This window comes from Cololabis saira, chromosome 5 (genome assembly GCF_033807715.1).
Source record: "Cololabis saira isolate AMF1-May2022 chromosome 5, fColSai1.1, whole genome shotgun sequence".
NCBI lineage: Eukaryota > Metazoa > Chordata > Actinopteri > Beloniformes > Belonidae > Cololabis > Cololabis saira.
The window spans coordinates 10864548-10990140 of NC_084591.1; the positions used below are offsets into that span (position 1 = coordinate 10864548).

Consider the following 125593-nt stretch of genomic DNA (forward strand, 5'->3'; position numbering starts at 1 on the left):
AACTGATAAATTACCTTGAGTTTTGCTGTTGGTCTTTTAAATGGTAAAACGTCCATTATATGTGTAAAAATACGTCGGAAAATCCGCCTCATTTGCATATCCTCTCACTCGCTTCAGGAGACACAGAGAGCCTGCTGCTCCGTGTGCACGTACTGACTGTCCCCTGTGCTACTGCTCATAGGTGCGTCATGGGTTTTTCATGTGTTTAATGTCGTTCAGTGTATTTTAAAGAAGGACTGCATTTGTTAGTAGCTTGTCAGAAAATAATATTATTATCACCAAGTTACTTATAAGCGGTTTCATAACGCAGTATAAAGCAGTAATAACACACTAATAACAGTCTGTAGCAAATTTAAGTTACTTTATTTAAACTAATGACTTTCTTAAATTACTTTTTTGTACAAGATATAATAGTATAATAATACTAGTAGCCTATAGATAAGGGGAAAAAAGTTTTGTTTAGTAGAAAAAAAAAAACATGTTTCGCCTGATTGATGTGATGTTCTGACCCAACATTCAGTTGCTCCGAAAAAATTTGGCCCGAGGCCAAACTTACTTGCCGACCCCTGGCATACTGTATATATTTTATGGACTTTGGGAAGGTGGAATACCCGGAGAAAACTTTTGCAAACACAGGGACAGCATTCTGCTTGTCCATTTGTTATCATCATAAAGAATCATGTTATCTGCCTCCATTCTCATAGTTCTCCTTCTACTGATCAGCAGAGTTCTGTCAGTAAATCAGTAAACTGTATTAATGATTGTATTAACTTGTATTGTATTAAGTTTTGAGTCTCTTTTTATAGCTGAAAAGACGCAAGTGGGAAGTACTCAAAAGTGGTCAAAACACAACTAATAAGTCTGAAATCTTAGATTTCAGCCATTTAAATGATGTCAAAAGTGATCATAGTCATTATCTTTTTACATGATTATTCAAACTAACAATCAGTAGGATGAATTCAAACCATTCAAAATGCTGTGGCAAGAGTTCTCACACTCATATAGGAATTTTTTGCATTTTTATCCTGTAGTCAAGCCATTGAGTTGGCTCCCGGTTCAACATACTGTAGAGGCTCTTTCAAAATGTTCCAGCTGTTCCAAAAGCATCTATTAGTTCAGCCCTTCACATCATCTCTGACTTTTTCACTGTTTTTAAGAGAATCGGATCTCTCAGGTCATCATGGGAAGGTCTTCGAGCTGAACATGGGGCCAGATCGGAGTCTGCTGAGAGTCTGCTGAGAGCTATTGGACATGAGGTCTGTCATCTCTGTGTCTGATTAAAATTAAACTGAACTGTTTTCACAGGCTTAAGGTCAGTTACTCTGTTGGCTGTCTGTGTTTGTGTGTTTCTCTTTCGTACTTCTTCTACGGTGTACAGTATACAGTCCTGTACCGGACGACATTCTGTGTGTCTTCTATGATTACGTTTGTCATTCTTTTGTGAATTATCTGTCAGTGTAAAAAGCACTTAGTCTATGTTTAATGAAAACTCTCATACTTGGCATCCAGTCTTAATAGCTGAACTTCAGAGTGTGTCTCCTGAGAATGAATGTAAGTCAGTCCAAGGAAAGGAAAAGAGACAATCAAAACTTTGCGTCTCTCATCTCAGGGCTGCAAATTCTTAGAGATTACCCTGGGGTATTTCACAGGAATATTGTTTTCCAATGGGATTTTTGCATTGCGTTTGTTATTTTAAGGCTCTGCGGTTCAGGGAGACTCTAGAAGTCGACATCCTGATCTTAAACAAAATAAAGAAATTCAAAAAAAGTCCAGAAGCAATTTTTCACTTGATAGACCTTCAGGGATCTTCAAAGATATGCATACAAAAATGACTACATTCCTTACAAAACTGCTTACTGTACAAACTGCGACACTAAATATACTAAGAAAGCAACTCAAGCCTTTTTTTTCATGGTAAAGGAAAGGAATATTCACCAGTCGTCTGTCTCTCAACCCAGTAGAGCAATCTTTTAAGACAAACCCCAAGGCAGAAAGGCCCACAAACACGCATAAAAACTGAAGTTGGCCACACTGAAGACCTGAAAAAGCATCTCCAGGGAGGAAACTTGGAATTTGGTGACTTCAGGCAGCCATTGACGTCAAAACATTTTAATCCAAGAATTATGGTTGTATTTACAGTTTATGCCACTTTATCCAAATACATTGGCGACCCTAAAGGGAAGTACTGTGGCTCATTAAACGGTAAATTACATATTTTTTGTGAAACCTCTTGAACTAAAGTCTTCACTTTGATCCCATCTTGAGTGTTTTATTTGAAAATCCATTGTGATGATGTAAAGAGGCAAAAATAATAAAAAATCATTGCCATTCTCCAAAGGGCAATGAGGCTCCAACACGGCTCCATTAAATTAATAAATCAGCATCAGGTTGTCGTCGAGGTCTGGACAAAAAATTGGAGCCATGTGGGTTCAGGCAGGGCAGCTTCTTAAAGCATGCAGATCAATGGTTGCCAGAGACCTTGAGTCATTTCCCAAAACCATCGTTGCTAACTACACCAACAGTGAACAGAGACTTAACCAAGTGTTTCCTGTAACCTTAGTGTGAATGATGAGGGTAACAAAGTGGGCAACCTACATAGTACGCTCATCGTTAAGCAATAGAGTGATCTTTATTTTTTATTTGTCAGTATAAATTTTTTACAACACACACTGAAATATGTCCTTGGCTTTTAACCACTAGTTAGACTAGGAGCAGTGGGCTGCCATTTTTCCAGCTCCCGGGGAGCAATGAGGGTTAAGGGTCTTGCTCTTTTTTTTTTTTTAAAGATTTGTTTATTCAAAAAGAAATCCTGTACAACATTGCTCACAGTACAGCTTGAACCTGGGTCCTCCAGACCAAGCCCACCTTCGTAACCACAAGACTCCAACTCTCAACACGCATCTCCCAAAACCAAAGTTTGAATGAATGAACTGTTGTTGGAACGACATGGCCTCGAGCTTTGGTGAGACGCTTAGTTCCTGCTTGCAACCTCATTGATTTCATGAGATGTCAGTGGTACTGGCAGCTGATTCAGGAGTTTGCAAGGAATCAAATAAATATTTTGATTCTAGCAAATACAGATCCTGAGATAAAAGGTACATTTTTATTATTTATTATTTGTAGAGGTAGATTCAGATCATATTCCTTGTCAAGGTCCTCCTACCGAGTTGAACCATTGTACGGCAACGTTTGGTTGATGTATAATGTGTAGTTTTGGCTACTGACAGACCTTTGCAGAAACTCTAATGATAATAATAAATAATAATTAAAGCTGCAAGCAGCGATGAACGGGCCCTCGCGCATGCAATTTTCACCAATAAAACTCAAGGACTCAAAACTAAGTCCGATGACACCACCCATGACTCTTTATGTCAAACCATTCAAAAGTTATGGCAGAAAATAGGAGCTATCAAATATAGAACAATCAGAAGAAGGGCCGGGGCTAATTTGCACTAATTATGTTCAAGGACTCAAAACCGAGTCCGATGACACCACGCACGACTCTTTATGTCAAACCATTCAAAAGTTATGGCAGAAAGCAGGAACTATCAAATATGGACCAATCAGATGAAGGGGGGGCGCGCTTTATTCATTCCTGCGCCGCAGAGGATGGCAGCCACGGTGATTTGGTGCGTGTTACTTTGTCTCTTTTTGTTAAATAACGCAATTTTCTCGCTCTTTCACCAGAGAAGAGCTGATGAACATTAGGGGAACAACTCCAGCTGATTTATTTCCCACTTTTCTCCTACCATCAGTGGAATTATTGGACATTCTGGTCAAAGGTGCGCTCACCTTTGTTCACGCAGTGAAGCGCCGGAGGAGAGGTAAACGGGCCGGCGCGGACTCCGCTCACCTTTACCTGGCATATTTCTCTCCAATGTGCGATCACTCTGCAATAAAATGGACGAACTTCAACTACCGGTGGGGAAGAACAGAGACCTTTCTTCATCTTCCGTTCTTTGCTTCACGGAGACATGGCTGTGTGGACTCATCCCAGACTCTGCGCTGCAGCTGGCACGCTTCCAGCTCCTCAGAACTGACAGAGACACGCAGCTCTCCGGAAAAAAGAAAGGTGGAGGAATCTGCTTCTACATCAACAACGGCTGGTGCAAGGATGTAACAGTGATGCAGCAACACTGTTTTCCCGATCTGGAATTTTTTATAATAAACTGCAAACCCTTCTACTCTCCCCGTGAGTTCAGCTCATTCATCCTGGTCGGTGTTTACATCACACCGCAGGCCCACGTGCAGGACGCCCAGCGCGTGCTCGCCGACCAGATACTGAACGTGGAGCGGACAAACCCGGACTCCTTAGTTACTGTCCTCGGTGACTTTAAAGGGATTGTGACATGAAAAACACATTTTTCTTGATTTTTTGTGTTTTGTTGGGTGTCTTGACATCAATTACACCCAAAAAACAACAAACTTTTAACATTCAGTGTATTGTGTGCTTTCTGGGATTTTCCGCATAACTGTGCAAAAACGGCTCATCTGGTTTGGTGGCGGATCGTTACGTAACGATCCGCTAAATCACCGCCCCCTCCACCCAGCTCCCTGCCTCCGCTCCTCTCCAGCGCACCATAAAGGCTGATTTATGGTTCCGCGTTACACCAACGCAGAGCCTACGGCGGAAGGTTACGCGGCGACGCGCACCATACGCTGAACCCTACGGCGTAGGCTCTGCGTCGATTTAACGCGGAACCATAAATGAGGCTTAACAAGGAGCTGTTTAGAGCCTCTTTTGTTCTAATCACCGGAGGAAAACTGCTAAGAAGACCCGCGGCCACTGACTGGACTTAAGATAAGGGGACAGTGCTGCTTGCATGCCTTTATTTTTATGATTGTTTGCTGTGGTTCGCCCTCCTGCTTTTCCGTGCATGCTTCGCCTGTCGCTCTCGGCTTAATGCCGCGTTCCATTTACCTCGGAAATCGGAACTGGGAACTGGGAATAGCAGCCATCTTTGAATGGTAACTCGGGGGTGGTGAAGCTTCTCCCACTTTCCCAGTGGGAAATCCCACTTCGAGGGGCATTTCAGTTGAAAATTCCGACTGGGAACTAGTAAATCCCCACTTCCGAGGACAAATGGAACGCGGCATAACTCTCCGACGCCGCTGTGAGCGTATGGCTGGAGGAGGAGGAGGTTTGGAGGAGGAGCGGAGCAATGATTGACAGGAAAGGGGGGAAAGGAAGCATTTTTCACGGGGCAAAAAAACACTGTAATAAAAAGCCAGGAAAAGAGAACTAGAGTGAAGTTTTTCTCGTTACACTCTTTTAGACACATTTGAGGGATGTTGGCCAAGACTTTTAATAGTGTTAAAAGCATGTTAAAAATGATGTCACAATACCTTTAACAAAGATAACCTCAGCCATGAACTCCCAAAATACAGACAGTTAATTAAATGCCCGACCAGAGAGGGAAATATCCTGGATCACTGTTACTCTACAGTGAGCAGAGCCTATCATGCCGTCCCCCGAGCTGCACTGGGACACTCAGACCCCCTCATGGTCCACCTGATTCCTGCATACAAGCAGAAATTAAAGCTCTGCAGACCTGTTGTGAGGACATCAAAGCAGTGGACCAGGAAAGCTATGGAGGATCTTCAGGCATGTTTGGACTGTACTGATTGGGATGTTTTCAGGACTTCTACCAGCAGCCTGGACGAGCTCACAGAGGCTGTAACATCTTACATCAGCTTCTGTGAGGACAGTTGTATTCCAACACGAACCAGGGTTAGTTACAACAATGACAAACCCTGGTTCTCATCTAAGCTCAGAAGGCTGAGGCTGCAGAAGGAGGAAGCGTTCAGGAGTGGCGACAAGGACAGGCTCAAAAAGGCAAAGTACACGTTTAGCAAGGAGGTGAGAGCAGCTAAATGACTGTACTCTGAGAAACTACGCCAACAGTTCTCAGATAACGATGCCAGCTCAGTTTGGAAGGGACTGAGACAGATCACAAATTACAAACCCAGAGCCCCCCCCTCCATCAACGACCAACGCCTAGCCAACAACCTGAACGAGTTCTACTGTCGCTTTGACAAACAAAGGGACAGTCCTGATACCATCCCCCGGGACTGCATTCACATTCCCCAGTTCCATTCCTCCAACAGCACCCCCCCCTACCCAGCAGGGGCTGGAGCCTCTCCACCACTTCACACCCCAGAGGCCCCATCCTCCACCCCCCACACCACTGCAACGCCCCTCTCTATCCTGGAGAGGGACGTTAATAAAATATTCAAAAAACTGAACCCCCGCAAAGCAGCAGGACCGGACTCTGTCTCCCCATCCACCCGGAAGCACTGTGCCGATCAGCTATCTCCGGTGTTCACGGACATCTTTTGGCACTTTTCCACTAGTATCGGCTCAGCCCGACTCGGCTAGGCGCGGCTTTACACGGCTCCACACGGCTCCACACGTGTGTTTTCGCACTGCCAGGGGAGAAGCGGGCAGGTTTGGGTGAAGCTGCTGTGACGTACTCGATTGCGCAACACCTTTGTTCATGTCGGCGCTGATCAGAAATCAGCTGGAGCCGGGAGCGGCTGAGAAAAAAACAGCCCGTCTACATCGCTTTTTTTATCTTTTCTCGACAGCCACCAGGTTTATGAACATCTGCACCTCAGAGTTGGATCACCAAACAGACGTTTTGCGCTTTATAATAAAATCGCCGCAAGCCGCGAGTCTCCTCGCGCTGACTCCCGCTTCCTGATTCAAACGTCTGACGGCCCCGCCCCCCGACCAATCAGAGGCGTGGAGGGTGGTGACGGCCCCGCCCCCCGACCAATCGGTGGCGAGGAGGGTGGTGACGTCAGAAATAGTCCCTGCTCAGCCCGCTTTCAGAACCTCACTGAAATGGTTACAGAAAAAAGTATCGGCTTGGAGCGGCTTTACCCGTCTCAGCCCTAATGCGAAAGCGCAAAACGGGTAGAACCGAGCTGAAGTGATACTAGTGCAAAAGCGACATTTAACACCTCCCTGGAGACATGCCATGTGCCAGCCTGCTTCAAAACCTCCACCATCATACCTGTCCCCAAAAAACCAAGGACCACAGGACTCAATGACTACAGACCCGTCGCCCTGACCTCTGTGGTCATGAAGTCTTTTGAGCGCCTTGTGCTGCCACACCTCAAGAAAATCACCGACCCACTACTGGATCCCCTGCAGTTCGCCTACAGAGCCAACAGGTCTGTAGACGATGCTGTAGACATGGCCCTGCATTTCTACCTCCAGCACCTGGACTCCACAGGAATCTACGCCAGGATCCTGTTCGTGGACTTCAGCTCTGCCTTTAACACGATCATCCCATCTCTGCTGCAGGACAAGCTCTCCCAGCTGAACGTGCCTGACTCCACCTCTACTCTTCTCCCTGTACACAAACAGCTGCACCTCCAGTCATCAGTCCGTCAAGCTCCTGAAGTTTGCGGACGACACCACCCTCGTTGGACTCATCACTGATGGTGATGAGTCCGCCTACAGGTGGGAGGTGGACCAGCTGGTGACCTGGTGCGGTCGGAACAATCTAGAGCTCATCGCTCTAAAGACAGTGGAGATGATAGTGGACTACAGGAGGAACGCAGCCCCACCTGCCCCCCTCACCCTGTGTGACTCCCCAGCAGACACTGTGGAGTCCTACCGCTTCCTGGGGACCATCATAACCCAGGACCTCAAGTGGGAGCTGAACATCACCTCCCTCTCCAAAAAAGCCCAGCAGAGGATGTACTTCCTGCGGCAGCTGAAGAAATTCAACCTGCCAAAGACAATGATGGTGCAGTTTTACACGGCCATTATTGATTCCATCCTCACCTCCTCCATCACCGTATGGTACGCTGCTGCCACTGTGAAGGACAGGAGCAGGCTGCAGCGTATCATCCGCTCTGCAGAGAAGGTGATTGGCTGCAAACTCCCATCTCTCCAGGACCTGCACCCCTCCAGGACCCTGAAGCGTGCAGGAAAGATTGCAGCAGATCCATCCCACCCCGGACACAAACTGTTTCAGACTCTTCCCTCTGGCAGGAGGCTGCGCTCCATCAGGACCAAAACCTCACGCCATAAAAACAGTTTTTTCCCGTCTTCAGCTGGCCTCATCAACAAGGCCCTGGTCCCCCCTCCCTCCCGTCTACCAAGGACTGCCCCCCCATCCCACTCTACGTTACATTAACGTAAAGATTCCAACCCCGTAACATTTGTACAGACTCACACCCGGCACTTTAAAAACCCCATATTGTACATGTCTGTTTATATTGTACATTTCTGTTTATACATTTTATCTGTCATCTGTCATCCTACGTCACTTTTTGTAAAGACTCTTATCCGGCACTTTAAAACCTCATATTTTACATTTCTGTTTATTTCTGTTTATACATTTTATTTTATTTTATTTTATTTTATTCTATCTCTTATTTTATCTCTATATATTTGTTTGTTTTTATATTTTTACTTTTATTGTATTGCACCAATCACCACAACAAATTCCTTGTGCGTGTTAACAAACTTGGCAATAAACCCCTTTCTGATTCTGATTCTGATTTTTGGTAACGCTTTTGACTGAGAAACGTAATGCCCATCGTCGCAGGATCGAGACGCACATTTTGATGTATAACACACCTGGGTGCACGTTACAGTTCGGGCGAAGAAGCAGCCAAAGAAATGACATAAATTGCGCAAAAATTACACAATTAATTAAAAATGGCAGACTTCCTGTTCGGTTTCGGCCATGGCGCCAAGAGATTTTTCGTTTCGCCAGGCCTGGCTTGCGTGCAAAATTTGGTGACTTTTGGGGCACGTTTAGGGGGGCAAAAAGGCCCTCATTTTGTCGGAAGAAAAACGAGAAAAACAAAAACGAGAAAAAAAAATCCTACAGATATAATAGGGCCTTCACACTGTAAGTGCTCGGGCCCTAATAATAATAAGGTAATAACAGGGTTCCAATAGCTTGCTTGGACATCTAACAACTAGGCCTACTTCGTACACAAAGTACACAAAAAGTAAAGTGAGTAGTTTACTTTCCACCTCAGTTTGTCTTTCATCCAGACGCTAGCATGTCCACATCAGTCTGCCAGATGACTGCTTATGAGTGGTATTCATTACACATTTTTGTGACACATCAGAGAGAGAACAGGTGTCTTTTATGTCATAATACTAAGAGTGAAACAGCTTTTGTATTCATTTTTTGTATGGCAGCTATCAGTATTATCAAATTTCTCCTTTGAAATCAGTAAAAAAGGGCTACTGAATAGGGAAGCGGCATGTTATTCAGATAAGAAAAAACATTAGATGAGATGGTAACACCCATCCAACTTCTTTTGTAAATGCATTTGCGAATGAGAGAGCGACTGGAGAGATGTTTGATTCTGGCAGTACGATGTAAATACTCTTACAAAATTTGGAAAAACGGACAAACGGGTAATCATTTGTGTTTCTTTATGACTCTTAAAGGTATAGAAAAAAAACGATGCTTTCAGACAACAAAGATGCCTATAAACAGGATGTACAGTATGGAGGCTGTTGTGTAGTTTGTTTATTCATCTCTGATTAAAATAAGAGCGTAGCAGATGGTCCAATCAAACCCTCAACCGTTCTCGTGTGGGGGCGAGGTGCTGACCAATGTTCCCTTTGGAGCAGAGACAAGGCTGCCTAGAAACGGGATCCTCTCCAGAAATAAAAGGCTAAAGTTAAGTGATTCATCCTTGAGTAGAGCTGAAGAGGCCTGAAAGCAGCATTCAGGAGCCACTGAGTCACGCTGTGTGGATGGGTGACCTTAGATCAGATGACGGAGGCTAGAGTCGTTGCACACTCTCTCTCCGCAATAAGGTGACGCCGAAGAGGAGCTCTCAAGGCCGCCTTGTCTGTCCGATTCATCTGCAACCGAGCCCCGTTCCCTCCGCCCACACAAGTGTTCCAGCTCTATTTCTATCATTGTCCGTCTGTACAATGTTTACTGTATGTTTCTCTCACTCACAAGAGTTTGATTCAGTTTTGATAAATTAACCAATGCATTTTTACATTTTTGTGCTGCTTTGAGTTGATTTGATGAATAGAAGGTAATTGTGGTTAAATTCTGGGCTATAAGAAGTATTGATATAATTTTATTTAAGGCAAGGCAAGGCAAGTTTATTTCTATAGCACAATTCAACACAAGGTAATTCAAAGTGCTTTACATCAACATTAAAAGCAGCAAGACACAATTAAACAGTAAATAACAAATAAAATGAAATAAAATGATAAGAAAAGAGGTAAAACAATAAAATACACAAGTTGTTAAAAAGTAAGGGCAGTAGAGTACAGCAGGTACATCTCATTCTTACAATGGCAAGAATTATGTTTCTATACGGTCAAATCGTACAAAGACCGGGTCAAATACAGTATTGCAAAGGTAATCTGTAACAATTTCCTACGGTGAATTAAACCAATTTGACAATTCTATGCCACAATGCCTGTTTCCAGGTCTTTTTTCACACAGTTTAACACCCCAAATCAGAAAAAAAGTTCCACAGAAGTGGAAATGAGCTTTGCTAGAGATAAGAATTCAAAGTAAAAGTTTAGTTAGTATCCAAGAAGGTACAATTTATACCACAAAGGGGAATAAATAAATGTTGTTGCCATGCAAATGTTAGAAATGCATTAAATGCATTAAACATCAACTGAAAAACTACTGAAGAGCGGTGAGTGTAGCAGAGTGAGACACTTGCCTGAAACCTCCAGAAATCATCATGAATTCATTGGGGCATTGAGTTTGTTGCCTGGCAACAACTTTGCAGATGACATCATAAGCAGCATCTGAAAATCACATTGGTGTGCTGTGAGTGAACCACATGGACTGAAACCTACGTCAGCAGCTCAGCACTCTGGGACGCCGAGGTGATCTTCACAGTAGCCGGGCCAGGACGTTAAGAGTCCCAGAAGACAACTAAAGATGATAACGCAATAATTTTCTTCATGAAGAAGAGAAACCCCTTGACAACTTCAACAGTCAAGAATGGAGAAGGTTGGAGTATCGTTGTCAAACAATGAAGAGGGTTTACAACAAGGTATCATTCACTGCTAGGAGAGCAGTTTCTGCTCTCTGCGGAGAGCAGAGACGCATGGTGTCTTAATTACTCCACACTCAACCTGATCTCACAAAAATCCGTGAAATGCCCACGACCTCTCACCACTATTTTCCATGGTATATACACGGAAAATGGTATAATTCCGTGTGAGCACCACGGATATTGTACCACGCAAAGTCAATGGGATCCGTTCTCGTGATATATACATGGATTATGACATTATTATTATTTATATATTATTCTTTGTTATTTTGGCTAAATTATGAGTTTTTATCGCGCAAGGTACTGTTTGTTACTGTCAGTTTGTAAAAGCATGTTTTTAATGCTGTTTTAGCATTGTTTTATTGAGGTTTTAATGGGAGCACCATGGATATAGTAGGGGAGAGCGGGGTGAATTGAGCCAGTTTTTACTTAAGGCATCTTTAAAGTGAGGGCATGACAGTAATGTCTCCAAGTAAAATATGTACATATATTTCAGGATGTGGTGCATCTCTTGGGAATAATCACCTTTGATCTAAAATTAACTGTTTTCAAAATATGACTTTTCAAAAAAAAGTGGTCTCTTGGCTCAATTTGCCCCCGGTGAGGGGTAAGTTGAGCCTAGGGAGAGGATAAGTTGAGCCACAGGGGTAAATTGTGCCACTGATTATGTTGAAGTAAAACTTAAAGGAGCCGTGTGTAAGAAATGGCCAAAACTGGTACTGCAGTCACTTTCAAAATACTGTTGAGCGGCGTGTACACACATATATTCTCCTTTCACATACATATATTTTCACTCTCACACACATACATTCTCCTTTCACTCACACACACATATATTCTCCTTTCACATACGTATACTATTCACACATATACTTTACTTTTCAACACATACATGTATTTTCACTCTCACATATATTTACACCCTAACCCTGATACATGAAGCTCCTCCTTAAGCAGGAAGTCACTCTTATTCCAGGAAACACGCGCAAGACTTGCTCATCTTATTCTAACCTGATGCTAAATAGCATCATGCATAGCAATCATGCTAATAAAAGTCATTGTGTTTTCGTATCTAGTGCAGTTTTGCATTTCAGGAGTAAGTAGCAATGAGAATGACATTCGCAATTTTACGTCTTACAATGTATTGAACGACTGCAAAGAGAAGCTACAGATTATTTTGTTCGTGAGAGGCTGTATGGAGAACTTCGTGACCACTTTCAAACCTTATCTGGATTTCTGTCAATGTCAAGATTTGTTGAAGATTCAAAAAACAGAGAAGCAGTCAATACATTAGAGTCCTTGTTTAGATGTCTTCAGTTTTTGCTGACTGCTCATGAAACCAGACAAAGAACCGACAACAGTTATGTCCTGCTGCCTCCACCTGTCATGACTGGACATCAAGGCAGACCTAGCCTGGCCACAACACAGCAGTAAACAGAGAAAAATAAACCAAGGCCTAAATTGTCATGCTAAGACATATGATCCGCATTTTTAGGGTTCAAAGCATTACATCTGTTAAGATGTGCTAGTAAACACATAAACATAGATGCAGTGATACAAGTTTTTTTACCCAAATCCAAGTCACAACTGATTATTTACACCACCTGACAGGTACCAGTACATAGGTACCAGTGTACCTATGTAATTACATGTCAGCCTAAAACTGTCCTCTAAGTCAGTGGTCCCCAACCTTTTCTGAACCGCGGACCGGTTTAATGTCTGACCATATTTTAACGGCCCAATCTAAAAGTGTAGTTGAAAAAACGAAATAAAATGACAAGATCAGCGTTAAAAACTGTGGTATTTTCTCTATAGTAATAATAATAATGATTTTGGAAAAAATAAAATAAAATAATGGAAATTGTAAATTACCTTTAATATGAGTATTTTTATAAATGTGTTTTTATGTTTTTATGTCTCATTAACGTTATTTAAAGCCAGGCTCTTATTTTATTTATTAAGGACACCGATATTTAGTGCTTTTATTTTGAAGGCGTCTCGCCGAAACCTTGTAAACATCCGGTGCTTCGGACTTTAATGGTAAAAGTTTAACGCCAGTAAAAAGTGTGTATGAAAGACTAAACTAGTGTCTTGATGCTAAAGTGGAGCCTAACTGACACAAAAAGCACCTTCTGATAAGGATTTGTTTTCTTTGCAAATGTTATGCTGTATTTATGTACATATTGAGTTTGGCTGTCAGCGGTAGGCCTGATTTATGGTTCCGCGTTAAATCGACGGCGTAGCCTACGGCGTAGGATGCGCAGCGACGCACACCCTACGCCGTAGGCCCTGCGTAGGTGTAACGCGGAACCATAAATCAGCCTGTAGCTGTTATTACCGAGCGAGCAGCAGCTGCGTCGGTCTGTATTTAAGTTAAATGAAACTTATATGAATGTAGAAAGACTAATTCTATTTTATTTTATTCCTTTATAGCTCTTACAGTGTGTTTGCAGTGTATTTATTGTACATCCAAGGAATAAAAACATCGTGAACCATCAGTTTGAGAGTCATCAATAATATGGGGATGCTTCAGAAATTATTTTTTCTCTCTGTGCGGCCCGGTACCAGATGACCCCCTTTTCCTTGACCGGGAGTTCCAGTTGCCAAAGTGTTGCCGAGTCTGATATTGCAATGACTGCCGCCGTAATGCTCCGGTTTGCTCTTGTGTACGGTTAGCTGCTTGGCCTGCCGAAGCGGCTTGGGAGTTGCCAGGTCTGAAAAGTTCTCTCACTGCACCTCCACTGCGCTGTGAGACAGCGCAGTGGAGGTGCAGTGAGGTGCAGCTGAGCCTGTCCTCTGTCGCTCAAGTACGAGGACAAGGATGTGACAGTTTCAGGGGATGATAAGATATTTTTCAATACCCCAATGGCTTGCTGCAGTACCCGCGTTTCATCTCCCGCTGCCATGCTTATTGTGACCCGGCTGACGCTCCTCAAGCTTCTCAGCCAATCACAGCGCGATAAATGACCTGCCTTCCGTTTCCACTATACTCCTTCCGTTTCAACTATACTTTCACACACATACATACATTCTTCTTTTACATACATACATTCTTCTCTTACATACATATATTCTTCTCTTACATACATATATTATTTATAGTTGTGTGTGAGAGCAAAATGTATGAATGTGTGTGTTAAAATATATAAATATGAGAGTGAAAATGTATGAATGTGTGAGTGAAAATGTATGAATGTGTGAGTGAAAATGTATGAATGTGTGAGTGAAAATGTATGAATATAAGAGTGAAAATGTATAGCTGTAAGAATGAAAATATACTTATGTGAAAGTGAAAATATATGTATGTGAAAGGAGAATGTATGTGTGTGAGAGGGTCAGAATGAATTATGGCTTGTACGGCCCCTCATACTACGGCGTAGGCTCTGCGTTGGTGTAACGCGGAACCATAAATCAGCCTTAAGGCTGCAGCGGCGTGGGAGAGATGGATGACTGAGGGAGAACAGTTTCACCAGGAGTGGAAGGCAGCGCCGGGCAAGTTATGCCACAGTTTGCAGATGTATTGTTGATGCGTGGGCCAACGTGTCTGCTGGGACTATTTTGCGAGCTTTTGCAAAAGCCGACAAGTCCGAGGCGCCGCACGGCATGGAAAGTGACTCTGACAGCGGACTGGCAAAGCTGATTTAGCGGAGCTCTTTAATGCAGAAACAGAGGATGAGACTTCAATGGGTTTGATTAATGTAAAAACTGAAATAAAGTAGCCTACAATCAAACAAAGTTTTGCTCCCGCTCTATTTTTAAATACGCACACTCGTGTGCTTGTGCGTGTGTTCTGCGGCGCGCGTGTGTGTGTGTGTGTGTGTGTGTAGACTGCGCCTTTAGGTTCGGTGCGCCGTGTGTGTGTTTTAAATACAGAAATGACACAAAACTGAGGGTGCTCCTTTCCACATGACGCCCGTATGGTCGCGAAAATCCATCCAACACGTTCGTAGCGGCTGCTGCGATAATTAGAGCCGAGCTGGCAACCCGGATGCCGAAACATTACTGACTTCGTGATTGGGAGATAGGTGGAGGGTGGAGCTTCAGGCCGAAACAAAAAATGACAACATAAACATCAGTTGAGGGCTGCAACTCCTCTTTTTAAACGGGAATATCCTGGCTTGAGTGCTGTTGTCAGTGACATAAGTATTTGAAATGAACATGATTTTTAAATGTCTGTTGACATATCGGGGTCATTTTATGATTCATTTTATTATTGCTCTTACATACAGCTCCTTTAACATTTTCACCTCATTTAATGCCATATCAAAGCAAGACAAATTCAACACCAAATGACTCCTTAAATGTTTTATTGTTAACAATGAAGAAAAAAATGAACTTCAAGGCTACTACTCAACATCCCACTTGTCAATGCTGCACGGGAATACTAACGTCTTCTCCCTTCTGGTTGTTCCCCCAAGTTTTTGCGGTTTTGGGAGTTTCATGAGCACATCACCTCTAGGGATGAGTCCTTCATCATTCTCTTTGAATGTGAAGTTGGGCTTTTCATTCACAGAGCCATCACAACTTCGCCTCAGAAACTTTGCACTGATGTCAGTGCCCTCAACGTTCTCCACCAAAAAAACTCATAATTTAGCCACTATAACAAAGAATAATATATAAATAATAATAATGTCATAATCCGTGTATATGTTACGGTTAATGTAGAAAAACGGCTAATGTGCAAAATAACCGGCTAATGTGCAAAATAAGCTGCAGAGCGGTGAATATGTAAAATAGCCGGCCAGACGGTGAATGTGTAAAATAGCCGGCTAATGTGCAAAATAACCGTCAGGGGGGCTAATGTAGAAAAACGGCTATTTTGCAAAGTACATACATTTTTAAGCTCATGGTTCGCGGACATCACATTTTTAATCATCTCTCCAGTCTCGATGCTCCGGTCAGCTCGAGCCGTGGCATGCCGTGGCAATTATAGCAATTATTCTGAGTCCAAATCCCATGCAGTATATTCCTCAATTGAGTATTCCAAAACGAATAATGTAAACTACAGATCACGTCATTGGCACCCCAGAATAGAGGCCACCGAGGTGGCAAAGCGCAGTGGAGTGCACTCACCTCTACCAGCCTTATAGGTCTGGGAAATGTACTCGCAAGTATCCAGTGTGACAGTCTTTGTGAGGAAAGATCTATTCCCACCTTCTCTTTGCCACTTCCAAAACAGACAAACAGTTGTTGCATCTCTCTCATGGAAGGTGAAGCTCCTAAACCCGAATCGCGCAAACCCAAAGCGCGCGCATGATGAGATGAGGTCTCTCCTCCTCCTCCATTTGCACAAATTGATGAAACCAAAACAAACTATGCAAACGTAATTCATTTGGTAGATAGAGTCCAGTTACTACACGACAGAATAGCCTACAGTTCAGTTGAATGGATGAAATTCACGCTTCAAACCAGTCACTTACAGTCGCCAATCAGTGCAGTAAGTGTTTAATGCAGCCAATGGAAGAAGCCCATATGCTGCACATGCTTGTTGTTGACATGGCTATTTATGGCTGTTGAAGAAGCCTAACGTTACACTCCCCAAAAAAGTGTCGGGTTTGACACATCCACAGCATTAACCGGCTATTGCCGTTTTTCTACATTAGCCGCTCTGACGGTTATTTTGCACATTAACCGGCTACTTTGCAAAATAGCCGTTTGGCCGGCTATTTTACATATTCACCGCCCTGCCGGTTATTTTGCACATTAGCCGGCTATTTTGCAAAATAGCCGGTTTTCTACATTAACCGTAACATATATATCACGACAACGGATCCCATTGACTTTGCATGGTACAATATCCGTGGTGCTCACACGGAATTATACCATTTTCCGTGTATATACCACGGAAAATAGTGGTGAGAGGTCGTGGGCATTTCACGGATTTTTGTGAGATCAGGTTGCCACACTCCACCTGCTTTTACAGGTCAGTATACAGTTTGAGAACCGGAGAATGTTGTTTTCTGTTGTTGCCTTGCTGTCCATATTAATGTAAAAGAAAGTTAAGACTGTTGACTTGTGTTATTTTCCGTAAAATTGTATAAGAAACGGGGAAGTTTCCAGAGCAGCCGCCATTACACGGCGAGCATATTCAGGTCGAACGCTCGTTAAAGAGTATCTGTGCACTTTAACTATGATGAAACGAACAGGTTTTATGTTTCGTATCTGTTTTATTTTAATATATGTTGTTAAAATGTGAATATATAAAGCCGAGTTTCGTAGCTGGTGTAACACAAGCACTTTGTGTAATCCTGTGTATTTCACAGATGGTTTTAAAGGGGTATTTCAACCCGCTGAACACTATGGAAAGTGATTTTGACCAGTAAAATACTGAGTTGGACCGATAAGTGATGTATTCACAGATGCTGGTTGTTGAATATTACTGTGTATAAATAAATTTAATGATTAGAAAAGACTGAAAAGGAAAGAGAATAATGGGATGTGATATGATGAATGAGACCCATGTGTTAAATGCTTACAGCTTTTATTTTGTGTAAATAAAAGAGACATGTTCTGGCGGAGAGCAGAGACGCATGGTGTCTTAATTACTCCGCACTCCACCTGCTTTTACAGGTAAACATATTTATCACCACGGTCCTCACCCTTGGGACCCGTAACAGAAACATGCTCACTGCTGATTAGCTATGATGTGACTGCAGACGGAAGATAAACTGAGGCGTACGGGTTCAGACTCTGCTCACATTCAGAAAAATGCTGCACCGCTGATAGTGCAGAACTTCACAGTGCAGGTGGATGGGGGTGATGTTAAACTCAATCTTATCCAACTACTTCAGGTGGTCCTTGACCAAAGTCTGTACAGTCAGCCTTGTCCATGTGGCTTTATCAGTTATTGATGAGTGATGGTTATTGAGGCAGTGTTGTCTGAGGGATCAGGGATCACAGGTCTCAAGCTTCATGCACTGAAATTCCTTCAATTGTCTTGAATTGTTTAAACATCCAAATCCCTAGCAATATTCCTTCAAGGAATATCGCATTTAAATATTTAAAAAATTTCACCCCTCACATTTGATGAAAAAGTGACAATTCTCTGCCCAACTTTGACCCTAAAAGAATCCATCTGTTTTTGAAACCACATACTACATAACGCAGTGTGCACTGGGATGTATAGATAAAAGGAAAGTGGCAACTAAGGCGCGGTTAGTCACCAGGATATCTCATGCTTGAGTGAAGAGATAGGTTTTAAGTTGTCTTTTGAAGATATCTACGGAGTCGGCTTCCCTGATGTTTTTGGGCAGTGTGTTCCATAGTTTTGGTGCGTAGTTGACAAAGGCTGCATCACCAATCTTCTTTTGACTGTTTCTGGGAGCTTCTAGGGCTCTTTTACAAACAAAGCCTCTTTTAGGGCTTTGTATGTAAGGAGCAGGCAGAACCTTAAAGTCAATTCTGAATGTTACAGGGAGCCAGTGCAGGGTAGCTAAGACTGGACTAATGTGCTCTCTCTTTGAGGGCGTGAATTAGCTTCTCAGCATAATTTTGATTTATAAAAGGTCTTACCTTTGCTATGTTCCTGAGATGAAAGAAGAAAGTTTTGCTCATGTTGTTTATATGGGATTCTGTTTATATGGGAGTCTATGATAACGCACAGACTTGTGACCTCGGATTTAATCCAAGGAGTTAATCCACCTAGGTTTTTAATTAATGTTTCTCTTTTTGTTTTGGGGCCGATAATTAGAATTTCAGTTTTGTTCTCATTTAGTTTCAGGAAGTCATTATTCGTTTGTAGCTGCTGTATCATTTAGTTCTGCAGATATGTACAGTTGTGTATCAACCGTATAGCTATGGAAACCTACATTGTGTTCTCTGATAATATCACCGAGAGGTAACATGTAAAGGGAAAACAGTAATGGACCTAGGCAACTTCCTTGTGCAACTCCATAGTAGTTGTCATATTTCTCAGACATATGGCCTCCTAGTCTAACATAGTATTTCCTCCCTCTGATGTACGTTTTGAACCAGTTCAGCACAATGTCCGAGAGACCAACAATCTTTTCAAGACGACTGATTAGAATGTCATGATCAATTGTATCGAATGCTGCACTGAGATCTAGCAGGACAAGGATGGAGACCTTATTCTCATCAGAGTTCAGTCTGAGATCGCTGATTATTTTAGTGAGAGCGGTTTCGGTATGTGAGATTTTCCGAACCCTGATTGAAATTCCTCTAGGATGTTGTTTTCTTCTTATTTGAGTTGAAACTATCTTTTCAAGTACCTTACTGATGAAAGGAAGGTTGGAAATCGGTCTATAGTTTGCCAGTACCTCACTATCCAAGGTAGGTTAAATTAAATACTTTCTGAAAACCGCGAATGAGATGTGTATCTACTGCCCTTAGTTTTCAGCAACGTGTGCTTTTATTATTTTACCTTCTTTTCTCATAATTTTATTTCATTAGGGCCCGAGCACTTACAGTGCAAAGGTCCTATTGTATCTGTAGGAATTTTTTTAATCGTTTTTGTTATCCTCGTTTTTCTTCCGACGAAATGAGGGCCTTTTTGCCCCCCAGAACATGCCCCAAAAGTCACCAAATTTTGCACGCAAGCCAGGCCTGGCGAAAAACTTTGTGCCTCAAGCCCCACAATACGGTTTGACGTACATGCATGAAAATCGGTACACACCTGTATCATGTCGCAACTTAAAGAAAAGTCTCTTTGCGCCATGGCCAAAACCGAACAGGTAGTCGGCCATTTTGAATTAATCGTGTAATTTTGGCGAAATTTATGCCATTCCTTCGGCAGTTAATGGGGCCCGAACCGTAATGTGCACCCAGGTGTGTTATACATCAAAATGTGCGTCTCCATCTTGTGACGACGTGCATTACTTTTCTCAGTCAAAAGCGTTACCGTGGCGACGCTAGACGCCAAAAAGCGCGCCCCCCCATTCATCTGATTAGTCCATACAGATAAAACCTCGTGCCTCAAGCCCCACAATACAGTTTGACGTACATGCATGAAAATCGGTACACAACTATATCATGTTGCAACTTAAAGAAAAGTCTCTTGGCACCATGGCCGAAACCAAACAGGAAATCGGCAGTTTTGAATTAATCATTTAATTTTGGCGAAATTTATGCCATTCCTTCGGCAGTTAATACGGCCCGAACCGTAACGTGCACCCAGGTGTAATACATCAAAATGTGCGTCTCGATCCTGCAACGACGCGCATTACTTTTCTCATTCAAAAGCGTTACCGTGACGATAGACGGCAAAAAGCGCGCCCCCCCTTCATCTGGTTGGTCCATATTTGATAGTTCCTACTTTCTGCCATAACTTTTGAATGGTTTGACATAAAGACTCGTGGGTGGTGTCATCACATTCGGTTTTGAGTCCTTGAACATAATTGGTGCAAAGTCATTGTTGAGCCTGGCGGCTGAGGGAAAGAAGATGAGTCCGTGGCGGGCTTTCACAGCCTTGGGTAGCCTCAGCCTCCTACCAGAGGGGAGGACGGTGAAGAGGCCATGGCCAGGGTGAGAGGGATCGGCCATGATCTTCCTAGCCCTCTTCAGGCCCTGGAGTCATACAGAGACTAGGGCCCGCCGGCCTCTCCGACCGCTTCCTCCTCAAGTTCCTGCGGGCCAGAGACTTCGATGTCCCGCTGTCCCTGAAGGTACGAGCCGCCGCAGGAGCACCAGTTGCTCTGAAATGGTCGTGATCCTGTCGGAATCCTATAAAACTTTAGTCCGCCGGTGGAATAGCGATTCGTACAACCGTATACGTAACAACCAGACATGTTGATGCTGGGAACAGTTTGTTAAATACTTGCTTTCAGTCAGAACTGCTGGAGAACAACGCCACTTCTGTTGCCAAGATGCGCGCGCAACATTATGTGACGTAGGCTGAAAAAGGGTCTATTTGTTTGAATTTTGTTGTGCTTACTGTACTAGAACCAGTGTTATGTGGTACACTGCGCTCAAAAATCTGTCAAAATGTTTTAGTGACTTTGTTAGCGACGAAGCAGCTTGGTTTGATTGATTGTCGGACCGTTCAGACACATTAAGGTCGGTCCTTGGTTGGATACGGGTTGTAACGTCAGACAACTATAGATAACTAATTATGTAGCGCTGCAAGCAACCATCATCCAACATCTGGTCCATGTTACCTTACTGTAATTAAATGTCAAGCCAACGTTAGATTTTTAGAGTATACAATTTTCAAATCTGTATCATAATCAATAATAATCAAATGTTGGAATACAACGTTGTGCCAACATCACACTAACTTCAGGTGTCATCAGGTGCAATTGGTAGCGATCAACCAATCAGAGAACAGGACGTAGTAGGATGCTTACCTCGTGTGTCGCGTGTATTTTTCTCTATTAGTTACGAGTTGTTGTGAACGAGTGGAATAAATAGATACCATCAGTCACTGTATCAGTGCTTTAAGTGGGAAAAAATAAGTGCCGGTACTCTCCCCCTCCAGTCATACAAATATGGGACTATGTAAATTTGTATATATATATATATATATATATATATATATATATATATATATATATATATATATATATATATATATATGTGTGTATATATATGTGTATAATATGTTTCTAAAAAAACATGTTTCCAAAAAAAGTGTTTCTCTTATATTCATTGTTTGAGTATTTTCAAGCCTGTCTGTTATCTTACACTGCTATCTTGTTCGAAAAAGACTTTTTAGTTGAATTGAACTGAATTTGTTATTAGATTCCTACAGTAAATAGGAAAACTGAAACTTTTGAGCAACCGCCAGCTTTTCACATCGCTTGCCCAATCAACAAGGTGCAGCTTCACCTAAAATGTGAAATATCATACCAGTGGCCCTGTTTGTGCAAGAACAATAAACATGATTGAGTATCTGGGATGTTTGTTTTTCAGTTCTGGAATGTGCATCCCTCCATCTTTGATGAGGGTGGTGGGAGGGGTGGGGGTTGCTGAAGCTTATCTTAGCTGTCAAGTGAGACATAAAGTATATGTTACACACCGGTACACTGTGGACACATTACATACCCCTTTTTCCACCAAACCGGTTCCAGGGCTGGTTCTGGTTCTGGGTCAGTGCTGAGTTTGGAACCGGGCTTTCTGTTCCCACTGACAAAGAACTGGCTCCGGGCCAGAAAACCCGGTTCCAACGTAGCACCAACTCTTTGCTGGTTTAGAGGAAAGAACCGCTTACGTAAGCGGAGGGGGCAGAGTTATTAAGACCAACGACAACAGCAAGACAGCGAGGCAAGGACACATACACATACGTTGCATCAGCAGAGTGCAGTCCATCACCGACGGAACATCCATCCTGCCCACCACCTGTTCGACCTGCTCCCCTCTGGCAGACGGTACAGGTGCACCAGAACTAAAACAAACAGACTCAAAAACAGTTTCTTTCCCAAAGCCATCGCCTCTCTAAACAAGCTTCTGACCACCATCACACGGAAATCTTTTGTGCATTAAAAAACTCAAAAACACAAATAACTTCCTCTACAACCTCCTACCGTGGAAATTTTGTGTACATTTTTTTCCTTTAGCATCTCTTTTTGTTTTATTAATCATTTTTATTTATTTTTATTTTTAATCTTTTTTATACTTACAGATTTATCTTAATATTTTACTAACTTTAACTTTATTTTCTTTGCACCAGAACTAAAACAGCCATCCCCTCACTAAACACGCGTGTGACCACCATCACAAGGATCTTTTGTGCATTAAAAAACTCTCCAAATAATATTAAAAAAAATAATAATTTTTAAAAAAAGGGGAAAGAAGAGAAGAGAAAAAAAAAACTCCAAATAACTTCCTCTACAACCTCCTACTGTTGAAATCTCTTTTTTTTATTAATCTTTTTATTTATTTTTGTTATTTTTTATCTTTTTATCTTTTTCATTTTTACATATTTATATTAATATTTTACTAACCTTACCTTTATTTTCTATGCACTTTATCTATACAAGGACCAGCACCTTCGATGAAGCACCTTCAATTTCCCTGTGCCTACAGCTAGTGTATACAATGACAATAAATAATCTTGAATCTTGACAGGACTTCAGTTTATAACAGGGTTGGAACATTCATAATAAAACTAAACCTCAGCTCCAGGATCAGTCATTTACTCTTTCTTAGATCTCTGGTGAACATTCAAGTCCTTGATTTATGTGTGATCAGACAGTCTGAGTTTGAACATGACTTTATCCGGGGATACTGTCTCTCTACGGAAGAGTATTAGGGCCAGGCAAGAGAAAAATAAAAATAATATTTTAGAGGAAAACGGTTTTTTTTTTATTATGCATTTCGAGAAAAAAGTCAAAATTTGTCGAGAAAAAAGTTGAAATGTCGAGAAAAAAATCGAAATGTCGAGATTAATGTTGAAGTACAATTTCGAGAAAAAAGTTGAAATGTTGAGAAAAAAGGCGAAATTTCAACTTTATTCACAAAATTTCGACTTTATTCTTGAAATTGTATTTCAACCTTAATCTCGACATTTCGACTTTAATCTCGAAATTGTATTTCAACATTAATCTTATATTTTTATTTTTTTCCTCGACATTTCGACTTTTTTCTCGAAGTGCACAATAAAAAAAAATTCTTCCGCTCTTAAATATTTTTTCTCCTGCATGTGTTATGATATGGTTGTTGTTCGGACCCAGATGTAGGAGAGAGCAGGAGGCAGGAGGCAGGAGTTCTCAAAAGCAAAGATTTATTAACAGGGCTGCACATAAGTGGGCCGCCAGAGCGCATGCGCCGTCAAAATCCTCAGTGCGCTGTCAATCTTGTGCTGCGAAGCGCTTTTGCGTACCAACAGCTGGGGCTCATATTATTGGTTGTGGCCAGACCAGAATACTAATATTAAAAAATCTATTGGGAGAGGTTTTCCCCAGAACTGCCACTCAAAGTTGGTACTGGCCAATCACAGCGCGTCCTTACTCCCCCTCCATGCTCGTTGGGCAGGAAGAGAGGTAAGGATCAGCTTTACTGAACAAACCCCGACACGTCTCGTCAAAATATCCAAGAAGCAAGCGCCATTAAGTAATTATTTTGGCGTTCCACCGCCACCAACTACAAAGAGACGCCAAACTGAACCACTACCCGTGGATAGAAACAGAAAACGTGTGTGCTCCGAGAAGTGGCTGCATGATGTTATGCGGCGACGCGCAACGTACGTCGCGCTCCCGCGTATCCTACCCCGTAAGCTCTGCGTTGGTGCAACGCGGAACCATAAATCAGCCAGCGTCCGTCACTGCGTGCAGCAGTTACCTGCAGCAGCAAGACGCTGCTCTCTGATTATGGCTCAAAGTTTATGAAAACCCCAAATAAAAAATAAATTAGAGAATATTTTATGAAACCAATAAACAATTCCATCATCAAAATTATAACAAATAAAGTTTCAATATATCTTGCTTTGCATGTAATAAGACTAGGTAATATATTAGTTTCACCTTTTAAGTTGAATTATTGAAATAGATTAACTTTTACACCATATTCTAGTTGACTATTGAAATAAGTTAACTTTTACACCAAATTCTAGTTGAATTATTGAAATAAGTTAACTTTTACACCATATTCTAGTTGAATTATTGAAATAAGTTAACTTTTACACCATATTCTAGTCGACTATTGAAATAAGTTAACTTTTACACCAAATTCTAGTTGAATTATTGAAATAAGTTAACTTTTACACCATATTCTAGTTGAATTATTGAAATAAGTTAACTTTTACACCATATTCTTCACCTGAAGCAATATTCTACACCTTCGCTGATGTGGACATACATAACATAGGAAGCTATTTCAGCTGCTATATGGTTGGCTGTCTGTACAGTCATGCAAGTTCAATGCTATTAAAGAACACGTTTTTTCATATAAAATAAACACATTTTTATGCAGTTTAGAAGTTTTGGGGCTTTTTTTTGGCTCCTGCGCTGCTGAAATCGGGGCGTCCTTTATTTCTATTTCTGAAAGGTGGCAACCCTAGGTGCAAAATATGCCATGAGCATCCCAATCTGGCCGATAAAAACTGTAACTTTTATACTGACTCTACAGACTAACACGCACCATAATTTGTTAATTCATCTTTATACGTGAATAAATATCGTTTTGCCTATAACTTATTCCTCTTATCGATCTGGCGAGACGGGTCACCACGTTTTTGGAGGCCCAAGTCACATATCCAGGGGCTCCTCTGAGCACCAGACCAAAATAATTATGTGCAGCCCTGTTTATTAACTCCAACAAAAAGCGCTGCTTGGCAGGATGGCAAAAACTCAGAACTGGGATCAAAAATTACCAAACAAATGAGAAACACGGAAAGAGGAAACACTAAGGACCAGCAGGGAGCAAGGGAAAGACTAGATATACACAAGGGATAACGAGACACAAGTGCAGACGATCAGGGCAGATGGGAAACAGGAAGATCGAACCAGAACTTAAATACAAGGACATGGGCTTCAAAATAAAACAGGAAGGGTGAAACCCTGACAGCATGGCCCTAATACTCTTCCGTAGTCTCTCAGACCACATAGTTCCTAAAAAGTTATCAGGAGGCAACGCAAACTAGGAGATCTACACCACATCCTGAAGACAGAGCCTCCAGAGAGGAGGGCTGGAGCGGTGAATCACGTCCCCTACGCCGTATCCATGACACTTTCCTTGTTTGTGGTTCTGGCGCGAGCTGGCAAGGCGGCACGTCAATCACCCAAAGTCAATGACCCGTGAAAGAAAAGTCAGAGAGGACATCCCCAGCAGGCACCGGAGATTATTTTTCCACTATTTTCTGACCACATGTGACCATGAGGTCAATGGTCTGCATGTCACTGAGAGTTGACATGCAACGACAGCAAATAAAGATTTACTCACAAAGGCAAACTGGTGGTTCAAACAGCAGTTAAAAAAAACGTAGATAAAATGACAAACCCACATGCCCAAAACTCAAATAAGAGGGTCAAAGAACCAATAACTCCACAGAAAGACAGTTTTACTTTTATTGCGAGCCTCGCAAGTTAATATGCAACTAAACTTTCTAACGAACTTAATTTGTCCACTTACAGTCAAACAGTTAACAGAAAAAAACTGCACAACTTGTGTGAGCAATAACTTTGATAAGAACAGATAAGACACCATGAACAACCAGCTTTAACTCATCGAGACAAACACACCTTGAGAAACACAATCAAGCGCTTCCTCATATCATCTCTGTTCCCTCCATGACAAAACAAAAGCGTACTAAACTTTTGACATATCCCACATCAATTCAGATGTGCAAAAACATCAAGCAGTATCATTTAATTTGAAGGTAGCACAAGGTAGGAAAGTGTTTGCAGATGCCTGCAAAAATTGATCAAAATCTTGATCTGCATGTCCACAGCTGTTATTGACGAACAAACATTTGTATCTGAGACTTTGCTGACAAGCTGATGGAATAAGGTGTGTTGGAGCAGGGTAACAACGAAAACGTGCAGGAGCTCAAGGACCTGACTTGAAGAGCCTGCACATATGCAGATTTATTGACACCATATATGTATATATATATATATGTATATATATATATATATATTAGGGCTGTCGAAGTTAGTAATAACGCCCTAACTTAACGTCCTCTTAACGCCGCAATTGTTTTGACGCACGATTAACGCGCAGAATTAAAAAAAAAAAAAACGAAAAAAAAACCGCGCACTATATAATTTCTGGTGATCGACGGCACCGTAGCTTCAGGAAAATTATGGTGGATTACTGCGTGAACTTTTTTGAAAAGCGAGTAAAGATGGAGAATGAAAAGGGACTTTGAACGGCAACTTTCAAAAAGATGCCAGATGGTTCGCTGGACAAGACTAAAGTTATTTGCATGTACCGTCGATTTGAAATTAATTACCATCGAAGTACGTCGAGTCTCATATACCACTTGCAAGCCAAACACACGACCGATGCAGAGAGCGTACCCCCCCCCCCTCGTCAAAAACAGACAACGCTGGATAGCAGCTTGCAAGACAAAATCACATGGAAAATTTAACTGACCAATGCACTTCTTGTACGATGTTTGTGATGCATATGGTTCATTGTTTTACATTGAGCTGCTTAAAAAAACAAGGAATCTTAAGTTAGTCTTTGCAAGTGTAAAGTTGGGGACATTGTGTTTGTATTTATGAAGGAATGTTACATTCAGGTCAAAAGCTTTTTTTTGTGGAAAGTTGAATAAACATTGGCATAAAGCAGCATATTTGCCCTTTCTCATGTTGTTCACAGTATTGAAAACATTTCTGTCTTGAAAAAAGCTTGAATATAGCTAACTTGAATTTAAGTTTGTGCCTTGTGGACAATGCAATCATATTCCTATTATTCATATTGCAATTTATGTTAACACTCAGTTACCAAAATAAACACCATTTTGTTGTTTAAGCTCATTTATGTGTCAATTCAATTATTCAGTCATATACCAAAATCCATTTAAATTGAAAAAGGTTGCTTCTTGTGTCAAATATTGATATGCGATTAATCGTGATTAATTAACTACAAAGCCTCTAATTAATTAGATACATTTTTTTAAACAAGTCCCACCACTAGTTTTTACACTAAAGACGAAAAGGTATAACGAAAAGAGGGTGTACAAAGTTTTGCACATGACTGCTTTTACAGTGCCAAAGATGTTATCCCTGCTCCTTTTTTCATAAATCTGATGTAACCAGCTCCAGTCCACAGCGTTGAGTGAATAAAAAACAAAACAACGTTAACTCTGTCCTCTTTTTAAACACCTTTCTTTCATTGTTCTCTTGATGTCTTTCCTCCCACATGCAGAAATGTGCCCGAAATGATGAGAATTGACTGAGGTGGTCTGGAAAAATTCAGCTGTCTGGTTTATTTATGGCAGCGAAAAAAAAAAAATCCAGTCTCAGGACGGGGAAGGTCAGCTTTAGCAGACCAGAAACTTGGAACCTCAGTTGTTTTGCTGCCCTGTGTGGAAAAATGAAACACAAGACAAAAATCATACCGCACCAGCTGCTGTATACAGTTTTCATTTTTCTGCGACGTGTATGCGGTCCGTCAAGGAATAATTTGAGGTGACAACGGCTTTGTTTACATAAACAAACGAACCTTGCATGCCATTTGCTGTGGCAGATCCTCTCATCACGTCTCTCTCCCCTCCCGGCCTTACCCCCTATCTCTACCTGTCTCCTCCTCAGCTCCAGCCAGCCCCAGAGCTTCTGAGGGGGGCCTTCTCAATTTCGTTCCTGCCCAGAAAAATCAATATTGGGAGGCGGCCTGAAAGACCTTTCACAGGAGTATTACAGCACAGCCCGGCACTCCGATAAGCCTCCTGTTACGTCCTCGTGGGACAGGGCTGGCCAAGCCCACACTCCCTACCTGACGAGGGGGGGGGGGGCATTCTGCTTTGGCCGCAGGGAAGAGACGCCATAAATGGCAAGACCTGGATCACGAGTCTTTTGGTGTGAGCTATTAGTAACCTTAGAGTCCCTGACCTGCGACTAGGGTCCTGAACTGATTCCCACACACACTCACACACAAAAACACAGAGTGGGAGGGAACTTGCACAATAAAGGCGGTTTATGACGGTACAGAGCTTAGTCACGCATTCAAGCGACTGGATCGCGTGCTCTTTTTTGTTGCTAACCACGACCAAACCTGTCAGAGTGCCGCACCTCCTCACTTCAAGCACCATTCCTGTTTATTCATCAACACACTTGCACTCAATCGATTGATCTCACACAAAAAAAACAGCCTCACTGGCGTGTATCACCATGCAAATGATGATAAATGTGCACGCCACAATATGCATATACTCAGGTTGACACATTTAGGCAAAGTTGTTGAGAGAAACATTACAAAATGTTTTCATCACATAACTGCAGTTTCTCTGGTCTTTTTGAATTTCAAGCATCTTGGGTTCTGTTTATGTAAATTTCTGGTTTTATTCTGAGAAACCTCAAAGAGTTGGAGTTGAAGTTGGTGACGAAAGTTGATCAGCATGCCAGAATCAGTGCTTAAGGTTTGCCTGCATGAATCCAGTCATTTCTTGATCTCCCGCATAGGACATTCTGGTAGAGATTACTTGATTCTGTAATACAATGGTTTCAGTATCCGTGTAAAGGATGAAAGGCTTAGTTCTGATGCAAATACATGAATTAGTGATGTACAACCACAAATTAGAAAAAGCTGGGATGACACTGGGTGAAACAAAAGCAGCTTCTTACATTTATCTGACTTTCTTTATTTTGCAGACAGTTATTAAATTGACATGCACACAAGGTCATCGAGGCCTTGTGATGGGATTGAATCTGCGTTCATGCGAAGTGAATAGTTTGTTTGAAGTATGTCATCCAGCAACACAGTAGGAGGCAAAAGGCGTCTGCTTTCAAGTGGTTAGGGTTGGACTTTTCCAGATGACCCATTACACGGCACACCGAAACAACTGATAAATTCAGCTGTTTGAAAGGAGATTGGAAGAACTGGACAGAGTTTCAACTTTGTACATCTCGTATCTCCTGCAACAAGACATACGAGATGCAGAAAGTTGTCTGACGTCAGCTCTTTTGCCATTTGCAGCAAAATTTCAAGCAATGAAAGGCTAAGAAAACAGAAAGAGAGGGAGCCGCAGGAAGCAGCCCTCTTCTGTCCTGGGTCAAGTCCTCCAGTAGTGGGAACGAGGGAAGGGGGGCATGAAGGACACGTTGGTACCCCTGTGAAGCATTTGTAATTCTCGTATTAAATGTTTTTCTTTTTTTGGTATAGATAGTAAAATGAATCCTTGGCCCGGTTGGCATATATGTAAGGGATAATGCCCGACGAGGTGTACATTAACATAAATATATGGACGACACAGGGGCGGGTTTGCCTCCGCGAAGTGCATATATTTATGTTAATGTACACCTCGAATAGTATTATCATGCTTATAGCAAGGTCACTTACCAAAAAACATAAATATTAAATCAGTTATTCATGCTTTAATGTGTTTTCAGTTGAAATCATTCGTTTTATAACAAGCCACAGCTGAGCGGACTATTTATACTCTCATCTGCAGCCGTTGTAACCTGGTAAGTTACAAAGTTTTTTCACAAGCCATAACTCAGTTTCCCTGGTAACACCTGAGGGTCTGACTAATACCTGGAACAATCACTACCGTCCCATAAGGTCCTTATGCAATGGACAGAGTTTTGACTTCTCCAGTAACTAGGACGGACCTGAGATACGACTTAGCAACGGGAGATATTCTAGTCTGCTCAGCTCCGCTCGCCTATGGTACAGTAACAAACAGTAAATATATTTGTTTCAAAGAATCAAAGTCCACATCGTTCCTAAATCGTTTTATTAAGCTATGATTAACCATTCAAAAAAAATAAAGATTTCATCAAGCTACAAATATAAGACTATCAATCATTCAAATAAGTAAATGTTACAAATCAATCATGTCCCCGTCCTGCGGTAGCCGGCTCTTCTTCTCTGAATCTTCTCTGAATGTTGCCGTGGTTACCACCTGACAGTTGATCCAGCACAATGATATTAAAGATATCAGGCAATTTGACCGAACTTGTTTTCCAGGTGTCCATTAACACTTCTAATGGACACCTGCCAGCCAATCAGAATCGAGTATTCACACAGACCTTGGTGTACCAGAACTCAGCTGACGGGTGAACATGGTCAATGTGTAAAAGAATGAAATAAGAAAAAAATATAGTGAGTGTCTCTGACTGCATGGGGTAATGAAGCCTATGAAGATAAAACAAGCAGCACTATTATTTATTTATCCGAGTGCCCTTTTTTTCTCTTGGCTTAAGTCCCCAAAACTGTACAGCCCTGGACTTGTATGCTATAATATTATTACTATTTATTCTCTGTATTGCTTTTTTTTCATGGCCAAACCAAATGACATAGTGTTACGAGGTGCAAATCTATTATAAAGCTGGCAGGAAATAACATTAGATAACTGAAAATGAGCAGACAATGGCCTCTCTTTAAAACAGATCTGCATTTAGAAAGTTCTGCAGACAGATTTCTTTGTAGGAAACCGGACAAGCAATGTCCGCAGGGCACTGTTTCAGTCCACTTGAACATTTCCACGACTCATCTTGACTCAACCACATTTTCTTGACTGCGACATGGTCAGTTTCCTCTGATTTCAGTTAGACTGAATTGTTTATATACATTTCAAAACTATGATTTCATTCAGACTAATACAATGGTTTATTTATTTCGACCTCCAGCATCATGCACCGTGTGTGAACCCAATGATATTTCATGTTTGAGTTGTATGTTGTTTAATTGCATTATCACAGATCTAACTGGTCTTTAATAAAAAAGGAAAACTAGAATAACACGCTCACATATCATCCCGTTCATAAAATGCTGCTTTTATATGAAATCCTCAGGAAAACATGAGTATCTGGTCCCTTGTTGAGTTGACTAATGTTGTCACTTTGTGTCCTATCCAATAGCTCATACCATTGAAGGCTTTCAAGCTGTTGCTACCAGTTTACAATTGCACACATGGTTATTTCTGAAAGAGTCCCGCTTAAATCCATTCCCAAAGTGACTCCACTTGAACTGCTGTTTGTCTAACAAAGTGGCTTGCTCTTAATTATTTTCCAGAACTGTTATCTGAAACAGAACTGGATGGAGAAACATTATATCACATTTGTCTTCGCTTGAGACAAAGCACAACTGAAAACACATTTTTTCACGAATAAAAAAAACAAGCTCCTTTTTGAACATGCTTCCAAGTTGTGTTCATGTGCTCATGAGGGACTGATCCATCAAGTGGACTCCGACCAAGAGCCAGCACACTGTGGGCCAAGTTCAGCTGGCGTACAGTCACAAACAAGAAAGAAAGAAAGAAAAAAGGAAAGAAAGAAAGAAAAAGAATTCTGGTTGCTAAATGTTCTTCTTTGGGTTTCATTGGTGTGCAGCTGGGAGTTGTCTGAGTGGAAGGATGGGATAACGGAAGCTCCTGGCTGTGTGGTAGAAAAACCAGGGAGGTTATGAAAGCTAATGTCAGTCCTCCAGACCATGGTTTTTAAAGTGGAAGAACTGCTACCAGGCTAAGAGGGTAATTAATTAATTTCCTGTGCAGAAGTGCCCTAAGTTAGAACTGACCTGTGGATATATGCCCACACAGCTCCCCGGATCCTTGGGGTCCTATCAGCTGTGCTTGAAGGAACTTTGCTGAGCGTGTCATTTTATGGGTTATGCTTGGGATTTCCTCTTTTTGTTGTTGTTATTGTTCAGCACTTCCTGGATTTGATTTTATTTTTCCATAAATAAACTGCCCTCACTGACACACACACACTCAGACAACAAATATTAGGCAATCAAAGTTCACTATCTGGGTTGGGGACATTTGGACATGCAGACTACAGAAGTTTGGGATCAAATCAAAGACCCTCCTATAGTGGCTCAATGTAGTAGGAGTAATCATTCATGAAAGTCAAATTTCTTCTTTGTCTATGTTAATCCAAAATGAGAATTAACATGGCTAGTTGGAAAATACATCAAGGCAAGGCAAGGCAAATGTATTTATATAGTACATTTCACACGACGAGCATGGACTCAATGTGCTTAAATACATAAACAAACAAACGAAATTACAGGGTTACAATAACAGAAACAGATAAAAGGATGTCAAGAGAAAAGAAAAAAACAACAACAATTCCATTAATACAAAAATGCTATCACTCAGCCAATCATTTAGAGTTTAGTCAAACGCCTGTGCAAAAAGGTACGTTTTTAGTCTGCTTTTGAAAGAGGGCACTGTTGGAGCAGACCTTAGTTCCTGCGGCAAGGAATTCCAGAGAGTGTAGTAGTGACTGAAAGCACCATGAGCAGATCTAGTGTGGATTCTAGGTATGATGAGAAGACTCTTATTTGATGATTTAAGGGATCTGTCCGGTATGTATTCAGTCAGCATGTCAACCATGTAGGAGGGAGCTAAGCCATTCATAGATTTAAAAACAATAAGAAATACTTTAAAATCTACTCTTTGTTTAACAGGGAGCCAGTGAAGAGAGGATAAAACAGGAGTGATGTGTTCATACCTCTTGGGTTTAGTTAGAATTCTGGCTGCAGCATTTTGAATAAGCTGGAGTTTATGTAACACTTGCTTTGTCAGTCCTGCAAAAAGTGTATTGTAATAATCTAATCTACTGGAGATAAAAGCATGAACCAGATTTTCAGAGTCTGATTGTGACAGAAAGCATTTTACTTTAGATATATTTCTGAGATGATAGAAGGCAGTCCTGGAGACATTAGCTATGTGTTTCTGGAAGTTAAGATCAGCATCTAACATAACACCCAAGTTTTTGACAAGCTCACAAGGTTTTACTGTAAAGAGGAGTTAACAAATGGAGAATATGTTGCCTCAGATGACTTGGACCAATTAAAAGAATCTATGTTTTATCCTCATTCAGCTGTAAAAAGTTTGTTGCCATCCAATACTTGATATCTGTTATGCACTGAATGAGGTCATTGACTGGGCTCATATGATTGACAGTAACAGATACATATAATTGTGTGTCATCAGCAGCAAGAATTATATTGAATATTATGATGCCGAATGATGGACCCAAGTGGTAACGTATACAAATTGAAAAGTAGAGGACCTAGAATTGACCCTTGTGAGACTCCATATTGAATGCTGACATTATCAGAGTCATAGCTGCCGACCAAAACAGAAAGATTTACCACTTAGATATGATGAAAACCAGTTAAGAACTGAGGCCTCTGAGGCCCAAACACTGTTCAAGGCGCTGAAGTAGAATGACATGGTCCACAGTATCAAAAGCTGCACATTTTTCCCCCTCAATATTAAAGCAAAATAGTGAAACATGCAGGAAAAACACTTTGGTTTTAAATATTTTGACTGCTATGTTATTACTGCTATTTTTGAGCATCTTATGCTGGCCTTTAAAAGTGTGGCCTTTTAAATTGCCTGGTTTTCTGTAAAAGGAAACCACCCTCTTCAATGTCCCTTTGAAGAGACTGAATTCATAACTACTGCAACAAATGATTTCCCTTAGGGGATTAATAAAGTATTTTTGAATTTGAACTAAATTGAAAAGGCATTCATCTGAAGATGGTTTTTATATGCCGACTTGGGCAACGCAGCAAACTGGAAACAGCAGTCAGAGCTCGATGTCTCTGTTGGGTAAACACTATTACCTGCTGCTCTAGAATGATCAATCATGTTGTCTGTCACTTGCCGCCTGTGTTTTGCTGTAGGCACCAGTGTTAATGGGAAGTGTAGTAAAATGATAAATTGGATGTTGTGCGTCATAAGGGATTGCTTGTTTAGTAATTAAAGTAATTAAAGTATTATTAATCACTATCTGGTGACAAATCAAAATGAATAAATCAAAATGGGGCGCTGCCTAAATATCAGGAATTTCTAACTAAAAGGCACAATCAGTTTCAAAACGACTGGTATTCCAATGTGAAACCAACTTCACATGTGCACTCTGGTCAATCAAAGGGAAATGAGGAAATACTTTGTTTTCTGTTATGGGAGAAACTGTCAATGGGATTCTGCAATAACAGATGAACTACTAAATAAACAAACACACATCAGCAGCTCCAGCAAATCAAACAGTTGTGACGGGATTAGAGGTGCGGCTCATAACTTGTGAACGAAACAAATGCATTAACTTAATTTTCTCTGCCAAGACACAAAAACAGCCTCTTACATGGAATTGATGGTTTTGTCCTTCCAGACCAGCGTTCCTCCGTTTGGTGAACATCTTGATGATTATGTTCTGCCTGTGTTTCTGGTGAGGAGCAGCTCTCTTTCTTTTCTTCCTCCTGTGAGGATGAGGGGATACAGTGGTGGTACAATGGTTGGGCTTCCAACGTCTCCAGGTTGGTCTGAAGGTGTTCACGTCATTGGGGGTAGCACGGGTCCCTCATCCCGCTCATCTTGGGCTGTTTCTTGGGCTGACGATTTCTTCAGATACAGTGATGGAGGAGGCAGGCCTTTGGGTGGTAGCTCATCATACTAAAGTAGGAGCTGAGGCCTGCACAGCTCACAGACTCAGGAGAGATGAAGTTCATGTTCAAGACAGTGTAGCAAGAGTTTGTGAGAGAAGGAGGGGTTATCCGCTCCGTACAGCTGGACCTGGGCTGCTGCACATCAGCGGGACCCCTGTCGAATTTTGGGGTCCATGTCCTATGCGAGGCCAGGGACATCAGTTTCACTACTAGTTGTATAACAATAAACCATGCAAAGCCCAGTGGGGAATCGAATCATTTAAAGGGTTTCTTTCTCTCAAACCATTTGATCAGACTTTTTAGTTAAAAATGATAATAATACTGTCATTAAGCAGAGGCTTTTATCCAAAGCAACTTACATCTGAGACACACACCATGGAGCAATTAGGGTTAAGTCCTTGCTCAGGGGCCCAAGGTGCTTCATCTTGGTTGCCATTCTGGGGGTTTGAACCAGGGTCCAGACCCAAGCCCACCCCTGTAGCCACTAGACTACCATGTTAGGCCTGGTGTTAGGCCTTTCCTTGTCTCAACACGACAATGGCACAGCATGGAAAACATCTACAGTCAACAATAGCTAGCCATTGTGTCTGTGTCTCTCCTTTCTCTGTTCTTAATTCTCTGTCTGTTTTCTCTTTTCCTGCTCTGCCCAGCTGACCTCCGACAGGAGGGTTCCCACTTATGAATTAGGTTTACGGAGAGAATAATTGGGACTAACCTCCCATCCATCCAGGACCTGTACCGGTCCAGGACCAGGAAACGGGCAGGTAGCATCTCTGCAGACCCCTCACAGTCTGTTTGAACTCCTCCCCCTAAACAGTTGCAAGGGGAGTTTTTCCTTGCAACTGTTTGGCTTAAGGTTTGTTTCCCACTAGGGCAGTTTTTACCTGCCAGTGTTTATGTTATGTTTATCTAATAATTGCTGAAGGGTCATGTTCTGGGTCTCTGGAAAGCGCCTAGAGACAACTTCTGTTGTAATAGACGCTATATATATATACAATTTAATTGAAAATTGAATTGAATCAGGAAAGCTGATGATGCTTTTGCCAAACTATTTTTGACTCCATAGCTTTCAGTGGAGGCCACCTTGGTGTAATAATCAGTGAAACGTATCACTTTTTTGGGTGAGATGGATGGATTGATTGATGGCTTGAGACCACAGACTGTACATACTGTATACACAAGTGTGACACTATTGTGACTGTAACCAACATGTTTGTACTAAAAAAAAAGGGAGACACATTCCACTTACCGACACAATACTACACTTTAATTATTATATGACAATGGTCCTTCCTTGCCAATTTTTTTGCAATAATGGTGGTATGCTGTTGGAAAAGGGTGGAACTGCCCTCTCTGGGCGGGAGAATGAGGTGCTGCCTCAAGTGGAGGAGTTTAAGTATCTTGAAGTCTTGTTCACATGTTTACGGAAGAGTATTAGGGCCAGGCAGGAGGAAAATAAAAATAATATTTTAGAGGAGGAAGATTTTTTTTTTCATTATGAACTTCAAAATGTGGAGAAAAAAGTCAAAATGTGGAGAAAAAAGTCGAAATGTCGAGATTAATGTTGCAGTACAATTTCGAGAAAAAAGTCGAAATTTCATGAATAAAGTTGAAATGTTGAGAAAAAAGGCGAAATTTCGACTTTATTCACGAAATTTCGACTTTATTCTTGAAATTGTATTTCAACATTAATCTCGACATTTTGACTTTTTTCTCAAAGTGCACAATAAAAAAAAATCTTCCCCTCTCAAATATTTTTCCTCCTGCATGGCCCTAATACTCTTCCGTACATGTTCAATTCAAAATCAGTTAAATTTTATTTATATAGCATCTATTACAGCAGAAGTTGTCTCTAGGCGCTTTCCAGAGACCCAGAACATGACCCCCTGAGCAATTATTACTTAATCATAACATAAACGCTGGCATGTTCACAAGTTACTGAACAATGAAGCTGGAGATTGACAGGCGGAAAAATGCAGCATGTGTAGTGATGCTGGCTCTGTATTGGTCTGTTGTACTGAAAAGAGAGAATAGCCAACAGGCAAGGCTTTCTGTTTATTGGTTGCTCTATGTTCCAACTGCACCTGTGGGCATGAACTGTGGATAAAGACGGAAAGAATAAAACTGTGGATACAAGCAGCTGAAATTAGTTTCCTGGGGCATACCTAGGACAGACTGGATGGATTAAGTCTCTTGGCTGGTCTAGGAACGCCTCGGTATTTCCCTGGAGGAACTGGAGGAGGTGGCTGGGGAGAGGGAGGTCTGTGCCTCTCCGCTTTGGCTGCGGGCCCATGACCCAATTTTGGATAAGTGGAGGTTAATGGATAGCTGGATGGATGGAGGTGTAGGTGGAGTGGGTGGGCAGTTCGAATAGTGTTGCCCAAGAGGATATGGGATCAATCAAAATTAAAATACAAATATTTATCTGTATCGTAACATTTTGCATCCCTCTATGTGAGTGCTAGCAGAGACTAGTGATGATAAATGGTACTCAGGGTGTCCCATTTTATGGGATTGGTTTTCAACCACTGCCCCTTAACATTTAGTTCCACTGGCCAAAAGAAAAGGAAGGGGAAAAATTAGAAATACTAATTCTTTTTTTCTTTTTTTTCCCATTTTTACCACCCCGTGCTCCTACCTAAGTGACAGTCCTGGGCATTGCCATCCTCTACCAACCCCGGGAGGGCCCTGCACTGAGCTCAGGTCTCCTCCTTAACCTGAGGAGTGAGCAGGCCGCATCTTTTCACCAGACAGGGTGGGGCTTCTCCGGCCGGACGTAGCGCGTGGAAGGATCACGTTATTCCGGCTGGATCCTCCCCACCCCATCTGGCGCCCCGGTTGGCCAGAGGGGGCATGTATAGCCCAGGACTGCTGCATGTTTTTGTGAGGGTAGCTCCCATTAGCTACCCAAGGGAACACGGGGAGAACATGCAAACTCCTAGAAATACTAATTAAGATTGGCCAAAAACAACAATTCATTCAGTTGTTTTGGTGCTCTTTGGTCCTGGTCCTCATTGTTAAGTCTCATGAGATTTGGTTGTTCTACCAGCAAAATTCCCTTTCCAACTGCCTGGAACTGAGACAGTAAATCTTACTTCAGTACTGCAAATATGTTGCAAAATTGATTTGCATCATCTTCTGTTCCTAATTATATAGCATTGAGAGATTAGCTGTGTGTACTGTAAACATATGAACAACATTGCTGTGATCATCGTGGTTTTGCTAGCTGTAGTCATAACAGTGTCAAAACTTTGACGATAAATGGATGCATAAATGGATAAAAGAGGCAATTTTCCTGACAAAATTTCTCTTAAAATTGAGCATTCATTTTGATTCTGTTTGACGTATGTTGTTTTTTTGTGTTTTTCTGAATGAGAGATTGAGCTAGGCAGTTAGTTAGCACTCTCAGTTCACTGAAATAATCCTATTTTGTGGAAAACCCAGGGCATTAAGTTAGCAAAGTTGATGAAGAACAATGGATCACTGCAAACTGTCAGAATAACATTTTTCAAAACCAAAGTGTTTTCAATTTAATTTTCAATTCAATTTTATTTATATAGAGTCTATTACAACACAAGTTGTCTCTAGGCACTTTCCAGAGACACAGAACATGACCCCTGAACTGTTATTACATAAACAATGACAGGTAAAAACTCCCCGAGCGGGGGAAAAAACCTCTAGCCAAACAGTGGCAAGAAAACCCCTTTTAAGAGGGAAGAAACCTGGAACAGGACCTGGATCATATGGGGGGACCCTCTTGCTGAAAGCCAGCTGGGCAGAGCAGGAAAAGCGAGACAGGAAATACAGGATGAAGAACAGAGAGAGGAGAGAATCTAATATATTGTCAAAGGTACAAAAGACAAGATATATTAGTATTAATTATCCATAAGAAGGAAAAGTAAGCGTTCATATGTACAACAGATGTAGACAGCAGACACTGATATGGTCAGTGTTACATATCTGATATTAGATAAATGAATATAATTTGAATAAAGCAGCTATTTGATTGATTTATTTAATCTTGTTATTGCGTGAATAACATTTTTGCTCTTGCTACTTAGAGAACATGCATTTTTAATTTGAAATGATACTGAATACCTTCACTGAAAAGGCTGTGGAAGTCTGAAACATGTGAATACATTTCAGAATCTTTGGTACAACCTCCTTTTGTCTTTAGTGGAATTAAGTAATTCTTTTCAAGTTGGTGCGAAACCCAATAATCCATTTTGTCCCAACATGATATGAAAGCTTTCTAAGAGCTACCTGTGAAGTTTGGAATGTTAAGCTTTCTCAATCCTCCAGTATCCACTATGTTGAGTGTGGGTGAGGTCAGCTGACAGGGGTTGAAAGTCCCTGCTCCATTTTCTGGGCTCATCCTCTTACTCCAGTAGGAGCTGTCTCCACAACGATGCAAACCAGATGTTGTGTCATAACTTCCCTTTGCTCAGGGTGGAATCAATCTGGTGCAAAAAATAAAGCATTTTACTCTTAACTGTCATAAATGGATGTCAGGTCAGGATCCCTTGGTGTCACATTTTAACACTGTGCTCTCTTTTGACTCTATTTGACTACTTGAAGATTAGTGAATTAAAAAGAGAAAACTTGGGGACATTTGGACATGCAAATTAGATAAAGACTCCAAGTTGTGGAAAAAAAGTTTCCGTATGTGTTCTTCCATTTACTTACGAAAGAAAAACATAGGATTGCATTATTCCAAATTAAACCGTAATTACAAGAAATCCACTGCCTCAAATAGTAAGCCTTGAGGGATAACACATTCAACAATCCATTCAGTGAAAAGGAAACTTTCCCTTAGCCAAATAGTTAAAGAAAGACTGCAGGACATTTCTTAAAAATTAAGCCACTGATGCATTCAAACAATGTTGTACTTCAGCAAAGAAGCTCTTGTATTCATGCATCAGTATTTGAGTTCACAACCTCTTCAAAACTCTTGAGTGCTGTGCAAAAGGATGAAATCTGTTTTTCATTCCAACATCACACTTCTGTTAATTTCTATTTCCGTGAAAACATTGCCATTTTACATTCCTGGGACACTTGTTTGCGCAAAGTATACATTTACAACTGTTCCACGTATAGATAGTTTATGTTTTGAAAAGCATATGCACGTTATATGCATAGCTAATTAGGAATTTAAAGAGGATACTTTTAACATGTGTTTTTTTCTTTCTTTTCTTTCTTTTTACCGCCCCTTAACCATTTATTTACATGAATGAAAGTATGTGAACCCCTTGAACTTTTCTGAAATAATTAGCTATAAAGTGTGATCTGCCCTTCATCAAAGTCACGATAACAGACAAATAAAAAAGTGCTTAAAAAGATAACATGAAAAAGGTGGTCTGGGAAACGTGTGAACATATTCTGCAAAATTGACAGATAGAGACTGCATAAAAGGAAAGAATGACTGCAACAAAGCTCTTTGTCATTCAAACTGTTCTTCGGGTTTGTGTCAAATCTTTCCTCTTATTGTACATATTCGTTGTTAAATTAAGTCCAGGAGAAAATTTTGTGGCAGATCATCTTGTTATTTACAGCTTCTTCTTATTTATTTATGCAAGTTACACCTAATTATTTCCTGCCTCTTCCCTTGTCGATTGAAAACAACATTAGTGCAAGTGGAAATTATGCCTTTTTTTTTGCATATCTAGATCAGGGAAATGAGGTCCCATCTCTTAAGATGCATTTGGGTGCAACATTTCAATGCCAATGATCACATGCACTCAGTGCTGGCTCCTTGTGACCCGTTTCTCAGGACGGATGTTAACACCAGGTTCTTAGAAATGAAAAATGCAATCTTTTCCTGTTGATTGACAAGGCTGTTTAAAAGATTTCCGTGACAAATGGGGATGATAAGCTCTTCTATTCATCCATTTCTGATTGCCATGACCCTGATGACTCAGGATCTACATTAGCTTGCAGAGAACAGAGAAACTGTTGCTTTGGGCCCGCTGTTAAGAAATTAAATATTATGACATAGACAACAAAACTTGTCATGTCCACATATGTGTCCACCAGGTCGTAGGAGGGTGAATATGTCTGGGGAGATTTGTTTGGTACATTGTGATCAGTGGGTTCATCGCTACTATTTGTAACAGCTTAAAACTTCCTTGGTCAGGTCACCCTTGGAAAAGAGGTCTTGACCTCAATGGGTCTTTATCTGGATAAATAAAGGTGAAATAAAAACTGACCCATTATACTGTCCTCCTTTAAGTGTGATGACTAAAAGTAGACAGCAAGCCAAACTCCATTCACAAAAGACATGAGAGTCAGGATATAGCCTTCAGCTCCGGAATTTAATGCAGACTCAAGAAGCATGCAGATGCAAAATTGGAGTGAAACTGTAACATAAGAAAAAAGTAAAATCACTGTTGGCCATACATTTTTCAAATCAGTAAAGAAAAACAAAAGTACACAGGTATTTTCAGCTTTACATTACAGTAAACAAAAGATAATGAATAAATGGTCATCCAAATTAGCTTACAAACTGGCTGAAAGCTACACTGACCGAATAAAATAACATTTCAGAGTCCCAGACTAAAATGGAAATAAAACACTTTTCTTTCACAAAGTCATAAAAATACTCTTCAATATTCCTGAACAAAATGCATGTCAACTTAGATAACTCACAGACAATGCTTTCAACAGCACCACACAGCTGGATGACGACGGAAGAACTTTCCTGATCTGCTTTGCTCAACATGTGCTTTTTCTGTGCCTACTTCCTGGTTTTCCTACATCCCATAGACAGGTGGTTGTCAAAATAAAGGCATGCAACAAATAAAAGGCATTAAAGGGTGCTACCTGCCAATATAAACAACAAAAATGCCTGGAGGGCAGAACACCCATATTATCAAAGAAAGGACAGTTTGTGACAATATTGTGTCAAGTAAGTTTGATTTTCAGCAGCACCAGCAGGGAGGTATTTAACAGCCAAATCGCAACTAACAAGCTCATTCATAAATCTTCAACCAAAGTTGTTTGTCTGTTTGTCTGACAGCAACATTACACAAAAACTACCTTCTCAAATTTCATTGGTGGAGATGTAGATCTCATACAAAAGAAGAACTGAAACTGCATTTTTGGTGCAGATCCCCATCATTTTTCCTTGAAACTGCAACTTAAGTCACTGGCAGGAGACTGACCTTTCTTGGTTCTGGTTTACTTAGAAATGTGAGACATTTCTCAAGGTCTGATGAAGTGTTTTGTAATATAAGCTTAATCTGAAAAGTAAACAAAGCATGTTTTACCTGTATGAGTGGCCCATTATTCCACTTGGGTGTGACAGAGTTCACATATTACAGTATAAAATGTGCAGTGATTTTATTCACATGTTAAAATGAGGATGCAACTAACTGGCCAGCATGTCCCAGAGGGATCTATCTATGGTAAAAGTGGTGCAGTTGGGTCCAGAGTGGGCATGTTGTCTGGCATTAGTTTCCTATGATAGGTCCGAAATGGGAAGTCTATGTGGGCCAGATATATCCAAATTCAATTCAATAAAAAAGAAAACGTATTCATCTCTGGAGGCATATTTGCAGCAGTTTTCATGATTTAAGTCTTTTCATAGAGTCGTCGAGGAGGTTTATTACTGTGGGCAGGAAGGATCTCTATAGGTTTGTGTTGCAGTGAAGAAGCCTCCGACTAAATACACTTTACTGTGTTTTGAAGAAAATGCTCAGGGTTGTTCATGATCTTTTTCATTTTATGAAGTATCCTCCTTTTCACAATCATCTCCAGGGGCTCCAGAACAGTTCCCAGAACAGAACCAGCCTTCTTTATCATTTTGATCAGTTTCTTTAAGTCACTTGCTCTGATGCTGCTCCCCAACAGATCTGATTGCTCTCTCCACAACAGACTTATAGAAGATATTCAACATCTTGCTGCCAACCCCAAAGGACTTAAAATATATTCAACATATCGCTGCAAACCCCGAAGGACCTACGCTTCCTCAAGAAGTAATGTCTGCTCTGTCCTATCCTATAAACAGTATCAGCGTTGTATCTCCCGTCCAATCTGTTGTCCATGTGAACGCTGAGGTATTTATACTCCTCCACCAACTCCACTGCAAAATGCAAAAACTAACCAGCTTAATCTTGGCTCTCCTAAAATCGACAATCTTCTCATTAGTGTCGTTCACATTCAAGTGAGAAGATTGCTCTCTCTCTTGTCCATCACTGATGCACCACACAACTGCAGTCATTTCAATATTTCTGCTAACAACAAGAATCCAGCTTGTACTGGAAGTCTGAGGGTTACAGCGTGAAAAGCAGTGGTGAGAGTACAGTCCCCTGTGGTGCTCCATGGTTGCTGACCACAAGGTCAGACAAACAAACATTCAGTCTCACAAACTGTGGCCTGTTTGTCACTCCGTGATCCAGGTCATTGTGGAGGTTTCCAACTGTGTCTGTAGTTTCTTCTTCTAAATGCACAGGAGAAATCAAAGAACATGATCTTCACAGTACAGTCAATTTGTCAAGATGACTGGGTTTGTTGAAGCAAGTGTATGATGGCATCTTCAACTCCAACCTCATGACGGTAAGCAAATTCCAGTAGGTCCTGGAAGGGGCTTGTTTGCTTATTCAGATGGTCTAATAAAAGTCTATCTTGGACTTTCATGTGTGGGGATGTTATGACTACATGTCTATAGTCATTAGGAGAAGATGGATCTTTTTGGTGCTGTTAACAAGGATGTCTTCAGCAGCACTGGAACCATCTCTGGGGTCAGGGTAAGTTTAAACAGGTGTTGGAGAATCCCACAGAGCTGGTCTGAACAGGCTTTTCAGACTTGCCATCTGGACCTGCATCCTTGTTGGGTTTAACTTCTCCAGTTACCTCTTCACCTGACTGGAGATAGACTGACCGGGGGGTGGAGTGGGTTGTCTCTTACCACATTCCCCTAACGTGGTAAGAGACAACAATGGAGCAGCAGCAAGATCAATGACTGAGGTGGAAGATGAGACAACCAAGGTGTAACAGGGAGGCTTTGGGTCAAGGAAGGGTGGATTCTGGGATTGTTTCTGAACTGAACCTGTTGAAGAATGTCTTCAGTTCATTGGATCCGTCCAGACTTCCATCTATCTGGTCCTCCTTCTGCTTGACAGATGTGTTCTTCTTCATCCCAGACCACACATCTCATGGTTGTTCTGCTGGAGCTTGTTCTCCAGCTTTCTCCTGTACACCTCCTTGTTGACTCTGATCTTTACTTTCAGTTTTTTTCATTCTGACCTCAATTACTGTATTCTCTGTGTCCATCCCACAAGGCTCGGTTTTTCCTGTTGAGGAGGTCAGGTCCTTGGTGATCCAAGGTTTAATACTGGGGAAAACACCTCACTGTTCTGGTGGGATGATGATGTCCACACAGAAGTCAGTCAGACACTCATTCATGGCATTGATGTTGTCTCCATGTGGTTCACAGAGTACATCCCAGTATGTTGCCTCAAAACACCCCTGCAGAGTTTCTGCAGCTTCCTGTGACCGCCTCTACACAATCCTTTTGGTCACAGGTTGGCTCTGGATGATGGGTTTGTAGGTGGAGGAAAGAACAACCAAATTATGATCCAACTTGCAAAGAGCAGGTCATACAGAGGAGCTGGATGCATCTCTGACATTTGCATAAAACAAAATCCAACGTTGTTTTCTCTAGTGAAGCACTTGACAAACTGTTGAAACGATAGAAATGTGGCAGAGAGAGAGAGAGAGAGAGACGTGGCTGAAATCACCAATGATGGCTAGAAACGTGCTGGGCTGTTTTGTATGTAGCTTAGCAACACCAGCGTCTGTCCTTGCTGACGCGGGATGAACACTGCTACTACAGTAACACTGGTGAACTCTCATGGAAGATAATAAGGATGGAAACTCACAGGTAACTCAATATCCAGCTGCAGAAACGATGTAGGATGTGTTGGATTACACCATGGATTACATCCACAATGTCTCCTATTCAACCTGTGGGGGACTTGGGGTCTCAGTCCAGGTACAATTTAGCAGTTTAAAAATTAAAAAAAGTTCAAACTAAATCCTTTAGGTAGCACAGCATCCAAACTGAAATGGAACACAAAAAACAATGATATTGATGAAAGAGACTCCAGAAGTATGGAAACATATCCTATAATAGAATATGGGAACCAGGCCTCATGTTCTATTTCAGAGGGGAATATACTGTAAGGCCCATAAGGGATGCAAGGGAGTTAAATGGGAATGAGCTAAGAAAGGAGCAAATCGTATATGTCCCATGTAGTTTAAATAACAAGTGTTTCAGCTTAGAAAATGAACCAGTTGGACCCCACCTTAAAAAAATAAAAGTAGGGCTATTAATTAACCTGCAGACAAACCCATGTGTGACACATTTTGCAGCTCACGTAATGCTGAATTTTTTTTTATTCATTAAAATTAAAGATCCATATTACTTGAGTGCGCAAGTGATAGCAGATTTAGCAAAACATCTGAACTCCTTTACCCGTAGGGATGTGTAAGTAATTGTCAGTCCATGGCGATGTGCAAAAATGTTGCATAAAGTAATAACATACTGAAGGTCATGTTAAACTGTGAGATATTGGCACAATTGTGAAGCAGTCATAGACAGAGAGCCGAAGGCCAAATACTCCCCTCGGTGTAATAGCCTTCATGAAATACAGTCAAGAAAGACATTCAAAACTTGATTGTAGTCGACTGGGAGAACGGAAACTTTGCAAGCCAAGAGAAGTGATTTACCAGTTTTTGAGAGGGGATATTTTTTCTTTATTATCTTATCAACTGCAATCATAATGCATTAGTGTAGGCTGCTTTTTCTCAAGTTTTCCCTTGAGATCCGTCAGGATTAAACTGGGCAATTTAATAACATTTTGGTATGTAACAAAACTACAAAGCCCTTTAATGCACAGGGCTGGAATGCAAAATACAGACTCTTACAGGAGATCCTTCAGACCTCCACAGGATATCCTTCAGATCTCTAGAGGAGATCCTTAGGAATTCTAGAGGAGATCCTTCAGACTTCTACAGGAGATCCTTCAGACCTCTACAGGAGATCCTTCAGACTTCTACAGGAGATCCTTCAGACCTCCACAGGAGATCCTTCAGACTTCTATAGGAGATCCTTCAGACCTTTACAGGAGATCCTTCAGACCTCTAGAGGAGATCCTTCAAACCTCTATACGAAATATATCAGACCTCTAAAGGAGATATTTCAAAATTTCAGGAGATATTTCAGATCTTTGCAGGAGATCCTTCAGACTTTTACAGGAGATCCTTCAGACCTCTACAGGAAATATTTCAGACTTCTTCAGGAGATATTTCAGACCTCAACAGGAGATCCTTCAGACCTCTAAAAAAGATATTTCACACATTTCAGGAGATATTTCAGAACTTTGCAGGAGATCCTTCAGACCTCTAAAGAGATTTTTCAGACCTCTGCAGAGATCCTTCAGACAGGGGATCTCTACTGCCCAGAGCAGTAAACCTCTACAATGAGTCTTTGAAGAGACTTACAGGGGATCCTTCAGACTTCTACAGGAGATCCTTCAGACCTCTACAGGAGATCCTTCAGACCTCTATAATAGATCCTTCAGACCTCTGCAGGAGATCCTTCAGACCTCTACAGGAGGTCCTTCAGACCTCTACAGGAGGTCCTTCAGACCTCTACCGGAGATCCTACTGAAAGGGGGTCTCTTCTGCCCACAGCAATAAACCTCAACAATAACTCTTTGAAGAGACTTAAATGAACACTAATACAATACATTTCCCTTTTGGGTAGTTTATATTTTAAATTAAACTGGATTAAACCTCCTGTAAAACTATCAGTCTCCCATGTGGTTGTGGAGAAATGCCTCCTCGGTCTCCTCTCTTGTTTTTTCCTAGTCCATTTGTTTTACAACGTTGCTTCACATCATTGAGGTTTTTGGGAATTCGCTTATACAAAGCTCTCTTTGAGCTCCTGCCACAATATTTAAGTTGTGCTTAAGTCAGTCAAATATTGTGTTTCTTTTATTATTTTTTGATAGATTTGCTGTTATTTTAGTTTTTTTATGTATATAATAAATTATCAGCACTTCACTGCTGTGCTTGATGGGTCTGAGGCTTTTCTGCCCAACATGTTCCTGGCTATTAGGAACACAACGAGTCTCGTTTGGTGTCACCTGCCCATAAGATGTTTTTCTCCTCTTAACCCCCTCCAAATAAAACATACTTTTTTTTTCTATTTGTCCAGTCATAGACTTTAAAATTATGCAAGCTGAGTAAGGCATGTAGGGCCTTAGATATTGTGGGGTTTTTTTTCTTATTTTTTGTTTTATCATTATTCTAATGATTGTCTTGATCTAATTTAAACATTTTTATATCTTGTATTTTATGGCTTTGTTTATGGTATATCATCCTATGGCATTTGGTTTTATGGTATGTTTTTACCTTTTTACCTCAGAGTCAAACTTCGTTAATGTCATTCAACCGATTTGGAGGATAAACGAACGGTAGATTCTCAGGTCTCTGTGTGTCATCTGCGGTTCTATGCACCCGTGACCACAGAATATATGATTGAAAGAGGGGTGACTAATTTTTTTAAAATTGTACAGGTTACAATGGTTTAATTTAAATTACATCTAACTCTCAAAGTGACACTTGTTTTTTTCCACTTGTGGCTCGTTGGCGATCATCAGCCCTCCACCTGAAATGCATCCCGACTCTTATCCCTTTTATAACATACCCACTTAAATGAAACACAAACAAAACAAATCATCCAATAACATTTGGATACATGTACTTTATTCATGTTTCATATATGTTTGTTTACATTTATACAAAAATACAGAATACAGTAGAGTTTTCACCCAGAATACCAACTGGGCAATAATTCCATTTACTTTTTGGCACCCAGACTTATTTCCTGCCGAGAGCCATTAGATTCTCCCACTTCAGTGGGACGGATCAGTGGATCAATCGTGCCCAAAAGCACTGTCGGGTGTGCAGCTCCGCTCTCTCTCAGAGCGCACAACAACCCACGCAGGAACAGTATTTTGGGGCAGTCATTCTTTCGACTAATGCATGTAATTGCTTGGCTTCTGGCCACCATGCATCAGTCGCGCTGACAATTTCCGGCTCTCACATAGACAGGAAAATGGGAGACCATGTAGTTTATTTGTATTTGTTCACAGCTTAGACCTGTTACAGCTCAATATATTCATAGACTATGTATAAAAAAGCAACTTTTGACGTAGTATGCCTTGTTTGTTAGCTTTTGGCTAGACTAACCTGCGTCTCTGTCTGAATACTGGATACTGCATGTAATGGTGTTAATGGAGAGGGTTCTACCTAAACATGATGGGAGAGAAAGCCAGGTCTAAACTGTCATAGATAGTATATTTCAACAGTTCTTTCAAAAATGCATCTTGGAGTAGACATAAGTGTCTAAAAGATTCAAAATCACAGTACTTTAACTGTCCATTATTCTCTAATGTTTCTTCTTGAAGTACTGTGGACATAAATGTAGCCTGGCCAGCCCTCCTAATTCTTGTCCACTTTGATACAAACAATTATTCTGGTTCACGTTTGATTTCTGGGAGCAGTGCCAACAGATGCACCAGATGGGCATAGGACCAATCAGAGATGTAGCATGGCAACCAGGCCAGTAAAGGAGGAGCACCTCCAACTCTGGGAGCGTGGATCTCAGCTGGAAAAAGATGGACTTTCCTCTCCAGGTTTGGGATGGAGGTCCCTCATCTGGAGGACTTTTACTGTTGTGGGGTCTTGTTCACCTGTCAGGCACGACTGTAGCGGATCGGGGTGGGCGTCCGCAGTCATGACTGAGCCAAAAGGCAGCCGGGCTCTCAGTTTACTCGTCAAACTGTGAAAGAATGAAGCTGTTTATACAAGTGGCTGAAATGAGCTTTCCCTGCAGGGTGGCTGGAGTCTTCCTGAGAGCGGGTGGGAGGCACCGCCATTCAGGAGGAGCTCGAAGGGATGTCGCTGCTCTTCCACTCTGAGAGGAGCCAGTTGAGTTGAACCGGGCAGTCGTTTTGCAATTAAAAAAAGGGTTATTTGTTACTATTTGTCATTTTGACGCTACGATTGATTCGGTACATTTTGTACCAGTGGAAACGGCTGTGAATGGGAGGTGTGCCAGACCCATTTCACGAGACAGAATGGATGTGGGCGGCCAGGCTACATAAATGTGGATCATCTCTCTAACACATACTCAGCTCAATAAAAACTGCCATAGAGAATATGGCACAGATCACGTATCACTCATACTTTTCATTAAAAATGCATTTTTGAATGAACAATATTATCTTGCGGTTCAACAAAATAAACAATACTTTACCACACCAAAAAGTTCCAGCTATTGATGCTGAAAGGTACTGCTGATCTGAACTATATGAACACCAATGTGGTATACCTTTTTTTTCTTTTTCCTTTTTGATTTTTTTTTTTTTTTTTTTTTTTGTCAAACACGGATTCAATTTTTGCACAGTATACTCTTGTTTCTTATAAGAAAAAAGTCCCAAACATATCATAGTCCCAAATATACAGGAAACAAGCAGTTAGCTGAAGTGGTTCCTAAAAAAAAAAAAAAAAAGGTCACAGAAAGGTTAAAATGTAACGTGAACAGAAATGTTACAACCATTGCGATTTGTTCAGCTGACACACTTTTCAAACACCGAAGCAAATTCTGTACCAAATCATAACTGCTCACAGGTCAAGCCAACTAAACGCTCGTTTGACAGAGGAGAGACGAGGGGAATGGTGTCTGGTGGTTCCTGCTACTTCTAGGAAATATGAATGAGTGACATTTACACACACGAGTCAATCACACTAATCAAACAAGGCACAAAACCGAAGATGAACATGGTACAATGTAAGACCACAAATATGATACAGAAACGGCCACCTCTCTCATCGCCCCCCTAGTTCCCTGACGGGAAAAGTCGCAGCCCATGTGTCCTGTTCACACGCCTGACTCTTTAATGACTGATATCAAAAGTTTTGATCGTTTTCTTACAACTCCAAAGCTCCAAAACAAGAAAGGTGGGACGCTGTGTAAAATGTCAAAAACAAAATGCAAAAGATTTGGGCAAATAAACATCAGACCACTATGTAGCACTCCCTCCGTTCTGTTTTTCTGTGATATAGGACTGAAGCTGCTCAAAAGTCCTGGGTCATCTGTTGTATTTGTTTTGCTCCAGATGTTTGAATATCGTGAAAAGTCTGGCGACAGTTCAGGGTTTATCCGGGAAGGCGTCTCGCTGGGTGCATATGTTGTCTAAAAAACATGTATATACCCCTTTCTTAAAGATGTGCAAGAAGCCTTTTCCTCAGGCACTGCTGCCCCCGCCCCCCCCCCCCCCCCCCCCCCCACCTCGTAGCAGAAGAGAGCGGTGACTTTCATGCTTCACATCTTCATTCCCAAGACCATGAAATAGATTTTATCATTCAGATGCAGGCCAGCCAAGTTCTGCATGATTTCTGGAAGCCTACAGCTTATAATATGTCCTTCTGGAGTTGAGAGTTGGCTACCTTGCACCCTGTACATGGAGCTTGGGTTTGAAATGGACAAATGGTTTGGGTCTGATATGGTTTCGGTGTTTTGTGGGTAGATCCCACTCAGGAAACTGGACAAACCCACTGGGGGGCTGTATCTGCAGGCCACTTTTAGACCCAGATGGGGACCGGATATGACCCAAAGAGCTGCCAGAGGGAATCCAGTCGTCATATTTGGCCTCAAATAGCAGCAGGAAGGTTTTCACTGTTTACATTTTGCACAGCATCCCACTTTTTTTTTTTCCTCTAATAATTGGATTCTAATTTAGGATCCATTATTGTTCTACTTGGTTCTGATGTGAGCAGGGTCACCTGCCTTGTTCTTTTAATTTTTTTTTAGTCTTCTCATCCCTCCGTCAAGATCTGTTCTGACCGAGCGGAGGCGATTTTACTTCCTGTCTTATCAGATCTCAGAGTGAAGAAAGGCTTACGTGGCCCATTACCGGGCCTGAGTCGATGCGGGCCTGAGAGCTTCAGCAGGTGCTGCAGGTTAGTACTTGCAGGTTGAACGTCCTCGGTGTCGACTGTTTTAAAGAGCTCAAAGAGCATCTGAAGGTCACAGCAGTTCACTGCGGGGATGAGATGACGGGGATTCCCTCCGATGGAGAGCTGCGGCGCAGCTTTAAGGCAAAACTAAGATTTAGGTTCGCACGGCATTCCCACCTGATCAGCTGTGTGGACTACAAACGTGTTCAAGATGCAGATTCTTTGACTCTGATAAACGCAGCGCGTCAGGGAGTTTCTGAGGAGTTTTATTAGAGGACAAGGTCGGCAGGAGCAGATTAAACCTTCGGAGTGAACAGTTGAGGCTGGATGAGTTAAATTTACACCGATAATTACTGTACAAACAGTTAGAAGAGAAAAAAAGAAGAAGATATTTTATATGAAAATTACACTTTAGGCTATTTGTTTATTCAATTATATTATTTCTGCTTATACTTTTTTTTTATTTAAATTTTTTTCTTTACCTTTTCCAGAGGATTGGCCTTCAAAATCTCTCTCAGACTACAAAGGTGAGAAAAGTGTTGGGAAAAAAATCAAGGCATTGGGCTGGGATTAGGAGGGGGCTGGGATCGGGATTCTCAGGGGGCAAGAGGGGGCTGGGATCGGGAGGCTTAGTGATTGGGAGCGGGCTGGGATCAAGAAGGGGCTGGGATCGTGAGACTCAGGGATCGGCAGCCTAAGAGATTGGGAGCGGGCTGGGAGCGGGATACTCAGGGATTGGGAGGCTCAGGGGTCAGGATGGGGCTGGTATCAGGAGGCTCAGGGATCGAGATGAGGCTCAGGGATTGGGAGGCTCAGGGGTCAGGAGGGGGCTGGGATCAGGAGGCTTAGTGATTGGGAGCAGTCTGGGATCAAGAAGTGGCTGGGATGGGAAGGCTCATGGATCGGGATGCTAAGGGATCGGGAGGGAGCTGGGATCGGGAGGCTCAGGGATCGGGAGGGAGCTGGGATCGGGATGCTCAGGGGTCAAGAGGGGGCTGGGATCGGGAAGGACCTGGGATCGGGAGGCTCAGGGATTGGGAGGCTCATCCTCGTCGCCTGCGTGCCTGATGTCTGCACTTGGAGTTACAAAAGAAAGTGGATCCACAGCAGTCATCCCTGATGCTCATGAGCAGAATGTCGCTGCAGATTTCTATCATCTCAGTGGAAGTTAGTCAAAGCAGCACGTTTTATTATAAATATATATGTCTTTTCTCTTTGTAATCAATTCACACATTCTAAATCATCCAAGTTGCATAAGCCAACAACAATCTACAAATGTTTATTCTGGAGCATGGTGAGGTTTTTTTAATGGGGGGGGGGTTACAATGTGTTAGTACACAGATCGGTCTTTAAACGTGACCTGTTAGTAAAGGTGCTCTTACATGATTGCCTGAAACACTTCAACTGTAAGATGAGCAGCAGGCGAGCGCTACCACCAATAAATAAATACATCACACACCTCTATGGGTTCATACCTGTCAAGACAACGTGATCACACCCGGGAACTACCACGCTTAACACCATTTTCTTTGGAAACGCCCGGACTCGGACCAAACTAGGGAGCTGCTGAGGATACGGTCAACATGAGGGTCATCAGAGGTAGTAATTCACGCCTCAGGTCAGTAAAAGATGTCGCAAAAGGCATCACTTACTCGCTGCTTTGTTCTCTCTGAAGATACAGTGGTGGGCCCTAAAAGTCAGGCAGACCCGGAGAAACGTGCCCCGTTTTTCCCCAGACGGTTCTGATGGATGATCAGTGGCGGCCGGAGAATCCGGGGTGGGGGTGGGGAGGTGGAAGGGGGGACGTTGGCTATCAGCTAAACTCTTTTTGAAAGCATGGGGGTTAATACAGTCTTATAAGAAAGGCAAGCGTCCAAACAGTATCAGGAGACATATAACCAGAGGACTTGTGGTGATGGCGACTGTTACTTTGCCACCGTGAATCTGGAGAGCAGTCCAGAACGGGCCATTCACCTCTGTTTCAGGAGTGTTTTTCACCGTTGGACACCAAAAGAGAGAGGAAAGAGTCCTGCGGGGGGAGAAACGTGAGGAGAGATGTCAGAAATGGAGGTGAGACAACGATTATTTCCTCATCTTCCAGCTTCTTGTCAGGCATTTGCGGGAAAACTCACTGATTAGGCTGATCAAGGACTTTACACGGTCTCAGCGATGGTCAGCATGTTTCTGCAATGAGACAGAAAGAAAAAAGAAAGTCTCAGACTCGATCACTCAAGAAAGAAAACATCCTCAACAGAAGAAATGACTTCCACATGACAAGAGTCAAACTCTCATCACGGAAACAAAAGCATGTCACGTTCTGGCGATTAGGTACAGGGAAGTCAGGTGACGTCTCAGTTCAAATTGGTGGACTTGAAACGATCTGAACACGGGTCCCGTGGTGAAATGCATCACTGCAGGATGAAGTGAAGAGATTTCGGCTTGTCATGATTTTCTCAGCAAATCATTTAAGTGGGTAGTTTTCTTTCTTCAAAGATAACGGGTGACAATGATGCGCTCTGAGAACCGCTCGCCGAGTTGGGACTAAACTGGACCCCAGTGGTTCAGTTGTGAGGTCTTGTTCAGGTTTTTTGGCCTCTGAAGCGAAGAGAGTTTTAGAAGAAGATGCCTTTTCTCTCTGACATTTGGGACATTCTTCACACTGCTTCAATGACTGGTTATTTGGCGTGTCCGTGCACATTCCTGCAAGTCTGCCGGCGTTCTCTAATCACATCACAGCAGAGCCTCCTCATGACTCCGTTCACGGCAGAATTATGCCAGAGACAACAGCCTATTATATCATATAATTAATTAATCTTATACAAATGCAGTCAGACTGCATTTGTGGTGAATGCAGTCAGACTGCTTCACCACGACAGTTTCAGGACGCACAGAGCTGAAATGAACTTCGCCTTCGGTTGAATCAAGAGTTCAGTCCAGTTCTGATGGATGGGTATGAAATATCTCAGGAAACTGTGTCATGTGGTGTCTCTGCGAGCACCACGCTGAGCATGGACCCACGTAAACGGAGGAGAGAGGTCACGGAGAACGTTTTACAGTCGACTGTTAAAAGTTGTGGTTGAGGCCCTTCTCCAGGCAGCTTTTGCTATTCTGTGACGGCAGATAACGTTATTTAGGAGTATAAGGTCCATGCGACCACAGCCGACATTCCGGGACGTGATAAGAAACTCTGAAAAGACCCAGGTCAAGGTACCACACACCATCCATCGTGTTTTTCGGCAGCAACCGGCTCCTTGGAAAAAAACCCAGCTGTTAGGGTTTTGAGGGTTCGATCTTGGTTCCCTGTTGGCTTATGTTTTAGTCTCATTTTCTGCCCTTTTGCTTTTGTTCTCCTGCTATTTTAAACTTGTTACAACACCAGTTTGTGTTAAATAAAACAACTGTCTCTCCTGCATGTGGGTCCAATATTTCTTCCACTATTAAAGGACGAGTAAACAAATAAAAAAGCCACACTAAACTTGTAAAGTGCATGTTAAAGTTTCTGGGAGAATTTCCTTTGGGCTGATGAAACAACTTTGGCTCGTCTCATCAGTGCTACGTCCATGCACGGAAAAGATGAAGCTTTCACATGAAATGTACCTACTGTGAAACAAGAAAGACCCTATCTACCCCTACTTAACCCTACCCTTAACCCTTAACCCTAACCCCACTCCTAACCTTAACCCTACCCTGAAACAAGAAAGAGGCTCGGCTCCAGTGAACAGAGTCAGGGGTCCTAACCCTACCCCTAACCCTAACTATAACCCTACCTTGAACCCTACCCCTAACCTTAACCCAACCCCTACCCCCAACCATACCCCTACCTAACCCTACCCCTAACCCCACCCCTAACCTTAACCCTAACCTTAACCCTTACCCCTAACCCTAATTCTAACCATACCCCTACCTAACCCTACCCCTAACCCCACCCTTAACCTTAACCCTTACCCCTAACCCTAATTCTAACCATACCCCTACCTAACCCTACCCCTAACCCCACCCCTAACCTTAACGATTACCCCTAACCCTAATTCTAACCCTACCCCTAACCTTAACCCTAATTCTAACCCTACCCCTAACCATACCCCTACCTAACCCTAGCCCTAACCCCACCCCTAACCTTAACCCTAATTCTAACCCTACCCCTAACCATACCCCTACCTAACCCTACCCCTAACCCTAATTCTAACCCTACCCCTAACCCTAACTATAATCCTGCCCTGAACCCTACCACTAACCTTAACCCAAACCCTACCCCCAACCATACCCCTACCTAACCCTACCCCTAACCCCACCCCTAACCCTAACCTTAACCCTTACCCCTAAACCTAATTCTAACCATACCCCTACCTAACCCTACCCCTAACCCTACCCCTAACCCCACCCCTAACCTTAACCATTACCCCTAACCCTAATTCTAACCCTACCCCTAACCTTAACCCAAACCCTACCCCCCACCATACCCCTACCTAACCCTAGCCCTAACCCCACCCCTAACCTTAACCCTAACCTTAACCCTAATTCTAACCCTACCCCTAACCATACCCCTACCTAACCCTTACCCTAACCCTAATTCTAACCCTACCCCTAACCTTAACCCTAACCCTAACCTCACCCCTAACCTTATGATACCCCTACCTACCTCTAACCCCACTCCTAACCTTACAATACCCCTAACTCTACCCCTAACAGTGTACCAGGTTCAGAGAGCGATCACTTCTGTTTGTTAGCGTGTAAAATACTCAGCAGAGTCAAAACTCAGAGGTACATTTATGCTGAGCAGAGTCAAGGGCCTTTTCAAGAGTATAAACAAATGTGTTCACATCTGTGCAAGTCACATTTTATCAGTTTTGACTTTTTATGAAGTTTTATCAAGTTATTTTTCTTTGCCCAATTTCTCCTAAATATGTTACTCGCCCCAAAGCAGAAAAGTCCCATGGCGCCCATAAAAGAGATCCAACAGTGATTTAGTATTACAATTCCAGAGGGGGGGAAAGAAAAGAGAGTCCAGACCTACGGCTATAATATACAGTCTTTCCACCTTCTGTGCTAAAAGCCACTTCTCTCTAGAACCACACCCCCGTTATTTTCACTCTGCATATTCCTCATTCCAACGCACACGTGCTTTTCATCAACTTGCAATATTTAATGGTCTTTAATGGTCCTCTTTTTCCTCCGATTTCACTTTTATGAGAAGTCCATCCGTCCATCCGTCCGTCCATCCATCCATCCATCCATCCATCCATCCATCCATCCATCCATGCATCCATCCATCCACCCATTCCCTTTTATCCTTTGCAGGGTCACGGGGGTCTGCTGGATCCCATCCCAGCTCATTACAGGTGAGAGGCAGGGGTCCACCCTGGACAGGTGGCCAGTCCATCATGGGGCCACGTCCACGACTAACAACCGCACACGCTCATGTTACACACATACGGGCTATCAATCAAACTAATGCGCATGTTGTTTGGATTGTGGGAGGAACCCAGAGTATTCGGAGGGAACCGCCGGGCCCAGGAGTCCAACCGGGAACCTTCTTGCTGTGAGGCAACAGTCCAATAAAAAATAAATAAAAAAACCAAGTAATGTAGATGAAGCACAACATCAGAGAGAACTTAGAGGTGAAGAAAGAAAAAAAAGTTTTGATCATGTTGTGGAGGACCATGTGTACACACACACACACACACACACCCACACACACACATGCTCTCACTTTTCTGATGTTTCAGCATCTAGCGGAGGTGCCGTCCCTTCTGTTCCTGTGAATTGTCCTCTCTCTCCAGAGTTCTGTTGAGAATCTTCCTCGCTCCTTCGTGATCTGACCTGTGGGGTTGGAAAACAAAAGGTCAGTTTTCTGGCCGCATGTGCGGGAAGTTCAAAAGCTGCCAGCAGCTGTTATGTATTCCGACGAACAAGGCGCTATCTTCCCATCAGACAATAAAAGCACTGACGGGGGTTCAAAGGACACCTCACCTTCCACACCAGCAGGAAAACGAGGGCGAGGATTGGAATAAAGAGTAAGGAGAGAAGGCTCTGCTCCACCACCTCAGGAAGAAGTCTTGGCTGTGTATCTGAGACGGAAAAGAAAACCAATAAATGACCTTTTAAACTCAAAGGAACGCAGCAATTACTATGCATTTTGGGTTCACGGTATATCATGACATAGTTTTTTATGAGCTAGTATATAAAAGTAGGTGTCAAACTGGGATAAAAAGAGCCACATTCTTTGCTCAGCAACGGGCTGTTTCCTTTGAAAACGCTGGCTGACGACATCAGGGCCAGTTCAGATGAACCGCAGCTACGAGAAAAACGGGGCCGAGCTCGTTTCACAAAACCGAACTGCTCAGACGTGAAATCACAAACATGCTCCGCAGACGTGACGGCTCAGTCGGCTTCCAGATGTCGACGAATCAGTGACATGTTTCATTTAGATCGAAAAGTTCACGGTGCAGACATCTCCTGCTCTCAGACCAGCCCAGCCGTCAATCAAACGGGTGCAGGGAAAATTAAGACATGATGTAGTAGGAGTTAATAAAGAGTAAATGCAAAGTACCCCCCCTGATTCAGCAGCTTTTAGATCCACGTTTAGCAGTGGTGACTTGAATCAGGTGACACATCTTGACCATGCAGGACTGGAGGACGACACCTGTGTCTGGTGCTGTCCTCAAAGGAACGGACCAATCAAAAGTGTGGTTGTGCCCCAAAGTTGCTTTTTGGCCTTCATCCGGTGATGTAATCATCCACACTTAACAAAACTTGGTGTTATTGATGCATATGACATCATTTGGAAGGACACCAAATGTCATGAAGCTTCATCCATAGGCGGCCCTACAACTCAGTGTTTTTTTTCTTATCAGTATAAAACCACTGCACACAATAAATTATGTTTTTCAAATATTTCCTATTTTTAAAGTGTTAAAGGACCCACTGAAAACTAATCTGGCCACAAGTGAAGTTTAAAAAAATATTTCAAATCAGAATAACTTGTATAATTGTAATAAATGACCTATTCCTGCCAGGAAATCCACAATCCCTGATGTATAATAAAGAATGAATGAATGAGTTCCTGCTTGTAAATCCTGTCATTTCAGGTTTCCGATATGGCTTTTTATCGTTTTCAAATGACATTAAATCACTTAAATAGCATTATTTGGGTGTGTATTCTGTGTACAGTAGTTAATACATGTACATGTTCTCCAATAATGATTCAAACAGAAGCAAACTAATTATTTTAAAAGATGTAGAAATCTGTAGAAAATAAAAAAGCGGACCAGCATAAATCCTATGAAATGTGGAAAAATACTGCGGCTGCAGAAAATTCCAGTGTGAGAAACTTGGCTTTAAATAGAAGAGCTGAAAACTTACGTGATGAGCAGTCCGATAAACACTCTGGCCCTTTACTGCTGGGAGTGGTTAACCCTGCAGAAGCAAACACAGAAAAAGAAGAGTCCGGTGTTAGGAGACAGGAGGGACGAGGAGCCAAGAGAGCGCAGAGCGTCACTGTCCGATGAAAACATTTCATTGTCAGGTGCTAAAAAGTCAGCTCAACGCCACCTTTTCTACCCCCCCTCCAACACACACTAAACACTTGATCCAACTATCCCGGCAAAGAAAAGGAAACCGCTTGGGAAGATTGGAAGATTGCTCTGTAATCAACATGTACACAATCGGGTTTCGTCCCTTTTCTTTCTTTTCATATGCATTACCTTGGGACATCCTCCCTCAGCCCTGTGACTCAGCCGCGCCTCAAAGGGCCGTCTAAGCACTGAAACCGGTTCGAGTTTTTATCATGGAAAGTTCTTGTGAAGACATCATTGTTTAGGATAAAAGCTTCTCCAAAACGCCCACAGGAGATCTGACCTAAATGAAGCCTGTTCACAATGGTCCAAAGAGGTTGGCGGCAATTTTACAAGCAGGAGTGAGGTCGAGGCTGGGATGCTGTGGGTAGAATTCGGCGACTGCTTCAGGAGGACATGTGAAATTTGCGGTCAACAGATGCTGCTTTCCCACCACATATTAAGAAGCAGAGCAGCCGAACATAAAAACGAGGCGGTGTTGAGCAACAGCAGAGAGTTCTCTAAAGTTCTGAGACATCTGCACATCACATTTCACATCGACCACTAATGTACGGAGAAGGAAATATGATTTGCGGTACTGAAAGTGAGCAGTCATGTTTGTCATCAGAAATAACATTCTCTGGAAAGTCTTTCACATCTTCAGTGGCAAGAAAAAGTATGTGAACCCCTTGGAATTAACTGGTTTTCTGCAAATGTGGTCCAGTTGTCATTTAAATCACAGTAATGGATAAACAACATGCTTAAGCCAATAACAGTTATAATTTAAAATGTCTTCCTTCAAAACATCCATTTAACATTGTCAATGCTGGATTGAAAAAAACTAACTTTGGTTTAGGACTAAGTTGATAAAAGACACTGACGTTAGCTACTCTTAAGAAGCATCTGCTGGTGTGAACCATGGATCACATGGAAATCTCTGAAGATGTTCAGCTGACAGCTGATTGGATGTCTGTTTTCAGTACCAATCAAGTATCATAGCTGCTCCTCCTAGAAGTCGACGTCCAGCCCAGATGGCTCCAAAGATGCAACGCGGAATCCTCAATGAGGTAAAGAGAAACCCACGAGGAACAAACTAAACGGTGGAAGACATCCCTGGAACTGCCAAACGTCTCTGTTCATGAGCCCACCGTATGGAAGATATGGAAGCTGAGTTGAATTGTTCATGATACTCAACACGAGGCACAGAGAACATCAAAACATCCTCCCAATGATGAAGCACGGCGGAGGAAGCACCATGATGATACCTTGCTTTGCTGCCTTTGCTATCATTGAGAGAAAGGTGAATTCCCAAGTTTCTCAAAACAAGACCAGGATAAAGGTTGCTGTCCACCAACTGAAGCTCGGTAGAAGTTGGGTGATGCGGTTGGACAATGATCTAAACATGGAGGTAAATACACCACTGACTGACTTCAGAGATGGATAAATCTACGGTTTGGAGGGGTCCAGTTCGCGTTCAGACCACAACCTAAGAGATGCTGTGGACTGACCTTGAGAGCCATTGATCATTGTGCAGATCTGAAGTACTTAATTCTTCCTGAGTACTTCAGTAGTGAACACTTTCACTATTGCCAAAGGAGGTTCAACCAGCTATTAACGCAAAGACATCCATCCATCCATCACTTATAAGAGGTTGGGTCATGGTCAAGCAGGGAAGCCAAGACTCCCTTCTTCATCCAGCTCATATGGGGGGATCCCAAGGTTTCTCTGGGCCAGCTGAGATAAATAGTCCCTCCTGTGTGTCCTGGGTCTTCCCTGGGTGTCCTCCCAGTGGGACGTGGACCAAAAACCTCACCAGGGAGGATTCCTAACCAGATCCTTAAGCCAGTAGATTTTATTTATTCATTTTAAGCACATTATTTTTGATGAAACTCAAATCACACTCAATCACATTCAAATCCCTTTTCCTTGTTTATGAGAACATGTAAGAAAATACGGATCAATTATTCTCTGCATTCAACCAAGGCTCACAGATCATGTGCAGAATGTTGGCTTGGAAACCATTCCAGCGACCTTATCTTTCTCCTGACAGTAACATGAGCCGGCTAATCCGAATGATGCATCTGAGTCTGTTTTAACCAGAAACAGCTGTCGACGCTCTCACCTGGGAAGCTATGATTAATCCCCAAAACACAGCAGTTCCGTCACTAAATAAAGCTGCATACCACGCCAGTAGTCCAGGTCCTGTACATACACTTTGAGTGCCAAATACAATATTGCTGGCCGTTTTCACACCACACGAGTGTGACATCAAAACATCTTAAGGGAATCATCTTTACTCGGGAAAAGGTCGGACAGTTTGTTAGATCTCTTGCCCACCACATTATTATATCGTAGTTCTCTTTGGCCTAAGCAGGGGTGTCCAAAGTCGGTCCTCGAGGGCCCGTGTCCTGCAGGTTTTAGATGTTGCCTTGCATCATCACACCTGATTTTAATTAATCCTTGTCATCAGCTTGTCTATAAGGTCTGCATAACTCTTATAATGACACAGCCATGTCTATCAGGGTGCGTTAAAGCATGGGAAACATCTAAAACCTGCAGGGCACCGGGCCCTTGAGGACCAACTTTGGACACCCCTGGCTTAAGGCATGCCACACCAGATGGGATGAAACGGGACCGTGGGGGTGTTACAACCGTTTTCTGAGGGAGAATAACGCACGGGATGTCAGTCCGACAATTTATGTCCAAGTGTTTTCCTGATGAGGAAGGAGTCACAGCTGTGTCTAATTTAGCATAAATATGTATATGCTGCTTTTTGTCATTTTAAAACCCCCATGATGAATGATTTACCTCCTAGATAACGCCACGGTCAGTGAAAACAAACTCCCCTCCAGTTTGCGGTCTGACAGGAATTTTAGCCACTGGTGCGTGAATAAAGACACATACATCACAGGTGACAGGCTTTGCAGTAAAGTTCTGAAATAAGCTGTTGCGATTTTGCTTATCAGAGGGTGACAAATGTAATGTTGCTGCTGCTGGATGCAAGGGTGGATGACCGCGACCGACTCCACACTGTTTCCACAAAATGATGATATATACAAAATTCCTTGGCGGAGACTGCTGGATCCAAAACGATATATGTGCTTTCTCTGCATTGCTTCTTCTCCCGTTACCCCATGATACCCAAATGTCCAGTACAGGCTGGTGTGCAGATGTCTCAGCGTCGTCATCCAATGACCATCAAGCATCACCACAGGGTCTCTTCTGACCGTAAACTGGACGTGAGAGCAGGTGGACAGCCCCCTGTGGCGTCACCCGCAGTTTTCCGAGCGGTGCTTTTGAAGCCCCTTTTTTTCTTGACTGTGCAGAATTGCGCCAATAAAAGCCAGTTGGGTTAAAACGTTTCAACACCTGGACTCCAGCGACTGAAGTGAGTTTGGGAGAGACACCACCAAGATTAAAATCTTGGTGTTCATAAGAAGCATCAGCTGACATGAAGCAAGACTCGCAGAAAGGAATTTCTGAATGCATCCAGATCAACCACTCCCGATTGTATAAAACTGGACAGAGATACAAAGTGTTTAAAGCATAACATCATGGAGGCAGCGCTTCGAAAAAAGAAAAACGCCAAGGAGTACCTTTGCGATGTGCAACACTAATGGGAAAGTGCTTTGTTGACAAAGGATATACATGTTAAATTGTATACAAGAATCCTACTCTGTTTGGCCAGAAAATACACAGATTACTGACAGTGAAACCTCATCCTGTAGGCGCAGCAGGATGGAGGGAGCGTCATGATTTGGACTTGCTTAGCAAAATATCCTACGGAGGATGGATGTCCGCCAACTGAAGTTGAGCTGGAATTGAGGGATGCAGCAGGACAATGACCTGAGGCATCAACGTAAATCCAGAAAGAAAGTCCTCCTTTTGGATGAAATCACACGAGATGTCGTAGAAGGACCTTGAACCGTTCCTACCAGCAAACAATGTGTCTGAGCTGAAGGGACGCTGTGCAGATCCGAAGTCATGGACAACGTTCGGCCAGGTAATAACTCCAGGTTTCCCTTCCTTCTTCTCTCAGGGACTTTGAATATTTGATAGTTGTGTTCAATAAAGACACAGGAAATACCAACAATCTATTTTCAATTAAATTAAAACCAAGGGTTCCACATAGTTTTTCGAGGAACCATATATACTGTAGCCCCTTTTCACCCTGTGAATTGCTTACAACGTTCACAGCGACTGTCTCAATTAGTCCTCGATGCGACTCCACAATAGTGCTCAACTATGACTACAGGTAAGGGTTCAATTCAAATGTTGCGGCTCAGGTAGTATCGTGTTAAAGCGCAGCCGAGGAGGCCACATGCTAACTGACAACAGGGCCAACTTGTTTTCTCCTCTTTCATAATTACTTTTCTGAATCTGGAAAGCTTTTGAACAGCTGCACAAACCTGCCGTAGTGTCCCGGTACATGTATGTCAAAACAAACATATTCGGGGGCTACTGTACGTATGAAAAGTGCTCACCTTGTGTGTACTCTTCTGTTACTGTGTATGGTGTGGTGGGACAGGGAGGAGGATCACAGTCATCTGAATCTGCTTTATTCTGTGCAGCTGTGAGGAAGTCTTTGACAAAGTCAAAGTATCTCTCTGTCTGCCACCTCTCCCTCCTGTAGTGGCACTCGAACTCGTACATGATCTGCTCCTGTAAGCACAAAAACACAGTTCACAAAAACTCCAGCCTTTTTCTTCATGCTGTTAAGTTGACAAATGTAGTCAAAGGATTTCTATTGTCCACAAATGTCATCGGACAGACATTGCGTAAGTAAGTAACATAACGTGTGAGCAACAAATTGAATAAATGACCCTCATGCGGTTAAGTAAGTGGTGAGTGCCACATGGCTGCACCGTAAGCTCCATGAGGCTGAAACATGACGTAAACCGCAGCCCATGGAAATCCATTGCCAATTCCTTCTGTATGACATTCTTAACACAGATTTTAGCTACAGATTCACAGAAATGCTACAAAACTGAGAATTGTCAAACAACTTCCTAAGATGCAGCAAACTCAACGACACACTAATTATAACGATCAAATAAATACGCAATTTCCCAAATAATTAATGTTTTCCACAGCCTGGCCAGCCATCCTAATTCTTGTTGTCTTCAATACAAATATTTAGTCTGGTTCCTCTGGACTTGAGTTGGATTCCCAACTGGGAACAAGAGCGAATGCAGAAAAAACAGCATCGTTATGGACATCTAACCAATCAGAATCTCCGGACCGCAGGCAGAGCAACAACCGGACTAGCATCAATAAAAGACATCAAAAATTGTGAATGGCAGTTGTTGGTTGTCAAGATAGAAGGTGTTATTAGCAATTTTGCCCCCTTTTTGGTTGTTTTGAATTATGGCTCTTTGATGCTTTCATAGGAATCACAGGGTAAAACCTGCCCCCACCCCGTTGTGATTGGTTTGGTTCCTCCTCTACCAGTGGACATGGCTGTAAATGGGAGCAAAACCAGACCCATTTCACAAGCGACTTTTCATGGGGGAATCGGTATGGCTGACCTGGCAATGTTTTGCATCAATTAGTCAAAAAGCTCACAACGCAAAAACGATGTAAACTTACCACTGAACCGCCCATTCTGAGCCGCAGTTCTTGCAGTATTTGGATTACTATACTAATGTCATTTCTGTTGGATGAAATATTTCCAAACTTATTGGCTAAACCTTGTAAACTCTCCTCCAAGTAGAAGACGTTCAATGTTACCCAACACATCCCACCCTAGAAGGAAAAAAGAAGATATGGCAAAAATGAGACATCACTAAGAGAAGTTAAAAAGATAGACCACTTTTACCAAATGTCAACCTTCAAAACATTACAATGTCATCCACTTTCAAAACCTGTAATTAACAACAGGGTGAATTTCATGATGTCTTACCTCTTGTTTTGGAATGAAGTGTACTGGAATTTTGTAATCTCTTGGAATATTCTGTTTCTGTAAAAATAAACAATTATAATTGGCATTATGAATACATCCAATGAATGCATAAACACACAGTTAAGACTTTAACTGGTTCATGGTATATACTGTAGCAACAACATGCAGAGGTTCAGTGAATGGCAAACTCTCAAAAAGCAAGGATACCTTTCCATGTTTACAGTAGAGGCCGTTTCCCAAAAATGTTGGAAAGGGGGGGTATTTTACTGTGTTTATTCCATTAAAAAAAAACATTAAAACTTTCTGAACCAACCATCATTCACAAATTTCCAGTTATGGTGCTAAAGGAAAAATAAAAATACTGTTAACTCAAATTCAGACACAGGCCATAAATTCTTTATTCTTTATTTTACCTGGTTAAAAACTAAAGAGTTAAAATAACGTATTCAATATCCTGTGGTTATAATTATTTAACCCCATAACAAACATTGCGTGCGGTCATGCAGATTAATCAATATTATTTCAGATGTTTTATATCATGTCATATTGTCAAAACATTTTGACAAAAGATAATCAAATGGCAAAAATATTAAAACTGAAATTCTGATTATAAAATGTACTAAATCCTGCAAAGAAATATGTTTTCTTTTATATACTTAGTATCATCACCATAAAAATTCACCAGTTCTTTATCAAAAAACTGTAAGGTATATATAGGATACATACACAGGGTTATAAAATTTAAACATGCACTAATAAAATAAGAACTAATTTGTGGCAAAAATAATACTGGAGCCTGAGGTTCTGTATGGAAACTAGATCATTCAAAAATATTTATCGTTATTTATTTTTTTACACACATTTCCTTTGTTTCCATTCTTTTCATTATTGTATTTATTGCATTTTCTAATATAACCTAACTTTGTATAGCAAACACATTTCTAGTTTGAACAATCCCAGTTATTTTTCTTACACTTTGATTGTACTGAATTTATTTAAATAATTTTAAAGCTTTCACCATAAATATTCATTTCCATATTACATTTTTTAAAGTAATGTAAAATCTTATTTTTTTCTTTAAGTTAAAGGCAACGTCTCAAGCCAATGAAAACATTTATATTTACGACATGTCTTAATAATTAAAAACATATTGTCAGGAGTCTATAATTATATCTTAGATCATGTCTCAGATCAGAATCTTGACTCACATCTTCTTTTCAAAAAAGGCCAAGTATTTGCTGCATATGTGTGGTGCTAGTTAAAAATAGACAGCTTAATACTTTGGGTGACAATTGTAAATATAGAAACCTCCCACCCATCAAAAACCATATGGTCCATAAAGCAATTTCTGTTTATAATACGCTTATTGTTGGCACATGTTACAAAGCGCCCATGACGGATTACAAGCACATAAGCAGTTCTATCAGGATGAAGTTTTAAACCCTTGAGAGGACAGTTAAGACTTGATGATATTTTTTTGGCAGATACAGAACCGTGCAGATGGCGTCTTCTACGCTGCATTACCGCAGCAGGACTCTGTAAAAAGTATGATCTGACTGCGATACAGACAAGTAAAGAGAAAAAAAACCCGTCCCAAGACACTTTATGAAACAAAGGGAGGGGGTTTCAGACATCAAGCCCGACGAAAAGATCTTAATTTAAACGGCAGCATCTGATCTCTTTCATTTCCCACGCAGTTTTAACGTTCAGTTAAATGAATTCATTTGTTAATCTTTGGTTTTGTTTTGACATTTTATGCGTTATATTTATCACTTTTAGGAAACTCTATTGGTCCCAAATATTACAATACTTGCTGGAACTACCATCCAAGTTATCTGTATTTTCTGACTTATCTACAGTATAATTATGAACTCTCATCTTAGAAGTGACTGGAGGCTCAAAAGAGGTAAATGTATATTTGAGCATTCCTATGCATCAGAAGTTTCCTTTCAGGATGCTGAGAACGCTTCATCCTTAAGTTTTGTTTTTTTTCTAACATTGGCTCTTTGTGACATCACAGAGGGTACGGCCCCATTCTTTAGATGATGCAAGACTTTCAACGGTCATTTCAAAAGCTGAAACTGCAAGGTACTCTTCTCAAATTGGTTTAACTCACCGTATGAATTATTACAGATTACTTTTGTAATACTGTATTTGACCCGGTCTTTGTACGTTTTGACCATATAGAAATGTAATATTTGCCATTTTAAGAATGAGATGTGTAACTGCTGTACTCTACTGCCCTTACTTTTTAAGAACTTGTGCTTTTTATTATTTTACCTCTTTTCTTATCATTTTATTTCATTGTATATGTTATTTACTGTTTAATTGTGTCTTGCCGCTTTTAATGTTGATGTAAAGCACTTTGAATTACCTTGTGTTGAATTGTGCTATACAAATAAACTTGCCTTGCCTTGCCTTCTCTGTCCTCACTGCGCATGTTTTCCATCCCAGTGAATCTACGAGTACTACTTACGAGGCATTTTGCTTTTGGTTCCAAATACCAACGAAGAAATAAGAAATATACTTTTGGTTTTGAGGGAAATTTGGTTCAACGTGTTCAGTTTTTCCAAGCAAGCAGCACAGTGAAGTTGTGTTACACCACGGGTGTCGAGCTCCAGTCCTCGGGTGCCGTATTCAAGCATGTTTTAGATGTTTCCCCAATACAAATGACCGCGTCATTAACAGACTTTGATGACGAGCTGGTGACGACCATTAATTAGTATCAGCTGTGTCGATGCAGGGAAACATCTGAAACGTGCAGGACAGGCACCCTTGAGGACTGGAGCTTGGCACCTGTGTCTTATACTGAAAACCTGTGTCTGACTGACGACCAGTTACAGAACACTTTGACCAAATTTCCAAAACAACCTCTCCTTGTGATTCTGGGCTTCTGGAGTTACGCTGGGTGCAAAGCTGCTCTGGAGGTACCACAGATCAAAGTGAGACGACTGAAAATGAGCATAATGCCTCCACTTTGTTTGAATTCCAACATTGTGCTTACCAAAACAGAGAGTTTAGAGATGTCATCGGTCACTGGGTTGACGTCAAGTGTATCTGAATGTACCCCAAGCGTGATGAACAGCAGGAAACGGACACAGACGTGTATCCAACTCTGTAGGTCAAAAGACACATGAACCGACAGTCAGTTGCATCTTTTACATAAAACAACTCATTGTGACCACACTCTCAAATGCACCTCGAGCCACAAGTGACCTTCATGAGTGAGCCAACACTAAATAGCGGCAGCTTCCCCAAACCATTGAGCTCATTACAGGCTGTCATTGTGTGTACAAGGCTGCAAAAAACAATGCTCATCTTGTTACAACAGAATGATTTGCTGTAAAACCTGCATCCTGTCAGTTGCATGGATGCTACTGAGACACTTGCTACCGTCTTTAACATTTCAGAACAGTCTCATTCTCTGTTTGAGTCGGTTTGAAAAAAGACATGAAGCATTGGATGCTTCAAATCTTGTTCAGCTGTTTTATTATTATTATCAAAGTTATTATCAAAGAGGAAGTGTTTTTATGACACAGATCGCCTCTCGTCTGTTCAGGGAGCTCAGGTAGGCTGGATAAATGAAAGTCGTGCAAAATATGTTTTCAACATTTCCCCTCCCAGGTCACTGGTCTGCTCAGGCACAGATATATTTGTTTGCATTTACCGCTGTAAAGAGGACATATTATAGAAAAGATCAAATGATCTTTGCCCGACAGGCGCCTCTGTGTCTGAAATCGCTTTGCTTTGAGCCACCTGGATCATAAAAATCATAAAAAATGTGCCATTCAGGCTGCTGTGCGATTAGGTAAGTATCCAGCTAACCAAATTAGCGGGTCAATATATGAAAACACAAGCTTAAATTTTCTGTTGATGTGTATACTTCCCCTTATTTACCGTTTATGGTGATTATAAGCCTTCAGCTAGTTAGCGTTATAATTGAACCGCACAGAGGTCCCTTTCATGAAGATGCCAGAAGCTACTTGAAACTAATAAACTGGTATTTTAATTGGTGAGAGCAGCATTGGAATAAAAAAAATCTTTATATGCTGCTGAGAAGCTAGCCATCTACCATTCAGCAAAAATTATTTGAACTAGTTATACAAGTATGTCATGTTATGGACAGCAGGATGACAACCGTTGGTTTGGTAGCATTTTTGTCCATTGCCACCTTTTTAATAGCATAAAAAATCCCTGTCAATCCCAACAAGCAACAGTGCTCTGTGATAAAGATGCCAATGTGGCTTTCAATGGACTACAACTCTTATTTTTTTTTTTTCACAATGTTGACTGAAGGGCTGGAGACAAATATTCAGGCATCTAGATATTTGTTCATTTTTATTCTGAAAATGGATAACTGTAACAAAATGGATAAAAAAAGAGCAGCATAAGATAATTTATCGATGACTTGACCAAGAAGCTGATAGATCCATTTAAAAACAGCTCATTTCCACTTGCTTCTGTGCCGTCTGTGCCGTCGGTCTGGAAGTCTGATAATTCCTATGCAAACAACCATAACTGAAACTCCTTCTTCCAGTGTGCCTTAAAATTTCAAGTCTTGCTGTTCACAATCCACGTATCCAAACAGAGTAACTTCCTTCCCGTAGCAACGAGTTGGTGTCAACCACTGCAACATTGTTTGCATGAAGCCCATTGGGCCATTAAAGAGCTGTCCTCGTCTGCATTGGACACCCATGGTGCACGTTGGACACCCATGGTCCACATTAGACACCCATGGTCCACATTAGACACCCATGGTCCGCCTTGGACACCCATGGTCCACGTTGGACACCCATGGTCCGTGTTGGACACCCATGGTCCACATTGGACACCCATGGTCCGCGTTGGACACCCATGGTCCGCGTTGGACATCCATGGTCCGCGTTGGACACCCATGGGCCGCGTTGGACACCCATGGTCCACGTTGGACACCCATGGTGTGGGTTGGACAACCATGGTCCGCGTTGGACACCCATGGTCCGCGTTGGACACCCATGGTCCGCGATGGACGCCCATGGTCCGCGTTGGACCCCCATGGGTCGCGTTGGACACCCATGCGGTGCATTGGACACCCATGGTCCACGTTGGACACCCATGGTCCACGTTGGACACCCATGTTCCACATTAGACACCCATGGTCCACATTGGACACCCATGGTCCACGTTTCATACACATTCAACTCACGACGTTCACAGGAAAACACAAAACCTCAAATATGTGGCGGTATTTTTAACTGAGCTATGTTGAGCTGTGTTGTAACCTTCTACCAAAGTTCTGGAGCCCATTAAATGGTATCCAGGTCAGCCATGCTTAGTTGCACACAGTCTTATTTTAGTATCGGACCGGATATTAATAGGAACTGTACAGTACAGCGTACTTATTTACGCTCGTATCTATTAAGTCAAGTTACCCTATCGAATGGGAAAAAAGGCCAGAAAGAAATCAAACAGAAGTCAAACAGAACATTTTAATCACGAGGAGCAACGTGAATCATCGGGTTATGATGCACGCTGACCTTGTGAATGATGACGTGTGGGGAAATACGGCAACAAAAGACTGGCGGCTGAAAATATAAGCGTGTGCATCGCCCCACCTAAATTCCATATTTTTAGAACATGGCGCTGCAGTGAGGAAGGAAGCATTCGATTTGTTCTCAAGACTTCAAGGATAAACACAATACCCTTCATAGAGAATAAACAAAACTTCCAACAGCGACTCTGCAGCCTTGTGAGCGTCTGTTGCCGTTGCTTTGGTGACCTCCTTCCTGATCTCCATCCCAATCTGAGCATGTTATGCAAAGGATTTGTAATTGTCCTCTTAATATAGATCAGAGCCATTCAGAGTCAAGGCCCTGTGAAAGTGAGTCTGCTCTTTGAGACACTGCGAAGCTTTATTTAACAAAGTGACAGAGATTAAGAGTTGATTAGGTGAGCCATGTAATCCTCAGTCCAGTCGACCAATACGGCAGAACTGAGGTCAGCTGACCAAGGGTTTGAGGCCAATCTTTAGCCCCCGTTTTCCTTCTCTCTTCCTACATTTATGGATCCTCCCTGAAAGATCAGTCATTCATATTAGCACGCTCTGAGTCTTCATGTCTTTTTACTTTGTTACTCAACCTGAAAGAAAACAGAAGAGGAATGAAGATCGATTGAAAGCAAGAAAGCCTGCAGCAAAACTTCCAGATGGATTATAATGAAATTTTACTGGGAATTCAACTCATCGACTTGAAATAGCAGACAGGGATGGAAAAAAGGAGTAATTTCAGGGTGGGGCTGAGCAGATATGATCCAACCCCTCTGAACATATTTCAGTCAGTCGACTCACACTGCTAAAACAACCCCTCTAGAAACAAAGCTTAATACTCCTAAATCTAATCCAAATTCTCTTATTTCAGGCAAAATATCTCTCCCAACATGTTAAGAGAAATCTTCTTGACCTGATTTTTTGCAGTGCGGACAGGTGATGTAGCAGTAGCAAGCTTGAGCGTTGCTTGGCACGGCAGAAATGAGCACCGCTTTCAACAGATCAGCGAACCTGCAGGTAGAGCTGGAGTGAACCATGCACAGCGGTGCGCGCGAGTCACCTGCCGGAGCCCGTCGGCCTGTTTAAGTACACATGATACCTATGTTTCAACAACAAATACTTTGGATCCTGACTCGTCATTGGCCACAGATGATACCCTACGTTGGGATACGGGACTGGTGACCAAAAAAATTTCTTTACTCCGTCTCTGTGTTCCTGATCGGTTCAGAACGTAGATGGAAAGTAGAAACTCCATAATATTACAATTATGTAATTATTATATACAATTTTATCTGCACAACAGTGCAGATAAAAAATTATTTGGTGTACATGTGAAGTAAAATCTTTCCAATTAGGTTTGTATGTTGAGAGGACCTGCTCCGTTGGACCACGACACCACAGGCAACGTAAAGCGGTCTCCAAGAAATACATCCAGCAAATACTTCAACCCAGAAACAAGGAATTATTTTAAAATATGAGTTTAAAGTAGCCAAGATTTCCTTTGAGAAGCACGAATTAGCTTCCGTTATGCAGAGGGTGACCGGTACGCGTGAGTGAAGGTCAGAGGGTGAAGATATCTGGCAGAAACTGCCAGTTGTTGAAGTGAGGAAAGAGTAGTTCAGTGGTTAGACCACATCTCATCAGAGGCTGCATCGCTTTGTCAAGGACCAACGGGGCAGCCGTGGATGGATCCGGGACTGCAGTAGCCAGAGCTCTCCAAGGAATCATTCTGAAGTCCAAGATTCAAATTCTCTCACCCAGAGAGGCAAAGTTGAACATGGGAAGGTGGAACAGACTTACACAAGTTGTTTTAGCTGTCTGTCAGGACTATCTCACATGTGTTGTCAGTCAAAAAAGTGACTAAAGGAGGGATGCCTACAGATACAACCACAGTTAATGTGTTCTGCAGATTTTTCTCAAACTGCTGCAATACTTTGAAAGACGACAAGGGTGTGGATCAATATTTCTGCACTTCATTAAAACTAGTTCATTTATTGTTTGCCAAAACTACTTCCTGCTGTGTATAAATAGTTCCAGAGTCCCCTTTTTCCTTTTCTTGATATTATTTGCTGCCTGTCTGACTTTGGGCGGTTGGATGGAAGCTCTGCTGAAAAATAAGCCCCCGTGGTTGCAGGATCAGAATTTTGTCTTAATTTATGGCATCAAAATCTTAGACTTTTACGTTCCTAAAGTAGATGCTTTTAATCCTTACATCTTGCATGTTCAGCAGAGCCCCGCCGACAAAACCTCACCATCGAGACAGAACTCCATGCAAGGCTGTTCACACGTCTGTCTAAAGGATGACTTAGGAGGCAATTTAGTAACTGCTGCCAATGCTTGCATGTCAAACAACTCCAAACCCACAGACCGCAAATTAAATAGCTATGAAAGCTAAAGAAAGAAAAAAAAGTTAGTGAAAATATTTTCCAAATTAATCAAAATTAGCAACCCCCCCCCAATAAAAAAACCCTTAAATCATCTTGAAATGGAAACTACAAAGGCTGGTCTGCGTGGCGTGTGTGTGCATATGCACTTCCATTCCGAGACAACATTCACTTGCACGTGTTCTCAGGTCATTGAATGTGTCACGACGGGTGGCAGACGCCTGATGACAGTAACGTGAGACAAACACTCGAGAGGCATGTGCGTTCAAAGTGAACAGTCAAGCCCGTGAAAAGCAGAAACATGTTGCACATCTGCACTTGTGGTGCAGGAAGCAGAGCAGCTGTGTCTTATTTGCAGAAATAAACCTTCCACAAACCCCAAATACTAAAGTCTTAAATCATTCATGACTCAGGTGGTACAGTGGTCGCGTAAAAGGAATGAGATCTCCAGTTCAATTCCCGGCCCCTTTAACTGTCTCTGGACAACTTGCTCATCAGTCTATCTGGAGGAAATAAAGCACTGCATATACAGATTATACAAATACAGGAAACACTGTTGGAGAATTATGTGAATGAAAAACACATGGTGGGACCACATAGGATGCAAAGGTGCTAGATAATTGATTCATCACCTCAGTATGTGAACAGGGAATTCATCAGAACTTTTAAGGAAATGATTTCCAGTGTCTTCAATGAACAATGTCATCCAATCTAAGAGTTTGATAGGTTATAGTCGTTTACAGCGGTGTTCAATCAGAATTCCTTATAATTACATTTTTTCCCCAATCGATTTGGAACTGAACTGAACGCAGTTTTACGAGAAGACTCGTCAGTTCTCACCCGAACTCAAGATTTCAGCCGCTCCCCAATTCCTGGTTTTCAATACGGGAGCGGTCTGAACGGCAGGCAGGCCAGTATGGCGCACATGCTCCGTCTTTGAAGCCACCCTGTCGTATGTCGGGCAGAATGAGGTCGCTCATTGTTCGACTCAAACAACCATGAGCCTCCAGAGAAAAGAAGCTGTCTCCATGGTGGCGCGTCTGGTCAAAACTCCAGCATTTGGCTATGCGTCAATGGTATTTTCAGACATATGCAAATACGGATCCTCACAATCAGCTCTGCAGCTCCCCCTCTGCGTGTCTTTCTTTTTATATTTTTGTTTATCGGTGCCGCTTTTACTTTGGCAAATCCCATCAAAATTTGACAGGATTTGACAAGAGCTGGATAACCAATTATCCACGCTCACGCTGCATCTCGGAGGATATAGCAAGCACATTAAATTCTCCGTCGAACTTTGCCTGAGCCATCAGGAGTTTAAGGACACGGTGACATGGGACACAAACGCTTATTCGTGAAGGCAAGGAACCAGAAACTCTAATGCCTCACAGCATCTTTGCCTCCAGCAACAGATCTATCACCAGTAAAATGGACATAGTGAAACTGAGATTGCTGTGCACAAACTCGCTGAAGAAGTTTTAATTCTGCCAATATTGAGCCATCAGACTGCATGGCTCATCGCCAAAACTGAAGACTCGGTAGGAATGCAAAACGGCGTTATGGATCAATTAAGCCTTTTCAACCAAGTGCAACCAGGTCCCGATGCTGGTCTAGTGCTAGAGCCGATAGAAGTTGAACTTTGGAGCATTCTAAGAACCACTTTCCTATTCCATAAACACAAAGCCACTGCAGAGTCACAACATTACATGTCTTTTGATGTCTAAGCATCCCTCGAGTGGCTATGGAGGACTACAGTAGACAAAGAGATACTGTACTAGCCTATGTTCATCTTGTTTGACTCAAAACCAGTTCTCCCCTTCTTCCCAGCTCAGTAAACACAGATATCCAAGTATTTCCAATCAGTAAGGACATCATGATGATTCAGGTATACGTTTTGTTTTTGTTGCTGTTCTCAACTACAGGACAGCAAAGGGAACAATCATACAACCAGGAAAGTATAAAAAAACACTTGTGAAGGAAAACCAAAAGGTCTGGGTTGGCAAATTTGAACAATGGGTTTAAGGCCCTTAAACCTACATCACCCTTGCTGAACATGCATTACGTCATTAGGCTAACAAAGGCTAAGAGGCTAAAATTAAAGCTAGAAGGGCGCGCAGACTGCCAACTCTGCTACTACACATCCTTCTTGACCAAACATCAACATCTATCAAAATGACTGTTGACCTCAATTCAATTACGGGATTCTTTTCAAAGAGAAAACATTGGGACATTTATGAAGATCAACCTCAACCTTTCCTCGTCTACAGTTCAACTACAGTCATCTCACATCATTTCCCATAGAAGGGAAACAGATCTACAAATGATGCAATGACAGTAAGTCACCAGGGAAGCTATGTGAGGTTGTTTTCTCAAAATATTCAAGATCTGCACTTAATCTCTCAATGTAGGCTGATTCACTACACAACTATACTTGAGTGTGGAGGGTTTTATTTTCTCAGGGAGTGAGAGTATGTCCCAGCAGCCACTACTGGCTCACACATCGTTAGTCCCCCCTACTCCCCACCATCTACTCCATCCCACCTACAGTACTTCCATTATTACAGTAAGTACACAGATGACACCACTGAAGAGGGGCTCATCTCTGGTGAGGTGCCAGTGCAGCCCTCAACACCTCCAACACCCAGGAACTAATTGTGTACATTACAAAAATAAAGTACACTGTGCAGCTCATATAAAGTACGTACGAAATGGTTTCCAAACTTTAGCTTCCTGGACATAGACGTTGATGATGTCCTGAGTTGGGAAAAAAAGAGGAGCGCCTACGGTTCCTTGGGTGTTTTAGGGGAAACGGCTTGGACGAGTATAGGCTGCTGCCCTTCCGGCTGTGGCGCCATCAATGGTGCTGCGCTGCTCTGATACCCTTTTTCCACCAAACTGGTTCCAGGGCTGGTTCTGGGCCAGTCCTGAGTTTGGAACTGGGCTTTTTGTTTCCACTGACAAAGAACTAGCTCCGGGCGAGAAAAAAAGGTTCCAAGGTAACACCATCTCTTTGCTGGGCTAGAGGAAAGAACCGCTTACGTAAGCGAGTTGTTAAGACCAACGACAATAGCAAGACTGGGAGACCGAAACATTTTCAAATAAGCAACGAATTAATATGGATGCAGCAAAGCAGCAGTGGTCTGTGGAGGAGACAAACCTGTCTTTTAGCGATATGATCCACGGAGGGTGCTACACAGACCAAGTACGTATTAGAGCAAATACATTGTTGTTGCTTCAACTTTCGCGCCAACGCAAACGCAGTGACATGACTAATGTTTGCAGTGACGTAAATGATGTTTGCAGTGACGCAACTGATGTTTGCAGTGAAGTAATGACATGGCTCCTCATAGCACCCTGATCCCGCTGCTGCTTCCACATGACTGCTGTGTGCTGCTGATGCCCCCCCCCCCCCCCCCCCCCCCCCCCCCCCCCCCCACCTCTGGTCATCCCGCTGTTGCTTCCACCTGCCTGCTGTGTGCTGCTGACGTCCCTGACTCCCCCAGTCTGGCCTTCGGCAGGAGGGTCCCCCCTTATGAGCCTGGTCCTGCTCAAGGTTTCTTCCCTCCTAAAGGGGAGTTTTTCCTTGCCACTGTTTGGCTTAAGGCTTTTCTCCCACTATGTGAGTTTTTACCTGCCATTGTTTATGTAATAATCGCTCGTGGGTTTATGTTTATGTTTATGTTCTGGATCTCTGGAAAGCGTCTAGAGACAACATCTGTTGTATTAGACGCTATATAAATAAAATTGAATTGAATTGAATTGAATTGAATTGAATTGAATTGAATTGAATTGAGCTTGAACGAGTTGTAAACCAGCAACAGCATTGGACCGGAACCAGCTCTGGAACCGGTTTGGTAGAAAAGGGGTATGAGGGACTCCGTTTGGATTTACACTCGCTCCAGAATATTTATGACAGTATTTCAGGGAGCTATCTTTGTCAAAAAGGCGGCAAGAGTTTACAATTCTTTATAATTATTTTAACTGAGGCCCTACAGGATGCACTTCAGTCCCAGATAATCATAAAAAATGAACAGTAACAGCTACATTTTCCTGCACAGCCCCCCATTGCACATTAACTCTTAAGAGTGAGTAATAAAAGCGAAGCACTATGGATGCACACAATATACATGTACTTTAGGAGTCTTCACAATATTTAATTGAGATATTGTCTAACTCATCTGTGCTTGTAAAGAATAAGGGGTTGATTTAGTAAAACCCAACAAATAAGCATGCGGTCACAACATATAAATAGAACAGATGGGAGCTTCCATATCAGCCAAGCATTTAATTTCAATAAGGACCAAAACAGTCTACTGGCAGCAACGTAGATTAGCATTGCTGAACAGCTGATAATCAGGAGCCTGTAATTTAGCAACAACGCAGATGCAGCTTGTTTCTTTTTAGATCACAAGTCATATCGGCACCAAACCAATTACTTAGTTCAGGTTTAGGTTGCATCTTTGGGCCAGCTCAGACAATGCTATAAATACATTATTCCATGACTGTCATAAGACCTCTCACTATATTTAAATATAGTCAAATATGACTGATTTTATACGGCTTTGGATTAGACAGAACACACAAGTGAGGTTCTGTTAATGGACAACACAGCCAAATAACAAAAAGAAAAGATAAACCTCTGTCATAGAAAGTGATTTTAGTAGTAGTAGTAGTATCTTCATCTAAGCCACAACTACTAACTCAAAAGCATGAGCTGTTGCTGCACAAAAAATAATAAATGAGTGCCTTTATCAAACATAGCCATAAAACACAGACAGTGATGGGATACAGTGAGTGAACCCTTTGACTTAATAGCTGGTCAAACCTCCTTTCATAATGTCAAGTGAGCAGCAGAAAAACTCTGCAACAGAGTTGTACAGCGTTCAAGAGGAATTTTGGACCCTTCCTCTTTCCAGAACTACTTCAGCTCAGACACATTTGGTGTTAATAGCTCTATTGAGGTCTTTCCAGTGTCTCTCTATGGGGTTAAGGTCTGTACTCTGACTTGGACACTATTCTCTGGTGGACTTACCTCCAGTTTAAATATGTTTCAGCTGGTGGAGAGCCACCCTGGCATTATCCTGTAAGATATTGTGCTGACCTTGATAATCAATAAGGACATGAGAAGTTCTAACTGTTCATTAAGCACATCATGTTTTTCTATTATTCTTATTTTTAATTAGCAGCTCATATTTTATGACAAGTTAATGCAAAAAGCCAGTAAATTCCAAGGCTTGCAGGTATTTCTTTTTCTTGCCACCGTACCTCTCACTCAGGTATCACTGCAGTCTACTTTGCCCCCTTGATATCTTTAAACATTTATCAATTCTGAGAAGAGAACATAAACTCGCTGGTGCATCACAATGGCCTCACTATTTGGTAATGTTGTATTCATCTGCACACTGGGAAAAAACGTGTAAAAATATAAAGAAAGATAACAGAGATAATGTACATGTGAGCTGGATGTGGCACATGAATGAGGGGGATTTACAGCCTCTGTTATCATATCATTTTCAGATCCCAAAGCCAAAATCTAATGAAATAAAAATAAAATAAAAGAGGCCTTTGTTTCATGAGCACTGGTTTTGGAAGAATGCCTGAGGGTCAAACACTGATCACATCAATAAACAAAAAACTGGAGCCGGTGTGAGAGTGAAACACATTGATTATCTCTCTTTTTTTTTTTACTTTAACCCCAATCCTGACACCCTCCCCTCTCACCGATTAATCAGCCAACCGAAGAATCTTCCAGGACTAAACTTTCCTAACTTTCTTTCAATGACGGCGGTTAATTCAATGAACTTTTTTAGAGATAAATAAACTCAAGATCTATTGATAGGTGGTAAGGATTGTAAACTTTCATTAGCGACCAACATTACCTGAATCAAGCCAGTTTTGAATGAGGATGTAATGTTCATTTAAAACAAAAAAAACGATTAATGTTTACACTTGAGGCAACATTAATTGCTTCATCAAGCCTCTGAAATGTCATTCCACCTAAATGATAGTGTCACTACAGAGAAACTGAGGTTATTTTAACCTTGGTAGAAGAAGACAGCTGATTGTAATTTGCTCTGAAGAAGGCTCTGGCTGAAACGCGTCAGCGTTCACAATAAAGATGGATATTTTTAACTGAGCCTGTCTTGTATCGACATTTTTTGGTGTGCTGCTTTCATCACCTTGTGGGATCTTCAAGTAATTTTAACTTTGTAAGTGTAACTTCTCAGGCAGACATTTCCAAATGCTCTCTGCCATCTTGTTATAAATTATAAAATGTACAAGTCAGCTACCATTAACATGGACCATTTCCACACACTTGTTGGAATGACATTTGAGTCTTTACAGGGGTTTAAAATAGTCAACACACACTTTTTTAACTCATAAATACTTTGATTCATGTCATTTTGGTCCTTGATGAAAAGCTTACACATCTTACTACATAATAATAGACCTAGGGTTGTTCCAGCTCTAGAAATGTCATTAAAAACCATGAAAATTGTTCTTGAAAACAGCTTCTCTTCCGTGGAAATGGAGCTTTTCATGGTCGTCTTTTCTTGTAATGGGAGTTTTGTGTCAGAGCAAGTAAAGCCAATTGGAAACAACAGTATACACAGCAAGATGTGTGATGACTGATGCCAGCAATATCTGTTGCCATTCCCCACATCTACATGAGAGCGATTTACAGCTCATGAAAAGAGCAAGATGAAAACTGAAATTACAGGCGTGCTTTCAAAGCCAGCGGTTCAAATCTCACAAGACCACAAGTGATGGCAAATTATGAAGTGGCCAGCAGAATCATACTTTACTCGGGGGATGGACTCCGAGGAAGTGGGAGGCTGATTACATTTTGATGGCAGTCCGCAGCACTGGTGCAGATTCCCTCGCCAAGAGCCGTCTAATTTTCAGTAATGTGATACTCTTTTAGCGGGAATCCAAAAAGTGCATAATGCAATGTTGAGTTTAATTTGAGTATAAAAACACGACAGGATGAACCTTTTGTTTTATTATGACCAAGTCAATAAAAGCTGATTGTGTAGTTGGTTGTTTCCATACAGAGGTTCAATTGCAGACTTGCCACTGGGAACTTAATACTCAAAGCAGGCGGACTTCTACTGACCTCGTTTTGTTTTAAAATGTGGTTCTCTGTAAATGTACTCTGCGCCCAAAGCAAGACACGTATTTCAGCTCCCATACTGCCATGGTCTTATCTGAAACACTACTAAAAGCCCAGCGATGAAATCTAAAGCCTTTAGGACACTCCGTAAATTACTCTTCACACACATTTAGGATTGAAAGCAAAGCAAATCAGAGCCAGCAGAAGTCAAAGGAGCCACTCGACAACGGAAAGTAAAGTAGCATGACGGTGGGAACAGATGCACAGATTTGGCCATGGTTAAAAAGGGAAACTCTTATTTTTATCTGACACATATATTGCTAAGATCTCTGCACCACCCCCATTATCAAAACAATACATAGTTTTATACGTGATTGAAAATTTGAAGCGGCAGCATAATTGAATGTCATCTGAAGGTATTTCAAGGTTAGTAATAGATGCTATATACGCAGATATATATTTTTCGGGGCGAGTTGCGAGTGACTGAGCAGAGTGGAGCCATTTGAGACGTTGTTTTTCAACGTTAAAACATCAGTTTGTGTAATTTGAAGGAATGTTTGCTAACTTTAAGAAAGTGCTGGATGGATGGATGGATGGATGGATGGATGGATGGATGGATGGATGGATGGATGGATGGATGGATGGATGGATGGATGGATGGATGGATGGATGGATGGATGGATGGATGGATGGATGGATGGATGAGTACTGGACAGCATCTCAAGGCTCAGGTATCTCCAAGACAAAATGTCTTTGGAACATCGCTAATTGCTGAATTCAGCCTTATTTTGCACACTTTGATCATTGTCAGAAGACGTCTGACCTTATCTACTGCATCTTCTGACTCTTCCATTACTGTATGTATCCGAAAGAATTTTAGTCTGAGATGGACTGAAGATGAGCGTCGTCACAAAATCCAGTAAAGGGGAGATAACAGGCTTGAAGCTATACGCTAATGTGCCTGATCTATGAGGGGTTTGTGTATGTCAAATCTGAAACATTTGTTTATTTGTTTATTTGTTTATTAAAAAGGATCTCCATTAGTATTCACCATGGGAAGAATATTCTTCCTGGGGTCCACACATAGACATACAAAAGATGACAATAATCCAACTCAAAAAGGGTGAAAAAACATTCACTACAATTCCTGAAATAATAAATTGAACCAAAAATAAAAGATTAAGGAAACAACCATCCACATCTTAAGTAGCAATATTTGCTACTATCACCAGATCTGTTCCACATTTGACTGCATGCTTCTCAACAACAGCTAGTAAGATTTCCTGGCCTTTTTAAAATTTCATTGCAGCAAAAACTTTGGTTTTAATAAATCCTTTCAAGCAGTTCTTGCTGAAAAAACAAGTCTGCAAAAAAAAAGTTTCACAACACAATTCTTACTTATGATAGGGTTATGGTGTAAAAACAGTTTTCGCTCAAATCTGATGTAATAGAGAAGTCTTTGAATAAAGCCTAGGGTAGGATGGCACTAGAACTGGGCTTATAATGTGCTGCTGCCAGGTAATGCTGGGTTAGGTGGCGCTAATAAAATACAACTATCTTCAGGAAAAGGTACATTTTCTTATGCATGGGACTAAAATAAAAAACAAAAATCTAAACACAAAATTATGAATTTGGGTGGATAGGCTTGAGTTTATCAAGATGCTCTTGATTGACTCTTAGGTAGTGTAGGCAATAACTGTAGAGATTATGGGTACAGACTAGGGGTGTAAAAATATATCGTGCCACGAAATTTCGCGATACAAAAATGTCACGATACGTGTCGTGGAGGTGACAAACTGTATTGCGATATTGGGTTATTAATATTAATCTATTGTGTTTACAAGTAACGCGCAGCGTATTAGTGCCGACCGCGCCTCGACCCGCGGACGAAAATCTTACTCCGCTCAGAAGAAACTAGTACCATTTGGCGGTCCTGATCACGGGACTCTTGCAGGGTTTTGAGCTCTGAACTTTTACTTATGTAAGGCTAGTGTAGAGTTAAGCCTTACCTTACTTACTTGTACTTTAATGTCCGCTCAACAGTGTAGGATTTTAGAACATCAACACAGCACCTAGTGCCGTACTGTGGCGTATCACTCCGCCCAGTCTAAAACATACTAATCACTACAGATAAACTGACTAGTGTAATTATAGTCCCTTATTTACATCAGAATATAAAGAATATATTAAATAAATATTAAATAAAATAATGAACCCTGAATTACCAAAATAACCTTCTTAACAAAAATAAATCTCCTCTTACACTTATAAGGTGAGCATGAATCAATTTTTTTCATGATGTAAAATTGTATGTATTTATTTACTTTTATTTATTTATTTAATTTTAGTTAAATTTCTGGAAAAGAAAAAAGTCAAAAAAGCTAAATATTTGTACTTGTATGAAACTGAAGATGCATAATGCAAACCTGACATTTACTTTTAGTTCATTTTGTGGAAAATGGTTGGCCTGGCTTTCTCTTTAAAACTTAAACAGTTATAAAGCATTACAAACTGTAACAATAGGGCAAACGCACAGTATTGTTTTGTATTTTGTATCTTTCAAATAAAAACCAATTTTTTCCAGTCATATGTTCCTCATTCAAGGTTGTTAAAAAATACTGCTATAATATCGTATCGTTACCGTGACCTCAATACCGTGTATCATACCGTATTGTGAGATAAGTGTATCGTTACACCCCTAGTACAGACCGACTCGAAATGGTATGGGTCCCAAATGGGAGCAAATTATGTGGGTCCCTTATAGTTACCCTAACCAAGGGGGTCCAACCTAAAATCAAATTAAGGTCCACTCAGGCATTTGGACAAATATCGCCTGAGCCAACATGGAGCATCATTTTTTTTTTTTTATTAGAGTATTGATTTTAAAGATTTGTTTAACCTTACTTGGTGATTTGCATGATTTAATTTCATCTTTGCAGTTGTTCCACAGATTAACTCCCATCACTGATACACAATGGGTTTTTAATGTTTGTTCGTACATGTTGTTTTTTGAAATGACATATTCCCCTGAGATTGTGTTTATTTTCTTTTATTTGAAACAACTTCTGGATGTTTTGTGTCAACTGATGCTGATTCGCTTTGTGCACGATTTGTATAGTTTTGAAGTCGACGAGATCCTTAAATTTGAGTGTTCTCAGTTTGATGAAGAGTGAGTTTGTTGATTCTCTAAAGGCCGCTTTATTCACAATTCTTATTGCTCTTTTTAAATACTTTTTCTTTTAAATACAAAGCTACCAGGTTCCCATACCCATCTTTGAAGCAGCATAAAGGATATTTAGCTTGGAAGGTCCACTGTACACATAGAGGATATATCACTTTTATGATCTTGATTTCTCTGCCACCTTCCGTTTCTAGGCACCTCCGCTAGAGATGAGCAGGACGGCAGTCCAAAGTTATCCTTGGTTGGTTTTTGCCAATAGAAAATATGGGAGATTTGCTTGTCAGCACTTTCTTAAAGTTAGCAAATATTCCTGCAAATGCCACAAACTGATGTTTTTAACGTTGAAAAACAATGATTTGTGATTTTTTTAAGCCCAAACAGAGCCCACACAAATGCCGGCTGAATATTTGCATATAATTTGGACAAGACTAACACATTATTTGAGATCAGGCTACTTTGTTTTGGTAAAGGAAATAACACTACTTGTTTCCTGCTTTAAAATGTATGAAAGGCCAGGAAGGAAATGAGTATGGAAAACGGTTAATTACTTGAGTCATCTTACAGCTCTTATTACAGAATATTAAAGTCGACACATTCTTAGAAAATATTTGGATTATTTGACACCGATGCAAAATGTCATTTGCAGCTAAGAAGTGCATGCTTATCCTTTAAAGGAGCATGAGGCTCCTTTTAAGAAATGAGACTCATTAGCGCCCCCCTTCGCCATGACGGCCGTCGGGGGTACTGCAGCCAACAGCGAAGCCAGCACGGGGAGAACGCGCATGCAGCGTCATGTGACGTCACATCCGCAGGACAGCGCGGGAAATTCGGCCCCACAATTGCAGCACATTTTGCAGCACACAGCCTGTTCAAGGCAACAGAGAGATACGCTAGGGGGCTCATTCTTTTTGGTTTGGAACGCTTCATCTGACATTATTACTAGAAAACTTAAAACGTATACAAATTTTTTTCCTCAATCCTGCCTCAATCCTGCCTCATGCTCCTTTAATGTGATACAAGTACAACAACGTTTGGGAGCCTTATCTTATTGGAAGCTCTCATTTACACAAGGAAATAGATGAGAAAGCATCTTGATTAAATTACAAGCGTACAAAAACAAACACATGTCACTTCTAAAAAGCTCTAAGAATATCCACAGCCTCTGAGCACACAGCTCGTGCCAAACATCACTGAATAACAAGGTTTCAGTGAGAAAAGTGCTTGGATTTTAACTCGCTCATTTGGACTTTGTCCCAAACTGCCCTCACTGAGTTTTTGAGATTAAAGTCACAGCTGCCTTGGTGGAGAATTAAGTTATTTACAATGCTGATAATAGTTCCCATTTTTCTGTGAAACAATAAAAACTGCAGCAATGTTAACCACAGCTCTTACAAGCAATTGCATTTCCCCCCAGCTGTTTTGATGAAAACCTGAAAAAGATTTTTCAATCAGCTATCTGCTATCGACGAAGTGGTACTGATAAAAGTTAATAATTACAAGCCTAATGGCAGCTGATATGTTGCCAGCCAGACAAATCCTTCCAGCATGCCTCTCATCTGTCATTGTCAGGTGAATTACAGCTCACAGGGCCTGCTGCAAGACTGTTCTTTGTCATTGATGTAGAGGATGATTACCCTCGTCTCTTTTTACACCACCACTTTGAACCTGAAGCATAATTAGCTGAACAGGCTCTCCAGACTGCCGGCCTCATGGCCCTCTTTTTCATCCAATTTCATAAATGAGGAATATCGAACCTTGCACAACATTAGTCCACCATTGTAACATGCAGACTGCTTTGTCAGAGATTGGGATATTTTATCTTAATCTGCTGCCTGCATCACTGTTTTTTTTTTTCGAACTTTGCCACGAGACCTCAGTTCTCATGTTTCACCTCGAGGATTAAGAGTGTAGATGAAGACGGCTGTGCAGAAAAATTAAATGTCAAGATTCTGTTATTGTCCAGGTGCCCTAGAACTGATTGAAGCCCGGAAGTCCTGCACCTGGAAGACCCGTCTCTCACCCACAAATGGTGCCAGGTGGTCTCAATTCACCCGGGATTTCCTTTCCTAGATTCAAATGTCAATGTTTAACATTTCCCTGGAAATACTGCAGGGAGTAAAGGGTCAATGTTCACATCAATCACCATGCTAAGAATACAGCAACAGCTTCTGATCCAAGTGTCATTCAAGCCTGCTGGGTTGGGCTTTCAATGAGTAAACCATTAGAAGAGGCAACACACATCAAGAATATCTCTAACTTGATTAAACGCTATTATAAAAAAGGAGGCTAAAATCTTAAGGCTCAGATGAAGCAGAAAAAAAGAAGGCATCTGAAATTCAAGCATTTGATTTTTAATTTATCATTTCATTCCTGCAGGAATTAAATAAACTGGTAATATTGTTTCTGTCTGCAAGGGGGTACGATGAAGAGTTAAAGATGAGCCAGAAAATGACACTGAAGCTTGTTTACTTGGATGCAGCTGTATATTTGCTTTCAGTTCAACTAGACCGAAACTCACAAAGGATTGCAAAAAAAGTGTCTTCTCTCCTAATACAGCCACGTGGTAGTTAAGCTGGACATGAATATTTGGATATCCAGACAGTCGTCCATTATGTGGGTTTCAATTTAAGCATGCAGATTTTTCTTATTTTCTTTGGCTATCACACCGAGTTATGAACTTTATTGTGCTGTTAAAAAGTGGAAGTAAGAAAATAATACATTTTATACAATCCGACCTCCAGGTGGGAGACAGGCGGACAGAGGTGCAACAAGGTCGGCAGCAATAGCTGGAAGACGATGTGACAAAATCTCAGCTGTGTGGTAACACTGTTAAAAAGAGGAATGCCGAGATCGAGGCAGCCTGCCAAGCATGCAGCTCCACCAGCGCCCCAGAGCCCACAGGATGGTACTCAAGCCAACCATACCTCTTACTATTTGCTTGTTTTGAAACCACAGCTCTCTGTCTCCAAACTAATAGTTAAAGAGTAAACTACTGCCCCCCTCCCAGTCTGTGACAAAACGAGATTGAGCCTTTTCCATCAGAGGCCCCGATTTATTGACCCGCTGCTCCTTCTGAGCGGAGTTTCACGTTCTGGTTTGGTTTTCTGATCCAGGCCAAAGCAGAGGTTTAGTTCTGGTTTGCTGTACCGCTCACACTAGGCATGTGTTGAAAAAAAATCGATTTTCTGATTCTAAATTGATTCTCATATTAATTCCTAAAAATCGATTTGTATCTCTAAAGATCGATTTTTTTTCATCATTATATTACAACTTAAATATAACTTTAAATGTGTTTAAAGGTATGAAAACACTAAAGTTTTCAGTTATAATTGCATAAATGGTCTATAATTCTTTGCTTTATATACTGTCTTGGGGTTACAGTTGCATAAAATGCTAAAAACCAAATTCTCAAAAATTAAAAACCGAAAAACACAGAAAATGGAAAGAATTAAAACGGAATGTGTTAAAAAGTAAAACTGATTTCATATGGCCCTATCTCTGTTTGCCCTCGATCTGTTTGGTAATTCTGCCTCACGATGTTTCTGAAATCAGTTATATCAGCATTCTGGGAGGTGATTGGTCCTTACAGCATCATTAGCTGCCAATACCTGCTGTTGAATATCAATATAATACTAGTATTAATATGTAGCATAACTACAGTCATATAATTCATGCAACAGCTCAGAAACAGTTTTAATAACATTAACACACAAAAACATAACAAATCAATATCGGAATCAAATCGGATCAATGAAATCTTGATAATCGATTCTGAATCTTAAGAATCGGAATCAAATCGATTCTTGACATTTGAATCGATCCCCAGCCCTAGCTCACACATGTCGTTGTCACACACTAACTGGGTAACTTGTCTGATATATATGTTGCTATTGGAGCTTAGGAAGTTTCATGTAATGCCATACCTCTTGATGAGCACGTGTGGGATTAGAGCGGGCCGTTTACGACAGCATTAATTTCCCTCGCATGCCTGTCGGCTGTACTACATTCACAGTTCAAATCAAACCACAAGAGTATGTCTGGTAAAAAGAGCCACCTGTTTATGTGGTTCCGGTCTGCTTGTTTCATGCAGACCAAGGTCCAGATACCGGTACTTGATGCCACTTCTTCAACATTAACTGTGCTGACAGAGCAATCACAGAAGAATTAAGTTTTAACCAAACTAAATCTGTCAGGTGTCAACACACCATAACCGGGGAATAGTAGCCTAGTGGTTACAGAGTTGGGCTTGGGTCCAGGTTCAAGACCCCGGATTGCAACTGAGGTGAACCACTTTGGGCCCTTGAGCAAGGCGCTTCACACTAACCGCTTCCCAGGCACCAGAAAAATGGCATCCAACTGCTCCATATCTAGCTAGTGATGGGTTAAAAGCAGAGGACTAATAATAATAATAATAAACCTCAAACTACCTTTATATCGCTGCTGAAAACTTTCCCCTCCAGACATTTCCATTGTAGTCTTGTGAACGCTAATCTGACCTGACTCATCTCTTTTTGTAAAATAATCTGTAGCATTAGAAAGAAAATTGCTAAACAATAATGATAAAAGGTTTTCTAAAACATTTTTACACACACACTTGAGATCTTACACTGGCACAGATGAAGATACGGCTGATACCTGACTCACATATAAAAGGCCATCTGACCAGGATCGAGCGGATCGAATTCCCCTATTCTTTCTGGAAAAGGACTTAATACTGGAATAGCAAACATGACTGGACGCTTTACAGAAACATGAACGCAATACAAAACATATTCTGGAGGTGATCTCTCAGAGTTATCTGGCCTCTACTGAAATCTTTGATCCCTATTGAGTGAAACTGCAAACACTATTGTTATCACAAGCATGTGACCTGAAATGCATTGATCCAATACATGAGACTCATTAACAAAACATTGTTAAAGATATGACACATTAAGTGATCATGTAAGAGGGTTTTGGGAGGGGTTGGTTTCCTAGTGGTTACAGAGGTGGGCTTGGGTCTGGAGAACCCAGGTTAATGATGCGTTAAAAGCATAGACTGTATATAACGATGGACAAAGCATGAAGTCACGTGACACACTGGTTTCAATTAGGGGTGGGTAAAAATATCGAAAAATCGATGCAACGCAATTATTCCCGCCCTAATTCAATATCGATTAAGCAAAGCCTCTTACTCGATTCACCTCCTGGCCAGTGGGGGGGGGGTGCGCAACATTTTCTTATGATTGGCGTTTTGTGGACGGTGGCTGCACGTGACCAAACAACAATAAAATGGCAACGATGGCAAGCGGAAAATCTTTCAGATCAGTCGTTTGGACTCATTTTGAATTCCCATTTAAAGAAGGAACACGAGAAACGGACAAAAGTAGCGTGGTGTGTGAAGCTCCTTTCACATAGAGGGCGCAAAGCGCAGACCGCCGCCGGCTTTCCAATTCATTGTGCATGTGCTACCGTGGCAAAAGAACGGATCGCTCTGCCGCCGAGCTCGGCAGCGCACGAGAGGGCGCCTACCGTGGCGTTGCGCCACGCCTGCCTGCCCTGAATTGAACATTTTTTAATTTCACCGTGCCGCGCTGGTGGAGGCTCTGCGCCCTACCCGGCGGTGGGCACAGCGCAAACTGCTCTCTATGTGAAAGCAGCTTAAGTTGTGCAAGGCAGAACTAAAATAAAACAGCAACACGACGAACCTGCGGATCATGTTGACACAGAACTGTCATGTGTTCTTTTTTTATTTTAACTTTTGTACTACAGTACAAATACACAAGTGAGCCATTATGGTTCTGCTAAGTTTAATTGCTCAGTTCATTTCTATATGAAGTATTATGCCACGTGTTATAGGCATGAAAATAAAAATAATGAAAAATTGCCAACAGGTATGTGTATTTCTACGTCTTTCTGAATCAATATCGAAACATTTAAATCAATATCGAATCGAATTGAATCGAAATCGAATGGAATCATGAGGTTCTTAACAATACCCAGCCCTAGTTTCAATATATAAATGTAATGCTTGATAAAAACTTTTCTGGCATGGTACAAAAGAAATGTACCCCCCTCAGAGTTCTCATGGGTGTGAAATCAAAAAATGTGGTATTTCCGCTCTAAAGTTGGACATTTTAACTTGGAGGTCAGTGGAGATGGACTTGCTTTTGCAACCAACCTTTGTCCAGCGGTCGGTCGAGGAACTGTAAAAAATCTTAACAGTTCCGCACGAGACTCAGAAGTAAGATGCAGAAGTAAGATGGTTGGCGCTTGGCTTAAAGCAGAGGACTAACTTCGGGGTGTTTTGTGAGATATAGTCTGAAAAATAAAGATTATATTAAAAACAAATTAAGGGTAGGTGACAGACGGATTGGTGCAGCGATAGCAATTATGTCAAAAGGCAAAGCTCTCGATTTACCGGTCAATATACGCTCCCACCCTCACCTATGCTCATGAACTATGGGTAATGACCAAAAGGATAAGATCGTGGATACAAGCGGCTGAGATGAATTTCCTCCACAGGGTGGCTGGACACTCCCTTAGAGATAGGGTGAGGAGTTCGGTCACCCGGGAGGAGCTCGGAGTCGAGCCGCTGCTCCTTCAAATCCAGAGGAGTCAGCTGAGGTGGCTTGGGCATTTGTATCGGATGCCTCTTGGATGCCTCCCTAGGGAGGTATTCCAGGCATGTCCCACCAGGAGGAGACCGGGGGAAGACCCTGGACAGACTGGAGAGAATATGTCTCTTGGCCGGCCTGGGAACGTCTCGGACTCCCCCCAAGAGAGCTGGAGGAAGTGTCTGGGGTGAAGGTTGGATGGATGGATAAAAACAAAATAAATCCAACTTAAAAGCATTTTGCCATGTTCATCAAAAAAGAGCAAAAGCACCAAAAACCAGTGGTTGATACCTGATACCTGATACATTTGCTTGCTTGTCGCACAAGATTTATCGTTCACCATTTATGAAGCACCTCCTGAAACTGATCCACCCGTTCACCTGCAGAAACCTTGTTATAACTTGCTTCCTAGATAGTCAGGTTTGATTGTCATTTGATTTTTTCCACAGCATTTACCTTGTGAACAAATATGTGAACCATATGTGAACAAAAACAGCCATATCCTCAAAAAAATATACGCTCAACTGCACAGGTATAACATCAGAGCAATACCAGCTAGAAGTCTTCTTCTAAATAAAGACACTGCTGAATGTCAAATATTAGGAGTCGGATATCTGGATGGATGTTCATTAGGTGGACATCTGGCTTTCAGTTTTGGTATCCAGATATTTGGATGCTTACAATTACATTCTTCAGAATGCTATAACTTTCAGTTTCCATTTGAAATGTACTTATAATGATAAATAAATGTAGTTATAATAATTATTCTCTAGAATCCATAAAATGCTATTTAGTCACTCTAGAGAATTTGTTCCCATACTGCCAACCAAAACCATTCACTTTGCAAAAGTTCTCTCTGAACATGGCCTGCTAACCCAGCCATTCATAGAACATTTCCACCAGTACACGAGGTACCAAACCAACGGTAACGGATTTGGTAAAGGTTTATGCAATGACTCACAGAATGTCAGAGTGTCCAAGAGCCCCGATTAAACCCAAACAAGACGGCTCTCATCCCATGTTTTGTTTGACTGGTTTCCTGCCTGTCCGGTGGCATCCATAGGCAGTTTATTTTTTGCATCCATTCCCCCGCAGTTTATTTTTTGCATCCATTCCCCCCTGGACATTAAAGTTGAATGGACCCAGACTTTCTATTAAAGAGAGAACGATGACTGGCCAGGTAGTGGGAAAGAAAAGCTGAAACTGGGATTGATGGAAATTACGTTGTTGATCCTTTAGCAGAAAATAAAAAATTGCAGTCTGAATTTGACTGTTAACACTAATGTAAAATGTCTGTTTTTCAAAAAATGGCAACATGAAATAATGTTACTAAGGTCAACTGGAAACAACTTCGTCAACATCTTATGACACCAGACCTCACACACTCGGTTTAAATAGTGAAAACATAAATAAAGGCATTACTGAGAAAACAATGGGGACAATGGAAAGACGATCCGGAGTGTTTCTTTCAGCCGGTGGCGGTCTGTTGGCTTGTTGAGATCGACTTCTTCTTGGGAAGAATTCTTTCACATAATTGTTGTTTAAGATGATGAAACAGCAGTTTAATCCAATTACTGTAGATTGCATGTGACAGCATGTGATGTAAGAATGATGGCTCTAGTTTACGTAAACGTAGGTGGACAATCTGCCCTCTGTCTCCGAGCAGCCACTTCCCATGTACCCAGCACTGGTCTGATACAGATCTAACCACAAATACACAACCCCTGAATGAACCCAGCCATAATTTACCCAAATGTATTGCTGTTTCGTAGGAGTATGTGTTGACTTGAAATACTGATGCTTTGACTCTAGTCACATCGTCCTGTTGGTGACCAGCAGGCAATCCAATATCACTACTGGCAGCAAATGTGACAGAGGGAGATGGAGATGAAATGTGCTCAATGATGGTATGCTGTCTTGTTTTCCTTGGAAAGGAAATGTGATTTTTTATAATCCTCTTACAGTGACTTTGTATAGCCGCATTACTTACTGTGTCAACAAAAGAGGAAGGGAAGGGACAGATCTGGTTAATATGCACTAAGGGAATTTGTCTTAGCAAACAAGAAAGAAATCTGAGTTGTGCAACTACGCTGGTTATCAGATACCCTACACAACACAACTTGCAGAAGTATTACCTTCACAAGTCATCTCCCAACAGCTCAGCAGAATCCCTATGGGTCTTCCTGCAAGATCAGTATTCTTCACTCTAAAAACAATAGTCTCTGATGGACTCATAACATGTTTAGGGTATAACTCAATTCCTTGTCCAATGACAGACGTGATGGAGGCATGCATAGAAGGTGTTTAAATAAACAAAATCACTTTGAAGATTGGTAATAAAGCAGAAACAGTCAATAAACATGACCAGTCGTGGGTGCTCCACAACTGGTGGAACATTTTGTCCACTCGAATTACAATTAAATTCATGTAACACATCTCACACTTTATTGACATCATTATCCAAGTCTCCAAGTGCTTGAGCCTTTCACACAAGCTACAGCAAAGAGCGAAGCGTACATGCCCGAGAACGAGAGGAACAAATTAGTAATGTCTGGAAGACCAACCGAGGAGTGGGCAACAGAAATGCTGGTGAGCCAGAAGAAGAAAAAATCTTTTTCTTGAAATAAATGGGATGTGGAAGGAGTTATTTTGTCAGCTTGTTATCACTCAGTTGAAAGTGAGCCAATGTCTTAAGCATGCTGTCATCCACTTAACAGCTAAAATGAACAAACCAAGAAAGGAGACACATCTGGGCCTAATCTGCACCACTTTTGGCACTTAGGGCTAAATTATGCCATTGTCTCATGCCAAGTGGGTCAGTTGTGTCCTGAAATTCATGAACTGGGCTAAACTTGGGTTGAGGCATGTGTTGTATGAGCCAGAAGTGGCCAAAATCTCATTCACTCGCTTTGACCTGGGATATGGTGTTTGTCGTGAGGGCCAGACGTGGCCGAGAGGCCTGAGGAAAGTGAGGAACCGGTTCTACGTCTGGTCGATATGTGCCACATTCGTCTTGAGTCAAAGTCAGATATCGTAGAAGTTTGGGATCAACATTTCTTGGTGGTTTACGTTCGAGGGGCCAACAGCCCCCCCAAAAAAATCAAAGAGAGATATGGGACGTCCATCTAACGAAGGACTGAGTGGATATCTGAGTATCTTCTTTCAGATATTAAATCCACGTTCAGACCGCCAGCCCACATCTGATTTCTACTGATTGAGATCATCTAGTTTGAACAGACAAAGACCACAATGATGAACAATTCTTCACGAATCAGATTCGAACCCCAGACACAGATTGTTTCCAATGATTGATTCAACTCAGGTGTTCACAGATGCATCTCAAGTTATACAGTCTGGTTGATCGATCAGGACTTAAGTAATCTTTTGTGTTATTTGCAACGTCATGCCAACAACTACATCTCCCAAAGTGACGAAGGCGAGGGGTTATGGCGATATTTTGACACAGCAAAGTGATGACGTCTACAACAGCTCCTGGACAGACGGTGAAACAGATCAGTTCATAAACAGCCTCCTCAGCCCTGGTGCTTCCCCCGTAGCATGTAGACATTTAGAAAAGCCTGTTCACCACTGCCGATGTTGGTTTGTTTACATCAGTTCTACGGACATCCGCTACCAAAGGCACCGCGAGGACTAGGAAACGTTAACAAGGGAACAGAGATGACTTTAATTCCTGACTTTAAATAAGACATGAATGCAGACATTGTGGCATAGAATTGTCAGATCGGTTTAATTCACCGTACAAATTGTTACAGATTACTTTTGTAATACTGTATTTGACCCGGTCTTTGTACGTTTTGACCGTATAGAAACGTAATTCTTGCCATTGTAAGAATGAGATGTGTACCTGCTGTACTCTACTGCCCTTACTTTTTACTTTTTTAACAATTTGTGCTTCATATTATTTTACCTCTTTTCTTATCATTGTATTTTTTATTTACTGTTTATTTGTATCTTTCTGCTTTTAATGTTGATGTAAAGCACTTTGAATTACCTTGTGTTGAATTGTGCTATATACAAATAAACTTGCCTTGCCTTGCCTTAATTCAGGCTGCAGTCTGAGCATGGCCCAGGAACCAGCTCAAGGAAGGTTGCTTGGTTTCTGCCAATTCCCTGATCTCACAGATTTAAGTATGATGCTGATGTTAAGAAACTTGCACGTCTGAATTCCTCCTGACTTTTTTCCAGTAATGGACTTCCTCTTCTCTTTGAATTTAGAAAGAGAAAATAGTTGAAATCTTTTGTTTAAAAAACATTCATAAATGTGATGGTTTAACCCTCGCAAGGCACTATGGGTTAGGCGAGCCCTGTGAGGAGCTGAGGGCCCTCGCTTTGGGATGGGTCATTCTGACCCGAGCCTTAGCACCTCACAAGGGTTAAAACCTCAAAGTAAATATTGGTTTTGAAAAATCCAGCTTATATAGGTCCAAGGCTTTCCTCTGGTGAGCATAGCATTGACGTAAAGGGACCACCTGGAGCCGCTGCAGCTGGAGTGCAAGGGGACGGCATGGGGGATTAATATCCGTTTCAGTTTCAGCTGGGAGCTTTTAGCACAAGTACACAAACATCGGTGTAACAGACTCTTTGTTATTAAGCCATTTTCTTTCTAATTTACAGTTCTGACGAGGACAGAGGTACAAAACAAATTTTGTCTTTTTTTTTCTTATCTGTGGAGCTCAAGGATATTCATATTGGCCTCAAATGGCACTTTTCCACTAGTATCGGCTCGGCCCGGCACGGCACGGCGCGGCTTTACACGGCCCCACACATGTGTTTTCGCACTGCCAGGGGAGAAGCGGGCAGGTTTGGGTGAAGCTGCTGTGACGTACTCGATTGCGCAACCGCTTTGTCCGTGTCGGCGCTGATCAGAAATCAGCTGGAGCCGGGAGCGGCTGAGAGTAAAACAGCCCGTCTACATCGCTTTTTTATTTTTTTCTCGACAGCCACCAGGTTTATGAACATCTGCACCTCAGAGTTGGATCACCAAACAGACGTTTTGCGCTTTATAATAAAATCGCCGCGAGCCGCGAGTCGCCTCGCGCTGACTCCATGGATGTATTATGACTCCCGCTTCCTGATTCAAACGTCTGACGGCCCCGCCCCCCGACCAATCAGAGGCACGGAGGGTGGTGACGTCCCCGCCCCCCGACCAATCGGTGGCAAGGAGGTGGTGACGTCAGAAATAGTCCCTTCTCAGCCCGCTTTCAGAACCTCACTGAAATGGTTACAGAAAAAAGTATCGACTTGGAGCGGCTTTACTCGTCTCAGCCCTAGTGCGAAAGCGCAAAACGGGTAGAACCGAGCTGAACTGATACTAATGCAAAAGCGCCAAAAGTTGATTAACTGTCACTGACAGAGTTTAATGGTATTTTCAGGTGAAAATGCAAAAATAATAGCCTGAAGTTCAGAGAACTAATATCAAATTCATGAGACCATGTAGCAATTGCAGCAGACAGCGCCCGACACCACAAATATGAGTTTTACAGCATATCAAGCTTAAGGCGGTGCCGATTTGGCACACATCACCCACAGAGCTTCTTTTGATGTCTATTTGACAGAACTGATAACTAACTGAGGTCCCGACTTCTGTATCAGTTGTCCACTGTGTTTTCTTTCCGTGTCTGGAGGGGAAACTGATCATGTGAAAACTGCAGCTCCATGTTAGCAAATCCACGGATAAGGCAGAGCCATCTATATGCCCTCCAGCCGTGGTTTTAGTCAGATGCACACAATGGTCGCTCAGTCGAGATTATTCACAAAGGATGAGCCCTCGCTTGCGAAAATACCCAGCGGTTTTTATGTTGAGCGGCCCTCCAGCTTCTATTAGTCATGTGAGCTGAGGCGACTTGTCAATCTCAAGACCAAGAAGCTTAGAGGGGCCTGAGCAGATGACCCCACATGAGTAACAAGCTTCTGAAATCAGACCTTCCTTTGGAGAAAAAGGTGGAACAAACTAATTCACTCACAAGATGATCATCATTCTTACTCGATTGCACGTCTTCACATTGTCTGTGACTGTGCTTCGAAGAAACCGGCAAAAAATAACAACGTCTTTGTAAAAGAGAAAAAACACCATGTTAACCAACAAAATCCTGTTTGAAGTAGATATAATACAGAGCTGGGGTCTTCAACCGGGGGCAGTGGAGGTAGTGCAGGGGGTCCTCCAACTTAAAAAGAAATACAGGCAATTTCAACCAAAATAATTTGTGACAGTTAAAAAAATATATATATATATTGGCTGGCTGGCTGGCTGGCTGGCTGGCTGGCTATCATGATGAGGTCAGATCTAACTTAATTATGAAAACTAGACATTCAATTGCTAAGCCTTTGACCCATATTTTCACCAAATCTCTAGAAACTGGAATAATACCCAATGACCACAAAATTGCCAAAGTAGTCCCTGTTTACAAATCTGGAGACCATAGTGTGTTTAGTAACTACCGGCCCATTTCTGTTCTCCCATGTTTCTCAAAGATCCTGGAGAAATTGGTCTATAACAGAATGATGAAACATTTGCAGGACTGTAATATACTGTATAAACACCAATATGGATTTAGGAAAAATCATTCTACAGAAATGGCTATACTTCAATTGGTTGATAAAAATCAGACTGCAATCAATAATAATGAATACGCTTTGGGAATCTTTCTTGATTTATCCAAAGCTTTTGACACAGTTAATTTTGATATTCTTCTTCAAAAATGATTACACTATGGATTTGCTGGAATCACTCATGTGTGGCTTTTCAAATATATTCATAACCGTCAGCAATTTGTTATCATTGATGGTAAATCATCAGAGAGGGCCGCCTTAAAATGCGGGATCCCCCAGGGGTCTATACTAGGGCCCCTGTTATTTTTGATTTATATAAATGATTTGGCTGCAGCCTTGTCCTCCTTGTTTTCTGTACTGTTTGCCGATTATACAAACTTATTTATTTCACATAATGATTTTTCATCCCCAAAGGGAAAGGCTAACCATGATTTAGAAACATTTCAAAATGGTTTAAACTTAACAAACTATCACTGAATATAAAAAAAATCTAATTTAATTATATTTACATCAAAAAATAAAATATATTGTAAATCTAACACCGGTCTGTCTATAGGAGATGACCCGCTCACTCAGGTAACATCAACAACCTTCCTTGGTCTAATTATCCATGAAAGTTTAAGCTGGAAAAACCACATGAACCATGTCTGTAAAAAAAAATATCTCTCTCTCTCTCTCTCTCTCTCTCTCTCTCTCTCTCTCTCTCTCTCTCTCTCTCTCTCTCTCTCTCTCTCTCTCTCTCTCTCTCTCTCTCTCTCTCTCTCTCTCTCTCTCTCTCTCTCTCTCTCTCTCTCTCTCTCTCTCTCTCTCTCTCTCTCTCTCTCTCTCTCTATATATGATTTATATATATATGTTTATATGATAATAATCTACTTTTGACAATAACTATTTAGTCTACAACGCTACATAAATGATTCCCATGATGGGAGTCATGTGACTAATTTGAACTTTAGAGCGGAAAAAAGAGCTGGCTAGCTTTTAAAGAAAAGAAAATTTGTTGCGAAATTGACTTGGCTATTTCATATTTAACGCTAGTTAGACCTGATGGATAAATTTGTGACAATAACGAAGCCTAAAGCTGGAGATTGTAACGTTACAGCTCGGCCTAACGTTACTCCTTCCATGTGTGACGAGGCCAAAGTTTCATCAACCATAAACACATGTAGGCTAATAACCCAGTCAGGAATTGGTTAATAAGATGATATAAGCAGAATAAAACACATTCAAAAGTTATTATAAGCCAGGTTTAAAACTTGACACATAAAAAAAAGGGAAAAAATAAGAAGGACAAGCAGGGGTCCCTGCTCTGTGTTTCTCTCATCCAAGGGGTCCCTGGGCTAAAAAAAAAAGGTTGAAGACCCCTGATTTAGAGTCTTTTGGAATATTAGCATCAGATTTGACAACCTTCTTTTATAATACATCCAGACTCTCATCGAAAGCACTGCTGGAGTGATGAAATCTTGCCTTCGTCAGCCTTTCTAGTAACATAAAAGCTAAAAATACAGCTCCCTACAGCGATGCTTAGAGAGGTGTTGAGTCTACTCTGAATTATTGACATTTAAGGGATACATGGTTCTGCAACATTTGACTTCAAAAGTTCATATTCAGGGTTAAAAAAAAAAAAATCAACAATTAAGAGCATGAAAAGTGCCCAACCAAAGATCAGCAGTGAACCCCAGCACACATGCAGACAGAAACTCTCCACATGACAATATCCAGCCTCCATATCTTCATCTGGCTGGTCAAGTGGCTGACACCGCCCCTTTGAACTGGCTGCTGTGAACAGAGCTGTAAAGATGTGGTAAAAGCGGGCTTCTGTCAACTTTTTATCTTTTTCAGCGAAAGGTCATAATAATATCTACTTTACAAGTTGAATAGTTAATGATTTCTGTCAACATCTGTCCTCTGTGGAGACTCATGCACTACAACATACATGCTCAATGCTTCATCGCCCTTTTTGCTCATTTCCCAGTCTGTGTTTTCTATGTGGGCCCCATATAAGCTAAAAAAAAAGGGTTTTAACACCGGTTCCATGTGGATTTGTCTGCAAGCTCCAAGAAAGCTCTACCTCTGTTTCCTGAAATGGATTCTAAGTGGGGTCTAACTGTTTGTTTTTTTTCTTTAGGTGGGATCCAACTGGTTAATGTTGTAATGTGAATTTTATTATTTAAAAAAAAATATATGGGGCCCACATGATTTTTTTTTTTCCCATTTAGTCATTTTGATGCTTTGTGTGCTCGACATATTTCTCTGATTTGGGTTTCCACTTTGGGGCCAAAATACTGAAACCGTGCGAGAACCATGCCATTTACCCGTTTTCAGCCATGAGGTCCAAAATAGCTAGAAACTAGATTTGATGACTTCAGATCGACCGGCTACGTCACATCCAGCACTGCCAGAGACGTGCAAAAGCGTTTCCATTACACATTTGCAAAAAAACTGGATTATGGAATCGGCTGAATGAGAGTGTACAAAGGTTTTTCCGATATTCGGGAGGTTGTTTTCTTTCCGTTATTTGGGTTTTGCACACATCTAGGGGAAACAGTAACAGTCTGGAAGCAGCAAATGGGTCTGTTGCAAAGTGCTTGTTAGTCATCCTTTCAAATAAGTTCAGAAATGAAATAAAATTAAATGGAAAATAAAAATGATAAATAAAATAAAAATCTGCCATGTTTAGTTTTTGTTAATTGTCTTTGGAAAAAAGAAAAACAAAAAAAGAGAAAAAACCTATTCCAGTGGCTTCTGGTTCAAACTTCCTGCCAATAGACAAAACAAAACCATCAGCTTGGCTCTGGTGCTGCGCCGTATCCATGTGACACTGATTTCCCAACTAGCGTTTGAATTCACATGATCCCAAGTCAAATCATTCCCCCTTTTTTTCTCCCCAGAGAAAAGCCCCAGCCCAGGTACGATAAATCCTAGAAGTGGCACAACTATTAATTTTGAGATTGCACAACAGCTTGAAAATAAATTCCTGACTTTCAGACCTCAGCATGATGTAGTTATTCCTCCAGTGAGTTTTCGAGCTCCTGGCTGGTTTTATTAGTTTGAAAGCTCTTCAACTCTCCAACACAAACATACTTCAGGTCATCTGACACACTTTGGTGAGTGACTTCAAGGGGAGATCTTTTAGGTTTTCTATTACAAACATAACAGAAAACAACAAGGCTAAACATCTGGGTTTCCAGGCAGGCATCGCCACTGCTTGTATCATCTGTGTTGAATATCTTGTTGAAAGGCAGGGGGAGGGTTAGGCTGGCAGTGTGTCCTGGCCCGTTACTACAGGACATAAAACATGGAAGACATCAGATGCTCAGACACAAACTCTGGGTTATGTGTTGCACATAGGTCTGTGTTGAAAACAAAACAAAACAAAAAATCCGATTCTAAATGAATTCTCATATTAATTCCTAAAAATCGATTTGTATGTCTAGATCAATTTTTTTTCATCATTACCTTACAACTTCTGGTATTTTTTTGTTTATTCCCAAAAAACTAATGTTTTGTTGGACACAAGAATAACTGGTGCCATGTTTTTGCCTTTAAATATGTTTAAAGGTAAAAAAAAACCATTAAAGTTTTCAGTTATAATTGTATAAATTGTCCATATTTCATTACTTTATATACTGTCTTCGGGTTACATTTGCTGAAAAGGTTAAAAACCAAATTCTCAAAAATTAAAAACCAAAATACGACGAAAATGGAAAAAAATAAAAGCGATTTCATAGGGCCTCTGTTTCCTCCCTGGATCTGTTTGGTAATTCTGCCCCTCAGATGTTTCTGAAAGCAGTTATATCAGCATTCTGGGAGGTGATTGGTCCTTACAGCATCATTAGCTGCCAATACTTGCTGTTGAATCTCAATATAATACTAGTAGTAATATTTTGCATAACTACAGTCATATAATTCATGCAACAGCTCAAAAAACTGTTTTAATAACACTAACCCAAATCGATATCGGAATCGAATCGGATCGAATCAAATCTTGATAATCGATTCTGAATCTTAAGAATTGGAATCGAATCTTGACATTTGAATCGATCCTCAGCCCTAGTTGCAAAAACCCCTAACTTGTCCTGCATACCACAGCAAAGGCAGAGCAGAGGTAGCCGATGTGGCTGAATACCATTTTATAAGCTACAAAGCTTTGGCACAAGGCTACTATGAGTATTTAGAGCTTTGATCAAGGGATGGAACGTTGGCGCATTGTTATTATCTTTATTATCATCATTACTACCAATATACATTTACACATTATATGACTATAGTAATAAAAACTGTATAGTCATAAAAGTAGTAGCTGACATAAATACCATCTGTCTTGTCACCTGTTCAGAACCTGTCATCTGTTCAGTTGTTACCTGTTCAGTTTAATTATTACTGACCCCTGGTGGTCAGTGCTAGTATTGCGTTATTTCTGCAAGTACTTTTCCACTCAGTGGTGTTCAACTAGTTATACACCAGGTGCTCATTAGTGCAGTGGACACCAAACATTGTAGATGTCAAGACGTTTTTCTCCTCATATAAGCCTTGAAGTGGATATATCTGTAAGTAGATATGGAAAATATTGCTGATAAGATGCCACCTATTTATAATATTATGATATTTCATTTGTATAATTTATGCAGTATATTAACATACATTTTGTATTGTACTGTATTTCAGTTTTACAGAAACGACAGTAAAGCCATACTCTTTTGAAGAAAACGGTTTGCTGGAGTTTGTTGTTAGCTATCTGTCAAGCTGTTGTCCGGGTACACGACCGCGAGGACGGAATAGTAAAAAGATATCTACTCAGCGGGCAGATCGTCACAAGGAGAGGAATCTTCATACAGAGTGCCAACATCATCATCCTCATCACCACCCCTGCTCACACCAGGTATACAGCAATACTGCCTGATGTCGATAAAACAAGAGGTGACAATGGAGTCTACAGAAGAGGAAAGTAAAAGTCAACTTGAGATGAGCCAATCGAGCCAATTGAAGACAAGGTCAGAAGCCTCTTGCAGTACCAGGAAATCGAATACTTCTGCTATCAGTTCAGCAGCTGTCAGGGCACGTGTTAAAGTGGAAGTTGCACGTGCACGTGCTGAGTATGCCAGGAAGGAATCACAGATTTTGATTGAGAAAGCCCAGTTGGATGCTAAATTAAAGAACTTGCAACATGATAAAGAAGTGGCAGAAGCCATGGCTGTAGTGAATGTCCTTGAGTCAGCTGGGGATGATAAAAGCAGTGCTGGAGAACCTATCACTCATGTGATCACCGAACGCACACGGCAGTACGTAGAACAACAGTCAGAGCTACGGCTGTCTGCTGAAGAGAATTTTCACTCTGCTGAAGGCGATAAGCGGTCTGCTGATGGCCATAAGCGAGCTATGACCCACATAGAGCCTACAGTCCATGTACTGAGATCACCCACACCACCAAGGCAGCGCCTGAATGTCTCATATGATACACAGCGCTTCTCTACTATACAGCATGAAGACGTTCCTGCATCACAACAACATGGTAGGCCAATGACAAAACTTAACCGGCCTTCGCCAGAGCACCGCAAACCCAGCAGGTTTCAAAGCTCACCACCACACAAACCCACTGAAACCGGTGATACAAGCAACATCAGTGACATGGCTAGGTATCTAGCACGCAGAGACATTGTCACTTCCGGTCTTACCAAGTTCGATGATTCACCTGAAAATTATCGGGCTTGGAGGACATCCTTTAAGAACGTCATTGATGGTCTACTACTCAGTGCCAATGAAGAACTTGACCTTCTGGTTAAGTGGTTGGGAAGTGAGTCTGCAAAACATGTGAAGAGAATGCGTGCAGTGCATATAAGTGATCCAGATCTCGGCCTGCACAAAGCTTGGCAACGCTTGGAAGAATGCTTCGGGTCTGCGGAAGTAATCGAAAAGTCCCTCTTCGACAGGCTGGACAAATTTCCTAAAATCACTAATAAAGACCCTATGCAACTGAGGGAGCTCAGCGACCTACTCCAAGAGTTGGAATCGGCCAAGTTCGAGGGTTACCTGACTGGTTTGGGGTATCTAGACACTCCACGTGGTATCGCACCTATTGTGGAGAAATTGCCCTACAACATTCAAGAGAAGTGGATCTCACAGGGTTCCAGATACAAAGATGAGAATCTAGTTGCCTTTCCCCCTTTTGAATTCTTCTGTGATTTCATCAGCCGAGAGGCAAGAGCTCGCAATGACCCAAGTTTTAGGCTCTCGACGACTTATTCATCTTATATTAAGCCAGAGCAGCCATTCAAAAGACAAGGCAAGAACATGATAACTGTACATAAGACAGATGTCGCACAAGAGAAAGATGGTTCAGGCTCCACGACTGGTGATGTTAAAAAGCTATGCCCTCTCCATAAAAAGCCGCACCCTTTAGCTCGCTGCAGAGGATTCCGAAGCAAGCCTCTCGAAGAGCGCAAGGCTTTTCTCAGAGAAAACGGTATTTGCTTTAGATGTTGTTCCACAACAACTCACCAAGCCAAGAACTGCACCGCAGCCATCAAATGCAAGGAATGTGAAAGTGATCGCCACATCGCTGCACTTCATCCAGGACCTGCCCCTTCAGCCCCGTCTGAGCATGGCGGGGAGGGAGATGGAGAGCCAGCCCAATCTACAGTCACCTCAAAATGTACTGATGTTTGTGGAAAGGGTCAAAGCGGCAGATCCTGTTCGAAGATTTGCCTGGTTAATATATTCCCAGAAACACACCCAGAGAGCGCCACAAGAGCATACGTTGTGCTTGATGACCAAAGCAATCGGTCACTTGCACGGTCTGAGCTTTTTGATATGTTCCACATCAAAGGGTCAGATTCTCCGTTCACACTTCGTACTTGTGCAGGTACGACTCCGATGACTGGAAGAAGAGCTAAAGGATTTGTGGTGGAATCTGTCGATGGAACCACAAGAGTGTCTCTACCCATCCTGATAGAGTGTAATAACATTCCTACCGACAGAGCTGAAATACCTACGCCAGAGGCGGCGTTGCATCATTCCCATCTCAAAGCAATAGCACACAGCATACCACCTTTGGATTCTAAAGCACAGATCCTCCTCCTACTAGGCCGCGACATCCTTAGAGTGCATAAGGTGCGGGAGCAGCGGAACGGTCCAAATGATGCCCCCTACGCACAGCGACTCGACCTTGGATGGGTCATCATAGGAGAAGTCTGCCTTGAGGCAGCCCATAAACCTACAGACATCAAAAGCTACCACACCAATGTGCTGGAGAACCAACGCCCTTCATTCTTCAGACCATGTCCGAACAAGATCCAGGTGAAGGAGCAGTACGTCCCAAAGCCAGCACATCAAGTTGCCGCAGCACAAGGCACCTGCAATATCCAAGAGGACAACTTGGGAAGCTCTATCTTCAGTACATCTGCAGATGACAACAAGATTGGACTCTCTATTGAAGACAGACAGTTCTTGGAAGTCATGGACAAAGAGATGTATATGGATGACAGTAACAGCTGGGTGGCACCACTGCCATTCAGAAGACTACGTCAGCGACTCCCGAACAACCGAGAGCAGGCCCTTATGCGACTTAACTCTCTTCAGCGCATGCTGGAGAAAAGGCCCGACATGAACAGTCATTTCATCACATTCATGCAGAATATTTTCGACCGTGACCACGCAGAGCTGGCTCCTACATTGAAGGATGGACAAGAATGCTGGTACTTACCTACGTTTGGGGTTTACCACCCGCAGAAACCAGGCCAGATTCGTGTCGTCTTCGATTCCAGTGCAAAGTGGAAAGGCGTGTCATTGAATGATGTTCTCTTGACTGGTCCGGACTTGAATAACAGTCTCATAGGCGTACTGATGCGATTCAGACGGGAACCGATTGCTGTCACTGTGGACATCGAGCAAATGTTCCACAGCTTTGTTGTGAGAGAAGATCACAGGGATTTTCTACGTTTCCTCTGGTACAAGGACAACGACCCCAGCAAGAACATATGTGAGTACCGCATGAAGGTTCACGTATTCGGCAACAGTCCCTCGCCTGCGGTTGCAATCTATGGTCTTCGGCGTGCTGCAGCTCACGGTGAAGGTGAATATGGATCTGATGCCAAGGAGTTCATTGAAAGAGAGTTCTATGTGGACGATGGACTCTTGTCCCGGCCCACAACACGTGAAGTCGTTGACTTGCTGAGGCGGACACAGGAGATGCTTGCAGTGTCGAACCTGCGACTTCACAAAGTAGCTTCTAATAGGCAAGAAGTTATGGAAGCTTTCCCTGCCGAGGAACGAGCAAAGGGACTAAAAGACCTGAACTTGGATGTCGATCCCACTCCCATTCAACGGAGCCTTGGGGTAAGCTGGGATCTGAAGAAAGATGTCTTCAAATTTCAAGTAGCAGAATCAACGAAGCCCTTCACACGTCGGGGTGTCCTAGCTACTGTCAACGGACTCTTCGATCCACTGGGATTTGTTTCACCTGTTACCATACAGGGAAAGATCTTGCTACGAGAACTCACTAATGAAGCCTCAGATTGGGACTCTCCTCTTCCTCCAGAAAGGGAAGATAAGTGGAATTCTTGGAGAAGTTCTCTTCAAGACCTCAGGCAGTTAGAGATTCCAAGACCCTATTCTGCTTCGACAATTTCAACAGCAACAAGAAGGGAGCTGCACGTGTTCTCTGATGCTTCCGAGAAAGCTATCGCAGCTGTCGCCTATCTCCAAGTTACTGATGCTTATCAAAATCGTCAACTAGGATTCGTCATTGGAAAAGCAAAGTTAGCTCCTCAGTCAGCCCACACTATTCCAAGATTGGAACTGGGAGCTGCCGTCCTGGCTGTGGAGGTTGCCGAGCTAGTCACAAGCAAACTAGACGTGGCTCTGGACGATGTCAAGTTCTACACTGATAGCCGAGTTGTCCTGGGTTACATTAACAACCAAACAAGAAGGTTCTACGTCTATGTGAGCAACAGAGTGCAGCGTATACGGAGGTCTTCTGAACCAACCCAGTGGCACTACATCTCCACAAGTCATAACCCTGCTGACATTGCTACACGTTCTGTGCCTGCAGCCATGTTGGGCAATACAACCTGGCTCAAAGGACCCGAGTTTCTGCTACAAGCAGCAGAACAGTCTACACCTGAAGCCTTTGATCTAATCGAGCCTGATTCAGACAAAGAGGTACGGGCACACATCACTGATGTGTCCAAGGATCGAACTCACCTTGAATCTCACAGATTTGAGCGTTTCTCCTCATGGAAGAGGCTTGTGCGAGCCATCAGCGGACTCATCCACATTGTAGAATCCTACAAGGCGACAAACAGAGCCCAGGATCAAACTTGCGGTTCATGGCATTACTGCAAGCAGCCTCGTACAGTTGAAGAACTGAAGAAAGCTGAACTCGTCATCATCAAATGCGTGCAGAGAGAAGCTTACAAGAACGAGCTGGACTGCATAGCAGCTGGAAGGGATCTCTCAAGAAGTAGTCCTCTGAGGAAACTCAACCCCTACTGCGATGAAGATGGACTCCTGAGGATAGGAGGACGGCTCAGACAATCAGAACTTGCCTACAAAGAAAAGCATCCTCTTATTATCCCGGGACGGACCCACATTGCAAAGCTGCTTGTGGAACACTATCACCAACGGGTGATGCACCAAGGCAGAGTTTTCACTGAAGGTGCACTGTGCACTGCAGGATATTGGATCATGGGAGCAAGGAGGTTGATCAAAAGCATCCTTCACAACTGCATTACATGCAACAAACTCAGAGGAAGAGTTACAGAGCAGAGGATGGCCGACCTACCCCACGATCGCCTGAGTAGTGACCCTCCGTTCAGCTACGTGGGACTGGACGTCTTCGGCCCCTGGCATGTGATCACAAGACGGACAAGAGGAGGACAAGCGAACAGTAAAAGATGGGCTGTTCTCTTTACTTGCCTAAGTACACGCGCCGTTCACATTGAATTGATCGAGTCAATGGACACGTCAAGCTTTATTAATGCACTGCGCAGGTTCTTTAGTCTGCGAGGACCTGCCAAGCAGATTCGATCAGATTGTGGAACTAATTTCGTGGGCGCCATCAGAGAGTTGGGTTTTCTGCTATCCGACCCCAACATGCCTAGCATCAGAAGGTATTTGGGAGAAGAAGGATGCTCATGGATCCTAAACCCGCCTCATTCATCCCATATGGGAGGATCCTGGGAAAGGATGATAGGCATATCAAGGCGTATCCTCGACTCCATGCTGCTCCAGATTAGCCCTACTCGCCTGACTCACGAAGTGCTCTCCACCCTGATGGCAGAAGTTACCGCCATAATCAATGCCAGACCCCTCACCCCTATTTCAATGGATCCAGACTCTCCATTTCTCCTGACGCCGGCTATGCTTCTAACCCAGAAGGTGTGCACTCCACTTCCTCCTCCAGGAAGCTTCACTGATGCGGATCTCCACAGACAGCAGTGGAAACAGGTTCAGCATCTGGCAAACACCTTTTGGAGTCGTTGGAGACGCGAATATCTCCAAACACTACAAAGTCGCAGCAAGTGGCAAAACGAACGCCCTGACCTCAAAATAGGCGATTTGGTGTTGCTCAAAGATGCACAAGCCAAGCGCAATGACTGGCCTATAGGGCTCGTCAGCAAGACATTCCCGGACAAAGATGGGAAGACAAGAAGAATCGAAGTGAAGATCACCAAGCATGGGACAGCTAAGACATTCTTGAGACCCATATCTGAGACGGTGCTTATCATGTCTCCTAAAGACTGAATATTTCTTAGTTTATGTTATAGTGGCATACTTTAGTATACCAGACGGGGAGTGTCTTGTCACCTGTTCAGAACCTGTCATCTGTTCAGTTGTTACCTGTTCAGTTTAATTATTACTGACCCCTGGTGGTCAGTGCTAGTATTGCGTTATTTCTGCAAGTACTTTTCCACTCAGTGGTGTTCAACTAGTTATACACCAGGTGCTCATTAGTGCAGTGGACACCAAACATTGTAGATGTCAAGACGTTTTTCTCCTCATATAAGCCTTGAAGTGGATATATCTGTAAGTAGATATGGAAAATATTGCTGATAAGATGCCACCTATTTATAATATTATGATATTTCATTTGTATAATTTATGCAGTATATTAACATACATTTTGTATTGTACTGTATTTCAGTTTTACAGAAACGACAGTAAAGCCATACTCTTTTGAAGAAAACGGTTTGCTGGAGTTTGTTGTTAGCTATCTGTCAAGCTGTTGTCCGGGTACACGACCGCGAGGACGGAATACCATCTTATGGGCTTCAGAGCATATATGATGTTAGGTGATAGCTGATTATCGGCTTAAATTAAAAGGCAGTTGGACTTGACAGTGACCCGTACAGTTACCTGAAGAACCAGTGGTCCATGGACATTAATATTTGGCCACGAATCGAGTTTCCTGATATTTATATGCACTTAATTTCTACGCCGGGGAAATACATGGAGCAAAGCTTGAAGGCATACAAAAGTCTTGACACTTGGTCCGATTTCAAGGCAGGATTTGTTGTAGAAATTAAAGTGATGAGGACACCGAACTTTATGATTTGACCGTTTAGCGTTACTACCCAAAAATCCAACATGACCTGATACAAAATGGGAACCGCAAATCCACGTTTCGGTGCCTGGAATCCAGTTGTTTCTGCGAATTGCAGTGATCCATTTTTTCTCTCTTAAGCTTATTTTTCGGCAGTATGTAAAACGATAACTTGCTAAATCTATGAGTACAGTTGATCGCACAACAGCTCTTTCCCATTTTAGATGTTTTCCAGTTGCTCAATCTGAAAGTTTACGCTGCCACTCAGTCTTTCTGACACTCAGTCTTTCTGCCACTCAGTGGGCGAAACCCGCTGTGAAGTCGCATCTGTGAGGTCATGCGCATTCCCTCTATTGTTTTAAAATGCATGTAAACATGTTGTTCTGACTGAAATCAAACGGAACCAAACTTCTCATGGAAAGACCATGGAAAGTACATAACCCCTTGCATTTACTGGGATTGAGCTAGTCCAATTAAAGGGTCCAGGGTGTTGGGGGCTGTGACAACCCTACAGTGGCAACCTTTTCAATCTTAAACCAAGCACAAGTCAAATGGGTGTTATGTGCAACGTTACCGAGAGTTTTCTGTGACTATTTTTGATTATTCTGTAACTATTTTTGAAGGTGGGTTGCTTTTTTCATGTTTTAACTGTGTAGTGATAACTATTACATTGGGAAATAAAAAAGGATTATCCAGATAGCAATATTGAAGACGTGAAGTCCACCAAAGAGCAACACAGATGTCTGAATATCTGGTGCAGGCCCAAGTGATGTGGCAAACCAAAATAAAAATCCTCAAATTATGCTTTTGGTTCTGGTTTTACCAATTCTTTGTACTTCAGAAATAACATTTTGACAAAACACAAAAATACTTGTGAGTATAAATGCACAAAAGCACTTTGTTGGAAAAGCAGAAGGTAAACAGTTCTGGCAACTTCTTCTGGTTATGATCCCGTGTCGTCCTCTGGTTTACGTGCTCGCGTTCTGGATGCAAATGGGATGCATATGGACTCGTCTTCTAACATGATTATGTTATTTGATCTCATACACTTGCTTGCATGCCAAGAAAGCCAAATATTGTTTTTTTTTACATCCAGTCCACACTGCAGCAAATGCATCGAACCTTTGATCCCAACTCTGTAATGAAGTGCAGGCCCGAGTGTTCGTAGCCTGACCAGAACGTTTCTGAGCCCCTTCCCCACCTATGCCAATTCATTTGAGTCATTCGATGGAGAAAGCGTGCTGCATGTAAAGAATGAGAAGCGCTGCATGCACGAGAAACACATTAGAAAGAGTTCGTCGAGAATAGCCAAGGTTAAAAAAAATTGATGTAACGTAATACTCATTTTTTTCATCAATTGAGCTTCAAACGGAGAGAGCAGCAAAAGAGAAGCATCTGAAATGGTTTATGATTCTGTCTCTCTATCTCCTTTCTTATGTTTCTGTGCTGGGAGGGAGAGAGCCCTAAACAACTTAAACACGAAGCTTCACTTCCTTTTGCCACTGAATTTTATTATCAAATGCCGAAAGAAAGCGTTCCATTACAGAGAAAATATGATACCATCTGCAACCTCTGCCAAGCATCTGCAGAGGAATGTTTGGACGAGCTAAGAGCTCTAACATTACTATTTGTCAGGTAGTTAAACTGACACAGTGATGTGGCAACTGCAAAGATGAGAATGTGAGAAAATAAAAAACATGCAGTCAGATGTGAGCTGTGATTTCAGCGTGACTCACAGACACTACTCGGTATGCAGCTCTGACAAATCAACATTCTTCACTAAAGTTAAGAACAAGACAACATGAGTAACCGTCAGAGCCGCTGACCCGGGTCCACACCAGGCCTCAATAAGATGTCAGAATCCCATCCAGGGATGACCAACCGGCAGGGAAGGCCAAACAATGTGTTGTTGCTCTGCTTAAAACAAACAAAACGCTTGATGTGAAAACACCCAACGTTCTGCGGACGCGGCGCTTTGGGCTTCCCGCTGCAGGGAAACTCATTAACAACTCCACAAATTCATTCAGCTGTGATTGTTGGAGATTGTAACTTTCACACGTCAACACCCTGGTTACCACGACGCCCACTTTCTGCATGTCTCCCAGAACATGTGACCTAATCGATCTCATGATGTCCTTTCTTTTTTGTTTTTTAAAGCTCAATAAGTAAATATATAATTTACTGGAACAGTCTCGTCGTCTTGAGAGATTCTTTTTTGTGATCAACTGTTTTCTATTATTTTGTTGATGCATACAATTAAAAACGAACAATGATGCATGCAAACGTATAGCAAAAACCTTAAAATGACCCGTACCCCCCACCCACCCTGTAGCAATCCAACAAGACAACAATAACAACAACAACAACAACAGGACAAAAAAAGCAATACAAACAAAACCAAAATAAAAAAAAAATTAGATAAATGTTCACAACCATGAATTCTTGCCACTGAAAGTTCCATATGTAAAATGTTTAGTGACATTTTGGTAGATCGTGTGGTGATTTCCATCGAAGAGCAAGCATTTTTTTAGCAACTTTTTCTTTGTAATGTTAATTTAACTGAGAGTCATCATTAATCAGGAGCCTTTCCAGTGACATTGGATATATATACTGACTTTTTTGCCATAATGATAATACAGGCGGGCATTGCCCAAACATGTGAAGGAATGATGCTGTGGTGTTACTTGAAGAAAAACTGCAAAGAGGAGAATTGATTTTGTTCATTGCATGTTGTTCTTTTGGTGTTGTCTCGAGGGATTCTGGTGTTTTGCGCTGGTCACCAGCAGGCGAGTGATGAGAACAATGACGGACAGGTAAACCGAGCCTGGTTACGTGAGCAGCGCGTCTGTGGATTTACAGTCTCAGCTGCAGCCCGGCTGCTCGCAAAACACGCATATAATGCCTCTTCACCAGGATGTACCATCTTATCAGCAAGGACATTCATTACCAGGGAAAACCCCTCAGCCGTACCTCAGTGAACCTGTCTGGCCCAGCAAATGGAGCTACCGCTACTGAATTAACAGGAAGTAAGGCTGTTTTCTTTTTTTGTGCATGTGTGTCTCAAGAAGGACAGAGGGCCTGACATGTGATGCCTCTAAACCTCTGAGCCCAAAGCCCCACACAACTGCTGTCAGAATACTAGCGCCCCCTACTGGTGCCGAGTGTTGTGTGTAGGTGTGGCGCTGCAGGCTCGTCTATCACCTCCGGCAACCCTGCATGACACGCTCTCCCTGGAAATGTGACTAATGTAAACAAGCGTCGCTACAATTTACAAAGAATACCAGAAATCAGTCGAAAAAAGGGCAAGAATGACTTTAGGAAAACTGAAATTTTGAGTGGATTAAACTGCAGCAGCTTCAGCTCGAGGAACCTGGCGGCACGACTCGGTGCGCGGCCTGTTTAGAGGGGATCAAGAGTAGAAAGGAAAATGTGCACGTAGCATGAAGAATATGAGCGGTGACAGCCTCCCAGAAACAGAGACCTCAAAAGGATTTTCTTCCCCCTCACACACACACACCCACACACACTCACAAACGTATACAGCCAGTTCCATTCATATTAACATGCTTTGTGTTCTTGTATTTTCAATCTGATTTAAAGATTAACATGCTTAAGCTGCAGGGTGAGCCACAGATTGGTCCAAAAACCTGAAATGCAGAGGGTTTACTTAAACAGTCTGGGGATGAAATGCAGATTAAACCCTCTTAAATTTACTTTAGACAACTTCTTATGTGCACCGGACACTCATCTATGGTATCCATTTAATACCACAGATGTTTGATGTGGGGGTGCAGGCATATTTTTGTTGTTTTTTTGGCAACTCCACATCAGATTTTAATGAGTTTAAAAGATGCAACGGTTCTGCTCGGTAACAGTCACCATGCAGGAGGACGCGACAGCGTGCTGAATGAAGTGGAAATCACTGATTAGACAGAGGTAATAACACTGATCCTTTAAATCGTCAGGAGTTTTCTACACATTTTGAGCAGAGATTAGGGGGGGTGCAGAGTTTTAACCCGCTGAGCAGCTCCCGAACAACCTGCAGCAGGTGAAAAGGCAGATAAGATCCTTACGGCAGCTTCTGATTTAGACGGGTGAACTGGCTGCGAGTGCAAAGCGACTTTAACATCCATAACGAACAACTAGAAGAACTGCAGGAGTTAAATAAGATGAGTGAGATTCAACGAGGATACAGTACCTGGCATCAAACTAAAATGACCTTTGAGTTTCAGTGCAATGCAAAATTGACCGTCTTCACTTTCTACAAATGATTTCATTCAAGTTTGAAAGGCGTCAAAAAACACAGGAAGATTCCCCATGTGCAAGTTAACAAACAGTTTCAGTACTTGTCGTTATCTAGGATTGAAGATACACCAGATCTGCTACTACTGTTGTGATTTCTGGGTGGGAGCAGGTCTAACTGCCAAAACTACGTGAGAAATACTTCACAAGTCACTGTCTTACACTTAATCCCTTCTTTCAAACCTGGATAAAGGACCTGAGGATACACCTGGATTAAGTAATTCAAGATTGAACCGTTTAAGTATTGTGGTTTTTTTGAGTCGGATCAGGGCCAAAGAAATCTAACTGCCTACTGCAGGAAAATTATAGATAAAATGAAATGTTTCACAAATTATATCCAGTCTTTACTTGTGTAAAATATCATTTAATCCGGGACCTGGTCTAAAGTGGTGCTTTTTCTCTTTTTTGCACATCACAGATAGAATTAAAAGGTTTTGATGGGGGCTTTGAGGTGGTCCAAGTGAAAAAGATGAATAAATAAAAATAAAATAAGGGAAAGTGGTCCTGTTTCATGCGTTTTGCACTCAATTTGGGGTCATTAGTACCTGAGAGATCATTTAATCACGGATCAATTGGTCTGAGGGTCGTGGTCCGGGCTGGGGACCGGGTGTGAGGGGGTCTCCGAGCCGGAGGCTCCGAATCAGAGCGCAGCTTCGGCGTGGCCGGACCGGCGCAGCGGAAACCCGCCCCGGAGCGCGTCGGTGCGCGCCGCGGTTTCCCCGCGGAGCCGGGACGCGCTGCGGGGACAGGTGGAGCGGCTTCGTAAACGTGGTATTAGAGAGGACAGCAGGTCCGCCACTCGCCCCCCCGCGGCGAAGCCTGCTTCCACAGAGCCGCTTACACCCGCGTAAGTTTGCAACAAAAACCCACTTTCTTTTATTTGTGGAAAAAAAGGCGCACGAGTTGGAAAATCGGTGCCAAATGTAAAACGGCTTTTCCGGCTACTCGAGCGCAGCAGGAACGTGTCCCGCTGCCCCCACGTCACGCCACAGCCCTAAACTGTCCTCCCCCCCCCACCCCCCCTCTCCAGAGCAGAAAGGCGAAACAGACACTTACTTTTGACTTCTTCATATGGAACGACAGGAGTAAATCCAGTGTGTGCGAAAGCCTATTTTATTTTACTTCTACGGGGAGGAAATGGATTGTCATCATCCTGTGTGCACATATCCAATGCCTCAGTAAGCGGTATCCAAACAGGAGGAGGAAAAAGCCCGTACAAGAAGTGGAACAAGGGGCAAAAAAAAAAAAAAAACCAGAGCAAAGCGACACGAAATGAGGGGGTTCAGTCTCTGCGAGCTGCGGGCTCTTGGCGCAGGGCGCACAGCCCGAGTAGGAGCTCCAGCATAGATCCAGACAGCGAGGCTCAGCGGAGGAGCGGGACAGCGCGCGGAGGGAGGGAGTTAAGCCTTTATAATGATGCGTGAAAAGCAGTGAAAGAGCCGCCCTCTGACGAGCCGCAGTGTGAAGAGAAGAGAAGAGCTGCCGCCGCCGCGCCGCTTCTGCGCCTGGAAACCGGTTCCTGGAGCCGCTGCGCTTTTCGCAGGTTGTGGCACCGGTTCACTCGCAGGTTTCCCAGTAGTTTGAATGGAAAGAAAGGCAGTTTTCTCCCTCAAAGCCTGAAAGTCATTTTTATTCAACCACTTTTCACTTTCTGTAAACACAAACACAAGGCAAGGCAAGTTTATTTTTATAGCACAATTCAACACAAGGGAATTCAAAGTGCTTTACATCAACATTAAAAGCGGCAAGACATAATTAGACAGTAAATAACAAATAAAATTATGAGAAAAGAAGGTAAAATAATAAAAAGCACAAGTTGCTGAAAACTAAGGGCGGTAGAGTAACGCAGGTACGCATCTCATTCGCGGTTTTCAGAAAGTATTTAATTTGAGAGCACGCTTAAATAAATAAATGAAATAAAATTATTAGAAAAGAGGTCAAATAATAAAAAGCACAAGTTGTTAAAAATAAGGGGAGTAGAGTACAGCAGGTAAGTATTTAATTTAGGACTAAACTTCAGTAAACAGTAATGTTTTTAGGCCTGATTTAAAGGAGCTGACAGTTGGAGCAGACCTCAGGTCTACAGGAAGTTTGTTCCACCGGTGAGGAGCAGAATAACTGAACGCTGCCTCACCTTGCTTGGTTCTGGTTCTTGGGAACCACAACAAACCAGATCCAGATGAACCTCAGGGGTCTGGGGGCTTCATAGGGAACTAACAGATCAACCATGTATTTTGGTCCAAGACCATTCAGTGCTTTGTAGACCAGCAGTAAGATTTTAAACTCTATCCTTTGACTCACTGGAAGCCAGTGTAGCAATTTCATGACCGGTGTAATATGGTCCAGTTTCCTGGTGTTTGTAAGGACTCTGGCGGCAGCGTTCTGGATCAGCTGCAGCTGCCTGATTTATTTCTCCTAAATGAATGCATGAATGCATGCCTTTAATTTAAGCCGATAATCAGCTGTTCTCCCGTCTTCTCCACTAGTTGCAGGCATTTTTTGTGATGTTTTGCCACTCAGCAAAACATCAAGGGGGCGTGGTTATGTGGGGAAGTGATGTCAATGCAGACCCTCTATAAAGACATCTATGAAAGACCTTCTACGGTCAGCCCTCACGATGGCTTCACACCGGTGTGTAGACGGTATCAGAACTACCAGACTGGACTGGACTGTCGCCGTATAAACAAGGGCTGCAATGGATCAAAAAACAAAAAGATAAGACAAATAAATATAAGTTTGTGTCGCACAGCGCTTGTGTCCCACTGGACTGCATTCCAGTGACAAAGTTGGATTATAAATCTTTTCAAACAGCGATTTTCATTAGTGCCCATTCAGAACACCAGATGCAGCATTTAGCACAAGCAGCAAACGTGACCAGTTCTACAAGTATATCTAAATTAATGTGAATAAAATGAAAAAAAAAACTGTTAACAGTAAAATGAGCTTGTCTTTTTGTTTATTAACATTTTTAAATTACATTGAAATATATACAAATCAACTGAAAGTGCACAAGACATAATACCTTCTTTTGAACATAATTAATGGAAAACAACTTAAAGTGCAACTTGAAAGGGCAAGTCATCTTCCTTGAGACACGGATAGTGAAACCAATGTCCACATCATTAGAGAAGAATAAAATAAAGAAAGCAAAGCATAAGTGAGCTCATCATTTCAAATTCTTTTTCAAAAAGACAAGGATGTCTACGTTTATCTGGGGAGAGCGGGCCTCTTTGCAGTCACTATACGCACGTTTCCTTTTTTTGAAAATTTTAAATACGCACATTTCCACTAGCAGGAGTTTAGGGACAGGACGGTCTCCTCGGCCCCTTCAGCTGGCGTGTTTCCGCCACACGAGAACCTTTGACTGAAAAGATAGCCCAGGCACACACCTGGGTACAAAATCTGAAAATAAAGAAAATTAAAGCTGCAAGCAGCGATGAACGGGCCCTCGCACCCTTGTGCACGTTCAGGCTGCAGTGGAAGCGCTTGTATGACTTGCATGTAGATTCTTCAGGCCTGGACATTTAGCGGATGACACCAGCCACGACTCTCTATATCAAACCATTCAAAAGTTATAGCAGAAAGTAGGAACTATCAGATATCGACCAATCAGAAGAAGGGGCGGGGCTAATTCATGCCAATCAAGGTCAAGTACTCAAAACCGAGTCAGATGACACCACCCACGAGTCTTTATGTCAAACCATTCAAAATGTATGGCAGAAAGTAGGATCTATCAAATATGGACCAATCAGATGAAGGGGGGGCATGCTTTTTGGCGTCTATCGTCGCCACAGTAACGCTTTTGACTGAGAAAAGTAATGCGCGTCGTCGCAGGATGGACACGCACATTTTGATGTATAACACACCTGGGTGCACGTTACGGTTCGTGCGAAGAAGCGGCTGAAGAAATGGCATAAATTGCGCCAAAATTACATGATTAATTCAAAATGACCGACTTCCTGTTCGGTTTCAGCCATGGCGCCAAGAGACTTTTCTTTAAGTTGCGACATGATACACGTGTGTACCGATTTTCGTGCATGTACGTCAAACCGTATTGTGGGGCTTGAGGCACGAAGTTTTATCTGTATGGACCGATCAGATGAAGGGGGTCGCGCTTTTTGGCGTCTAGCGTCGCTACGGTAACGCTTTTGAATGAGAAAAGTAATGTGCATCGTCGCAGGATGGAGACGCACATTTTGATGTATAACACACCTGGGTGCACGTTACGGTTCGTGCGAAGAAGCGGCTGAAGAAATGGCATAAATTGCGCCAAAATTACATGATTAATTCAAAATGGCCGACTTCCTGTTCGGTTTCGGCCATGGCGCCAAGAGACTTTTCTATAAGTTGCGACATGATACAAGTGTGTACCGATTTTCGTGCATGTACCTCTAACCGTATTGTGGGGCTTGAGGCACAAAGTTTTCTAAGGGGGCGCTGTTGAGCCATTAAACCAAACCCATTAATGCAAACCATTAAATATAAAAATTTTCGCCAGGACTGGCTTGCGTGCAAAATTTGGTGACTTTTGGGGCACGTTTAGGGGGGCAAAAAGGCCCTCCTTTCGTCGGAAAAATAAAAATGAGAAAAAAAAAAATTCTACAGATACAATAGGGCCTTCACACTGTTAGTGCTCGGGCCCTGATAAAAAGTGCTCATAGCAAAATGTCTAGTGTCAAAATGCTTAAATGATTGGTGGTCACATGATAGAAGTTAACGTGCCAAATGTAATTCCCTGTTTTTATAATACCCAATCAGCAGAGACCATCCAGCAGGTAGCGCCCCTCAGCCGAAAAACGGCCCTCTCCTACTACAGGGCAGTTTTTCCCCATAACGGTTCCTGAAGGCCACATTACGGGGCTGTTACTGGTAATGGAAACTCCTGCGAGTGGAAATGTGCCAGAAGTCCCCTGTCTGCACCTGTAAACACGCCGATAGCATTTGTGATGGCTTTAGCCCGGTCATATTGTGTACGCTTCTTTTTCACTCCTGTCAGTGAAATGTCGCTTCAATTGCGCGGCCGTGCTCGACATGTTTCCACTGTCATATGGCTTTTTTGTGCCACAGCGCCCACACATACTGTCACGGCGTTATCCAACAACCTCTTTCATTCATCATCTTATTTGACAGGGAAGCCAAAGGGCTCCCATACAGGGGGTTTCAATCTCTGCCGTTCCTCAGCTCGCCATGTGTGGACTGAACATGCGCACACTACAAGAGAAATGGAACGCAATTACGATAATGTGATACTTTTATATTAAAACTATGAACTGATCTGAAGGAAGAAAAGAGAAATTTAGGATAGGAGAGGAAAATCTATATTTGAATGCTCCAGGAGCTAAGAGTAAACCTGCACTCTTAGAACGGAGAACTATATATATGCTATACGCAAGTAATGGAATTTTGAATTGGATTATGGAGAGCCAGTGGAAGGAGGCTAACACAGGAGATACTGCATTTGGATCAGCTGCAGGATATTCAGAGAATTACCTGGACACCCTGCTAATAATACATTACAGTAATCTAGTCTAAAAGTTGCAAACAATAAATGGTAAGTGCTAGTTAGCTAAAGGGATGACGGCTTGATATAGACTGAAATCCATCTGCAATGCACCTGCCACAAAAAAAAGAAAACTATGTAGGTTTATATTATTTTATCTGATGAGGTGCATTAACAAAAAACAACATAATTAAACCCCTACAGTTGTCATGAATATGAATACTAGCTGTGAAGACCAAAACGGTTGATCTTCCCAGGCTGCAAATACAATTATTTATGCTTTAGAGTTGGATATTTAAACATTGGTGTCATTGGAGATTGACTTTGATTTAGACCCAGCTCCTAGTGGTCATTCATGGTTTTGCACATATTGCCATCAGTGTCAGTTTAGCAACCAGCATAGAGCTTGTGTCCCACTGGACTGCATTCCAGTGACAAAGTTGGATTATAAACCTTTCCAAACAGCAATCTTTATTCGTGCCAATTCAGAACACCAGATGCAGCATTTAGCACAAACAGCATTGCACAACATTAATTGATAAAAAGTGACCAGTTCTAAAAAAAATGAAAAAAAAAAAAATGTTTTCAACAGTAAAATGAGCTTAGTACATCAACACTTGTGTTGATACCAAAAGCAGCCAGTCTGGATTATGAAGTCTGGGCAGATGAAACTTCAAACTTCAGGGAGTGTTCTGGTTGAAATTTCTGACCAGAAGTCAGAAACTCCAACTTTCTAGTACAAATTGGACGCATTATAACTTTGACCTCCCATTCCGGTTATTGCTTGTGTCAACTGTGTATTGCTTGGTGTCTATGATTCTCCTGTTGATGTGTGACAAAGTTATCGAAGAGAAAATGAGCGAGAGGCCGAAGAAGAATGAAGCTTAGTGTCTTGGTGCAACAAGCTCAGTACCTATCAGGGGACTCTGAGATGAAAATTGGACAAGTTCCTTTGTACCGCTTTAAAAACTATGTAAAAAAAAAAAAAAAAAAACCCCACCAAAACAATTCACATCGCTATCATAAAAAAATTCTTACAACTAAGTCAAGTCAAGTTCCAGGGCTAAAGATATTCATGGGTACACAGTGTTTAACTTGCTTCAATCAATTACAAAACTGAAAAAAGGTGCCTTTCTCAATGCTATAAAACACAGTCTTGTATCTCTTATACTGTATACAAAACCAGAGCTAAACAAGAAATTAGCAATCATACCATTCCGTATACTCTCAGTTATTTCAAAAGCCATGGAAAAGGAATATCTGGATGCAGAACAACTGGTTGAAGATCTGGAGTCTGAAGCCTTATTGCATCCCATGCAGTTTGGTTATAGGACAAACCACTCCACTGAAACAGCACCCGGCCATTTTATTGAAACAATAAAACTGAATTTGGAAAAAGGAAGGGTGGGTGGAGTAATCTTCTTAGACTTATGCAAAGCTTTTGATACAACCAATCATTCAATTCTTATGATACTGCATCTCCACATCCCAAGTCGAAGTTGGTTAGTTTGTTCATCATATTGGCAAAAATTTCTGCCAATTTTCTGATAATATTACGTAAACTCTGTAATTGAGGGGAAAAAAAAAAATCTACTCCTTTGGTACCATCTGCAACTTGCAATGCAGTTTACAAGTTTCCACTGCTCCCATTGCCACTCCTCCAATCACAGCCAGGGGGCTTGCTTGCCAAAAATCACTCAATCACTCCAGACAAGGAGTGCTTGCAATATTAAAAACAAGTCTTTGTGCCGTTACCAGGCAAGCTTTCTGGCCTCGACGTCCACACCATGCAAACACTTAAGGAAAACACCCATCGAGTACAAGTAAATATTGAGGGTTGCATAATGGATCAGTACATCCTGTTACTACCCAGCTTGTTGGGACGCAACATAAAAAAGGAGCCTGAACAAACAAATCAAGAAAGTCAATGTTTTATTAAATATTACCGTTACTTTTGAAGAACACAAGGCCACTAACAACAACACAGCAAACAGCAGCTAGATTGGTTTGGCCTCATGTGACCCATACCAGGGATGTTGTATCCACACCCTCAGAGGTGCAGCCAATTAAGCAACTACTCTCAAGCACCGACTCCTGTACTGGTGCTGCAAAGCCAGCAGAGATGCACAGGGCCGTTACAATCCAGATACTGTTTAGTCATATAAAGCAGCAGCTGGTAGCCGCTCCCCTGCAGCTCCCGAGCAGCCGGCCAGGCAGGGCGGCTGGGTGACGGTTCGGAGGAAGCGTAGTCCTAAAGGGCGCACGGAACACCACCACCCGCTTCATGTGTCTAACCGATTTTCCCCACTCAGCGACACACCCGTTGAGAAGCCGACCCTGGTGATTGGAGACTCGATAGTCAGGCATGTGAGGCCGACTCCAGCGACCATAGTTAGGTGCATCCCAGGGGCCAGAGCAGTCGACATTGAAGCAAATTTGAAGCTGCTGGCAAAGGGTAATCGTAAATATGGTAAAGTTATCATCCATGTCGGAGCTAATGACTTCCGACTGGCGAAGACGGGAGGGGATCAGTTCAGCTTTAGCAACTTCAGCTTTAGATGAAGTTGCTCCTTTGAAAAGGAGGGTTTCCAACCATAGGAGCTTAACTCCCTGGCATAATTCAGATATCCGCATGTTGAAACAAAACATGCGTAAAATGGAAAGGAAGTGGTACTCTTGTAAGTCTGTAGACTCTTATCGTGAATGGAAATATATTCTAATAGTATATAAAAAAAGCCATTCTGCCAGGCTGACAAAGAGTCACAACTCTGTTGAGCCGTGCATTCCTGCAGCTCTCAGTAGTGAAGACTTTGTGAGCTTCTTTAACAGTAAAATCACGAGAATTAGAGAAGAAATCAACCAGTCGGTTGTAGGTGTTTCTTCAGCTTTAGCGACTTCCCTAGGCTCTGACTTGACTCTAGACTGTTTTGATCCTATAGACCTCCCTGAGCTGACCTCACTCGTCAATAGAGCTAAGTCAACCACATGTATGTTAGACCCCATCTCGACTCGACTATTCAAAAATATTTTTTCTCTTATTGGTACGACAATACTGGACCAAATTAACCTATCCCTAAGTTTAGGATATGTACCACAGGTTTTCAAAGTTGCAGTAATTAAACCTTTACTTAAAAAACCTTTTCTCGACCCAGACACCTTAGCTAATTATAGACCAATTTCCAACCTTCCATTTGTATCTAAAATTCTGGAAAAGGCAGTTTCAAGCCAGTTATGTGACTATTTGTATAGAAATGATCTGTTTGAAGTCTTTCAGTCAGGGTTCAGAATGCATCATAGCACAGAGACAGCAGTGGTTTGAGTCACGAATGACCTCCTTATGGCCTCAGATAAGGGATTAGTTTCCATACTGGTTCTACTGGACCTCAGTGCTGATTTTGACACTGTAGATCATGGCATTTTACTGCACAGGTTAGAGCATGTTGTTGGGATTAAAGGGACAGCTCTACGTTGGTTTAAATCATATCTATCTGACAGGTTCCAGTTTGTTCATGTACATGAAGTTTCTTCAGAACAATCAAGGGTCTGTTATGGTGTTCCGCAGAGTTCAGTGCTAGGGCCAATCTTGTTCAGTTCATACATACAGCCATTGGGAAGTATAATCCAGAATCACGGCATACACTTTCATTGTTATGCTGATGATACGCAGCTCTATTTGTCTATGAAGCCGGATGAAACAGAACCGTTAGTTAAACTTCAGGCATGTCTGAGGGACATCAAGGACTGGATGTCCAGAAATGTTTTGCTTCTAAATTCAGATAAAACAGAGGTTATCATTCTTGGTCCAGAGCATCTTAGGAAGGGATTAGATGGTGTTGCAATGGCTTCCAGTGCAACTGTGAGAAACCTTGGTGTTGTTTTCGATCAGGATTTGTCGTTTAAACCATATGTCAATCAGGTTTGTAAATTAGCATTTTTCCATCTCCGTAATATTGCAAAGATTAGGAAAATCCTCTCGCAGAGTGATGCAGAAAAACTAGTTCATGTGTTTGTATCTTCTAGACTAGAATACTGTAATGTGTTATTAGCAGGATGTCCAAGTAATTTAGTGAATAGGCTCCAGCTGATCTAAAATGCAGCAGCACGAGTACTGACAGGAATTAGCAGGAGAGACCACGTCCCTCCAGTGTTAGCGTCGCTCCATTGGTTACCCGTAAAATTCAGAATCCAATTTAACATTTTATTACTAGCGTATAAAGCCAAAAACGGCTTAACTCTGCATTATTTGCAAGACCTGATAGTGCCTTATGTTCCTGTCAGAGCTCTCCGTTCTCAGAGTACAGGTTTACTCATAGTTCCTAGAGTATCCAAATGTAGATTTAGAGGGAGGGCGTTCTGCTATCAGGCACCACTACTATGGAACCAACTTCCAATCTGGGTTAAGAAGGCTGACACCACCTCCACCTTTAAAACTAAACTTAAAACATTTCCGTTTAGTAAAGCCTATAGTTAGTGTTTAGTAAACCTCTAGCTGGTGTTGGTAAATCTCTAGGTAGTGTAAACTCTAGTGTATTAGTAGTCAAGTTCACTATGTATTTTTGCTGGATTTTTTTGGAGAGTTCGAAAACTATATATTTTTTAAAAGTATATTGTATAAGCAATCAGAAAACCAATGTTTCCATTTGCACAGCTGTCTGTATGGCGGCCATATTGGATTTTTCAAAATGGCGTCCAAAAAACCTACATTTTGACATTTCTCAGCTTCTGAATAAGCTAGAACATTGAAAGTAACTTCTAAACCTACATTTTCAGGGACAAGGAATCCAATGGCAACAACATACATTGGAAAGGTCTTAACAAAATGGATTTTAATACAGATTTTTTCTTTTATTGATTGTTTTACAGACATGCGCACATGGTCAGTGTAATGGAACGTCACACATAGGAAGGAACATGCCCTTTTGAAAGTCTCTACACCTCATTGTCATCATCATCATTGTCACTTTCGTACGTGATGTCTTGAGAGTCTTCATCATTCTGGCAGTGGCTGCCACACTGACAGAGATCTGTACAGGCTAAGTTCTTTGTTCTGCAAGAGCACCTAGCAGAGGAACAGTCTGATTTGCACTGACATCTCACCATCTCAACAATTGGCTTTTGGAGCTGGAAGGACCTCTGTGGTGGTAGGTTTTAGCTGACCATCTGAGTCTTTGAAGTACCCATTTTCCAGAGGATCCAACTGTGGAACCTGCTGAGCGATGGCTGCCTGTCCCCACACCCGTGTTTGGATATGGACTCTCAATATGTGCTGTTTCAGAGCTCTGATTGTTGGAGGGAGCTTGTCACCTTCTGCCATGTGCTTGCAGAAGAGATGCCAACGTAGGTCAGGGATTGTCTTGATACTGATGCCCTTGGGTGTGTAGGCTGTACATACAAAGGTAGCCAGTGTTGAAAGCATTCCCTCTGTCACGAATGCTTCCTCCAGAAGCATCTGCAGAGCATTGATGACATCCTCATCAGCTTTGAGGTACACCTGGAACCATGTTGTCTTGCCTATGCGAGAGAACCTCCCAGTGTTGTCAGCCCCTGTGAAGGCATGGAAGGCAGGCAAAGCCTTTGCTCTTTCTGGACTTAGAGCACTCCACAGTGGTTCAATTTTCACAACACCAGATGCCATAGAAATGGAAGTGTTCTTCAACAGGACATCATAGTTTGCTATGACCAGCACCAAGACATCTGTGTCTGGTGAGAAGAACACCAGCTGTGCATCAGGTGGGTTTCGCTGTGATGCCAGCACTGCCTGGTGGATCAGCAGTGTGTCTGCTTCTTTGTGGTTGTTGTCCTCAAAGAGCAGGTCTTTGTTGCTCCTTGTGTGCCCAGAAGCAGATGTGATGATCAGCCTGGTGGATCCCATGTTGTACTCTAGGATTTTGGCAGCAAGGTAGCTGGTCAAGTCGGCCTTTGTTTTCTCATGAGAGAGGAACCTGCTCATTGGGATGTGCTTGATGTTGGTGTCATCTCTGACTTGGTACTGGACAGGAACTTTGCCTTGTCTTCGTTTGTCTCTGGTAGCACTCTTCAGAGAGTCTTCTCTGTAGGTGTCAAACACGAGAGTGATCTCATCATAATCTCGTGTTAGAGACATCAGGCGGTCATTGAAATAGCCACTCAGATCCTTGACTGTTACTAAAGTCACTGTTTTTTTGGTCAGCGTCTTCACAAGTACCATCCCATCCACAAGTGCAATCTTCCGGCTTGGGGGATCATTAGATTTGGAGTTTGTGATTCCCACGTCCCTTGCATCTTGGCTGGTGGCATTCTGAGACTGCTGAGAGTCTTTCTCAGGCATGTCTGTTCTTGCCAGCTTATCCAGGAGATGGATTAACTTTGACTTGTCATGGCATGGCAGGACTGTTCCATCAGGAGCAAAGAGTGCCCTTGGTGTTAGAGCGAATTCATAGTTCCCAATGGCCTCTTTCTGGTTGATGTCTGTTTGACGTGGCAAGTACCATCAGCCTCCCATATAGGTCCTTGGTCTCCTTCAGATCTGCAGTCTTGTCTTGGAGCTTAACTGTTGTATTCTTATTCCCAGACAGGAACATCTTGTTGTTCTCCTTCTTCACTGGGGCCCAGACACTGACATCTGCATTGATCCTCTCTGCCACATAGTCTTCATACAGCTTCTGGCCAGTGACATCTGCATTCAAAATCTGTGGTACATACTCATCTGGAATGTAGGCATGGGTGATAATGTTGTACAGCTTGTCACCATCAGCTGTAATGGGGTTTCCATGACTGAGTATGGCTGCCTTAATCTTGTCGACTGCATGATGTGCCCTCTTGACAGCACTTGGCCCAAGCTCATGGTGCTCTGTGGTTCCATCAGTTTCCATGTGAAATTGGCTTTTGAACTCCTTCGACAAGCGTGCAAGTTCTGGTGTCACCATGAAGAATCTCTGTCTGGCATTGGCATTGTTGGAGATGCCTATGAGTCCAGAGTGGACCTTCATTAGGCTGTTCAGCTGTTCACATGCGTGGACTGCTCCAAGGGACACAAAGGGGATATATAATACTAAAGGGCAGTGCTACTTTTTGGAGATCAAACCTAATCTGCAGCCCTGCTTAACCATGGGAAATGCCTCTGATGTTACAATTATGTTGAAAAACAATGTTTTTGTCACTGAAAAGATGAGTTTTTAAAAGTCGCCAGATCCACCAAAAAGTCGCTTAAGTCGCTACATGAGGTTTTTGAGTCACCAGAGACAGCCAACAGTTGTTAAATCTAGCGACTAAGTCATTAAATTGACAACACTGATTGAACACTTGTTGACACTCAATACATTCACTATGTGGCACTGCTCCTGTATACTGGGTACACTGTAGTAGTGAGCTTTGCACAGGCAAGCTTGGACATGTAAAGCAAAATGATGGACATGTAAACTGCACCAGTTTTGCATATTCCAGCAGATATGTTTTGTATGGTGGGCTTGTCAGACATGCATCTACAGTACTTGTAAATACTTTATATCACCAGGGCAAAGAAATTAGTGTAGTAACAAAATGTCTGAGAACATTAAAACTACCACCATTGGATTCAGTGGCCCTGAAAATGTAGGTTTAGCAGTTAAAATCAGTGTTCTAACTTATTCAGAAGCTGAGAAATTACAAAATTTTGTTTTTTTGGACACCGTTTTGAAAAATCCAAGATGGCCGCCATGCAGACACCTGTGCAAATGGAAACATTGTTTTTCTGATTGCTTATACATTACAGTTTTCAAAAATGTATAGTTTTACAACTCTCCAAAAAAATCCAGCGAAAGTTAAAATCCAAACGTAATGGACAGTCGCTGCTGTAATTTCTTGTGCTGGCCCCCCCTTCTCTTCTCTTTTTTCTCTTTTGTCCATGTTGCAGCATCCTCTGCCGATGGAGAAGAGCATCTCTGAATGTAAAACACCGGATCCTGCAGTGTGGGAGTGAGGGGGGCAGGGTAACGGCCCCTTTTGGGCGGGGGAGAAGGTTCGTCCCTCAAGACTCCTCTCCCTGGCCCTGCCCCTTTTCAACCTTTCCCCGACCCTGCACCCCAACCTGGGACTTGATGATTGGGCTGGAGCTTCGGGAGCTGCATGCTAGCCTGCGGTCCCCACCCCTGGTCATCCCGTTGCTGCTTCCACCTGCCTGCTGTGCTGTTGCCGTCCCTGACCCCCAGTCTGGCCCTCGGCAGGAGGGTCCCGCCTTATGAGCCTGGTCCTGCTCAAGGTTTCTTCCCTCCTAAAGGGGAGTTTTTCCTTGCCGCTGTTTGGCTTAAGGTTTTTCTCCCACTAGGGGAGTTTTGGAAGACCAGCTGCAGCGGGACGACATCAGCGGGGTCTGGAGGAGCCTGAACACCATCTCAGGACGTAGCAACTCCAGACCTGCGCTGGACAAGGACCAGGAGTGGGTGGATGACCTGAACCGGTTCTT

At 42.1% G+C, this 125593-nt stretch overlaps 1 protein-coding gene across 1 annotated transcript; it reads right to left on the reverse strand.

The window, feature by feature from the left end:
• Positions 1–52013: 52013 nt before the first annotated feature.
• On the reverse strand, positions 52014–113067 carry kitlga (kit ligand a). Its single transcript, XM_061722443.1, has 10 exons — positions 112731–113067; positions 67472–67582; positions 64468–64524; positions 64155–64310; positions 63050–63227; positions 58375–58428; positions 56983–57080; positions 56723–56832; positions 53145–53196; positions 52014–53041 (listed from the first exon to the last, which is right to left on the reverse strand). Exons 1-9 carry the CDS (start codon positions 112743–112745, stop codon positions 53166–53168), a joined length of 810 nt encoding a protein of 269 aa, XP_061578427.1. The 5' UTR covers positions 112746–113067; the 3' UTR covers positions 52014–53041; positions 53145–53165.
• Between the last annotated feature and the right edge of the window lie 12526 nt (positions 113068–125593).

Bases quoted from the DNA above. Each gene is read 5' to 3' on its own strand.
- kitlga (XM_061722443.1), bottom strand. The intron at 57,081-58,374 runs GTAAGTTTTCAG...TTTCCGTCTCAG, and splicing joins TTTATCGGACTGCTCATCAC to ATACACAGCCAAGACTTCTT. The intron at 53,197-56,722 runs GTGAGAGCATGT...GTCTCATTGCAG, and splicing joins GATGCTGAAACATCAGAAAA to AAACATGCTGACCATCGCTG.